This window comes from Talaromyces stipitatus, genomic scaffold, assembly GCF_000003125.1.
Source record: "Talaromyces stipitatus ATCC 10500 scf_1105507295555 genomic scaffold, whole genome shotgun sequence".
NCBI lineage: Eukaryota > Fungi > Ascomycota > Eurotiomycetes > Eurotiales > Trichocomaceae > Talaromyces > Talaromyces stipitatus.
The window spans coordinates 1,762,550-1,889,297 of record NW_002990116.1 but is presented as its reverse complement, the minus strand read 5'-3'; the positions used below and the strand labels follow the sequence as shown (position 1 = coordinate 1,889,297).

At 46.0% G+C, this 126,748-nt stretch overlaps 49 protein-coding genes and 1 non-coding gene across 56 annotated transcripts in view, besides 11 other annotated features; 32 read left to right on the top strand and 18 right to left on the bottom strand.

The window, feature by feature from the left end:
- The window catches only part of TSTA_118060 (ceramide glucosyltransferase, putative), a gene marked incomplete at both ends in the record, with an annotated part of 3,957 nt that extends 3,322 nt beyond the window's left edge, over positions 1–635 (top strand). The window contains one exon of the mRNA XM_002481981.1: positions 1–635. This exon is cut by the window's left edge and continues 950 nt beyond it. Within this exon, the coding sequence (XP_002482026.1) occupies positions 1–635 (635 nt within the window).
- Positions 1–1,795, bottom strand: part of TSTA_118050 (ankyrin repeat protein (Yar1), putative) — a 2,529-nt gene extending 734 nt beyond the window's left edge. The window contains exons 1-2 of the mRNA XM_002481980.1: positions 1,430–1,795; positions 1–1,363 (exon numbers count right to left, since the gene is read on the bottom strand). The exon at positions 1–1,363 is cut by the window's left edge and continues 734 nt beyond it. Coding sequence (XP_002482025.1) covers positions 885–1,363; positions 1,430–1,676 — 726 coding nt within the window. The 5' untranslated portion in view covers positions 1,677–1,795 and the 3' untranslated portion in view covers positions 1–884. The remainder of the gene's footprint in view (positions 1,364–1,429) is intronic.
- A 459-nt stretch (positions 1,796–2,254) lies between these two features.
- Positions 2,255–3,526, bottom strand: TSTA_118040 (WW domain protein). Its single transcript, XM_002481979.1, has one exon. The coding sequence runs from the start codon at positions 3,330–3,332 to the stop codon at positions 2,475–2,477; it is 858 nt and encodes a 285-aa protein (XP_002482024.1). The 5' UTR covers positions 3,333–3,526; the 3' UTR covers positions 2,255–2,474.
- A 558-nt stretch (positions 3,527–4,084) lies between these two features.
- On the top strand, positions 4,085–4,797 carry TSTA_118030 (uncharacterized protein; the record flags this gene model as incomplete). The annotated part of the gene is made up of 2 exons (XM_002481978.1): positions 4,085–4,449; positions 4,485–4,797. 2 exons carry the CDS (start codon positions 4,085–4,087, stop codon positions 4,795–4,797), a joined length of 678 nt encoding a protein of 225 aa, XP_002482023.1.
- A 1,531-nt stretch (positions 4,798–6,328) lies between these two features.
- Positions 6,329–7,305, top strand: TSTA_118020 (conidial hydrophobin Hyp1/RodA). Its single transcript, XM_002481977.1, has 2 exons — positions 6,329–6,788; positions 6,839–7,305. Exons 1-2 carry the CDS (start codon positions 6,467–6,469, stop codon positions 6,973–6,975), a joined length of 459 nt encoding a protein of 152 aa, XP_002482022.1. The 5' UTR covers positions 6,329–6,466; the 3' UTR covers positions 6,976–7,305.
- Positions 7,306–7,974: 669 nt separating this feature from the next.
- TSTA_118010 (2-nitropropane dioxygenase family oxidoreductase, putative) lies at positions 7,975–10,531 on the top strand. 2 transcript variants are annotated; one of them, XM_002481975.1, is made up of 5 exons: positions 8,012–8,100; positions 8,153–8,367; positions 8,423–8,505; positions 8,570–9,298; positions 9,362–10,531. In XM_002481975.1, exons 2-5 carry the CDS (start codon positions 8,325–8,327, stop codon positions 9,506–9,508), a joined length of 1,002 nt encoding a protein of 333 aa, XP_002482020.1. In that variant the 5' UTR covers positions 8,012–8,100; positions 8,153–8,324; the 3' UTR covers positions 9,509–10,531. The 2 variants fall into 2 exon arrangements, with proteins under 2 accessions (XP_002482021.1, XP_002482020.1); XM_002481976.1 differs by having other exon boundaries at positions 7,975–8,367.
- On the bottom strand, positions 9,955–11,557 carry TSTA_118000 (mitochondrial fusion protein (Ugo1), putative; the record flags this gene model as incomplete). The annotated part of the gene is made up of 2 exons (XM_002481974.1): positions 9,955–11,115; positions 11,165–11,557. 2 exons carry the CDS (start codon positions 11,555–11,557, stop codon positions 9,955–9,957), a joined length of 1,554 nt encoding a protein of 517 aa, XP_002482019.1.
- Positions 11,558–11,765: 208 nt separating this feature from the next.
- Positions 11,766–12,661, top strand: TSTA_117990 (2Fe-2S iron-sulfur cluster binding domain protein). Its single transcript, XM_002481973.1, has 3 exons — positions 11,766–12,097; positions 12,148–12,254; positions 12,316–12,661. Exons 1-3 carry the CDS (start codon positions 11,856–11,858, stop codon positions 12,549–12,551), a joined length of 585 nt encoding a protein of 194 aa, XP_002482018.1. The 5' UTR covers positions 11,766–11,855; the 3' UTR covers positions 12,552–12,661.
- Positions 12,662–12,752: 91 nt separating this feature from the next.
- Positions 12,753–13,664, bottom strand: TSTA_117980 (rRNA processing protein RRP15; the record flags this gene model as incomplete). The annotated part of the gene is made up of 2 exons (XM_002481972.1): positions 12,753–13,577; positions 13,632–13,664. The coding sequence occupies 2 exons, from the start codon at positions 13,662–13,664 to the stop codon at positions 12,753–12,755; spliced, it is 858 nt and encodes a 285-aa protein (XP_002482017.1).
- Positions 13,665–13,923: 259 nt separating this feature from the next.
- Positions 13,924–15,585, top strand: TSTA_117970 (signal recognition particle protein SRP54; the record flags this gene model as incomplete). The annotated part of the gene is made up of 2 exons (XM_002481971.1): positions 13,924–14,001; positions 14,059–15,585. 2 exons carry the CDS (start codon positions 13,924–13,926, stop codon positions 15,583–15,585), a joined length of 1,605 nt encoding a protein of 534 aa, XP_002482016.1.
- Positions 15,512–17,979, bottom strand: TSTA_117960 (alkaline phosphatase family protein). The gene is made up of 3 exons (XM_002481970.1): positions 17,789–17,979; positions 17,621–17,732; positions 15,512–17,571 (listed from the first exon to the last, which is right to left on the bottom strand). The coding sequence occupies exons 1-3, from the start codon at positions 17,864–17,866 to the stop codon at positions 15,773–15,775; spliced, it is 1,989 nt and encodes a 662-aa protein (XP_002482015.1). The 5' UTR covers positions 17,867–17,979; the 3' UTR covers positions 15,512–15,772.
- Positions 17,980–18,217: 238 nt separating this feature from the next.
- On the bottom strand, positions 18,218–19,204 carry TSTA_117950 (class III chitinase, putative; the record flags this gene model as incomplete). The annotated part of the gene is made up of 2 exons (XM_002481969.1): positions 18,218–19,062; positions 19,084–19,204. 2 exons carry the CDS (start codon positions 19,202–19,204, stop codon positions 18,218–18,220), a joined length of 966 nt encoding a protein of 321 aa, XP_002482014.1.
- A 483-nt stretch (positions 19,205–19,687) lies between these two features.
- Positions 19,688–20,484, top strand: TSTA_117940 (conidiation-specific protein Con-10, putative). Its single transcript, XM_002481968.1, has 2 exons — positions 19,688–20,039; positions 20,149–20,484. The coding sequence occupies exons 1-2, from the start codon at positions 19,752–19,754 to the stop codon at positions 20,287–20,289; spliced, it is 429 nt and encodes a 142-aa protein (XP_002482013.1). The 5' UTR covers positions 19,688–19,751; the 3' UTR covers positions 20,290–20,484.
- Positions 20,485–20,602: 118 nt separating this feature from the next.
- TSTA_117930 lies at positions 20,603–20,674 on the top strand. The gene has a single exon. It is a non-coding gene; the product is annotated as a tRNA-Thr (tRNA).
- A 422-nt stretch (positions 20,675–21,096) lies between these two features.
- Positions 21,097–23,361, top strand: TSTA_117920 (spindle pole body associated protein SnaD, putative; the record flags this gene model as incomplete). Its single annotated transcript, XM_002481967.1, has 2 exons — positions 21,097–22,096; positions 22,124–23,361. The coding sequence occupies 2 exons, from the start codon at positions 21,097–21,099 to the stop codon at positions 23,359–23,361; spliced, it is 2,238 nt and encodes a 745-aa protein (XP_002482012.1).
- Positions 23,362–23,736: 375 nt separating this feature from the next.
- TSTA_117910 (uncharacterized protein) lies at positions 23,737–26,102 on the bottom strand (the record flags this gene model as incomplete). Its single annotated transcript, XM_002481966.1, has 3 exons — positions 23,737–25,513; positions 25,569–25,846; positions 25,920–26,102. 3 exons carry the CDS (start codon positions 26,100–26,102, stop codon positions 23,737–23,739), a joined length of 2,238 nt encoding a protein of 745 aa, XP_002482011.1.
- Positions 26,103–27,101: 999 nt separating this feature from the next.
- TSTA_117900 (class III chitinase ChiA1) lies at positions 27,102–30,114 on the bottom strand (the record flags this gene model as incomplete). Its single annotated transcript, XM_002481965.1, has 4 exons — positions 27,102–28,529; positions 28,932–29,502; positions 29,559–30,000; positions 30,052–30,114. The coding sequence occupies 4 exons, from the start codon at positions 30,112–30,114 to the stop codon at positions 27,269–27,271; spliced, it is 2,337 nt and encodes a 778-aa protein (XP_002482010.1). The 3' UTR covers positions 27,102–27,268.
- Positions 28,614–28,647: a microsatellite.
- Positions 28,742–28,811: a microsatellite.
- Positions 30,115–30,323: 209 nt separating the features above from the next.
- Positions 30,324–30,361: a microsatellite.
- Positions 30,362–32,839: 2,478 nt separating this feature from the next.
- On the top strand, positions 32,840–33,170 carry TSTA_117890 (uncharacterized protein; the record flags this gene model as incomplete). The annotated part of the gene is made up of 2 exons (XM_002481964.1): positions 32,840–33,110; positions 33,154–33,170. 2 exons carry the CDS (start codon positions 32,840–32,842, stop codon positions 33,168–33,170), a joined length of 288 nt encoding a protein of 95 aa, XP_002482009.1.
- A 580-nt stretch (positions 33,171–33,750) lies between these two features.
- TSTA_117880 (uncharacterized protein) lies at positions 33,751–34,402 on the top strand (the record flags this gene model as incomplete). The annotated part of the gene is made up of 2 exons (XM_002481963.1): positions 33,751–33,862; positions 34,062–34,402. 2 exons carry the CDS (start codon positions 33,751–33,753, stop codon positions 34,400–34,402), a joined length of 453 nt encoding a protein of 150 aa, XP_002482008.1.
- A 382-nt stretch (positions 34,403–34,784) lies between these two features.
- Positions 34,785–35,565, bottom strand: TSTA_117870 (uncharacterized protein; the record flags this gene model as incomplete). The annotated part of the gene is made up of 2 exons (XM_002481962.1): positions 34,785–35,036; positions 35,104–35,565. 2 exons carry the CDS (start codon positions 35,563–35,565, stop codon positions 34,785–34,787), a joined length of 714 nt encoding a protein of 237 aa, XP_002482007.1.
- A 1,713-nt stretch (positions 35,566–37,278) lies between these two features.
- Positions 37,279–38,595: a mobile genetic element.
- Positions 38,592–39,131: a mobile genetic element.
- Positions 39,132–40,851: 1,720 nt separating this feature from the next.
- On the top strand, positions 40,852–41,911 carry TSTA_117860 (short-chain dehydrogenase/reductase family protein, putative; the record flags this gene model as incomplete). Its single annotated transcript, XM_002481961.1, has 2 exons — positions 40,852–41,729; positions 41,800–41,911. The coding sequence occupies 2 exons, from the start codon at positions 40,852–40,854 to the stop codon at positions 41,909–41,911; spliced, it is 990 nt and encodes a 329-aa protein (XP_002482006.1).
- A 998-nt stretch (positions 41,912–42,909) lies between these two features.
- Positions 42,910–44,908, bottom strand: TSTA_117850 (uncharacterized protein; the record flags this gene model as incomplete). The annotated part of the gene is made up of 3 exons (XM_002481960.1): positions 42,910–42,958; positions 43,019–44,202; positions 44,288–44,908. The coding sequence occupies 3 exons, from the start codon at positions 44,906–44,908 to the stop codon at positions 42,910–42,912; spliced, it is 1,854 nt and encodes a 617-aa protein (XP_002482005.1).
- Positions 44,557–44,579: a microsatellite.
- A 2,163-nt stretch (positions 44,909–47,071) lies between the features above and the next one.
- Positions 47,072–47,872: a mobile genetic element.
- Positions 47,873–48,099: 227 nt separating this feature from the next.
- Positions 48,100–49,164: a mobile genetic element.
- Positions 48,141–48,756, top strand: TSTA_117840 (uncharacterized protein; the record flags this gene model as incomplete). Its single annotated transcript, XM_002481959.1, has 2 exons — positions 48,141–48,486; positions 48,541–48,756. The coding sequence occupies exons 1-2, from the start codon at positions 48,253–48,255 to the stop codon at positions 48,754–48,756; spliced, it is 450 nt and encodes a 149-aa protein (XP_002482004.1). The 5' UTR covers positions 48,141–48,252.
- A 1,989-nt stretch (positions 49,165–51,153) lies between the features above and the next one.
- On the top strand, positions 51,154–52,217 carry TSTA_117830 (uncharacterized protein). Its single transcript, XM_002481958.1, has 2 exons — positions 51,154–51,446; positions 51,525–52,217. The coding sequence occupies exons 1-2, from the start codon at positions 51,245–51,247 to the stop codon at positions 51,788–51,790; spliced, it is 468 nt and encodes a 155-aa protein (XP_002482003.1). The 5' UTR covers positions 51,154–51,244; the 3' UTR covers positions 51,791–52,217.
- Positions 51,539–53,359, bottom strand: TSTA_117820 (short chain dehydrogenase, putative). Its single transcript, XM_002481957.1, has 2 exons — positions 52,988–53,359; positions 51,539–52,881 (listed from the first exon to the last, which is right to left on the bottom strand). The coding sequence occupies exons 1-2, from the start codon at positions 53,277–53,279 to the stop codon at positions 52,373–52,375; spliced, it is 801 nt and encodes a 266-aa protein (XP_002482002.1). The 5' UTR covers positions 53,280–53,359; the 3' UTR covers positions 51,539–52,372.
- A 2,197-nt stretch (positions 53,360–55,556) lies between these two features.
- Positions 55,557–57,897, top strand: TSTA_117810 (uncharacterized protein). Of its 2 annotated transcripts, XM_002481956.1 has the most exons (5): positions 55,557–55,938; positions 56,054–56,330; positions 56,412–56,907; positions 56,964–57,458; positions 57,528–57,897. In XM_002481956.1, the coding sequence occupies exons 1-5, from the start codon at positions 55,710–55,712 to the stop codon at positions 57,684–57,686; spliced, it is 1,656 nt and encodes a 551-aa protein (XP_002482001.1). In that variant the 5' UTR covers positions 55,557–55,709; the 3' UTR covers positions 57,687–57,897. The 2 variants fall into 2 exon arrangements, with proteins under 2 accessions (XP_002482001.1, XP_002482000.1); XM_002481955.1 differs by having other exon boundaries at positions 56,964–57,897.
- A 519-nt stretch (positions 57,898–58,416) lies between these two features.
- Positions 58,417–59,617, top strand: TSTA_117800 (1-aminocyclopropane-1-carboxylate oxidase, putative; the record flags this gene model as incomplete). Its single annotated transcript, XM_002481954.1, has 3 exons — positions 58,417–58,767; positions 58,851–59,148; positions 59,259–59,617. Exons 1-3 carry the CDS (start codon positions 58,447–58,449, stop codon positions 59,615–59,617), a joined length of 978 nt encoding a protein of 325 aa, XP_002481999.1. The 5' UTR covers positions 58,417–58,446.
- Positions 59,618–60,241: 624 nt separating this feature from the next.
- On the bottom strand, positions 60,242–61,915 carry TSTA_117790 (aldehdye dehydrogenase, putative; the record flags this gene model as incomplete). Its single annotated transcript, XM_002481953.1, has 2 exons — positions 60,337–61,915; positions 60,242–60,295 (listed from the first exon to the last, which is right to left on the bottom strand). The coding sequence occupies exons 1-2, from the start codon at positions 61,828–61,830 to the stop codon at positions 60,242–60,244; spliced, it is 1,548 nt and encodes a 515-aa protein (XP_002481998.1). The 5' UTR covers positions 61,831–61,915.
- Positions 61,916–62,539: 624 nt separating this feature from the next.
- On the top strand, positions 62,540–63,692 carry TSTA_117780 (uncharacterized protein; the record flags this gene model as incomplete). Its single annotated transcript, XM_002481952.1, has 2 exons — positions 62,540–62,576; positions 62,636–63,692. The coding sequence occupies 2 exons, from the start codon at positions 62,540–62,542 to the stop codon at positions 63,517–63,519; spliced, it is 921 nt and encodes a 306-aa protein (XP_002481997.1). The 3' UTR covers positions 63,520–63,692.
- A 261-nt stretch (positions 63,693–63,953) lies between these two features.
- Positions 63,954–65,819, bottom strand: TSTA_117770 (uncharacterized protein). The gene is made up of 3 exons (XM_002481951.1): positions 65,518–65,819; positions 65,048–65,471; positions 63,954–64,988 (listed from the first exon to the last, which is right to left on the bottom strand). Exons 1-3 carry the CDS (start codon positions 65,781–65,783, stop codon positions 64,128–64,130), a joined length of 1,551 nt encoding a protein of 516 aa, XP_002481996.1. The 5' UTR covers positions 65,784–65,819; the 3' UTR covers positions 63,954–64,127.
- Positions 65,820–66,317: 498 nt separating this feature from the next.
- On the top strand, positions 66,318–67,525 carry TSTA_117760 (dienelactone hydrolase, putative). Of its 2 annotated transcripts, XM_002481949.1 has the most exons (3): positions 66,318–66,562; positions 66,630–66,885; positions 66,934–67,525. In XM_002481949.1, exons 1-3 carry the CDS (start codon positions 66,420–66,422, stop codon positions 67,297–67,299), a joined length of 765 nt encoding a protein of 254 aa, XP_002481994.1. In that variant the 5' UTR covers positions 66,318–66,419; the 3' UTR covers positions 67,300–67,525. The 2 variants fall into 2 exon arrangements, with proteins under 2 accessions (XP_002481994.1, XP_002481995.1); XM_002481950.1 differs by having other exon boundaries at positions 66,318–66,885.
- A 36-nt stretch (positions 67,526–67,561) lies between these two features.
- On the bottom strand, positions 67,562–75,812 carry TSTA_117750 (polyketide synthase, putative; the record flags this gene model as incomplete). The annotated part of the gene is made up of 2 exons (XM_002481948.1): positions 67,562–75,087; positions 75,162–75,812. 2 exons carry the CDS (start codon positions 75,810–75,812, stop codon positions 67,753–67,755), a joined length of 7,986 nt encoding a protein of 2,661 aa, XP_002481993.1. The 3' UTR covers positions 67,562–67,752.
- A 659-nt stretch (positions 75,813–76,471) lies between these two features.
- Positions 76,472–77,986, top strand: TSTA_117740 (monooxygenase, putative; the record flags this gene model as incomplete). The annotated part of the gene is made up of 2 exons (XM_002481947.1): positions 76,472–76,988; positions 77,068–77,986. 2 exons carry the CDS (start codon positions 76,472–76,474, stop codon positions 77,892–77,894), a joined length of 1,344 nt encoding a protein of 447 aa, XP_002481992.1. The 3' UTR covers positions 77,895–77,986.
- A 741-nt stretch (positions 77,987–78,727) lies between these two features.
- On the top strand, positions 78,728–81,056 carry TSTA_117730 (benzoate 4-monooxygenase cytochrome P450, putative). Of its 2 annotated transcripts, XM_002481945.1 has the most exons (6): positions 78,728–79,123; positions 79,195–79,560; positions 79,611–79,837; positions 79,898–80,336; positions 80,398–80,487; positions 80,599–81,056. In XM_002481945.1, exons 1-6 carry the CDS (start codon positions 78,818–78,820, stop codon positions 80,713–80,715), a joined length of 1,545 nt encoding a protein of 514 aa, XP_002481990.1. In that variant the 5' UTR covers positions 78,728–78,817; the 3' UTR covers positions 80,716–81,056. The 2 variants fall into 2 exon arrangements, with proteins under 2 accessions (XP_002481990.1, XP_002481991.1); XM_002481946.1 differs by having other exon boundaries at positions 79,123–79,560.
- A 1,198-nt stretch (positions 81,057–82,254) lies between these two features.
- TSTA_117720 (uncharacterized protein) lies at positions 82,255–83,673 on the top strand. Its single transcript, XM_002481944.1, has 4 exons — positions 82,255–82,422; positions 82,496–82,761; positions 82,879–82,920; positions 82,983–83,673. Exons 1-4 carry the CDS (start codon positions 82,355–82,357, stop codon positions 83,405–83,407), a joined length of 801 nt encoding a protein of 266 aa, XP_002481989.1. The 5' UTR covers positions 82,255–82,354; the 3' UTR covers positions 83,408–83,673.
- Positions 83,674–84,989: 1,316 nt separating this feature from the next.
- TSTA_117710 (WW domain protein) lies at positions 84,990–85,901 on the top strand (the record flags this gene model as incomplete). Its single annotated transcript, XM_002481943.1, has 3 exons — positions 84,990–85,395; positions 85,447–85,532; positions 85,592–85,901. The coding sequence occupies 3 exons, from the start codon at positions 84,990–84,992 to the stop codon at positions 85,757–85,759; spliced, it is 660 nt and encodes a 219-aa protein (XP_002481988.1). The 3' UTR covers positions 85,760–85,901.
- A 2,205-nt stretch (positions 85,902–88,106) lies between these two features.
- On the top strand, positions 88,107–89,558 carry TSTA_117700 (isopenicillin N-CoA epimerase, putative). The gene is made up of 3 exons (XM_002481942.1): positions 88,107–88,210; positions 88,268–88,379; positions 88,430–89,558. The coding sequence occupies exons 2-3, from the start codon at positions 88,319–88,321 to the stop codon at positions 89,518–89,520; spliced, it is 1,152 nt and encodes a 383-aa protein (XP_002481987.1). The 5' UTR covers positions 88,107–88,210; positions 88,268–88,318; the 3' UTR covers positions 89,521–89,558.
- A 1,258-nt stretch (positions 89,559–90,816) lies between these two features.
- TSTA_117690 (uncharacterized protein) lies at positions 90,817–91,980 on the top strand (the record flags this gene model as incomplete). Its single annotated transcript, XM_002481941.1, has 2 exons — positions 90,817–91,385; positions 91,452–91,980. 2 exons carry the CDS (start codon positions 90,817–90,819, stop codon positions 91,978–91,980), a joined length of 1,098 nt encoding a protein of 365 aa, XP_002481986.1.
- Positions 91,981–93,462: 1,482 nt separating this feature from the next.
- On the top strand, positions 93,463–95,533 carry TSTA_117680 (chromatin assembly factor 1 subunit A, putative; the record flags this gene model as incomplete). The annotated part of the gene is made up of 4 exons (XM_002481940.1): positions 93,463–94,107; positions 94,160–94,988; positions 95,053–95,371; positions 95,434–95,533. The coding sequence occupies 4 exons, from the start codon at positions 93,463–93,465 to the stop codon at positions 95,531–95,533; spliced, it is 1,893 nt and encodes a 630-aa protein (XP_002481985.1).
- Positions 93,929–94,103: a sequence feature (CT-rich).
- A 1,529-nt stretch (positions 95,534–97,062) lies between the features above and the next one.
- Positions 97,063–97,086: a sequence feature (AT_rich).
- A 974-nt stretch (positions 97,087–98,060) lies between these two features.
- TSTA_117670 (uncharacterized protein) lies at positions 98,061–103,719 on the top strand (the record flags this gene model as incomplete). Its single annotated transcript, XM_002481939.1, has 4 exons — positions 98,061–98,115; positions 98,276–99,690; positions 99,752–99,861; positions 99,914–103,719. The coding sequence occupies 4 exons, from the start codon at positions 98,061–98,063 to the stop codon at positions 103,008–103,010; spliced, it is 4,677 nt and encodes a 1,558-aa protein (XP_002481984.1). The 3' UTR covers positions 103,011–103,719.
- A 204-nt stretch (positions 103,720–103,923) lies between these two features.
- On the top strand, positions 103,924–105,761 carry TSTA_117660 (uncharacterized protein). Of its 2 annotated transcripts, XM_002481937.1 has the most exons (4): positions 103,924–104,186; positions 104,363–104,522; positions 104,577–105,318; positions 105,377–105,761. In XM_002481937.1, the coding sequence occupies exons 2-4, from the start codon at positions 104,456–104,458 to the stop codon at positions 105,459–105,461; spliced, it is 894 nt and encodes a 297-aa protein (XP_002481982.1). In that variant the 5' UTR covers positions 103,924–104,186; positions 104,363–104,455; the 3' UTR covers positions 105,462–105,761. The 2 variants fall into 2 exon arrangements, with proteins under 2 accessions (XP_002481982.1, XP_002481983.1); XM_002481938.1 differs by having other exon boundaries at positions 104,577–105,761.
- A 54-nt stretch (positions 105,762–105,815) lies between these two features.
- TSTA_117650 (uncharacterized protein) lies at positions 105,816–107,379 on the bottom strand. Its single transcript, XM_002481936.1, has 2 exons — positions 107,195–107,379; positions 105,816–107,139 (listed from the first exon to the last, which is right to left on the bottom strand). Exons 1-2 carry the CDS (start codon positions 107,250–107,252, stop codon positions 105,848–105,850), a joined length of 1,350 nt encoding a protein of 449 aa, XP_002481981.1. The 5' UTR covers positions 107,253–107,379; the 3' UTR covers positions 105,816–105,847.
- Positions 107,380–107,802: 423 nt separating this feature from the next.
- TSTA_117640 (uncharacterized protein) lies at positions 107,803–110,905 on the bottom strand (the record flags this gene model as incomplete). Its single annotated transcript, XM_002481935.1, has 7 exons — positions 107,803–108,138; positions 108,197–108,333; positions 108,379–108,854; positions 108,922–109,683; positions 109,733–109,846; positions 109,903–110,025; positions 110,088–110,905. The coding sequence occupies 7 exons, from the start codon at positions 110,903–110,905 to the stop codon at positions 107,803–107,805; spliced, it is 2,766 nt and encodes a 921-aa protein (XP_002481980.1).
- Positions 110,906–112,131: 1,226 nt separating this feature from the next.
- On the top strand, positions 112,132–113,576 carry TSTA_117630 (uncharacterized protein; the record flags this gene model as incomplete). Its single annotated transcript, XM_002481934.1, has 2 exons — positions 112,132–113,393; positions 113,445–113,576. The coding sequence occupies exons 1-2, from the start codon at positions 112,353–112,355 to the stop codon at positions 113,574–113,576; spliced, it is 1,173 nt and encodes a 390-aa protein (XP_002481979.1). The 5' UTR covers positions 112,132–112,352.
- Positions 113,577–113,913: 337 nt separating this feature from the next.
- Positions 113,914–115,849, top strand: TSTA_117620 (CRAL/TRIO domain protein). Of its 2 annotated transcripts, XM_002481932.1 has the most exons (3): positions 113,914–114,014; positions 114,191–114,884; positions 114,940–115,849. In XM_002481932.1, the coding sequence occupies exons 2-3, from the start codon at positions 114,235–114,237 to the stop codon at positions 115,601–115,603; spliced, it is 1,314 nt and encodes a 437-aa protein (XP_002481977.1). In that variant the 5' UTR covers positions 113,914–114,014; positions 114,191–114,234; the 3' UTR covers positions 115,604–115,849. The 2 variants fall into 2 exon arrangements, with proteins under 2 accessions (XP_002481977.1, XP_002481978.1); XM_002481933.1 differs by lacking the exon at positions 113,914–114,014 and having other exon boundaries at positions 114,140–114,884.
- Positions 115,850–116,213: 364 nt separating this feature from the next.
- On the top strand, positions 116,214–117,700 carry TSTA_117610 (transcription initiation factor TFIID complex 60 kDa subunit; the record flags this gene model as incomplete). The annotated part of the gene is made up of 3 exons (XM_002481931.1): positions 116,214–116,583; positions 116,652–117,070; positions 117,146–117,700. The coding sequence occupies 3 exons, from the start codon at positions 116,214–116,216 to the stop codon at positions 117,698–117,700; spliced, it is 1,344 nt and encodes a 447-aa protein (XP_002481976.1).
- Positions 117,701–118,828: 1,128 nt separating this feature from the next.
- On the top strand, positions 118,829–121,135 carry TSTA_117600 (S-adenosylmethionine decarboxylase proenzyme). The gene is made up of 2 exons (XM_002481930.1): positions 118,829–119,407; positions 119,459–121,135. Exons 1-2 carry the CDS (start codon positions 119,287–119,289, stop codon positions 120,820–120,822), a joined length of 1,485 nt encoding a protein of 494 aa, XP_002481975.1. The 5' UTR covers positions 118,829–119,286; the 3' UTR covers positions 120,823–121,135.
- A 484-nt stretch (positions 121,136–121,619) lies between these two features.
- Positions 121,620–123,048, top strand: TSTA_117590 (transcription initiation factor TFIID subunit beta, putative; the record flags this gene model as incomplete). The annotated part of the gene is made up of 2 exons (XM_002481929.1): positions 121,620–122,110; positions 122,165–123,048. 2 exons carry the CDS (start codon positions 121,620–121,622, stop codon positions 122,925–122,927), a joined length of 1,254 nt encoding a protein of 417 aa, XP_002481974.1. The 3' UTR covers positions 122,928–123,048.
- Positions 121,987–122,053: a sequence feature (CT-rich).
- Positions 123,049–123,093: 45 nt separating the features above from the next.
- Positions 123,094–124,740, bottom strand: TSTA_117580 (uncharacterized protein). Its single transcript, XM_002481928.1, has 2 exons — positions 124,014–124,740; positions 123,094–123,992 (listed from the first exon to the last, which is right to left on the bottom strand). Exons 1-2 carry the CDS (start codon positions 124,576–124,578, stop codon positions 123,346–123,348), a joined length of 1,212 nt encoding a protein of 403 aa, XP_002481973.1. The 5' UTR covers positions 124,579–124,740; the 3' UTR covers positions 123,094–123,345.
- Positions 124,741–125,591: 851 nt separating this feature from the next.
- TSTA_117570 (uncharacterized protein) lies at positions 125,592–126,356 on the bottom strand (the record flags this gene model as incomplete). Its single annotated transcript, XM_002481927.1, has 2 exons — positions 125,592–125,817; positions 125,881–126,356. The coding sequence occupies 2 exons, from the start codon at positions 126,354–126,356 to the stop codon at positions 125,592–125,594; spliced, it is 702 nt and encodes a 233-aa protein (XP_002481972.1).
- Between the last annotated feature and the right edge of the window lie 392 nt (positions 126,357–126,748).

The window sequence follows — 126,748 nt, the reverse complement described above, 5'->3', positions numbered from 1 at the left end:
TCAAGGCATATATTGCACGACGAGTTCGCTGGCTGCGCGTACGCAAGTATACTGTTCTAGCAGCCACGCTGGTCGAACCGGGCACGGAATCAATCGTATGCTCATTATATGGCGCATTCGGTATGAGTACGGTAGTCGCTATGCTCTTGGAGAACCGTGGCTTCGAGATAGGTACATATCTTCAACAATGGCCTACCTTCTTCCTGCTCTGGGCCACTAGCATTTTCATCTGGTGCATGGTCGATTGGACGTTATACCTCAAACTCCATTCCGGCGCCACAGTCGAAATCGACGAGAACACGCCCCCATTCGCAACACCATTGAAATCATCAAAAAGTCCTTCTCGACGGCCGTTCCTCCACTGGCTCGCAGCATGGATCATTCGTGAATCCCTCGCGTTCCCGATCTGGTTCTGGGCTGTTTATGGCGGATCGACGGTGACCTGGCGGAATCGATCTTTCCAGGTTTCTCTCTGGGATACTAAAGCCCGTGAGGTTGATGGGTCTGCAAGACCTGGTCTATTGCCGAGTGTTCATGATTCGTCGTATTCGAATGGTAATACGGCTCCTGTACGGAGTTCTTCGTCGTCATCTTCTTCCTCTATTACTGAGAGGAATAAGATCAGGAAAGATTGATCTTTTTTTCGTTTCATTTTGTTTGATGTTGTACTGATTCATGAGTATTGATGATGGGTTGGGTTGGGAGAAAAAGGATATAAAATGACTATCTGTACATATATTACAATTTTCAAGATTCAAGCATGAATCTTCGCTGCATTAATCACACTGCAAATTTATTTGACTTAATTGACCTCATGATACATTACCCTGTCTATATATACTCCTGCTTCTGACTAACTACTGGGTATCTTGAAATACATCATCTCATTGAGCATCCTCCATCTGTGCATCACTCTCTTGTTTATCAACCGGACGCTCAAACCCAGCACCCTTATCACAACTCAACAACCACTCAACAACCTGTCTCGCTTTCGTGGGCGGTACATCCGATTTCTTTCCCTCTTGCTCCGCATTCAATTCAATTTCAATCTCCGTCGTGCCGTTCCCTTCTTCTTGCTTCTCATTATTATCATTGTTTTTGCCTTCATCCTCATCGTCGTACGTTCCAGACCAATCCGCTCGCTCAGCGAGGAAGAGCGCGTCGTGACCCGCATCATTCTTAAGGCCTATATCCGCACCAGCTTCAACAAGTGCCTTGACGCAATCTAGATGCGTGTTCAGAGCGGCCCAGTGTAAGGGTGTGTTTCCGGTGTAATTGCGATAATTGATGAATGAAGTGAATTCTTGTAGAGTAGTAGCTGCATCGGAATCTGTAAGGATTTGTAAAAGGTAGTTCAGGAGTTCTATCAACAATTAAAATCGTTAGTATCTTAACGTACTGAAGAGAAGAATAGAGGAGATAAGCATACCAACATTCCCATTCGCAGCAGGCCAATGCAAAAGACACGCTCCGGTACCACCTTCACTCTCATCCTCGGTATCCAGAGCAGACCTAACTATGGCTGCAGCGGGCACGTCGTGTTCCCGACTCCATTTTGAGAGTTCTTCTTTCAGAGCATCGAGGTCGCCTAGTCGGGCGTCGTAGATAAGTTCGTCGATTGCTTCGAAGGAGAGGGCAACGGGCGCCGGGGGGTTTGAAGAGTGTGATTTTTCCATTTTTTCTATCTTTTGAATTTGATTCGAGTCTGAATACTAGTCAATTGCCTTCTTTTGGCTGGACATTTGCCGTCTTTCTCTCCGTATCCGGTTGCAGTTGAAAATGAAACTGAGGACCTGGAATGGATCAGTCTTTGATGCTTGTAATCTCAAAATGAAAAAATTAATCGTAATTTGAGCAATCCGGGATTATTAGATATCAGGTTGATCAAACTGCGGCCCTGGAAAATATATAACTTCCCTTCATCACAGCAGTGGGGCGAATATCTATAAAAACGAGGGGAACAAAAACTAATACGTATCGCACTGCTTTCTTGCCATGTGTAATACAGGAAATGTACGTATTCGATTTAAAATGAAATGGACGTACCTTTTTTGCTTCAAATAAGAGAAGAGTGGAGATTTGCTATACGCTATACTTTCAAAGATTGGATCCAATTTGTATCGAAAAAAAAAGCCGACGATAAATCTGCATGTGCTATCGCGGGTATCACCACGTGACCTAATAAGATATTGAGTCTCAAAATTTTCAAGTTTGCAGGATATTTAGACGGATTCTACAGCTGTACTACAATATATAAGTATATATAGCTATGGTAATAAGATCCCATAATCGTCTACCATGGCAGATAACAGATCAACAAGACACTCGTTGCTATAAACTCCAATCCAATGCAGAGCCAGCAAACCGCCCCAAATGATACAGAATAATACAACAAGCCAAAAGATCATATAGTCGCAAGTGGTATCAAGTCCAGCCTCTTTAAAAATCATACAATATAATACAGCACAGACAAATCAATCCCGCAACCAAGCTCGACGCTTCTCTTCCTTCCTTTCTCTCCTCTTCTCTCTGAACGCCTTGACTTCAGCCTTGGTAAGCTTCTTATGACTCCGTTCGGCCTTGAGACTCCTTCCATTGTGGCTATTCGCAGCGGCATCGACATCGAAATAAGCGTTCATCTGCCGCCGGGATTTGTTCTCATCATTGAAATTTTCCGGTGTCAATGATGAGTCTTGCCATCGGCCTGTGAAGCGATTGAATGCTCCCGTAGCTGTGTAGGATTGTGACTGATCTGCCGCATTCACGGCACTTGCGAGTTGTAAATCCGCCTCGTATTGTTGGGCGTACGGAGCCGTGGGATCATAATCGCCGTGAATGGCAGGGTTATAACCCCCTCGAATAACTTGTTCTTCCACTTTTTGGGCCCTTGGCGCCGACACCGATGCAGCATCTGGTACGCGAGGATTTTCCCATTGGGATACCCCTGTTATCCGATTGTAGAAATAATATGCTTGTGCGTTTGCATCCCAGACTGGTTCCCATCCATCGTCCCCTTGTTGCTCTTCCTGACCTGGAGGTGCTTCATCGGGAAGTGGCGGTACTTCTTCGTCCGGCAATGGTGGCGCTTCTTCTGTATTCACTTCTCCAGTTTCCTCAACCTCCCTTTTCTCCTCAGAACCATCCTCACCTTTCTCCTCCCCGGCTTCAGGCCTTCTCTGCTTGGTGGTCTCTACTCCATCGCTCTCCTCCGCCTCAACCTCCTCTCTGTGCTCCGTCCTCGACGAGTCATCGCCCGGTTGATCTGTATTCGATGCGCTCGTAGAAGACTTTTCCGTGGTATCCGCAACTGCCAAGCGATCGTTCTCGGCCATTTCTCCCTTGAAATTAGTAGAATTGCACAAGTGGTGAAAAGAAAAACTCTCAATCTATTTTGAAGTTATTCAGTGCAACAAAAAGGACCACAATCCAAGCTAGACTCCGAGTACAGCTAGCAGGCGCCTGATCAGTCACAGCTGAACAGAAAGATAGTCACATATATAATCTCAATCCTGAATCATCTGAGGAGAGGAAGTGTCAAGAAGATCGGCTGGCTTAGAAAATCGAGTGGAGATCAGACAACACGCTAACCAGTTTGGGATACTGTATATTCGACGTCATTCGACCTTTGCTCCTCATCTTTTATCTACACATCGATGCTTCTCAAGACCTTCTTGTCAGAATCTCTGTTGACTCAGCTGGTTAAAATTCGACTCACTAGGATGATGAGAAGCCGTTTCAGTTTTTTCTTGCCAGTCCAAAGGTTGCCTCTCCTGAAGCGCCATGATCAACTAGCAATGATGGGGCATATCATGAACTATCCATATTGGTGGTGCTCTTCGCATTGAATCTATTGACTGAAAGGAATTGTCTCAAAGTAAGCTACAAAGCTCACGTGCTGAGGTGATTACAAAGAAGTTGTTGCAATATATAAACACTATGCCGAACCCAGTGGTAAGGCGCTGAGGCAATGAAACACCGCATCGATCAGAGACAACAATTTTTTTCTATCAGAAATTTCCACTTGACAAGCCTACACAATCTGACAATAGACAACCCAAATCTAAAACACTCAGTATCGCAAAAGATGGGTCCGCATGGACTCTTTGGACCCATAAAAAAACCCCCTGTGAATCTGCTACGAGTCGGGTACAATAATAATACTTTTCAGAACTTCAACATGGTGGCAGGATATCCGAATATGCCAATAACGAAAGAAGCATTCGATGACTGCCTTTGTTGGAGACCAAACGCAACGCCATTCATCCCCTTCACCATCGATTGGGGAAGAGCACTGAAGAGGAGACGGAAACTCATAGGAAAAGGTAGACAAGACGTCGTCATTATTGCTGTCTGGTCCAAAGGTCTTCACAACGTGTACGATGCATACGAAGCTGCGAAGACGTTAAGATACCGCGATGGCAATGTATTTGATGGCCACCCCCAAAACCAGTTACAAATCATAGCGATGAATACCTTGTTTACAGAGGGATCGCGGCAGATGAATATAGAGTCTTAGCTATTTTCGATGGACAAAATGAGCTTGAGGGTGTTCCATTAAGCGTTCCAGGTTTGATAGGGCCAGTTACGGTTCCCAGCTTTATACCGCACACACCTCGTGGAACGATGAAAGAGATGCTCGAAGAGCAGCTTCAGGAGTGTCTGAGAATACAGATATACAGTCGTACTGGCATTAGAGGCGATAGTGAGCAGCTTCTGCATCTCAAACGATACATGATGGGAACTTTTGCACCCCTTTCACATCATTCGCTGTCGTCGGTCATGACGTTTCGAGTTTGAGGTTTGCATCACCAAAAGCATCTAGGATCAAATCTTGCCTAAACTTACGGTAAATAATACGACAAATAGGTCAGTTGGCTTGCTTGCCTTGGCGGTAACAAGAGCTTTGTGAACTTCGGCTTAACAACTCGCCAGTCCGAGCGTTGTTTGTTTCGTCAATCAGTTCTAGCAACGACAAACTAGGAAACAATGCAAGCATCACAACCTTTTGAATTTTACTTTTTAGCATACCTAGCAATAATCCGATGACCAGTTCCACAGAGCTTATCGTAGTCGCAATGAGCTCGGCAATCTGGATCTCAAATGCTTCAAGAAAATATCTTGAGAACGGGATCGGAACTCTTGCCCGATGCAACATTAGCGATGTCTGGCATTTACTCGTTTCATACATAAGTTGCTCTATCTAAGCAAAACATCTCGATATTCCTCGTTCCTATAATGAGGGTTGATCATTCTCTACCGGTAACCCTAGTTTGCCGAAAGCGCCAAACCTGCTTTCGTTTCCGTTGCATGCCTTTTTCTACTGATTATAACCTCGGCTTAGAGAGGCAGCAAATTCCAGTCCCTTTATTTGTCAATACTAATGGTTAATTCTTGCGGACAATGTAGGACTATCTGACTGGTTGTATGTCGCCGCCCCTCGTGCGAGTCCTTGCAGATAACAATCCTACAGTATGAGTCGCCCTGAAATGCATTCCAGGATGCTTGGCACGCCACGTACATTACTGACTCGAAAACCATGCAGGTGTGAGCTGAATTATTAGGGAAAAGCTTGGATTAGAGTTGCAGGAAAGTAAGTGATTAGGTGCTGGGATGCATGGGCTACATAGTATGGTCCCATGTTGTATGACTAGGAATTTCCCGGTATATGCGTGATACTAATCTATCCCTTTGCTGCAACAAACTCAATAAACGGAATTTTGAGCTTGCCGCAACAGGATCTCTACTGGGGTCTACTGCAGAAATGCTACCGTCAAGGTATGCCTATGTAGCTATGGGTCAATAGCTACGGGGCGATAAGGTACAGACTATCTATGCACTATACGATATTCAGCTCCGTAGAGGAGAAGTTCAACAAACTGCCCTGGAAGGAGAGAAGATCAACCGGTCTCGATCTTGTTGTAACCTGTTTTCGCGGCGTTGAAGGATGGAGAAAAGATCGCAGTCATGAATTAGAAATCCACACACAATAAGCAGAAGTTAAATTAGCATACCTCTGCTACGGCATATGAGTGGTGTTCCTGAATCTAAAGGTTCGTGCAGATGGTCTCCCCTTGGTGGTTGGAGGGTGATCCATTCCACAGGATACCTTGATCCCATTCCAGGGCCTATCACAACGTCCCAACACACGACAATTCATTACAATTCCTGATGAATGTTGCATTCCACATCCAGTCTTTCTACACGGTCTGCTTGTGTTGCTCATACACAACAAGCCCCTATGGTCGAAAACAATCCAAGCCCAAAGTCACTCCACTTTTATCTATATAAGGGTGTTGAATCTACGTACTAAGTCGACTTTTTTCTTCTCATCATCATCATAATCACACTCTCTCAAGCATTCTCTTCTTTGCCGAGCAGTCTTCCAGACAAGCACTCTTTACTTTTAACCGAATTCCTTAAGAACATTCGTTCGTTTTTTCCCAAAAACAACCCAACAAAAATCAAAATGCAGTTCACCACCGCTCTTCTTGCTCTCGCTGCTACCGCAGTTGCTCTTCCCAACGTTGGTCCTGCTCCTGGCAAGGGTGCTGAGGTTGGAAAACAGGATGCCTTCTGGCCTGTTAGCGACAACGTGACCGTCGAGGAAGCCAAGGCTGCCTGTGGTACCGACAACCAAATTGCTTGCTGCGATGATACCACCTTCACTGGTGACCAGGTTGAGGTTGCATCTGGCCCTCTTGCTGGTGCCCTCAAGGATCTCCTCGGAGGAAAGAATGGTGCCAAGGGTCTCGGTCTCTTTGACAAGTGCTCCAAGCTCAACATCGATGGTAAGTTTCTTCACATTAGTAGCATCTCTTGCAACACTAACAGTCTCCAGTCCTCATTGGTATCTCCGATCTTATCAACAGCCAATGCAAGCAGAACATTGCTTGCTGCCAGGGCAACACTGCCGACTCTTCTGGCGACCTTATCGGACTCAATGTTCCTTGCGTTGCTCTTGGTTCCCTTTTGTAAAGGACTCTTATGTACAACTATTCTGTCTCCTTTCATCTCTTGTCACATTCTATCAACCTTTCTAATTGATTGTCATGTATCTCGCATTCAATGTTGAAAAGCCGGAAAAGGGATTGTGAAGGATTTCGGATTGATGTCACATTGAAAAAGGGGTTTCCTTTTACATCTACTTTTTTGTTTCTATCACTTGTCTTTTTGTTTCCCTCGCCTGTTAGGTGTTGGGTGGTATAAATGTAATAAAAGATTGTTTCGGCATAATTGGGAACTCTAGACTTTTGCTTTCATGCTGTTAGTTATAAAGCACACGCATATTCAATATAACTCTTCGGTATAATCTATAGTCCAAGTGTTCTTGGAGTGGTATTTTTACTACGCTCTTCCTACTCTACAATCCACGTTTTTATTTCAGATATAGAACTTATTTTCCATAATAGCTTGGTGTAGTCACCTCACTACCTAGGTATTGGCTTAATCGATACTATTTCTACTTATGTAGGCACCTAGGTACCTTATCACATTGTCCACTAGCTGGGTAGCCTTGAAGGTTTGCTTGTGTTCCAAGGTGCTGACCACCGCTGACGATCTTATATTTTCAGTAGCTCTACTTTATTCTCATAAGCATATTTCCTTATAAAGTCATTGTGGTGGTACATTATTTGAAAGTGTAAGTAAAAGTAGAATTAGAGACAGTTATGTTCATGATATATATATATATATACCCAGATTCCCGCCCAACTTCACACAACTCTACCTCCCCCCAGCCTCATTCTGACATATCCGGCAATAAAAATATATTTTCCGAATAACTATACATAGCCTACCATACTATCATCTAAACGATAACTTTTCTTCCAGAGCCAGCGGCGGATTTCGAAGCAAAACAGCCCGATGCTGAACGACGAATACAACAATTACCTAGTTAGGTTAGTGTCACTCTTATCGATAAGGCGGATCACATGTCGGGAAATTTTGAGCGTAGTGTCAGGAACGCCTCAAAATAATCGACCGTTCAATCATATATATTCACTGCTAAACAAAGGACGATATATTCATACAAGTGGGAATATCATAATAAGGATACGGATTGCCTTACCAATGACCTCGGGAGTGTCCAACTCACAGAAAGTCAACGGTGATCCACCTCGAACTCTCTCCACAGTAGCTAACTTAAACTTAGCGGGTGATCCATAATCAAGCCTCGGCTTCTTTCCCCGCCAGAGACAACAACTTCTTCGGCAATATCTTCTGGGTATATATATATCTCGTGAGCTATTTCTTTGACCGAGTTTCACACCCCTCCTGCCTATATACGTGTAGGTACACTCGAGCAAGTGAAGTGAATCGACGCGATGCCTTTCAATACAGCTCTTACCCGGAAACTGGGTATTGCAGGTGAGTCATCTTACTCCTATCTGCCATGAAGATATATTAATAAACTCTCATAAAGTGCCTGTTGTACAGGGTGGAATGCAATGGGTCGGATATGCCGAACTCGCAGCTGCGGTCAGTAACGCAGGCGGCTTGGGAATTGTACGCACTTCAACTGGACACCTATTCTATGACTATCTGGTGTACAACAACTAACATCATCGAGTTAACCGCCCTCACTCAACCCACGCCCGAAGATCTCCGAAAAGAAATCCGCAAAACCAAAGCCCTAACCAAGAAACCCTTTGGTGTCAACATAACCCTTCTCCCCGCCCTCGTACCTCCCGACTACGCCGCCTACGCCCGCGTCGTGATTGAAGAAGGCATCAAAATCGTTGAAACAGCCGGCAACAGTCCCGGTCCCGTAATCGCCCAACTCAAGAAAGCCGGTATAATAATCCTACACAAATGCACGACTATCCGTCACGCGAAAGCCGCCGAGAGAATGGGTGTGGATTTCCTGTCAATTGATGGATTTGAGTGTGCTGGCCACGTTGGTGAGCACGACATTACGAATTTCATCCTACTGAGTCGCGCACGACAGGAGCTCAAGGTTCCGTTTATTGCCTCTGGTGGATTTGCGGATGGGCAGGGTCTAGCTGCTGCCTTGTCCTTGGGCGCGGAAGGTATTAATATGGGCACGAGGTTTATGTGTACCGTCGAAGCACCTATTCACAATAATATCAAGGAAGCTATCGTCAAGGCTCAGGAATCTGATACTGCGCTTGTGCTCCGCCGCTGGAAGAATACCACGAGACTTTTCAAAAACAAAGTCTCCCTTGAAGCGATCAAGATTGAGAAGGAGTCCAAGACCGGAGAGTTTACGGAAGTTGCGCCGTTTGTGAGTGGTCAACGTGGTCGACAGGTTTTTATTAATGGTGATCCGGACTTTGGTGTATGTTTGCCTATGCTCCTTTCATATCATTGATTATCAAGGCGTATGCTGATTTAAATCTAGGTCTGGACGGCTGGACAAGTCATTGGTCTTATTCATGACATCCCGACCTGTCAAGTCTTGCTTGCTCGTATCGAGAAAGAAGCAGTCGAGGCCTTGAACAAGACCCAATCTTTCTATACGGGAGAGACTTTGCAGAGCAAACTGTAGATCATTGTACTAGATAAGACTTGCTACGATTGGGTTTTGTATTATGTTGTGCGAGCATAAAGATGGAGATAACCGCAGTCAGACCCTGATCAAGGCATCCAAACAAGTTCCATATTACCATCATCAAGTACAGGATTTGGAGTTCAGTTCCATAAATCGATTATAGGTACAGTCAATATTATACTATGTACTGTATATTATAGAGTTGAGTTGTGAATCATCACACAAAAGTAAAGCATACACAAACAAGTCAAAGAATGGGAATCAATCATGATGCTCTCCGTGCTCATGCCATGGTATATGTAGAAGAAGAATTTTCGAAAACAACCAAACCGCCACTTCCAGAACCCATCTATTTCATCAATGTACAAACGCCGAAACTCGATATGTTCAAACTTCCTGCTGAAGGAGAGTAGAGTGTATCCCCAGATTTGGAGATGGGAAGATTAAAAAGGCCGCGCGACACCTCCCTTGCGATACTCAAAGCCAGGCGTGGATGTCACAATTTCTTCACCGTTTCCCATGGCAGCTCCCAGGAAGCCTGCTCCCCATATACCTGCCAACCCCCACATGCCCATTCTCCAACCACGATATAGACCCTGAATACCTTGACCGGGTCTCTTCCGTCGTTGACGGCCTTGCGTGCCTACTATTCTTGATACGTCCTCGTCTGCATCTGGTGATACACCTTCTTCGTATACGATGCTCCACATCGTGCCGATGATTCCGCGATATGTCTTGGGTACAGGTACGATTGTCTCAATCTCGGTGCTCTCAGCGTCGGTTTTAGCCAAGGCTTTTGAAGATTGTGAGGGTTTGACGGTTGGTTGGACTCGTTGACGCAAAGCCGGTGATGTGAAGGTAGCAATTTGAGCTCGGCGCAAGACTGTCTCCAACGGGAACCGCACGGCAAGCTCTAATCCACTTGAAACAAAACTGAATAGGCTCCATGCGGATGGGTTGAGGACGGGATCAATTGAAAAATAATTTTTCAAGAATAACGGCGTGCTCATAGAGAGTAAACTAGGTAGACTGGAATGAAGGACTGTGATTGGGACGAGATGGGCGGGTATTGTATAATTCGAAGTTGGAAGAAGTCGCAACGCTCGGAACAGAGATCGAGGACCGTGTGTAAGCGGAGTTGCAATAAGAAATGTACGAGCGGTGTCGAGAGGGGCCAGGATAATCGATGAAAGTGCGGATGCAATAAACGTTATAATTAATGTAGCAGTTGGAGAGGATACGGTCAAAATATCTTCAGTAAGTGACGACGACTCTCCAATTTCCGGCAATCCGATGATTGCGGACAAAAGACTTCGAAGAAACGTGTTGAGCGTAGGTAGAAGAAGCGAATACATAAACGTCGCATTTGTAGCTTTCCAGACCGATGTTGGTCCGCTTGTTGTCCATAAGCGTGAGATGACTTCCATCAATGAAGAGGGGTTCTTGATTTGCAGACGGTGTTTCGAAGTCGGAGGCGACTGGATATACCCGGCTCGATCCGTAATTTGAGGACGAGATTTGCGTGATCGAGGAGTCGAAGGCGAGGGTGTAGTCGGACCTGTGGTGGTAAAATAGCTGCTCTCGTCGTCTGAAGATTGCGAATCCTACAGATTATTAGCTCTTAAGCTTCTAGCGAAGAAGCAGAATTCATACCTGATCGGAAGTATCATTTCGGAAATGTTGACTCTGCCGTCTTCGAGTATCGTATAAATCTGGATTCTCCTCTTCACCCGGTACAACATATATCTGAAGCAAGGTCTTCGCGACGTCGAACGGTTGTGCTAAAAGAGCACTCGAGTACTTCCATACTGCCCGATCGAGCAAATCCCTGAACCATTCCGACACTGTCGGCGATGCATCTAGGTAGTCGCTATAATCCAAGTCCGACAGCAAATCTCTTGCCGAGCCGCCTATTGTAGTTCTCGACGACGCATGCGAGACAATGTGTGCTGTAGATGAGGCGTTGACGCTCTCTGTGGGAGAAAGCCCAATAGGAGGAGGGATGTAATAGGGACGCAATGGATTGCTTCCTTCGCGCGAGGCCATATTTTTCGAGATTGTCACTTCAGGAGATGGGACTCCGTGGTTATATTGAGCACATTCGATGCTAACTGATATATTTTCAAAGCGAGCTCTTTCTGTCAACCAGTATACGCGTAGTGGTAGTTGGAGCTGTGATCCCGCGGGAAGCTTAAGCAGAAAAATTGCCGCCTTTATTTTCTGGTCTCCACAAGGTAATTACGTCCGAGCCATCGGACATTAGTAAAACCACTTTCTCTTCGTCACTCTTCTCTTGTTCTTGTTCTTGCAATTGAATTGTCCTTGAGGAGGATAAGTTGGCAACATGACTCTCTGGAGAGAAGCTGGTCTCCAGCTCCGACGAGCCGTATCAAGGACGGCCTCTATCGACCGTCGGTATATCAGCGGACTTAACGGCGCACGAAAGCAATTCTTACAATCGACCAAGATCGGCCAGACCGTGCATCGAGATTCACATTTACAAAACATTGCGCTGTCCAGACGGCAATTCTCTGCCACATCGGTAGCTGCTCATGGCCATATCACTCCCCCCAAGCCTGGAGAAGAGTGAGTCAGATACTGCATACAACCGGAAGAACAGATACTGACTACGGTAGGATAAATGTCTCCTTCATTGACAAAGACGGCGAAAAGTACGAATTTCAAGTATCCGAAGGCGACAACTTATTGGACATTGCTCAAGCAAACGACTTGGAAATGGAGGGTGAGTTCGCATTATCAATGCTGGGTTAAGGACACGAGCTGATCGTTACCTTCTCATATAGGCGCTTGTGGAGGTTCCTGCGCTTGTTCAACCTGCCATGTAATTGTAGAAGACCCCGAACTATACGACCGAATGCCAGAACCCGACGACGACGAAAATGATATGCTGGATCTCGCTTTTGGACTTACAGAGACGTCGCGGCTGGGATGCCAGGTGAAAATGACGAAAGATTTGGACGGATTAGTGGTTCGATTGCCCGCGATGACAAGGAATTTGCAGGCAAGCGATTTCAAATAAAAGACCTTTCACCTCTCTACTCTGACTGCTACGATGTGGCTATGGAATCAGTAAGCCAGCAGCTTGTACTTGTAGATAGATATATAATTGATAACCTACTTCGTATTTAACTGAAAAAAAGACTTTTGAAGGACCAAGACCCCAAACAGAAACGTAGCGCCGGAATATGCTAGACAGTGCAAGACGTATCATCCATGGCTATCAAGCCTCCTCAATATTCAATGCCTTGCCCTTTTTCCCATTGATCAACTCCAGAAAGCTCTGCTTGCTAATTTCATTTGCCGCCTTCTTCCTCTCCTCAATTCCAACTGTGCCCTTCTTCTGTTCTGCGCGCGCAGCTTCCTCACCACGTACTTGAGCTGCACGAACAGCATTGAACAATTTGACGACACCACGCTGCGCAATCTTGCGTAACCGTTTTTCTTCTTCTGCTGTTTCTCCGGCTTCGCCACGTTCGGTTCCCAGCACGTCCCTGACTCGTCCTCTTTCCTGTTCTTCCTTCTTCTCGGCGCGAAGTTTTGATCGTGCTCGCTGTTCGAGACGCTCGTTTGCAAGTTCAGATGATACTTGGGCGGCAGATTTGCTTCGCGATAGAACTGGATCTGCTCGTGCGGATGTAGGTAGCTTGGTGGACAAGATTTTGGATATGGATGTCGAGAATGCAGTGGGATCGTGACGTTTTGTGACTGTCTTCACACGTACACCTCCTTCTTCATTGTCATCATCTGCAATTGAGTTACTGTCTTCTTGGTCGTCGTCGTCTTCATTATCTCCACTATCTCCACTAAATGCGTCCACATCTGGTTCGTCGTCCTCTTCGATATCATCGTCTTCGGCAACTTCTTCTTTTCTATTCGATTTCTTCTTCGGCGCTGCAGATAGTGATGATTTGTCCTTCTTTGACTTAGGTTTCGCGACTTCCTTCGTATGCTCATCCTCATCTGAATCCATTAGATTCACGGGAGCAAAAGTGCCAGCATCGTTGTCGTTCTCGTCCTCTTCCTCAGAGCTGCTATGGTATTCGGTCTGCTTTCTGAACTTCTTCTTTGGCTGTATCCTCCCAGCCATTCCATCTTGAACCTTTCTCTTTTTTGAAGCTGATGTGAGAGCCATTGTTGTGAATGAGTGTTAATATGTTGTTGAGAAATATAATGTTTCTGAGCGGATACGAAGCTCTACATTTTTTCCTTCTGATAAAAGGCGGAGGGACCAAGCTCACTCCGATTGGTGGAGACCCTCCGCATTCTGAATTGCCACAATTGCCGCAAGAACACATCCCACCATACTCTGTTTCTACACTTGACTGCTGTTCGCATTGTTTTTTTCGACTTGAGTTTCGCATCTTGACATACAACCAGAGACATAATCCGGCATGGTTCTTCAAGACTTGGGGCGGCGCATCAACGCCGCCGTGAGTGATCTCACGAGATCAAACACAGTTGACGAGAAGGTATAGCTCTTATTTTCATGTTGTCATGTACTCAGGATCTGACATTTGTACATCCAGGCATTCGATGACATGTTGAAAGAGATCTGTTCAGCTCTTCTGTCAGCCGACGTCAACGTCCGACTAGTTCAAAGTCTACGAAAATCGATCAAACACAACGTCAATTTCTCCTCGCTCCCCTCCGCCGTCAACAAAAAGCGTCTGATTCAAAAGGCTGTCTTCGATGAGTTGGTCGCACTCGTCAACCCTCATGCGGAACCATTCAAGCCGAAAAAAGGACGAGTCAATGTGATCATGTTTGTGGGCTTACAAGGTGCCGGAAAGACAACAACATGTACAAAGTTAGCAAGACACTATCAGATGCGCGGATTCAAGACAGCACTTGTTTGCGCCGATACTTTCCGTGCAGGTGCTTTTGATCAGTTGAAACAGAATGCTATCAAAGCGAAGATTCCATACTACGGTAGCCTCACACAGACGGATCCCGTCGTTGTGGCAGCTGAGGGTGTCGCACAGTTCAAGAAGGAGCGATTCGATATTATCATAGTCGATACGAGTGGTCGTCACAAGCAAGAGGAGGACTTGTTCGAGGAAATGACACAGATTCAAAACGCGGTGCGACCTGATCAGACTATTCTAGTTCTCGATAGCACAATCGGTCAAGCAGCCGAGGCGCAGTCTTCAGCTTTCAAGGCAACGGCAGATTTCGGTGCTATTATCATCACCAAGACTGATGGTCATGCTGCTGGAGGTGGTGCCATTTCTGCAGTTGCTGCTACGCATACCCCTATTATTTTCCTGGGTACTGGAGAACACATGATGGACCTGGAACGATTCGAGCCAAAGGCTTTTATCCAGAAATTGCTTGGCATGGGAGACATGGCTGGTTTGGTCGAGCACGTACAGGCTATAACGAAGGATTCTGCTGGCGCCAAGGAGACGTATAAACACATCTCAGCCGGTATATACACGTTACGAGACTTCCGCGAAAACATCACATCAATAATGAAAATGGGCCCCTTGTCAAAGATCTCAGGCATGATTCCTGGCTTGTCGAACATTACTGCAGGCCTCGATGATGAAGACGGCACCATGAAACTTCGGCGCATGATCTATCTCTTCGATAGCATGACTACCGCCGAACTCGACAGCGATGGCAAAATATTCGTCGAACAACCCAGCCGCATCGTCCGTATTGCCTGCGGTAGCGGGACCACAGTCCGCGAAGTCGAAGACCTCCTATCACAACATCGCATGATGGCCGGAATGGCCAAACGAGTTGGTGGGCAACGCAAGCAAATGCAGCGCGCCCAAAACATGCTCAAGGGCGGGAACAAGGAACAACAAATGGCCGCTATGCAGAAACGAATGCAGTCCATGGGTGGCGCTGGTGGTGCCGGAGGTATGCCAGGAATGGGCGATATGGCTAAGATGATGCAGATGTTGCAAGGCCAAGGAGGCGCTGGTGGGGCGGGCGGAATGCCGAATTTTGGAGGCATGGATTTGCAGAGTATGATGAGCCAGATGAGTGGGCTTATGGGTGGTGGTGGTATGGGTGGAGGAGGTGGTAGAGGAAGAGGACGGTGATTTTGTCTTTTTCAACGTACGTTCTTTTCTACTTGACAGGCATGATGCATGAAGAGATCACACGAGGTCTGGCGTCTGGCGTTTGATAACGAATTTGTAGCTGTACTAAGTTCATTCAGATACAATATATATTAATTGATGTCCCTTGTACATTGAGTCTCATGCAATGACCAAAGCGCACATTGATCTAATCGACCCTCATCTCCTTCCTCTCCCAACTCAAGAACGGAGCAATCCTTTCCTTCAAATCATCCCAAGCAATTTTCGCCTTCTCTTCGATATACCCAATACCCTCCTGTAGTCCCCAGCCACGCAATTGCGCGTCATCTAATAGAACCTTACCAGGCGGTAAACGTGCCTGAGCACCAGTACCAATTTCATCGGGCAGTAAAGGGATGGATAATTGATATTTCCATATAATCTTGTCATCAACATGTAACGAGTACGTGAGTACTGAATGAGGGCCTTCGAGATGGTCATAAACAACATCTGACTCGCCGCCAGTACCATCATAGAGCTCAATATCAATCTGACCGAATTTGATATTTCCGTCCGGAACGTATTTGACCATTATATCTTCACTGTCAGTTTGGCGATACGATCGAATGGGCAGGTAGAACATATTCAATGGACCAACGCTAAATTCATGAATTCCATATGCATCTGCTGTACCTGATGAAAGCTCATTGGAGCTTAATCCATAGCTTGGATCCGGGAAACGAGTTGCGCCGAACTCGTGGCGATCACCACTTAGCAGAACGATGCGAACGCCGAGTTCTCGTTCAGCCCGCCACATTGCTTTCAAAACGACTTGACGTTCGCCTAAGAATCCGCCCCATGTATCCTGCGTGCCGACGTGCCAGTTCTTTGTGAAGGGAACGCTGGATGCCACGATTTTCCATTTTACTTCTGCTGCTTCTGGGCGTGCGATGAATGCTAGGAGAGACTTGAGTTGTGCGGAGCCCAGCATTGTAGAGTTGTAGAGGTTAGCTGTCGTGCGGTATGTGCGAGTGTCGAGCATGAAAATCGATGCGGGACCGTGGATGAAAGAGAAATACGTCGTATTTTCCGGGGTAGCATATGGTAATGGTGGGATGGGAGGATTCACACTGACGTGATACAGATGATAAGGATCAACTGCTTCGGGGTAGGGATGTGTCAAGTTACCCTTATCCCAGTCGTTGGCAATCTCGTGGTCGTCCAAAGTATGAATCCAAGGTAGATCAATGGGAGGTTCATCTGCAGGTTCGTGCCAGCTTGGAGAGGAGTATACACGCCTGTATTCGGCTCGATATTCCTCTAGAGAGGAGCCATATCTTAGCGGCACATCGATATAGATGAAGTCTCCGAGAAAGAGCATAAACGAGGGTCGCTTGAGAGATGGCAGTTTCTTGATTGCATGCGACAATTCCTCGACACCCAGAATGCGAAGCGGGTGTGAAAGCGGATTATATGGAAAATTCGACTTGATACAGCTCGAAGTCAGAAACGATAGTCTGCTTGCTGATTGTGTCCCAGACTGTGGAGCAGTAATGAAAGTACCAGTTTGGTTATTGGACAGGCTATAACGGTACTGCGTTGAAGGCTTGAGGTTTTTTATTGTCACTGGGAATGTGAAATCTTTCACTGCATTAAGTTGGTAAATCTTCCCTTCTTCGACCCAGTAATCGGAATCGACCTGAGCTGCCTCTTGGTATTTTATCGTCATGGGGAAGTTGCTAACGTGTGGTTCTCTGACCAGTAGGTTTGCCGTCGTGGGAGACACATAGCCAATTCGAGAGAATGCAAGGTCATCAGTTGGATGCAGAATGCGACCACGATACAGAAAGTCCAGCGTAAGGGCTGTCAACGCCAAGTTTATCAAGATGTTGAGTGTTGTTGAGAATACCGTCTTTTTCGATGGCACGCCGCTCAAAAGTGATTTGAATGTCGATCCTGTCTCTCCAGTATCATGCTTGCGCGTCTGTATCTTGGACTTATCAACTGCTAAAATCGGTCAGTCCCAGTCCGTGAATGTTCAAATCGAGCAACTCACTCGTCGTCTTTTGTACCTCAGCGCCCGCGTCCGTCCCAAGTATCAAAAAGGTCGATGACAGGTAAAGTCCGGAGCATGTTAATATAACAGGAGGAAACACATGGCCTGGAATCTGTAAACAAAATGTTAGAGTTCACTCTAGCTCTAGGTAGAGGAAGTAAAGCATACCCATCGCAGAAAAATGAAGCTCGCAATTCGGATCAGTGCGGAGCTGAGAGCCGTTACGACGGTGAGCCAGCTGCTCATTGCGACGCCAGTACTGTCATAGATCAGCTCAGTATATCAAAGAGCTTCAATAATTGATTCCGTCCAGCAGAATCGGCCAGCTGCTGTGTTGTGTTGGTGGAATGAAGATGACCGAAGGGCTAGCTGGTAGTCGCGTCGCCAAAATTAATTTGTGTCGGTCTCCAGCCAACGATGACGTCAACCATCTATCCTCCATTTTGATGGTGGATTGACGTTCTTTTCTCCTATTGACACGAAGGCAATATTTACATATCTAAAGTCCATCGGGTATTAAGCAACATCTACTTGGACCGAACAGATCAATATTCATGGGCATCATCATTCATTCTGTCATTACATTGCGTCGTGAGATCAGCGCTGGCCTCGGTTCTGGTTCTGCTGGTTCTGTATATTGTTCAAGAATCCCATAAGTCCCTCTCTCAAAGCACCCATTCCCGCAACCATCTGCGCCGTTGACAAGACTTGCGACATGCCCATACTGAGCGACATCTCAGCGGCCCATTGCCACGGCTGTTCTAGCCCTCCCGGTAAAGAATTGAAGTACTCCCATCCCATTACGCCTCCGAAATCAGGGAATTGCAGGGTTAAGAATGCAATAACAGGGCCGATATCCTCTGAAGCCACCCATCCCTGACTCCCATTTCCAGGGTTTGTCAACATACCCAAGAGGACTTTGCTCGCTGGCCATCCTGTGGAGATAATAGCAGCGTATATCCGGGGATCTTCGGCCTGGCCCCAGCCATTATAGAATTGTGTGTTATACCAGCTGATCTTAGACCCTCTACTGCGCTCTAGCTCACGATAATTGAAACCCGACAGATTCCCTAAATCAACAAGAGCCGTTGCAACAGGAGCTAGAGTGATAATGAACCCATCGCCCATGTCAGTCTTGAGTCGATCAATCAGTCTGATTATCCCCTGTAGTGACATGGCCTCCTCAACATCCAGATCCAACCCGTCAAGACCATAACGACGGATGATCGCCAGCAATGGAGTGTAGTACGCCTCGAACTCTTCCTGTAGCCCATCCAAGCGCTGGAAAGTACCCTTTGCAGCTCCGCCTAGCATTCCCATCACTTTGATTCCGGAACGTTGTATTAGAGGCACCTCCTCCCATAATGGATTGTAGATGGGGCTATCTGGTGGGTCGTCATTGAGCGTGACGTTACCCGGCTGGCCGTTGATGTGAAAGGCAGCTAATATGATATGTGTTGTACCGGTATAATTCTCTACCAAAGGCAACATGGGCACATAACCGCGCTCACGAGGCACTATTGTCTGGTGATAAAGCACTATGCGGCGCTGGCTGGGGATTCCAGCGCGAGGCAGAGGCGGCATTTGGAATGTGCCCGTTTACGACGCGTTACTTGGTACTTTTTCGACAGGGCTGGTTGTGGAGGAGCATTTCAAGGTTGAAGAAGAAAATAATAAGCTTCAATTCATATGGCCCGGCGGTAGCAAACTACTTGGTACCCGTTTTATTCAGTAATTGGCGATATGCAATGCTGTTGACGAGGGAAGTTGACGAGCTGAACTTTTGATTCATTTTGATGACTAAGCGAGGTGGACTGTGCGATCTGTGCAGACCGAACAGCCACGCCAAAACCATTTCGTGCTGTCGACACATGATCTATCTCATGGCTACGCTTACTACTCCTGGGCCTGAAATAGAGATTCGTTCGGTAATTAAAGCTCTAGTAGTGATGAGTGCCGAGTCAATTGTAGTGTTGATGAAAGTATGACCGCAGAGTGGCTACGTGATAACCCGCCACAGGAGACCAAGTATAACATCAATGCCCTAGAATTAGCACTTCATAGTCCATCTCATAGCACATATCCTCCTTATACTTGGCACTTTGTGGCCATACGGTTCTTATTGTGAAACATGTCTGCTAGCCGCCAAATCTACAAGCGCTGTGCACAACGTCTCCCGCTCTGGAGAGTAACACAGTCAATTTCTTCATGGCCTCTGAATACCATCCGGATTTCCCGTAGTACCGATTTCAAGGATTACGCCACGTCAACACCGACTCAGCAGACTCATCATCCCAACCCAGGAAACTTTGCGAACCGTCCCAAGGAAGAACTGAGAGAAATCAGCAAAAGGGGCGGTCAGAAGGGAGGTCGAGCTACGGGGGTAGGTGGGTTTCACGACATGGATCCTCAGAAGCAGGTAAGTTACCGAGGTCTTTTTCCTTTCTCTCTAGGTGTTAGTTGTAGACGAGAAGTTACGTTGCGGGGCGTCGTTCAGAATCAGTCTAACGGTTCATCTTTGGCGATAGCGTGAGATAGCAGCGAAGGGAGGACGAGCTTCACATGGTTCCACCGCAGAGGGAAAGGTTGCTGGTGAAGGAGGTCGAAAGAGAGGAAGACCACGCAAGGGGTCGGGCTTTTCAGAGGAGTATGAAGACATCGTCGTCTGAGCGTGCTGGGAGACAACGTTCACGTCTGCCGTCGTGTTTATAGATTGTCGATATATATGTACCTCTCAGCTGTACTTTTACTCTCGGGTTGACGTGGAAAACGTGTTTGATGAAGCATTGGGTCTAGACCTATAGACCTAGCCAGAACGATAGGAGGCCTTTCCAAACCGAAGCCAATGTATGGAAGAACTGATTCCAAGGTTACCACGAAGGGATGAATCCGATAAAGTCTTTATTGGACTGGGACAATTGATCTGAAGTTGAATGCATGATATTAAATTATAGGTCAATAAAGTGAAGTGACTTTCATCTAGCACTTATGGCTCAGTGGTAGAGCGTGTCACTAGTAATGACAAGGTCCGCGGTTCGATCCCGCGTAAGTGCATCTTTTTTCCAGTGTTTTCTTTTTGTTTGTTGTTGACCAGAATGGGTTGGTTTTTTCTTTTTTATTACCTGCTTGAATTGTTATTTTGTTTTGAGACCCTGTAACAGTATTGTACAGCGTCGAATTTTGGCCAAGACCCAATATTTATATGATCATTGACGTTGACTGTTTACTGTTGGTGGGATGATCGCACTATTCCCAACCTGGCGTGATATAAACATAAATCTCGACCGTCAACTTTGATCCAATCAACGTTTATCACTCGCATGCTGTCACGTCACCCCAACCCGCGACTTGCTTGTGAAATCCGACTCTTTTTTATTCAACCTACAACAGTACGACTAATGCAAACCGGAATCATCAACCACAGTTGTACACGCCAAAACAACAATAGACTCATTTGAGTCGATCTTTGCATAACCATGCCTATTCACACGTCGCCGTTTCCCACAACCCACGATACGATCGGCACGTCAACTTTGAGCTATCCAGTTCAGGTACCGTCTTCACCTCCGACGCTTCAGCTGCATCGGGACTCAGACAATGATCGTACAAGTCCCAGCGGAGAAAATAATCAGCTGACGGCAGCTGGGTCGAATGGCATCGCTACGTTGGATATTGACAAGCGCCTGTCACAATACACAATCGACTGGAACAAGTTTCCTGGAGGGAGTAAAGACAAGATTGAGGACGTTTTTGAAGACGAGGACCAGGGACCAGAGTTTGGCGGACCCGAAGATTTCACGTTGAATTTGGAGAAATACTTGAACGGGATGACGTCTCCAGTGGACAGAAAGCACCGTGAGGATGACCCCGACTCTGAAGAGGAAGTGCTCCCAGACTATTCACCATCACCATCCCCGCGGCCGCGACATCACCATAGTCAAGTGGAAGGCGAGGAAAGTGAATTTGGGCCTCCGGTGGACATGTCCACGCCTTCGCACTTGATGCGGAGAAAGAATTATGGATCGGGCAAGGAGGAGACACGCTTGGAAGATATAGAAGAGAGCGTCTTTAGTTCGCCTGAGAAAGGGGATAGCCCTTCCAAGCACGACAAGGAGGGCGGTATGGAGGAAAGCCGGACGTTTACGACAGTGCTTCGCGAGATTGAAGATTTGCACGAGCAGCGACGAGACCGAGACGAGAAGATTCGAGAGAATGAGAAGCAGCTGGCATCTGCTCGCGAAGAAATTGAGAATCTCCGGGCCGAACTACAGCTCAAAGATTCCTTGTTATCAGAGGCCAATAACCGGCGGGCCGAGGAAGACGCGCTACGAGAGCAACTCAAAATACTGAAACAGAAGGCCGACGAGGAGGCTGCTAGTAATGAGGATGATGCAAAAGAGATCATGAAGCTGCAAGAGGAACTGAAGGACGCGCGAGAGGAGATCAGTAAACGAGACGAAGCTTTGGAAGACAGTAGTAAGAAGCTGCGTGAACTGACTGCAGATAGTGAGCTCCAATTGCGCCAAAAGAATACAGAGATTGACGATCTCAAAGCGCAAATCGATGAGAAGGAACTACAATCTGCAGATGCTGACGAAGAATTAGCGGACATGCAGCGGCAGTATGATACTTTGAAAGATAGGATCGAGTCTTTGGAGACGCGCAACAGTCCTCTTGAAGAGAAGAACATCCTACTCGAAAAAGAGTTGGCCAAGGTCAGATCAGAGGTGGCCCTGCAGAGAAACGCAGTCTTGACTTTGGCGGTTGATCTGTCTATTGAGATCGAAGGCAAGGATTATGCCGAGGTCATTCGCATTCTCCAACAACAATTGAAGGAAATGAAGAAATCTAGCCAAGATAAAGGAAAATCGACCCAAATAGAAGAAGAGCTTCAAAGCAAGCTAAGTGAAGCGCAATCCGTCCTTCAACGGTCTGCCACCGAAAAAGAAGTTGCCGAGACAGAATGGAAACGATCGAAAGACCTGCTTGCTGAAACCCGCAGTCTCATTACAACAATTGAAGGAGAAAACATTCGTCTGATAGCTCGGATACAAGAACTGAACTCCAACCTCACCAAAGCGCGTGAAGAAATAGATCGTCTGAAAGAACAACATCGACACGAACTAGCATCCATCAACAGCGTTCGCCAGCTACCAGTCCAAGCCAGCATCACTAGTTCAGAAACACAAGCCCTACGTGAAGCGCACCAACTCGAAATCCAAAACTTGCGCGAAATCAACAACAATTCCATCAACGACCTCCGCACATCCTACAACGACAGCATCCAACACCTTCGCAGCATGCTCTCAACCTCGGAAAAGCGTGCAACCGAGCTGCACAACCAACTATCAACATCTCAATCGACGATATCCACGCAATCCAATGAAATCGCAGCCCTCAAATCCAAAGTGCAGCAATTACAATCCACTTTGTCCTTGAAAGAAGAAACATCCGCTGAAATGGATAAGATGCTTGCCAAGTCTATTGAAAAGCGTGAACGGGAATGGGAGCGGAGGACGGAGTTGTTGCTTCGCGAGAGGGATAAGATGGGTAAAGCGTTGATGTGGGCATGGGGTGAGAAAGAGGTTGGTAAGACTTCTTCTGATCGTGCCGATCGTGCGAAGAAGCCTGAGGGGTCTGCTTCTGCAGCAGCAGCGACTGGAGACATGTCTGCTACAGAGGAGAAGAGTACCGGTAACCCTCGACAGGGGTATCGGTACAAGTACGTTGTGCGATTATAAGCCTTTCGACATGACGACAATTATTCATTCATTTTGGTTTCATTTGTTTTGCATTGGACTTGCGTATTGGAGGGGTTTTGTTGGGTCTGTTATGTCCTTTTGCCTGCATTGTGGGATTGGGGATGGGTATTTGTTTAAGGGAATGGATTATTGGCAATTGGTTTGCGAGTGGTTGTTTTTTTTAGGATTGGTTTGGCCAGGTTATTGGTGTTATGGCTTAGGATAAGTAGACAATCCAGTTGAGAAATGATGATAAATTATTAAAAGAAATAGGTATTCAGAGACAAACCCGCAGACTGACTCAAATATCTGACTATCATACAAGCTCCAAAAACAAAAACAATCTAAAACGTAGACATCGGTCATAACAATCTATCATACATCCATTTTACTCATTCGCATCAAACCCCCTTGTGGCGGTGCACATATACTCGTCCTCTCAGCACCTCTATACGTATTCATCCTCTCAACAATCTCCCTGTCCCCGTCCAACGCAACGCCTCCACCTGCAAGACTCAATGACGTCCGTCGCGCAGATATTGTCCCGGTTGTCGACGTATTCTCTGCACTGGAAAGGGTGCCGCTAGTAGTACTAGTAGTTCTTGGAAACCCGCCGTAGGTAGAAATACGTGGTCGTCTTGTACTTGGATACAAAGTTGCTGTATCGTCGCTGCGTGGGATAGGGGGTAAGGTTCGCGCGGGATCAAAGCCTCGGCCATCGTTGGAGTGGAAGCGACGTGTATATGCTGGCCTGAGTGCTGTTGTAGAGACCCGAGGAGGATGATGTAGCATGTTATATTGATGATGATATTGACATTGATAATGTAATTGGTGTGGATGCAGGGTATTATGGGATGGGGTACGGCGAGGGAATTGATTGTGGCTATTTCGGAAGGACGAGGATGTGCGAAGACCTCGTTGCATGTCTTTTAGGGAGCGGTGAGATGGTAAGGCTGTTTGACTGGGTGGAAGACGTGGATTTGGATGATGATTCGTGCTCAGTTGGCGCCGAGGAGGGAGACGTGTTGATTTTGATATTGATTTGTCTCGTTGGATAGCTTGTTTGTTATTGATATTGCTTATAGGACCCTGATTGTTTCTCGGTGCTTGTTGTTTATTGATTCCCTCTGTCGATGTCTTTGGTGTAACTGCTGGAGGCACATAATTAGGGTGATGTGGATGGTGTATTGACCGAGGTGTCTGATTGATATATGATGTCTGCGATTTACGGACCATCAGCGGGACTGGAGGAAGAACAAGAGGCGGATTTCCCGGTGCAGTCATTGATCGATGTCTGGTCTGTATAGAAGAGCCGTTACTAGAATCAGATTGAGCATCGTCAGATGATTTCCTTCCTTCTGGAGGCGCTACCGGTGCTGGAGGGGAGGGTAAGGCAGTATCTCTTTTCTCCTCTTCCTTCTCTTTCTCTTCATCCTCGCTCCCGCTCGATTGAAACACTGCATCAAACTCAGGGGGCAAAGGCGGGGAAGCAAGAGCACGAATCTGCGGATCTTCTGATAGAGGCTCCGACAACCAATCCTTAGGCAAAAACTTTCGACTTGAAACTGACGACTTTTGTCTCGTACGTTTCGTCTTGGCTTTGGCCAGTATCTCGGGTATTTCGGGAATCTTGGGCACCGGCGGCGGTGGTGGTCTAGTCAAAGCAGACTCCGTACCAGGCTGTAGAGTTGAAGTAAGTGAAGGATTCCTCGATAAAGGGGAGATATCACTTCGTAAACTGAATGATCTGGCGCCTGCTGTTGCTTCTACAGGCGACACTTTGGGAGATGTATCCGTCGCGACAGAAGTAGCACCTACAATCGATGGTCTGATCGAGTTTGTATGAGTATTGACATGTAATTGTGGACGGACTCGCGTGGGCCCCGGATATCGGATGCTGGGAGGTCGTACTGGAGTCTCGAAAAGGGAGCTATCATTGGGCGACCAGTATAACTCCCCGTTTCCGGGACCAGCATCAGGATGCCGGCATAGATAGAGAATCTCGTTCTTGAGTGTTTCGCTCTCCCAGCTTGATTCGGAAAAGATACTGCCGTCTTGGGGTGGGCGTTGTGGTGCATAGAGACCGAGTAAGGATGCACCGAATGGACGTTCACAGACCTGAAAGCAGAAAAAGAGTGCTGACGCAGAAATACTACCCAAACAATAAGTATATATTTAAAACGTGATGGGAAAGTCTGTCGACTTACAAGGCCAGAATTTCTAGAATAACCGTTCCTCTGTGAATCTGACAGCTCAAACCGGCTTTCCAGTATTTCTGTGTGGTGGTAGATGCGACGCATACCGCCTGCTTCGAGACAACGAATAAACCGGCAACTGAAGCAGCGAGCCACATAGCCACCATGATGCGTGGAAGATGTGAGCATGCCATATGCAGCGCGTTGCGCGGCATATTCAATCCGGGTGCTCTCCGATATTGCCATGAGAGGATTGTGTGTATGACCACGAACGGGACTGATAGGAATGACTATAAAATATATATTAGTCGCTGCTCGAGGATCAAGAACAGAAACTCCCGAGAAAGGTTGGAAAGAACTCACAGCAATCAACCCAATAATCAGGCTAGGCGTCATCAACCCATCGACTTGAGAGGTGCCATACAAATACAGAACCAGCGCGCATTGCGTAAACGACAGCAAAAGTATCAGATAAAGACCGACGAAAATCACAGCGCGAATCCACACCTGTCGGCTTCGGTTGCTAGTTGTTGGAGGGCCGAACATGATGAACAGATACCGGCAGATGTCAGAGTATCGTATAGTATACAAGAGCTCAGCAGTCAAACCAAATCATTGGCAATGACCACGAAATGGCCAAGTCGTCACTTTTCCGTATGTATAATAGACATAAGTAGCCCTCAAAATCTTGTAGAAGTTGAATGGGAAGAGGAAGGGCGCATTCCCATATAAACGACTTCATCAATCCACGCCTGGCATCCACTTAAGGGCTAAACGCGTCCTTTCAACGCGGGCCAAAATGAGATAGGAGACATAAATAGAAGGGCGGGGAATGCCACCATCTTTAGTGGTTGGTACAATTCGATCGATTGAAGATCAATAATTCCTATAAGGCCTTAAGGCTTAATAATTTTAGCATTCGTAAGTGGTTGAAAGGGGTCGGAAGCTTTTTCAACTCGGTAGGCGCTGCGGAGTGGTGAAGAATGTTGCGGGCGTGAAATTCCACATTGTTAAGGGGGCGCGTGTTATAACCCTCGGCGCGAGCCATCATGTTTGTTCATCATGCTGGCTTTATGACCCGTATCAGTCGCCGGATTTATTATCTGTGATATTCGTGTCTAGGAGGTCGGCAGCGTCGGTCTCGTGCAGGTGGTGAATGAAGAAAGGGTCGGGTCTGTTATCCAAGGGGTCTTGTACTAAAGGCGAGAAATTCGGCACGACCGCTTCCTTTAGTAGTAGCACAAGGGATTTTTGTAATCTAAAAATATCGAAAATAAAATTCATAAAGTATTGCGAGACAGATGGGATTCCCCTCGATGATGCTTGTGTGTCTTACTAAGGATAAATTTGAATGTTGGCTGAATCGTAGGGTTAAGGCAGGGATATAGGGCTAGATCCTCTCCTTCCTTATTAAAGCATTCGATTGCTCCGTCTGAACACTTCTTGAACGATATTGAGAATAATTCATGTCATTCATTATTGATATGTTGCACAAGAATCGAATTAAAGGATGAAGTCACGTAAACTTGTATATACAATCAAGCATATCTTACACGATGACTGGAGAAGAAGATCGAAAGTCGTAAAAAAGTCCTGACAAGGCTGATGAAAGGAGAAGATTGTACATAATAATTAACAGCAAACATATCATTTAGATTAATTAATTCCTCCGTGGTCCGCATAAAGTCAAAATCGAGAGGATGAATCATCTTTTAAAGAAGAGCAAACAAGGAGACCACAAGAATGAAGCCTCCAATAAAAGGACTGAAGTTCGCCCGACCAGCAGCTCCGGTGTAAGCTGGGCTGACGCCCGCTTGAGTGTGGCTAGGCGAAGTAGGGAAAGACGATGCGCTTGGACGGACTGTCATTGTGAGAGCAGTGCTGGTTGATGGATAAGGACCAGAGTTGCCAACAACACCAGAGCCAGGAACGATGCTGGAGCCAGGAGCAGGTCCAGATCCAGACCCAGATCCAGACCCAGATCCAGAACCGGGCTTGCCGCTAGAACCCGAGGATCCAGAGCCAGAGCCAGGGGCAGGACCAGAACCGGATGACGACTCAGTGCCAGTGTTAGGGTTGGACCCATTGCCGTTAGGGCTTGAGGAGCCAGAACCAGGAATGGAACCAGGGTTAGATCCAGGGAGTGCAGTGGAAGTGGCACTAACTTGTGGTGGTAGAGTCAGTGTCACAGTTGTCGGCTGAGGACCGCAAACTGTGCAAACCGCTGTGGTAGTAACCCAGCCAGTTGGCGCAGCGGTTGATGGCTTGGCTGTCGCTGTGCAAGGGCAGTAGGACTCAGTGTATGTAATGGTGCTAGTAGCTAGACCAGTAGGGCAGACATAGACATAGGAGGTTGTCACGACAGTGGTAGTCCAGGCTTCGGTACCAGTGGATGTAGCGATAGCGGAAGTAGCAGTGATAGGACTGGTGGTGGAAGAAATACCAGAGCTAATGGATCCAGAGGCAGAGGGAGAGACGGAGCTGGCCCCAGTAGGTCCGACAGATGCAACAGAAGTTTGGGTAGTCGTGAGCGTAGTCGAGCCAGTGCTAGAAGTAGAACCTCCAACAGATCCAGTAGTTGTCGTACCTGCAGATCCCGTGCCCGAAGGTGAACTAGTTCCGGGAGATGTAGAGGTTCCTGGGTTAGACCCACCGTTAGGAGGAGGAACAGCAGTAGATGAAGGTTTTGAAGAGCAGCTGCGTGTCCCAGTCGTGCTCACGACGGCAGAGGATGATGGCACAACAACATGGGAAGAGGACCCAGTGGAGCATGGCTTCTTTGTGCTGGAGGTACTCAATGAAACAGAAGGGGTGCTAATCACAGCTGATGACGACGGCAATGGAGTCTTCTTTGTGCAAGACGTCGTGGTGGCAGATCGAATGGCAGAAGAGGAAGCAGAAGGGCTTGAAGTGACTGCTACGCTCGAGCTTCCTACAACAGGGGGAGTTGACGACCGAATAACTGCAGAAGAGCTAGAGCTGACTGCCACCCTGGATGAGGAAGAGACGGAAGAGCTAGAGATCGCGGCAGAGCTTGGGATGACGACGGCCGAGGATGAAGAAGAAGAAGAAGAAGAAGAAGAAGAAGAAGTTCCACTTGGGCTTGGTGTCGGGGTCGGTGTTACTGGAATTGAGCTTGGGGTCGAACTGGAAATGATGGCTGAGCTCGAGCTGATCGCAGCCGGGGAGGAGGAAGAGGAAGAAGAAGAAGAGGAGGAGGAGGAGGAGGAGGAGGAGGAAGAGGAAGATGAAGAGATTCCTGATGGAGTTGGAGTTGGAGTGGGCGTGGGAATGACAACGGCTGAGCTTGACAAGGAGCTTGAAGCAGAGCTCAGGCTCGAGCTGGATGAAGACGAAGACGATGAGGAAGCAGACGAGGACAAAGAGCTTGATGGGGGCGTGGGCGTGGGAGTAGGGGTTGGGGTAGGAGTCGGCGATGGAGCAATGGTTGTGGCATAGTTGACCAAGACACTTTTGATGTTGTCCGCGTAGGTGTTGCCATTAGGGGTTGTGTTGTTGAAAGATCCGGTGGCTTCCCACAACATAATACCACCAAATGTGGACGGATATTTGTTCATGTACTCATCAACCAGAGGCGCCACACTATTCGGGCTAACATAGAAACCAGGCTTGGCCTCTGATTCCTCGGCAGGCAAACCAACAAAGAGTTTGGCATTGGGGTTAGCGCTCTTTTCAATGACGCTTACCCACTCATCAAAGTTGAACCCGGAAAGTCCGTTTACATAGTTGGCAGCCGAACAAGCCCAATCATTGTAATACTGAACCCAGATGTAATCGAAGGGCGCGTTGTGAATAGCGTCGGCAAGGTGTGCATCCGGGATGACGCATTGTGGTGCGGCACTCAGTAGAAATTTCCTCGGGGTAGATCTCTCGGCATTGTACGAGTCGTAAAGCTGGTGAAGACGGTTTGCCAAAGATCCGTAATCTACCTGTGGTCAGCTTGTTTATAGATTAAGAAGGGAAAGGGATAGTGTCACGTACAAGAGCCCAAGCCCCATTCGATATCAAAGTCGAAACCATCGACAACCACATCGTCAAAAGGACGAGGAACGTCTTCAATCGCCCATTCGGAGTCGGTCGGACCAAAAGCACCCCAAAGCCACTCAGCAAAAGCCACGGCGGAGTCCTCGTTGGCGATGTATTGACCTGCAGCGGGGTAGCTCCCTCCTAGAGAAATGAGAATCTTCTTTCCAGCAGCTTGACAGAGTGGGATATCTTCCACAATCTGGTGGCAGTTTTTGAGCAGCCCAGTTGGTTCGCCATTGTGTAAGTAAACGGTGCCATCGCATTGGTTGCCAAAGTTCGTTTCTGGCCATCCAGCTTGTCCTGCGTCGGGAAAGTAGTTGACAAAGCCAATATTGATGATGTCCAGAGACGTTTCAGCACAGAATGTGCTCAGACGGGGTTGGTACGCTCCTTGGCCCTGCGAAAAGAGTTAGCATAACGTACCTTTAGAGGGCAGGGACAGGCATACATAATAAGTAGCAACTGATGTGAGACCGGCAAAGGTCACACCAGCAGTTGAAAGTTGAGACATGGCAGGTAAAAATGAGTGTGCTAAGACTAATGCAAAGTTTAACGAATGAATGAATTGCTACTGATTTCCTTCGGTGCCTCCTCACGAAAGAATGGAAATCTGACAAAGCCAGAAACAGCAAATGAAGGCTTGGATAGCTCAATGAGAGGACGCAGACAGAATGTCTACTGGAAATGAGGGTGACGCCTTGAACGAACGGAGAGGTGCCTGAAGGGAGGAAGGGAAGGAAGGCAAGGAAGGGAAGAAGTTGAGAGATGGTCAGATTAAAAGAGATGCAACGGGTGAGTAAGCAGGAGGCATCCCACTGCCCGACTAGGCAAGTGATGAAGGGGGGTTCACCGAATATCCGACTGGAGGCTGCACTTGGCCACACCAACAGTACCAACAGTGACCCTAACAGACTACTTAAAATTAGTTAATACGGCTACGACGAGTTAACGGTTGACTACAGAGACTAGCGTCTGAAAGAGGGTCCAGGTCTCTAGGCTGTTGAGATATGCTGCTCCATAGCCGATACTGTAGCGGATATTAGTATTACATACCCAGTGACAACGGCTTTATCAAATACTCAAGCTGCAAGCACCGCCTCGGGTCTGCGTCTCTCAATCATACTCCATTCATGCCAGACAGTTGAGTCGTGCAACCGAGTAACGACTAGACTATGTACGCATCCGCAGTAGTGTATACGACCGTACCATTGCGCAACTACCAAGGTAGAGAACGGTGGAAATTTGACGCCGTGGCTTTTTCCCTCATTGATTTGTGTGTGACTTGCGTCAGTTGTGTTTGGCTGCGCCATCAAGCCATCCTGACTGTCACTGGCTGCGTCCTTGGTAAGAGTAGGGTTTGTACGGTGGGTTTATGGCGATAGATTAAAAGTTCAGCTGGAGAGCGACGAATCAAAGATGAGATATCTGTTGGTCCCATTTGTTTAGTCAGGGCCCTGTGGAGGAGTTGGCTCGAGATTATTTGACGGACCATCGCAGAGCCTCAGCTAGTGCGGCGTAAGACATGGTAGCATTGCTAGTAGTTCGTATAGCCAGGCTAAGGCGGCACTGACCGGATCAACAGGGCTCCTTCCTGTTCCTGTTGCTGAACCATGTATGGCTTATCGATAAGTCCAACATCATAGCTCTTGGGCATTCTTCCAACTGATTCATCTGTCTTTTTACTGAGACGCAAAATCAGATGGTATATATCCCAGAATCAGTATTACACAGAAGAATATAACGAGTCAGTTCAGAGACTAGCAGCCAAAATCTTCATCGGCAAACCTTTCCCACCGTTCGGGCCCTCTGATGGAACGCTAAATTTGAGTGGTGCCGCCAATGCAGCATACCAGCCAATCAGGATACAAATTGCGGAACTAAGAAACAGCATAGCCTGTCATTGGCTCGGATATTGCCTGATAGAGCCTAATTGTCCCGTCTGTGCGTCTGACTGTGCATAGTGCATGCATAAAGAGGGGCCCTTAATCTTAAAATCCTGCTTGTGCCTGACTCATTTTTTCCTCTTTCGGGCCAGATTTCAGCCTCCATCGGCATTCCCCCTGACTGAACCTCCGATCTCTTTGAGGGTTAGGGTAAGAGGAATACCACATAATCTGTGCTAGAACGTATTCTCTCGCCGACAAGCATTGCACCCTTGTCAGTCGATGTGATCTAGTTTGTCCAGTTTAAATCACTCAAATATTGCAGGGTTACTCATCGACGGATAGCCATCGGCCAGCAGTGCACGTGCGTTACTTGGCCAAGACAGGGGGCAATTTGTCCCATTACCGGATCTGTCACGTGTTGACAAGAGGACCGGTAGGAATATTGAACAGCATATCTGAAGTCCTTTGTCTGAGTATCATGGCTACATCACGAATCTATGATTACCGGTTTCTTACCCAGTCGGCGACGATGCTGACTGATGTGGGCCTTTGCGAGTCGAATATGTCCAGATATATAACCCTAGAATTGGTCTCTTTTAGTATGTTGAGAGCTTCTTTTGTCTATGCTTGTACCAGAAGAACTGGGCCGAAGTAGGCACGAAGTCAACCTTGGAAGTTACAGCGCTACATATTCCAAGAACTGACTGTATCCGTCTGACCCGGACCGCCCCTAAAATTGCATTCGCTTCCTATGCTAATCCAGTGCTTGAAATTTATGCCGACTAACACAGAACCCTTAAACGACACTCTTGACCATGCCGCTCATGCTTGGAGGTGATCAAACGAGGAGTTAGTTTGCTATAATTGCCCATTGGATGAAATTGAAGAGGTGCCTTCTCCTTTTCCTTTCACGTCTCAACAATGTGAGTCATGATGATGACTTTAAGACTGAAACAGTATCCATCTTTAACGTCTATAAAAAGAGCTATTCTCTATTGTTGAGTTCTCGAGTTGATCCACTCTCTGCATCAGACTTGGTTGTTCCACATCCTAGTTTTGAGAAGGAGAAACAGATTCAGGTTTCAACTACATACAGTAAGCTACTCCTTCCCCCAAACTAGTTACTATTGAAAACGCCTAACTATCAAGAGGCTGCCATTTATCAGATCCCATCAGCCACGCTACGTGACAGGCCCTCGTGAAGCAACATGTGAAAGACACCGCCGCTACTCGTTGATTCCTTCACTTGGAAAGCATGGATCCAACACATCAAATTTAATGCCATCATTCGCGGAATTTGGAGATATATGGACCGCGATGTTAGCGAGGAAAATGTCAAATACTTTCAAAATGCAAGATCGTCGCTTCTTGGAAGACAATGCCTTCACTATGCACGACAACGCAGCATTGGAAATGGTATCTATCATCTACAATTCCGTCCATCCCTTGATTGAAGATGTTCTTGATGAAGTTCTTGTGCAATACGCCAAAAAAAAGGTGGATTATCTCAGACTGGCTAAGCGAATGCTTGTTTGTTTGGAGAAAAAGTGCAGATCCCGAGAGGTAGAAGATGCGTCCAACGAACGGCACGAGGGATTCATGGTGCATATAGAGCCGGAAGGTATGTTCAGTGATTGACTGGCCTATCTAGAACCTGTAGGCAGAGAGCCGCGCCTTCTAGGCGTTTACAGCATGGCCCTGCCAACTCCTATTGACTCCATGCTGATCAAAACCCCACCCTCCACCCACTTTTTTTTAAATTTTATATTCTTCATCCTCTTTTTTCTTTATACCTCGTATATGTACTACGAACCTTGGCTACGATAGTCATGTCTCGATTCTGAATCAGACTAATTGTACATTCGAATGTGACTCAAAAAGCCATACTATGACTACAACCATGCCACTAGTAGCTAATTGCAGAGAGACGTGAAGAACAGATCCTGAAATACATTTGATCATTTACTTTATTGCCCAGGTCGTTTATAAGACAATCTCTCAAGGTAAGATATCCCAGTCTAAGCCGGAGTGAATGATGTGCTTCTGCAGCACAGTATTCCTTTGTGCTGTATGATAACGCACTCATTAGTACCATGTAATTGGCCGATAAGATGCTTGTTCGACATAAGCGGGATTTTGAGTAGTTGCCCATCTTACAACGCATCGATGCGACTAAATATTTTCAAAGACCGTCCCCTTCTCTCCTGTGCAGTCGTCTATACTATTTTATTTCACCAGTATATTCGATTCTTTTGTCAACAATGGCCAGCAAAAAAGGTATCTACATTCCCATCAAACCAATCTCCGCGACATCACCTAGCCAACAGCCATTTTATGCTCCCTGTCTAAACCTCTCGTACTTCGAATCCCCTGGTAAAAGACCTACAACTATTAATAAAAGTGCTCTCCGATCCTGAGAACACAAAAAAAATCTATCGGTCGCCTCATTGACTCACCAAGAGTGTGAGAATGTTTGTCGCCAATGGCTGACCCTGAGCAACCTACTAAATTATTTGAACTTTGTCAATGGATAAGACCGTCAACAATGATCATCACGAAGAGGTGGTTGTAGGTATTGCGGGGCTAGGCTGGATTGGTCCCATGCGAAGCGAAGATGGCGGAGATTTTCATGAATATAAAAGAGCTGGCGCTGCTGGACAGATGATCAATCCTTCAAGACGTAAGGGATTTGGAGCGGAGGCTCTGAAAATGGTTGTTGATTATGGGTTAAATGTATTAGAGTTAGCGAAGGTGAAGATTGGGACTACGTTGTCTAATATGACTATGGCCAGGCTGGTAGAGGCCAGGTTCAAGATGGAGGCGGAAGCGGAAGAGATTGGTGATCGCTTTGGTAGTGATTTGCTCTCGCGGATTGGTAAAGAGAGATGGGGTCATTATCTTGAGGAGGAATGAGTTTGAGATTTGTGAACCTAGGATCTAGAGAGGAAAGTGTCATGGAATAACGTGTATGTATATGATTGATGCAACAGGGCCAATTTAGCGGGGTTATTTTAAAATCAATATCAGTCCAATCCAACCTTGAGAATCAGAGCCAAAGGACACTATAAATCTAATTTCAGTGTGTAATATTTCATAACACAAAATAAAGAACCCAGGAAGACTCAAACACCGATACAGCCAAACAGGGGTTAGACCATTGGATTGACATCCCTCGACCGCCGTGGAATTCTACGCCACAGCAATTCGATACATGATGCTACGGAGTAAATAATGGTCATCATACTGTTCAAGTACTATGTTAACCTCACAATGATTGTTCGTGATGAGGGGAGACTTACATGATAACAGCGCACATGACGACCGTAACGATTCCACAACGCCAACCATCTGATAGACGGATGTTATAGCAGTTGTGGAGACCCGCATAAGAATGATGGCAGACCTCGTTGTAACGTGTGATGTAGGAACCGTATCCCGTCAATGCACCGATCGTTGCATACATGATGTTTGTGACAAGGAGAGATACTAGGAAACCAGTTTGGCCGAGGAAGCCGGTGAAGGGGAAACATGCAAGAGTGAGTATCCCCTATATCAATAAAACGCATTGGCTTTAATCAAATATAAAGTGAAACAGAATACTTGAGAAAACATACCGTGGCAAACCCCAAAACTGTCCCGGCTAAACCATACGACAGAGTCGCACCATTGATTACTTGTGGTCGATCCCGCGAGTTCCGGTACAGACCCATGGCAATGCCAGAAACGAATACCAGGATCACTATTGCAAGGATTTGTATTATGAGACAGACAAAGGTCAAGTTTCCTATTATAGCATCTGCATGGCTATTGACCCGGAACACACTATCGAGCCAAGACTCAGAGCGCGGAGGGGTTGTTTGTGTGTTATTATTGTCGTTGTTTGCAGACTGACGTCCAAGATTTAAATTGGAATTGGAGCTACCGGATTCGTGTCGAGGGAAACTTGAGGGTTCTTTGAATCTGGTATTCGAATTATCGCTGTTGTCGTTCCTGTAAAGGGTGCCGTTTGCTGCCGGTGATGTCGGAGTGTTGTAGGTATCACTTGTGTATGACGGGGGTTGCTCGTTAGAATGCATTTGCGATCTAGATTTCAAATTGATATCTCAAGATACAATCACTATCTGTAATGACGGAACGTTGACCGATATTTAAAGCTTCGTTTAAGGGGTGGTTGATTGATTGTCTTCAGACACTCGTTGTCTGTTTCAAAGTAGATAGGACAAATAGAATAAATAAGAGGGCAAAGAATTAAATGAAACTGTAACTAGTTGCTCAAGCAAATCAAACCTATTGAAAGGGCAGCTGTGTTGACGAAAATAACTAAGCATGAGGAAAGGAATCAATCTAGCTAGGGGATATGGCCTATATTTATAGACCCCCATATCACTACATGGCGTATACACAAACTCCATACAAGTAATGATGTGACAGAGTCTGTATCCCAATAGAGTTTCAATAACAACAAAGAAGCCCACTGATATCACGAGTCTTCACGGATATTCCCATCCGACAAGGATTTCATAATAGGAAACCACATGCCGCACCAAGCCTGCGGAAGCTAGGGCTCAGCAGCCATAAAAACCATTACCTTGTATCTCATTTATCTGCCTACGCCAGTTGTACAATGACACCGGTTTCTTTCCTAAGCGCCGACTGTCAGATATGACAAGGCTGATTGAAGGGGACTGATGACTTACTTTGTACAATTATTTGGGTTTGAAAATACGCTAACAAAGTTAAACTGTTGTAATTGACCTGTAAAAAGTGAGGTATGTGATTCGAATTATTCCCAAGCAAAAAACGTGGATTTAGCTGCTACCATCGATTTAGGCGCTGTAAGAGAGGAGGAGTTCGTTCATTAGCTAGCGTGGCCTGTTTGGCCAGTATGCCTCGGTGAAACAGTTCGATACAGAAGAAATAGAATAGTTTATCTGATTGAGGGTGGTTGAATGGCTAATGCATATTGGCCCAGCATAGCCCTACTTGGCGGGTAAACAGCGCCAAAGTTGAAACCCTAACTCCAGAAATTACTTTATTAGGAAATTATCAGACTGCGGCCCGGCTTTTTAGGGCTTAGTCTTTATCCTTGTCAGCCTTGTGACACCATCGCGACGAGAACTATTTAGAAGACAAAGAGGGTTTGCTTTCGACTCATTTTCAGATTTATTGGTATGATACATGTAAGTGAAATCAACAATGTGCCATATTTGTCTGACTCCCATATATGAAGCAGACTACTGCGCTACAAACAAGTGACCCTCAAGCTGTCGTTTGGCGCTGTCACAGCCTCATGAATTTCGAACAGCCTTGGAAGGTTCCGTACAGGCAATTTTCTCGATGAATTTGCATCATTCAATTCAGCCGTCGGTGATAGGATTGTTTGTAAGTGATTCTGAGGAAAGAATGAACGCTACGGTTATACCACTGGGCCTCCAAGATATGAAGGGGTACGATCTTCAGCCGTGCCGCTACCGATCATCCATGCGACAGTACAGAAGTAGGGCTGTTGACGATAATGCCGATATGCCGATTGACGATAAAAATCGGCAACACCTGAGTTTGCCGATACGATATCGTCAAAAATTTGACGATATCATCAATCGGCAATGAAATTTACTCTATTACTTTCAATTCCTCAACTATTTTCTAGCGAATATAGAACTCTTTAAGTAGCATCTCTATTAGTACCACTTCCTCGCTAATACAACGTTAAATACATATACATCATGTATCACCAGGCTAAAACAAAGATTATCTGTATGGAGTAGAATATGCTGAAGTACCCACGCTGCCCTTAACCACTACCGCTTAAACCCATCATGAATGAACATTAGCATTCTTATAGTATCTCCCTTCAGCGAATGCCTTCAAATACCTAAGAGATCTCTTGCTGCGCTAAACATCCTCTCAACAGCAACTTCAGAGGCAGGTATTGCCAGGTAATCCCTGGCTACTGCTGCCATCTGCCGATACTCATCCTTGTGTATTCGCCACCAATTATATAGCCAATTTTCACCAGTATTTATAACATCAACTGGAGGAGTTTCAAAGTACCTATCAATATTTGAGACTAGAGATTGATTTCGTGGCTGCAACTTCTTTAGCATTCTTGATTCCACATTACTCAGTTCTCCCGAAGACTACTGTAGTACGGTAGAATAATGCTCAGTATCGCTAATCGCATATCTCTGATGGAGTTTAGTGCAGATGTTTCCTAGAATTATAGTGCCTGCATTGCCTTCTTGTAATTCTTGTAAAATTAATTCACCTTTGACTCTAGGATCCAACACAAGAGCAATGTAATAGGTATCACAGTCGTCCATAAAAGAGTAGTATTTTTCATACTTTATCATACCCCTTTTCACTGCAGCTACGATATCTTGATCTAGTGTTGAAAAGTCACCATTGCGTTGACTTGCATCATCAAGTAGTTCGTGTAGCTCATAGTAAATAGGAATGGCAAGGCTGATCTGTGGATTCCATCTTAAAATAAATGATGTAAACTCATTGAATTTTTCAAGTACTTAGTGAATCTGCTCGAGTCGGGACCAATCGCTAGTAGTAAAGGGTGGAAGTTCTTTCTGAAGCTTAAGAAACTTATTGATTTGTTGTTTCAATTTTAAGCCATTATTAATCATCCAAAATGTTAAGTTCCATCGGGTTACAATATCATATTTAATGAAACTTTCCGGGAGATCATTCAACCTACAAATTTCCTTCCATTTCTGCCAGCGTTGAGGACTTCGATTAATCCATAGAGCGAGGATCCTGAGTCTTCCTATAGCTGACTGATTGGTAATTAGGCTACCATCCTGTAACCTATCACAAGCAGCTTATGCTTCATCTATATCACTCGACTCCAAGGCATGGAGTATATCCTTCACAATAAGGTTGAGGATATGAGTTAAGCAGCAGACATAGCTATCCAAGCCATGATAAAGAAGTGTTGGATTTGCTTCTTCCCCAAGTCGGTCTTTTAAACTGAAGTATAACTCTAATGCCATAGCCTTATTATTACTAGCATTGTCGCCAGTAATAGAGATAAGCTTTCCCTCAAGACCTAGATCAACAAGCATATTTTCTACCGCATTTGCCAGATTCTCCCACTGTAAGTGTCTTAAAGTTCAGTAAACTCTAATAATCTCTCCTGATACTCAAATTCTTCAGTCAGCCAATAATCTATAATCCCTAAAATAGGAAGTTGGTTTTGGCTTGTCCAGACATCCAGTGATAAAGTAATAGTTTTATAAGTTAATGCCAGCTCATTTTTCAGCTCAGTATGCTGCGTTTTGAACTCTTGCACAATCTAATCCCATAAAGTGTGGCGAGAAGTGAATGGAGGCTCAATTCCTAGGATATCTCAGAAGATTTGTTAAAATTCTAGAGTCTCAACAGTATTAAAGGCTTTCATGTCAGTTACAATCCAGCAAATAATATTCTTCTCAAGAACTTCTTGATGAGTAATATTCTCTTTTCCACCTATGAAACTCTGAATGTCTGGTTGATTCTTCGTTGGCTGTATATCAGATGTTGGAGGGTAAATGTTATACTTTGTCAAGTGCGTTTTCATATTACTTGTGGTATTTTATCTCTGAGAGTCTGATGTTTGCCAGTGGCATCTTATCTTTGTCTTTTCATCAATATATGCACAACGAATCTCTCGATCGACTAGTCTCCTTTTATTAGTCTTCTTAATCAACCATGGGCAATCAACAGGTGTGGTCTCAGAATATGCCCACATCCACTTAGTGGCAGGTGCTGCTCGTTGACAGTATCAACAAAATAGGTTATAAGATATAGTTGAAGCCCCACTGTCTATTGATCTTTCTTGTAATGCTGGCAGTTGTGATGCTAACTCAGAAGGCAAGAGTTCACCATCTGGGATACTAGTGAGAGTATCCACATCTTCTTGGCTTACTAGCGGCAGAGCAGTAGCAATACTAGTGAAATTGCTTGTGATTCGCTCAGTCGATCAATTCGATCCTCAGGTAAAGCTTCATCGTCACTTTGTTACGGGCTAGTCCCGCCTAATGCTCACTATAAGGGCATATTCGAATAGAAAACGTAACATGAGGAAAGGAAAGAGAAAGAAAACAACAATTTTTTCACGCGCGTACAATCTTATATAGGCAAGGGGAATTGGGAGCTTCCGACGGGCTTCTCTCTAGGAATAGCCTCATGTCCGGGGTTGCTGAGATTGTCGGGGCTGCCGGGGATCGGCAGAGAGCGCTATTGTCAATATCCGGCCGGATATTGGGTGTCCGTTCGCAATCTGGGAATAGCTTCATGTTCGGGGTTGCCGAACAATAATCTAGCGAAACTCTATATGTCAATATCCGTGAGGGCTTCGCCCGAACATGGTCATGAGGTCAGCTCATAACACACTTCCATCATTTAGAGCTCGGTAGTTGAGACGTTTCTGCCGCGTACGCATTTGGATGTGAATAAAACGAGATATCGTGATGAGTAAGAGGGCTGATGTAGATTTTAGTTGTCAATAATTGATAGTCGATTGTGAACAAGAAGAATTTTAAGGAGGGGTAGTCTATCAACTCGAAATAATATCGGGCGTGATGAGCGAGTCACGTGATAAATAAAGAGACGCAACGCGTGTAGCAGTGGCAGATACTATTTACTACTCAAAGACGAAGATTATAACCTATTTAACAGAGCCTTGCATCTTGATGGTTAATGAGATCTATGGCTAGGTGAGCCACTGTCAATTCACACAGTCCATTTGCGTATCAGTAATGATTTTGACGATATTGACGATATCGTCAAATAGTTGACAATATCGTATCGGCACACCTAGGATTAGACGATGCCGATTGACGATACGATATCGGCAGATTCTAGGTTAGACGATGACGATAGACGATATGGAAAAATGATGCCGATATCGTATCGTCAACAGCCCTATGTAACAGAAGTGTTTATCTGCTGGTATTGCAATAATCAGAAGCTTTACACGAGGACCTTCCTTGAAAGGAAGTAACTGAGTGACGCGTTGCAAGTTAGAGTAAGGATCGTGAAGCCCTAAATAATTCGGGCGACGCTTGTCTGTATTTAGACTAGATTCGGCCGAACGCTGAATCAGCAAGCCTACGCCGGATGCTGATTCGCCGTCAACATACTTGCTCAGTAAGCATCTCTTTGAGGATTATCAAGCTTCTCTAGCTATGGAATTGCTGGTCAATAGATGCATGGAATGTAGTCCATTGACTTAAATGTCAGTGTTCATCTTGCCATGTCCAGACTCCAGTGGATCCAATTCGTATGATCTAGTTCTCGTTCTCGTGAATCCGTCTATCTATTTACCTCCCATTCTCTAGCACGTATCAATTGCGATTGTATTGATCACCATGGTCAAATTTTTCCAGCCAAAGATAAGTCCCCTGCCAGATGGGATTGACCTCAAGGGTAGTACAGCTGTGGTCACCGGTGCCAGTGCTGGCATGGGTCTTGAGTTGACTAGACAACTGCTGCAATTGAACATCTCAACCGTTATCCTTGCCGTCCGCAATGTAGCCAAGGGTGAGAATGTGGTGAAACAATTACGTGGAGACCCTCACATCAGAACTTACAATGGCAATGCTACTCTCAAAGTCATGGAACTTGACATGGACAAATATGATAGCGTCCAGCGATTCGCCAAGCATCTCCGTGATGAGATTCCTATCGTCAATTTTCTTATTCTCAATGCAGGGATAGGTTTGCTGAAGCACGACCGCAGCCCTAGCGGCCACGATCGAACACTCCAAGTCAATTACTACTCCAACGCTCTTCTGATTGCCGAATTGTTACCGTACCTAAAAGCCAGTGCGGAGAGGACAACCATTCCTACCCGTATCACCTGGGTCGGCAGTCGAGCCTTTGAGACAACGAGCCTCCAGAAAACTCCTCTTCAACCCAACGAACGCGTTCTGGAACATATGGACAAGAAAGAGTTCTTTGCACCATTCCAGAGATATGGTGACTCCAAACTGCTCTGTCTTCTCTTCATGTGCAGCCTGGCGCGGCAAATTGACCCCAAAAAGGTTATTATCAACATGCTGTGTCCGGGAATGGTCAACACAAATATGAGTGATGTTCTGCCAGTTTATCTCCGGGCAGTGATAAATGTTGTGAAGGCAATTCGTGCCCGGCCTGTGGAAGTGGGGGTTTGGATTATTCTGAATGCTGCTCTAGTTGCAGGGCCTGACTCCCATGGAAAGTTCCTGATAGACAAAGATATTGCCAGGTAAGTGATGCTCCTTACCGTCGCTCACTTTTGATTTGTGCGCATAATTGATCAAATTTTTGTTCATCAGTGAGAGCCAATACATATCGTCCCCAGCGGGCCAGGAGGTGCAGAAAAAAATATGGGAGGAGACTATCGAGGAGCTTAGTCGGCTCACCACACTTCCACCAGAGGTCAATTAGAATTAGCGGGTATGAAACGAGGCGTCAATAGGCCATTCAAGTCCTCTTTGGAATGACAACTGGTTGCTTCTAGTACTGTTAGAAATTAAAATGAGTTTATTGAGCCACATGTTCGTTGTACTACCCGACCGCTGTTCATTTACTTCTTCCTACTTAAGTAGTCATATGCCAAACTACGCATTATAGATCACAATTTGTAAAACCCAGGGCCGAATGATGGTTTATGGGAACTTCAGTAACATTACCACAATGCTCTTCAACTCAGCATTAGGCTGCCTTGATCATCCCTGCAGAATGTTGTACACGCATGTGACTAAGTAGCATCTCGCTCCTGCGGTGATAGGGGTGATGTTGATGAAGAATGGAGTCAAGGAGATCAAAGAGAGAAAATGATGGACAGCATGATAGATAGACGCGTGCTCTAACTCCACGCCTAATGCTTTATTGTAAATTTCTGGATTATCGGTCTCCTTCGAAAGTGCCCTCACCCCGTTACCAACTGTAATGACCAAGCCTGAAGGTCAGACAGGGTGGAAATGAAGTCTTGACCTGGATGTAATTCAGACGCTGTATCGTGGGTGTATCTCGCTGATCTAGTCCAATCCCCTGATGCTGGTGGCAGATCACTGCTTCCTGCAGGTGAGTCAAGACGACGTTGAAGATCGATAAGAACCTGGATGGTATTAGGAATATGTAGTGTAGAAGTTTCCGGGCTGCCATTTGTAGATAAGGGGTCCGCTGATCGATATTGGGTTGTGTAATATTCCAATACCTCATCAACACAATATCGAGCTGCTTGATAATTTGAACTTTGTCGAAAATGAAGCAGATAGATTAATAAGAGAAATGTACACTGAAGCGGACCAAAGTACGTGCGGTAAGACCACAGATACTGGGAGAATGCTGGAACTTGGAGAAGCCGCAAAAAATTGCGCAAGTAACCCAAGCAGAGCTGCACGACGCTGTAGATGCAAGTTAACAATATATTTCTATGATGACTAAACTTTTACGCCTTGTATCTGGAACAGGGTCTTTCCTTTCTTGTGCCTGCCAACAAACACATAGGGCAATGAAAGGGGCCAGATGGGAATCTCAAATAATACGTACCTGGTCCATAACTTCTGAGCTGGTAGGCTTCCATATTCAGGGGTTTTCAAAAATGGCTTCTGCAATAAAACTGACACTTCGAGCTTGAAGAGTGTCAGCGTAATGCGTGTCCAGGTCCCAAAGACAGTGTGTTGACTGGTATCATCCTTATAAAGAGCCGGATGCGTGAGCATGGTTGCGTTAGCTAGGCGGGAAGAAATGAACCCCTCCTCTGGAATCCCTTGAGTCGGGATCCTAGTCATGAGCGCGTCGATTTTCTGATGAAATTGCTTTGTGGCGGTGACCAGTTCTCTAAACCCTTCATGGTTCAACCCCTGCGCACTTTGTAGACTATTTAAAATTTCCAATTCCAGACGTGCTGTCTCGTACCGTCCTGTGGTATAAATCATGGCTATTGATTCTCCCGATCTCAAAGGTTCCACAGGCGACGATGAAATATTGCCGGTATCTCGATCCCTCGTAAATGCCACCATGCCCACTGCACCCAGCATTGCACTGCCACAGCATAAGGGTAGCCCAGCGGAAATACTTGACTGTACATCCATCCAGACAATGTGCCACCATACCCGACGTCGCATCTCCCGGGCAACTGGGTCCAGGGCAGAGTATGCTAACTCGGAATGCAACCCCATTGTCTGTGCTATCCGTACAGTTGTGCTAATAGAGATTATGTTGTGCATCAATTTCAAAGGATCATCGATGAATGGACCTGTCAGAAGTGTCGAGACCAAGGAGTTCAATGTTGGGTGCTCGGTGTATGCACACATGGAGAGGCTGGTTGTATAAGCTGACCTTAACTGATCCACTATCGTATCCTTCCGCAAAGTCTTAAGTTTCACTGACTCCCACATGGAAATAGGGGCGGCAGAAGCACCACAAAGCAGGACGGCGAAAAGAAGGCATATGAATGTCGGGTCATCTTGAAATTTTAAGGGGGGTATTGCATTATCACTATTCCGACAAAATTCCCAGAAATCATCGTAGTCTGCTTGAATCCTCGAAGTTTCCAGAAAAGGAACTAGGGGCCACACCGCAATGAAGAAGGATTGGAGCAATACGTCGCACACGGGTTTGGCGGGCAAGGATGTCAATAGTTTGAACAGACCCACGGCGGCGATGTGCGGGGGCGGTAACTCGAGAGGAGTATGACGGTTTTCATCAAAAAAGTCGTCACTAAGTCTTTCCTGCAGGGAAAAGTTCAGCTATCAACATCACTGAGTAAAATATCCTTCTGTAAGACTTAATATGGTTCGCGAGGGGGACGCTTACCTGTCCAGCAACCAGCCCCCAGAAGGTCTTACTAATGAACCGAGCCCGACTACCTCGTCGTAGACTTAGATAGTCCCGGGAAAGGAGACTAGGCTGGTGATTCTGCGTGGATAATCGCTGGTTGGGAAATGAACCTGGTCTGACCCCAGATCCGGCAATCTCATGGTTGCTGAGAACCTGCATGCTTTGCTCCCAGGGGTACACCGCTGAATGAGCAAGATCGGGTAGCATGTGATACTCGCGTGAATGAGGATGGCTTGAGGCGCCCCTGTTGTTGTTGTTGTTGTTGTTGCTAATGCTATTACCGCCATCCCGGTTTGGATTGCTCTGATTTGGATGATTTTCCTTTGTTTGAGAAACGGCATTTCCCTGGGACTGGGACAGACTACTGGGAAGATCATCTCCAATGAGATATTCTTCCCGGAAACCGGGATATAGCTGTTCGGCTCGATTGGCCGATTTTTCAAGAACCACAGCCTTGTAAACGCATGTTTTATTCAATCGAATACAGTTTGTACATGCTGGTTGCTCACGACCGCAGCGGACTTTTCGGCTTCGGCAAACGCTACAGCTCAGTGATATCCGTGGTCTTTTGACTTGACGGACTTCGGGCGCAGACATAATCAAGACTGCATGATCAGACATGCAAGCAGACGGTGGTGAAAATGGTGAAAATGGTGAAGGTGGAAATAAAAGTCCTAGTCCTAGCCAAACTTTACAACCTAACTTAAGCTAAACTCAATTAACTTACTAAGTTAAAAATATACTTGCTTAGTAAGTAGCTTTTTAAGCTTCTAGAAGAAGCATCCATAAACTTATTTTAACCTTTAAATCCATTGATCAATAAACAGTTAAATTACTCTGCGAACTCAAATTATTTAAATAGTGACGTTAGTTGAATGATGTACGTTACCCTCGTTCCAACGATGTGAGAATCTCCCGAGGTCAGATTCCAGCAAAGACACACACACCTCATGAAAATACATCATATTTTGGGCCAATCCGTTCCCATTCATTCGAAAGGCCTTTGACCTTTGCAACAACTTCAGATCCCGCCATACAGGTTACGTCTTCTCTCATACTGCAAACAATGCCATCTGTAAGAAAAATGATTTCTACCACAATATTGGCATCATCAGAATGACGAGAAGCTTAAACAGTGATTCTTTAATGGAATGTGGATGGCGTTTTTCAAAATAACAACCATGACCATAGACTTTTCAGTGAGCCGGCCATTTAGCAAACAGCATATCTGATTTATTCGGTCCACTAATCAGGTTAGAAGATGCATTAATGAAGGTCGGATAAGTTGTCTTGCTTAATTGATAGAATATCCAAAAGAATGTCTATAAGAAAGTCGATCCCGAAAATAGCAGTTGGAATCATCCCTATGGTATGTTACACCTTCAGTTGTTAGTACGGGCGTTTGTGGGAAATACAAGCGTGGACGCCTGATGCCCGATGATGACTCGCAGAAAAGTTGATCTTCAGAGGAAGCATATCATTTTATAATGATACCAGTATTTGAAATTTCCAATTTCCTGTCCGGTCGCTCTCTATCAACGGGGATATTCATCCTCAATGTATTTCCAAAGTAGGAAGTTTGTATTAAAGCGAGATTTGACATGTCACTGTCACCAAAAAAGATCAATTTGAATAAGGTGATGCTCATGTTTGAGATCGTCGAATCGTAGAACTACTGATATAGAAACCTCGAACAAATCCTCTGCAAAAGATATTCACTCTACTACTTAGGTACCCTACTGAGGTGTCGGTATTGACCAGTCATATGACTATACCTAGTCTTCAATTCTATTCCTTTGGTGACTTTTAGTCTCCTGATTGCATGATTTCGCTTCGGAACTTGGCCTTTGATGATATAGAATTGAATTATTGTTCCTCGACTGCATTAAATAATAGGCGTGGAGACCAAAGTCGCTTATAAAAAAGACCAGGTAGTCTACCACAGTTCATATAGTTGCGGTGGCGTGCTCAAAGTCCTGACAACTGCTTGAGAAACTCGAATCTATCTACGGAGAACTGTCAAATAGTCTAATGCAGATACATTAGCAATTTTTCATTGCAAGAAAATCTAAGATTCCTAGATAGGGCAAAGCGCAATGCTAGATCCAGCTTATCTCTAGCACCTGGTTAGTATCTGTCAGATAATCTGGACTACAAACGAGGCAGAGAGATTCGATGTTCGATCTTACAGGTCTAAAAAGGCACCTTAGGTCATATATCTGGGCACCTAGATATCAGCCCAATATTTACTTCTCCTGATAGCTCACAAATCACCCCGCCAAAGGTGTCTATAAAGGACCCGGCTTTGAAACTTGAAAGACAGGGAGACGGGGAAGATACTGAATAGATACAATCTTGCTAGTCACTTCTTTTCTTTTCATCCTAGTAAAACACTCTTCAGGATTGGCCTGGAATAAACCGACTAATCCATCAATATTCTCTTCATCTAGACCTAAGGTCGGTTCCAATGTGCATGTGCTACTGCAGAGAAATCTGTTAGTCGGGATTTGTTAACACATTGCAAACCGTTATTTTCTAGTAATCTATTCCCATTGCCCGTAGGAAGTATGTCCTACCAGGCTGGTTTTCCATACCACGTATGGATTAGTATGGTATGGATGGAATACTTATCCCTACTTTTCCATACCGGCCTCACCACCTGTTAGTAGACCCCACAAGTTAAGTAATTCAATGATGCCCATCTTAATAATCTACGTGCTTTAACTTCTCCTTCTTTATATTGTATATCAGGCAAATATGGATTCTGAAGTGGATTCATCGCTTTTTGCACCCTCAATAACTGTGGATTCAATCTCAACTCAATCAATAAGAAGTCGGTCAGCTCTTGCGACATGGGCACATGCTCGAACAGCACAAGATGGTAAACCAGAATTTAAAGGCCAAAATCGCATTATCTACTGCATTCATTGCCTACCAGGATCAGAATATAGTAGCTCAATTACTACTAACTTCCGGAAACATCTCAATTCTAAGCATCAGATCCAGGTTGAAAGAGACCTATGCCATGTATAATTAGCTACACTTGATAAACTTCAACAGCTTTACCACCAAGCAGACTCCTCAGGCCAAGCAGAACAGATCAACAGCCAAGTACTGCAAAAAGTACTAAATCAAGAAGTTATTGACCAAGCATTGGTTTCATTAATCGTCGTAAGAAATCTTTTATTTCGGATGGTTGAATGGCCCAAGTTCCATGCGTTTTGTCGAGTTCTGAATCCTGAATTAGAGGACTACCTTATTACAGCTCATTCAACTGTTCCTAAGTTGATTAACCAGTCATAGCAAATCCAAAAAGATGTTATATAAAAGAAACTTCAGTCAGCATTATCAAATATTCACCTTTCACTTGATATATAGACCTCTCCAAACCAGTATCTTTTTCTCGGAAACTGCGCTCACTTTGTTAATCAAAATCGAGAACAGCTCTCTAAGGCTCTTCTTGCTCTTCGACCTGTGATAAATTATAGTGGAGATGAACAATTCGCTATTCTTCTTCCAGTTCTCCAGGACTATAGAACTATATAAAAGCTTGGCTCTATTGTGACAATCCCTTATTAAATGATACACTCTGCCGTGCAGTGAGCGCTTATCTTTGGAAGAAAGAGAAGATTGAATGGGACCCTATCCTTCGACAAATTCGCTGTATTGACTATATTATTAATCTAGCCGTACAAGCCTTTCTATTTTATAACCTAATTGAGATAAATCAACTTGAATCATATGATGAACAGGAAGCAAAAGGAGAAATAAGAGATGAGGAAGGGAAGCAGTCGAGTTTTCAGCTTTTAGGGCCACTGGGAAAGCTTCATAATATTATCTTATATATCCGCGGTTCTGCTAGTCACACAAAGGAGTTCAAGAATCTAGCAGGAAGAATAATTGCACTTGACAATCGTACCAGATGGAATAGCTGGTATCAGATGCTTCTTGTGGCTAATCAAAACGCGGGATCAATTGATACCTACGCAAAGAATCATTTTGCTACACTACAAGCAGACTATCTCTCTCCAAAGGACTGGAAACAACTTCATATAATTAAGTCCTTCCTTCAACCATTTTACCGAGCAACATTGGAGACTCAGGGGAATCGTGCAACAATTGACTGCGTCCTCTTTACTATGGATATTCTAATTCAGTACTTTGAAAATTATCTTGTAAGTTTACCTTGTAGTTTATATTCTTGATGTTCATTAATACTTCTGTAATAGTTGAATTTTATTGCCGACAAGGAGTTCTCCTTAAGGATTCAAAAAGGATGGGACACATTTGATAAATACTATAGCAAAATAGATGAATCCCCTCTTTACGCAGCTGCTCGTATTCTTCATCTAAATCGTCGTACAAAATATATTTGTGCTAATTGGAAAACAAAATGGCAAAAGCCCATGTTGAAGAAAGTGAGAGATCTCTGGATATCTCACTAGGAAAGAGTTCCATCTCTTACTTTTCCTTTATATGAAAGGAAATCTTCTCAAGATCAAGATCTTGATGCATTTGATCAAATTGCTCAGAATTTAGGAAAGTACACTTAACCGGCTAGCAAAGATGAATATGAGGACTATAGCAATGGGGAACCTTATGATATTGGTAAGATGTCTGGGCTTGAATGGTGGTGTCAAGAACAACAGCGAAAACACTGGCCAAGATTATCATCAATGGCAATTGATATATTATTAATTCTAGCTATGTGTGATGAGCCGGAGCGAGTATTTTCAGGAGCACGTCGTACAGTCTCGTGGGAAAGAGCGCAGATGGGGCCTGATACTCTTGAAAAAGTGGAATGTTTAAAGCATTGGGAGCAGAATGGTGCTTTAAATGAGAATATAAGTAATAACTTAATATTGGTCTTCCTGTGGGTGCACTTCTGCACATGTGCATACAAGTAGCTTAGTAACCAATTGGTAGGGTCATATTATTCTGATTGTCTATCTTCTGTAGCTATTCGACCTCGACGCGGTAGATCATCCCTTCGTGTAGTGTTGGAACTCAGAATGAACTAAACCAAATTGGGAATAGGACAAGATTTGCGTATCAAGAAATTTCGAGAATTGGCATCACATTCCGACGCGATATTGAACATTACAAATCAACTTTACAGCCTATCTCTAGAAAGTTCGATTTGCACAAGTGTCGACTTTTGGTGATATCACTTCTATGGAATCTTGTATATAAAAACAGGCTCAAAACTCCTAGATAGCGACTTAGAGAGGAGTGCCGGAAAATAGACCAGTTCCTTATACGTATTGTTTAGTGCTCGCCTTCGCTTAGTCATCGCTCTAGTAAACCAACGTTCCGACATGTAGCCTGCGTCACGTGAATGATATCATGTGACCGGCTCTCGACTGCACCCGCACATCCAACACTTCCTTTTGTTTTAATTTATATGAATAATGCTTTGAACATGCAGATTAGTATGCAGGCTATAATGCCAAGAAATATGGACGGTATGGATTAGGTATTAGTATGGAACCGTCCATACTAATCCATACTCGGTATGGATTGAAGCGGGTATTATGGTATGGAAAACCAGCCTGCTTGTCCTACAATGGGAGATGAGGAAGATAATCACATTTGAGTAATTATATAAAATGGGGGCATATACAATTAATATTTCAAGCGGATGTATTCTTTGAATCCACTGATCAACATTGGGCAATATCATCTCCGTGTAATACGTTTCTGCTTCGTGGCAACCCGGAGGACAATCTTCCACGTTGTGAGGACGGAGAAATTAGTCTTATCTGTGAGCGCATATTGAAGTTTATTTTGTGGAGAAGATGAATTCAATCAGATAAGATATCCATTGCGAGAGCATGCTAGGTCTTGCATTTCAAACAAGTTTGTTTCCAAGCTATCTCATAGTTATACATTCTCTATTAGACCAGTACACTCTACTTGGAGTTAGATCAATGAGTGAGAATATCCCATTCCATATTCGAATATCTCGAAATGTGTAGACTCTCGCTATGTAAATTTCGTATTGTAACGACGGGTCCAGTTAGGGTATGTCCTAAGTTCTTTGCTGTTTAGATCTATGGGTAATGTGTTTGCTGACAGAGGACTTGGTACCTCGGCTCTCTGAGATATGTCTATGTTAATATTACTAATTGCTGATTCAAACTTGGAATGTTTTGCCATCGACATATGTCTCGGTTAGAGTACTAAAATATTATTAACTGCCTAGGGACGCAACTAGCCTGTGCTCTCTTGAATTCGACATTATATCCGAGTTCTCCGAGCTTCGGAACTGAGCTCGTGGGACTGAGAGTGTATTTCTCACCAATGACCTCTATTAATTATACGAGCCTTACATGCGCTAATGCAAACTACTTGAAAGGAGCAACTGATTAGGTGACTAGCGCATTGTAAATATACCGTCCTTATAGCCTTCACGCTGGAGAATTGTCCTTCCACTCTCTAATGTCGGAACTTCATGAAGATTCTGAATGCGAGATCACCGTAATAGATGGAAACATGCACTGATCTGCAAAGTCCAGAAGCCGGATCAGTACATCCGCTAGGAACTGCGTACTCCGTACTCACTGTAACATCCCAGTAACTTTTTTATCTGATTAGCTGCACGGACCTGGGTTATATCAAGTCAATTTTATGAAATATATCCGTGCTGAGGCTTGCACATTTGTTCCCACTTGGCTCGGCTACTGCCCGGATCCGGGATCTAGGCAAGCCGGTCCCTGAAGTGACACCTATAATCATTGATGGCAAGCATATCAGAGCCCGGCTCGGGGTGCAACCCTCATTGCCAGATGCTCTGAATACCTCAGCTCGGATATCAAAGATTAAAAAGTAAAATGGACCTTCTTCCCCTGGCGCAGTAATCAGATAGAAACAAAGCAACAAACTCGACATTATCATAGTCTCTGCTCTTAACACTACTGGCGCAAGCAAAAAATGTCTTATATCACTGAAAACACAATCTGGCCAACAGCCGCTACAGTGCTGCCAGAAGTTCAAGAATTGATTCGCCAATTCTATGTTTTAGCTGATATTCCGGACCCAGAAACCGGAGATCAGTACGCCACAGACATCTTTACCCCCACGGGTATGATGAAGGGCCCTTTCGGTCCATCTGATGTTTTTGTGGGTGAAGCTGGTAATTCATTTTCCTGCCTTTGAGATCACGTCATCTTGTCAAGAGTCTTGCCTGATAATTCTATTTTCTTTTTCTTAGAAATACGAAAGTCCAAGCTGAATGCCTGGAAGGCATTTTCCTCTCGTCGCCATCGTGTCAAACAAGTATTTGTCGCTGATAAGAACGGATACGACCTGATGCTCATTGGCGAGGTTGAACTTGGGCTGAAGAACGGGAAATCGTACACGAATGAGTACACATGCCGCATGCTAGTAGATCAAGCTAGCGTGAACGACGGCAAGCCTCGCCTTGCTCTCAGTTCTGTCTGGTCCGACACCTCGGGGGTAATGGCGGCGCTTAAGTAGATGCCGGATCTCGGAGAAAGCACTCGGAGGAAACGATAAGTGCCGTTACTTTCTTTCGTGTTTTCTTTTTCTATTTTCGAGACGCCAATTACGTCGAATATCCCTGATAGTTTAACGTACATCGGACTACGGCGAACCAAAGAGCGCTCATGGAAATAGGCACCTCTGAACAAGGAGGTCGGAAGCTACCTAGATAATCATTTGAAACTCAATATATACTTAGAAAAGTTATGGGCCATTACGATGAAGAATGAAGGGCTTGTCAAAAACGCTCCTCATAGAGACATTACCAAAATAAAGTAGTTACAGGTTGGAGGGCGCACGGAATTTCCTAATTAATTCCTCAAAGAAGAAAAAGGAAGCGAAAAAAGGAGCTCCAGAGCTAGGCACTAAAAAAAGAAAAATAATGAGAGTGCATCATATATTCGGAAAAGAACGCCGTTGTACAATTCATTTCATGCAAGGCTCTACAAAAACTAGACGGTGCATTAGAAAATGGCGTGGCACCAATCCAATGACTAAGAGCGTATTCATTGAGATGCTATTTACTGAAGAACCCCTGCTGAGGCCAAACCGAGATTCTCAGAACGGCTGTACTTCACCATCCTTGAGCACAATCTTGCCCACGTCCGTATCTCGGTCGCCTTCTACCACTGACGCCACTAGTCTTCCACCAACAGATGCAGGCAACACAGGAGGAGCGCCATCCATTCCTGCAAAACTGGCCCCCAAATTGGTGGCCAAAAACCCTGGTGATACACCCCAAGTTTTGACTCCATCTTCTCGCAGCTGCCAGTGCCACTCTAACATGACCATATTCAGTGCTGTTTTGGTCGCTCGGTACGCCCGGTACGGATGTACCTCCGGTTTTGGCCAACCAGCGGGAACAGTCATCCTGGTGGGCGTGTAGACGTTGCTCATCGGAGTGAGACTAGACAACCCGCTGGTGATGAAGATTAAACGTGGATCATTAGAGCGAAGGAGGAGCGGTACAAAGGTATGGGTCATGATTTGGGCCCCGGTGACATTGACGTCGTAACATCGATTCCATGCTTCGCGCATGCCTATTTCAGATGCCTGAAGGGAGATCCCTAGTAAACTATAATTTTAGAACACGCTTGGAACACGAGATGAATATGGAAGGCGTAAAGATGAGAGCTGTATATAAGCGAGCGGGAAAGGGAGCTAATCTCTTGCCTGCATTATTGACCAACACATCAAGGTGGCCAATTTTAGACTGTACAGTGTGGAAGCATCGGTCAATTGACTCATCATCAGTGACATCAACCAAGATTGATTCTAGAGTGCTTGGAGTCTCGGGCACATCCCGTTGCAAGGATAAAACTGCACTTTGGCCCTCATCGGGGAATAGGCAGCCAAGAAAGACGTGGTAAGGTTGGTTGGTCTGGATCAAGGCTTTGATTGTCTCGAAGCCGAGACCACTACTACCCCCAGTGACGAGGACAAATTTTTTATCTGAAAGCACCATGGTTGAGGCCAATATCAATGTAGTGTGTAGTAGTAGGTATTAGTCTAACCATTGGCTGTGGCTTTCAGCCATTGATATACTTGTGAACAGGAGAATATGGGCTAGTATCTGATTTAGTAAAACTTCCCGGATGGCTATAAACTACTCGGGACCGGTACAGGAGCCGTATAGAGATACGTTGGCCCGAGAAGAGAACGGTTATCTCCGTCCAAACAGACTCGGTGACTAGGAGCTTGTTGTTCGGATGGCACATGCATTGTGATTCAGCAAACTCTCCTTGCAAGGCCAAACCCGAGTCAGATCTCATGTTAACGCCAAGCGTCTATTATTAATTCACAATAGGACTTGGGGATGTTCCAGTTAGAAAGCTGTTTTACAACAAGATAGAAGCATATCAAGATTGCTAGGATTACCTCTATGCAGGCGTATGCTCAAGAGAAAAGCGTAATGGGGTTAGATGTGATCATATATTGTTTTCTCTTGGGTAAACTGCCTATTGTTTCCTATTAAAGGGGTACAACCCTGGCGCATTCATTGATCCGTGATTCTTGGTCGGCGTTCTAGGTTGAAATCACCGGAGAGGATCATCCTCCCTTCCAAATGTACGCATTATCGCCATTCTTCATTTGGACTGCCACTCCACTACCTTATTGTGGTATATGGCTCGGCCGGCTCCTACTCGTCAGCGGAAATCGTGGAGAAGATCTGAATAGGAGACTGGTTTGCGGCAAAACCCTCATCCGAAAAGACCCACCTGGCGTGTGCTGGCTGCATGTCATTGCGTCGATCACATCGTGGGTACCCTACCAAATATTCCTAATATTTTCTGCCGGTGGTCGCTCAACGCTTCCCGCGGTCTGGAAAGAAATCCGGACATTTAGCTGGCTCACATGTGCGAGTCTCAGCCCAGAGCCCGAGATGCGCCAAGGCGCCAAGACTCCGGTGGAGCTTTGTGGTTCTACGAATATAGGGCTCCATCTCGCATTTTTATTTCTTCTTCCATCAAAACAATCCACTTTGCAGAGGGCAGCATGATATGATCTTACTCTCTAAAAATTGAGACAGAATTCTGCTAGACTTCCGGCCCCACCAGGTTTGGGTTCCGCGCTAGGGTATGTAAGCTTTTTCTTAGGCTCTTAGCTATGGGAGCCACAGAATTGAGTTTGCACTAGAATATGATACGATGAATCCTGAAATTTACCATGGTGAGTCAAAAGTGGAGGTTCATGTGAAACAAGTTTGAAGAAAGCAGTTATTTCCATACGAGAAATATAAGTCGATCTTACTAATCAGATCCACCTTTAGTATTCCTTTTTCCTTTTTGGTGGTGAACAAGATACGGGGCTATAAATATAGGTATACTACGGAACACCTACCTCCGTCGATTGCATGCATATCCACAAACAACGATGGGTTTATCTTGGCTACCGCAATCTCATCGACTATAATTGTTTTCCTAGCTTGGAAATATACGGGGCATAGCCTACCAATTCTAGAACGACGAGGGATTGTATACCACCACCACGCGGGTTCTCGGCGGAAAACCTAGAAGGGTCCGCTCCAGACGTATTATACGTCAACAACTAGTCTCCGTAACTTCTTAGCTACTTGCAGATTGTGTATATTATTATCCAACCAGCCAATGACTCAGGTCCGGGCCTATATTAACCTACCGTTTTGGGTGGTTTGACCAGCCGCTTCTGGTCTCGCACATCTAAATTACGAGCATTTGATTCCCTCAGCATATTAGTGTAGTATTAGCCTACCCAGGCTAGTCTTAGCTTAGGGCTGTTAGGAATCCTCCAGATAAAAGGAGCTTATCGAATTGAGGGGTAAATGATAGGCTCCCATTTGCTATCTCTAGTATAACGTATATCCACTTTCCGTCAGAACCCACGTCAGTACGTTATCAGATCCTTGCTCCTGCATGTTGGATAATGCAACAGCATGAGGCCTCCCTCATCTCTAGGAGGGCTGCCTTAAAGCATTAATGAAGAAATAACTTCTATACGTAAAACGATACAAGACCGGCTATGCCGGATCTAATGACGATCAATTAGTAAGTATAGCCCCAGCGAAGCAATACCGGACCAAAGTATTATTTTACTCCCGTATGATGTTTCATGAAGGTTCTTCAGGTCAACAACCTTGGATATTGTAATAAATTTGAGACCAAAGAGGCAACTGAGCTATTATTGTCCACCCCAGTCCAATCATCGTACATAATCTGTGCATACGACTGACCTCCTTGAGCCTCCATTATTGCTGTTGCCCTCCGGTTATGAAAGGGAACAAATTCCCACTACGATTATTTATCTCTTTGCGCAATGCCCAAACAGCTCATTGTCTCGTAACTGCGGGCAATCCAAAAACATCGGACGCTCACAACTTTGCTTGACGGGGCTATGCTATGCACGCATCCATATCTTAATGAGCGTTGCAATCAAGATGAGTACCAACACAGTCGGGGGGCAGTCAACTCGCCAACCTCCTGGTTCTGCATGCCTCCATTGTCGAAACAAAAAGATGAAATGCGATGCTCTTCAACCACGTTGCAAAAATTGCTTCAATGCAGGAGTGGAGTGTATACGTTCAAATAACTACTCGAGAAAGCGAAGCGCACAGAGAGACCATATAGAGGGTCCTCAAGATCGAGTGGGTATGGCAGATGGAGCTTCCCAATTATTTGAAGATCAGAGATTTGGACTTAAAAGGCCGATCTTGAAGCCACTGTGATTCTCAGATGCTAACGAGAGTAACCATGTACTGAATAGAAACCTCCGACGCTGAAGTTTACGATGTGCAGCCCAAATTCAATCCAGGCTTGTTCAACCTGGATTTTCACATGGATTCTTTCTATGATATGGATTACAATTTTCTCGAAAATATAACTCCGGAATCATTTCCTATCTTGTCACCACTTGACTCCTTGCCATCATTGATACCCAGCGAGACCGTCGAATGCAGTCAACCTCAAACGGTTATCGAAACGGCCGGAATTCTTGCTCCTCCACTAAATGACCCGATTAATGATTTGATGCATGAAGATTTGTAGGTGGTTCCTAAATGAATTACAATCGAAGAGCTCTATAGTACACAAATTAAGCTACGAAATGCTAATGCGCTCTACAGAGACCAACTCTATTTAGATAGGGTACATCGCCTGATTCCTATCTTACATCGCAGACGCTATTTTTCGTGGACGCGATCACCCAATAGAACCGATGCACAGACATGCCTGCAGTTTGCCATGTGGACATTAGCAACATCGCTGTCGACACAACTTCAGCATCTACGCGAGTCATTTTACCAGCGTACGTGCTCTCTTCTTGATAAATTTACCGCCCAAGATACGGCCGCTCCCCAGATTGAGTATGCGCAAGCATGCATCTTAATTGTTAACTATGATCTCATGAAGGAAAATTTCAGGCGTGGCTGGACCAGCGCCGGGCGTTGTATCCGGGTTATCCAACTAATGCGTCTCTTTGAAATTGATCGTTCCAAAGGTAGAAATGATCGTGAAGACTGGATACAGCGTGAGGAAAAGCGAAGGGCATTTTGGATGGCCTACTCGTTGGATCTTTTTATCAGCCTGAGAGGCGAATGGCCGCTGAGTCTGACCGGCACGGTACTACCCCTTTTTTGTACTTTTCTATTCAACCAATTAATTCAGCTATGTGTTAGGACTTTGTTCGACTCCCGGCTCTAGACAAAGACTTTGATAACAGTCACTATGTAGAAATGCCTTTCTTGGGCACTGTTCTTTCGGGTGCTTCTTCTTCCGTGCTTTCGCCCTGGGCTGAGTCAATTGTTTTCGCGACTATTATTCGACGGATTACCGCTCTCACCTCGGAGCTCGAAGGCTTAAGCCCCGGCAGCTCTTCGACTAATGTGTGGTCAAAGATTGATTTACTCAGGAATATACTCAAGAGTCGACTAGCTTCATTATCATTTAAACATCAAGACTCCCACTTCCCCTTTTCCGACGACCCCATGGAAACTTTTATGATTATGATTGCACAGTCCAGCGTGCTATATCTCTATAATACGCAGAAATCTTTTTCTCGGGCGACAGAGAGCAGTCAGAACATCTCAATGGCTCTTCAATACGAAGCACAAATGGCTGCTCAAGAAATTGCGAACCTTTCAACTTCAATTCTTCATATGAGCCGTTTCAAGGTACAGCACTTTTCTCTGCTCTCTTCTGAATTTAATTTTATGAAAGTACATACGCTGATCTTCGCTCAGATCCATCCATTCACGCCTCTAATACTTGCGAAATGCATGGAGTTTTATAAATCTAATCAGAACTTGGATGAAATCACGCAAGCGGCGGTCAAGCAGATCTATGAGTTGTTAAGACATATAAGCAAAGTGAATAATATTGCTGTGGAGTACCTATCTTAGAGGCTATGCTGGAGTATGGATTATTTCAGATGCGATCAGTAGTATATGATACAATTTTGTGAGAATATCAGAATGAGACTGTTCCCGAGTGAGGACTATGAGAACTCTAAATATGGGGGTTTTTTTTGAGATAGTAATGCATCTAAAGGAAGGAAACATGTAGCTAGGCATCCATTCTAGATTAATATGAGATAATTCATACGTTTTTATGCCAGCCACAAGCCGTTCCGTCTTCCAGGTATGAAGTTTTGAATCAACATTAATGTGTTTGTTGCTAAATACCTCTCGTAAGTCATTGCAAACAGGCCTGTGAAGGGCATAAGCAGCCGGTCCGTCCGACTCTGTGGAAATGATCATCTCCGGCAGATCTGGAATTGAGACACACATACCACATCCGCCTCCAACATCAACTGACCAAGGCCCGGGTCATGTTTGACAGGATGGTCCAAAGACAAACTACAGACCCGGTGGCAAGTCGGTTCCGGGGCACGTCTCGTGTTCGGTCTCAAATGATAGGTTCGGTTCATTGAATGGTTATCTTTCTTCCGGGAGGGGTTGCAAGGTATCGCCGTAATAAGTCCGTCCTATGCTACGCTTGACGTATGCCGCAGTTAAAGAAAACTTGGTCTATAAGTTTAGCGAGCAAATAAATTCAAGACCGGGATACGTGATGGCTATTGAGTGATAATTCAAGATCAATCAAGAGAACTCAATCGGCACAACAAAACAGAGACGAGAAAATCAAAGCAACATAGCAAACATGAGTATCGGAGACGAAGTCATTCCAACTGTGGACATCAGCGCCTGGCTGTCCTCTACTGCGTCCCCAGAGTCCAAAAACAAAGTAGTCGAGGAGGTCAGAAGCGCTTGTAACAAGTATGGCTTCTTCAACCTTGTGGGCCATGGAATTCCAGCTGAAGCCCGAGAGAAAATCTTCGGCTGCACTAAAAAATTCTTCGACCTTCCTCTAGAAGAGAAGATGAAAATCTCTGTCGACAAATCACTGGGCAAGTCGTTTAGAGGTTATGAGCCTTCCTTGATCCAAACACATCAGGACGGCTTACTGCCAGACACCAAAGAGGTGAGAGCTGACTTTCCATCGGTCTTCCGCTAGTACAGCTTCAAGGTGCAGTTCAATTGTGATTCATGCTTACACAAAAACAGTGTTTTATTACTGGTGCTGAAATTCCAGCCGATCATCCGGATGCTGGAAAGTTTTCCACAGGACCGAATCTTTGGCCTGAGGGACTATCAGACAAGGAATTCCGTCAGCCAGTGATGGAATATCGAGCCTTGATGCTTGATCTTGTCAGCACAATTGTCAGAATTCTTGGTCAAGGAATTCACAAGGCGTTTGGCCATCCGTCGGATGTTCTGAATGACATCTTGATCAACCCATCCATACCGATGCGTCTGCTGCACTATGCTCCGCAGGAGAACCCCGACCCCAGACAGTTTGGAGGTGAGTATTTTATAGCATTCCTTCTTTTCTCCTTGCTTTCTGAAACAATCTAATCATAAACTATTGCATATTTCACTGGATTATGCTTATTCATTTGCGTTACTCCATAGTTGGTGACCATACGGATTTTGGCTGTGTTTCCATCCTCCTCCAGCAGAAGGGAACGAAGGGATTGGAGGTTTGGTACCCTCCAAAGGAGACCTGGATCCCAGTGCCAGTGATTGAAGATGCATTCGTGATCAACATGGGCGATACTATGCACCGTTGGACTGGTGGATACTATCGAAGTGCTCGTCACCGTGTTTATATAACAGGAGAGCGACGGTACAGTGTTGCATTCTTCCTGAATGGAAACCTCAATCTGAAGATTAAGCCGCTCGATGGTTCTGGTGGAGAAGCGTCTGTCGGAGAACATATCAACAGCAGACTGGCACATACCCTTGGTGATAACGCTAAATATTTGAGGTAGGCTTTGAACGATCTTGATTGAATGATGGAAGACTGTACTGGGTGACGAAATAAACTTGTCTTGTTTTCTACACTCATTCATGATCTTTAAAACTCGCTCCTTGCTTTGTGGTCAAATATTTCCTTGTGCTATACATTCTGTGGCATAAGGCACATCCTTCATTAAAACAATGTTAAAATCGGATTTAGCATTTTGACTTCCAGTTTGATCTATGATACTACTTTTCATATGTCGTATAGAAAGGGACTTCCCCCCTTTCAGAATTTAGGTGACTTAGACATAATAGTTGATATACTGGTCTCAACCCTTATAGCGAGTACACCAATAATAGCAACTTTGTTACGGGAGTTTATAGTCATATTAATATCCCAGCTCTGGGTTGATAGGCTTGTTCCCGCCTAATTTGCGACTTATCAATCTTCCAATCTGTTCTCATGATATTCTGTTTCTCGTCCCTTTACTCTATCTAAATTGATTTTTCCCATAATCATAATTAGATATTGTTTACTTCGACCTTCGGAAGCCGGGAAAGTATATATTCTGACTTGGAATTGCATAGTTACTTTGATGCAACGGTTTGATGCTTTGCACATTAGCTTACCATATTTACAAATATAGAACTACCTAAGTATTTGAAATTTGACCAGCCTGCGATAAACGACTGCCCAGGTGAGTTGCCTGTAGCCGTTATGATATTTCTCTGGTGCTGACGCTCAAACTCCTCCCAGGTTGATATTGACGCTCTTAATATTGGTATACGCGAAGAGCTCGTCAATACACTCGTCGCGCCCAATCCCAGAGTCCTTGATGCCTCCGTAAGGGACATTTAAGAAGTGTTTACAGACGTCATTGACCCAGACAAACCCGGCCTCTACTTGACGGATCATCCGTTGTGCTGTAGCCAGATCTTTTGTAAATATAGACCCAGTAAGACCGTAATTAGTGGAGTTCACAATGCGAATCAGCTCGCTCTCGTCACTCCACCGGAGGACAGACATAACCGGACCAAAGATCTCTTCCCGTGCGATCTTCATATCCGGCGTCACATCAGCAAAAATGGTTGGCTGCACAAAGAAACCACCTTCCACTGGCGTTCCAGCCAAATCATCAAACATACCGCCACCGGTGACCAACCGGGCGCCTTCCTCCCGAGCTGAAGCAATATAGTTAAGCACTCGGTCTTGAGCCGCTTTACTGATAAGCGATCCCATCGTCGTTGTCGGGTCGGTTGCGAGGCCGGGGCGGAACCCCTTTCGGACGACCTCCACAACACGAGCGAGGACCTCGTCATGAATAGAGTCGTGCAGAAAGACCCTTGATGTCGATCCGCAACTCTGTCCAGCCCAAGTAAAGTTCATACCCGCTGCGACTGATCGAACCAAGTGATCAATGTCTGCATCCGGGAAAGCAATCAACGCGTTCTTCCCGCCTAGCTCCATGCTAGTCTGTTTCATCAGACTTCCAGCATTGCGCATAATGATTTTTCCAGTAGCTACACTGCCAATCAAAGATACTTTCCTGACAAGTGGGTGGCAGGTGAGCGCTTGACCGCACTCTGCTCCGCCAGGGAGGATGTTCACAACGCCTGGAGGGAAAACATTCTCGAGGAGCTCTGCAAGTCGGAGACAAGAAAGTGGCGCCTGCTCTGGCGGTTTGATTATGACAGTGTTTCCGCCCGCAATAACGGAGGCCATACGGGCGCCAGCGAACATGAAGGGGTGGTTTGAAGCAACAAAGCGAGCCACGACACCCATTGGCTCACGAACAGTATAGTGCAAATAATCTTCAGTTGGGAAAGGTCCCGGTAAGACCTCTCCCCGAAGCATTGGGATCAGACCAGCGAAATAATCGAGAGCATTAGCAGCACGCTCGGCGTCAATTACCATTGCGGCAACCGGATTTCCCGTGTTGTATGACTCGACGAGGGCAAGCTCGGCCGCGTGCTCACGTAGAATGGCCGCTGCACGGCGCATATACCCCTGCCGCTCGGCCATGGTGGTTTTCTTCCATGAAAGGAATGCCTTGTGCGCAGCTTCAACAGCTTTGTCAACATCGGTAGTACTGGCATCAGCGATTTTGCCAATAACCTGACCCGTACTAGGGTTTAGAGTCTCGCGACGACTGTCAGTAATAGGAGTCTGCCATTTGCCATCATAGAAAAGATCATGATGTAAAGGTAGAGCCTCTTCAATTGGAGGAAAGTTTGGCGCCATTTCCGATTGACAAATGGTTATCGACTAAGAAAGAATCCAAAATAAGCAGGAACCACTAAAGGGCTGAATTCTCAATCAATTGTTCGTTTCTTTTTCTCCAGATAAGATTAGCTTTTACATGAATTTATAGTAAGAAGTCTAAATACACAAGTCAAAGCTCCTGTGTAAAATCGCTTGCAGCTTGTATAACTACTATATACACTAACCATTTGGGGAAATGGGTGTCTTAGAAGATCAGCGAGAGCTTAAGAACTCGGAAGGATGTCGATTTCAAGAAGTTCCGTGCACTGGCAATATTTCACCCCACACAGGCCGAGCGGAAGAGAACTGAAAGACGCAGCGCCAGTACCAGCCACGTATAATGTTTTTCTAAATGCTGTGATAAGGGTTCTACAGTGCATACTGATTGCAATGCAACAGCTTCTCGCCGAGCGGAATGTAGCCCGTACTAGGGTAGAGCACTTCGGATTTAGCATATCCGATAGCGGAGCCGGGCGGAGCCGAAGGCTTTTCTGCAAAGCTTGTTCTCCGCCAGACCCACACCCGAAGGTTTTCGGCTCTTTTTCCAGGGTACTCCGTAGATTTCTACGTTACTTACTAGTTATCTCCGCCACTAACGCAAAATGGAAAATCAGATAAGAAAAAGACGAGAAAAAAATGCGATACAAGTTTGAAACATGATAGACGAGATGCGGGTAGGGCCGAAAATATGTTGCACGGCATGTCCCCTGAATGCGCGCTCTCGAGTGTGTGGTGCATATGAATGGTGATTCGATTCCCAACCAAGGAAGCCCTCAAAGTATAGAATTGTTGTCGTCGCTGGAATTCCACACCTTGTATCGATATACCATGACACAGAAACACAACTTCCCCTCCAACAACAAGGACACACTTCACCTCCCGCGCATACTCTGCCTTCATGGGGGTGGCACAAATGCTCGCATTTTCCGCGCGCAATGTCGTGCCCTCGAAAAAGCCCTTCGTACTTCATTTCGATTGTGCTACGCCGAGGCTTTATTCCCATCCCAACCTGGACCCGATGTCACGGCCGTCTATCGTGATTTTGGACCCTTCCGCGCGTGGATCGATTCACCGGACGCGAACCCGGTGACCATGACTGAAGCACTGCAAATTTCGATCTGCAAGGCCATTATGGAAGACGATCAGCGCGGTGCAACAGGACCCGTGGTTGGCCTACTCGGATTTAGTCAGGGCGCAAAGGTGTGCGCCAGTCTCATCTTGGAGCAGCAACTTCTTGGTCGGACGTTTGGAGATCACAGTCATTTGCCATTCAGGCTTCCCCAATGGCGGTTTGCGGTGCTACTGGCTGGGCGAGGGCCTCTGGTGACTCTGTCTCATCTGTCAGTAGGCGCAGATATTATGCAGAAGATGGCTCATCTCTGCGAAAATGACGACTCTTCTGGTCTTGATTCTCAAGAAAATCTCGGAAACGTCATTCTTACTCGAGAATTAATCCAGGTCCCAACGATTCACGTTCATGGCAGAAAAGATCCAGCATTAGATCTACATAGAAAGCTTTACTATGACGATTTCGATCCGCGATATTCAAAAGTGATGGAATGGGACGGGGCACACAGGGTGCCACTGAAGTCGAAGGATGTGGCCACTTTGGTGAAGGAGATCAACGTGCTATGGGCATCAGTGTCTCATTCTAACGTCCAGGGATAGCAACTTTTGACTAGAAATTATTGTTTTAGACTATTATAGACGGTTTTAGACTAGATATCCTTTCCTTGCTTACCTTTTCTTGTACCTTTCCACTTCGCCGCTATTGCGTTCATCCTGGGACAGTTCCTTTTTCAGTGTACGTAGGTGGAATGAATCTAATAATATACATTTTCTAAACCTCGAGGACTTTACAGCAACCACAAGCTCTAATCTCCGATACCATTCAGCACGACATTTTTTCATGCCATTTGTTCAACAGAAACTGCCGAGTAGAAGGAGAAGCAACTAGGAGAAACACAATAAGCTTCACCATTCATACATATGTCGAGATATTAAAGCACCGTATATTCCTACCGAAAAAGTGTTCTCTCTACACAGATACACATGGCGATAGCAATAAATCTTTACACATCCCTATCAGTGCAGCTTCAAATAACTAGTCAAATCATCTATTTTTTTTCGATGCAAAATATATTGGCACAACGTGCATTTCTCAGTACTGCTAGCCCAATGTAGATAATATAAGGCGAACGTATCCCGAGAATAGAGAAACGCTCAAATATCTAATGCTTCTATTAATTTTGCTTCTATTTGCAACCGATCCAGAACTAGTGGCCGTGGCCTTCAATAGAAGGTCTCGACCATTTGCCGCGAGCCCGGATCCGCGCTCCATACGCATAAAGCACAAACGGAATTGGTATCAAGGCGATTGCAATGAATCCCAGTAAGCTAGAAGCCCAGGGAACTCCTAACTTACGGTACATGATGGCAGCAAATAGAGGAAAAGTACCAGCGAGAACACTGCGCATGAAAGTATTGACGGCAATGGCACTGGCGGAAAAGCGAGTGAATGTGTCCACCAAGTAGTTTAAAGCAGCCTGGAAAATCGTGAAGAATCCAAGACCCTGAAGGACTGCTCCAATAATTGGGCACAGCCAGAAGACATGCTTGGGGCTTGTCCAGCCAAGAATAAACAGTCCGGCGGCGAAGCTGACAGAACCCAGCATCATGGGAGGAAGCCGTGCCTCAGGAACGGCTCTGTTGCCATTCTCGATATACTTCTTGATGTAAAACTTTTGGTTGAGTATATTCGTGAGGGCTCCTAATACTATGCCTACCAGCATACCCAAGAATGGAAGGTTTCCAACAAGCGAATTCCAGCCGCGACCTTCTTGGAACTCAACTGGATAGGAGGCCAAACTCAGATAAAGAATGCCGTAGACGAATGATGCGTAGAGTGCAACAAAGAAGCAGATGGGCGTTACTAGGAGCCGGAACGGACGGAGCAGATATTTATTGGCTATGTCACTAAACTGGACATCGATCTCTTCGTGACGCGCGTGTAAAGCCCAGTTTCCAGTCGCAATGCGGAGACGATGAGCTTTATACACCAGTAATGTCGGAGCGTAAGTCTCATCGATAAAAATAACGGCAAGTGTAAAAGTTGTGATCTGTAGAATACCTGTGATCTTCAGATATAGTCAGCTAAAGAAAGCAGAGTGCACTTTTAAGGGAAAGTGTAACATACATATTCGGTCCATCTCCATCCCAGGTAGCTATCAACAATCGCTCCACCGACGATGGGACCCAACATCGGTCCTCCAAGAAGGGCCATTGCATAGGCAACCATCGCCCCACCACGTTGTTTTGGAGACCAGATATCAGCAAGAACACCACCAGAATTGGTAATGGGAGCACCACCAAAGAATCCCGAGAAGAATCGAGTGATCATGATGGTCTGAGTATCCTTGGCCACGGCGGTTCCAAAGGAGAACATGATAGATATGAAGTAAGGCGTCAAAACCACTCTTTTGCGTCCATAAAACTCAGAAAGAGGCGCAAACAAAATTGGCCCAAGCCCGAAGCCGAATAGAAGGAGTGACGTGCCCAGTGTCGCGGTGACCTCGCCGATATCGAACTCCTTCTGGATGCCGGGGATAGCGGGGGAGTAACTTTGAAATCGTTAGCAAAGTGGTAGACAACGAGTGGTTAACATACACAGAACTGGCCCAGGTTGCACCCATAGTAGTCATTCCATAGAGGACCGTCGTTAGCGCCTTCTTCTTGAAGCTCCAGTTCATAGGGCGATACGGATCATCTGGACCATCAAAATCCACGATGCAACTATTGTCTGACTTGCGGTCGCCATCTGGGTGCGTAAAGGTAGCTGTCTGTCCAGGTTGCCGAAGTCGAAGTCGAGAAATTAATGATTGCCGGAGCTCCTGCTTCGGTGCAGGTTCACCTGCCTCCAGATCTTTCGACATATTTCGATCTTCTCAGTGTCCGGTGGTACCTGAGGGTAAAAGAAGAAAAACGTACCATTGTCATCATTATAAAGCCTAAGCCGAGAGAATCATAAGCATCGAGAATCTCCTTATTCCTGCTGCAAAATTGCCCGATGCTCTTTGCCTGCCAACGATTTTCGTAGCTCCGAGGCTCTAAATCCGAGAGTCTCGGATATGTTTACGTCATCCAAAGCCGTTTGATAGTTCGACCCTTGTCTGCATGTCCCCACTCTCAGCGCCATGTCCCCACTTATCCTTCTCCCTCTAGGCTCTAGTAGAGCAAAAGACCCACTCTTCGAATCGAATCGCGGTTCGAGACGGGAAGGCTTACTCAACTTCGGCAACTGGATCCGGGCTAATAGGTCTTCGGAGATAAAGGTTTGTTTCTTTGTGTCTAGTCAAATCCGAAGAAATGCTTGTTTTCTCTGTCTTGCCGTATTACCCGGCCGAGGATCGGATTTGAGAATAGTGCCATCACAACATGATCCCAATGAGACTTTCAATTCCTCTTTCAACTCGAAACTTGTATGTTCTCCTAATTGTAAAATATTTGTTTTATCTTTGCTTATACAGACTACACCTAGGTCGAATCTCTTCTGAATTCAGTTGTTCAAAATGGCATCACTTCCGTCCCAATCTTGCTGCTACCAGGGCTTTAGGCACAGTGGAGCGCCGAAAGGAACGCTGTCGATGGTGAAGGACATAGAAGTCTATACCAGCTATCCTCCGGACAAGTCAACCGAGTACGGAGTCTTGATGTGCGTTCTCCCTTCGCTATCATAGAATGAGTTTCAAGTCTAACAGAGCTCTCCAAAATATGTAAAGCTTGACTGATATAGTTGGTCATCGCTTTTCTAACGCCCAAATAATTGCTGATCAGTTTGCCGAGAATGGGTATTTTGTAATGATGCCGGATCTTTTTCTTGGTGATGCTGTCCCTTTAAACAAGCCCGGTGAATTCGACATGGGGAAATGGCGTAGTGGCGCCTACCATCCACAGGGCAAGAACCATCTCCCAGAAACCGTGGATCCCATAGTTGAAGTTTGTCTCTCCGAGATGCGCTCTAAATATCAATGCAAGGTATGAATCTGTCCTCCTCACAATAGGTAACAACTCACAAGAGGACAGAAAATTGGTGCTGTGGGTTATTGTTTCGGCGGTAAATACGTCGTTCGACATCTAATTCCTGGAAAGATGGACGTGGGCTATACTGCACATCCATCTCATATTGACGAGAGTGAACTCAAAGGAATTAAAGGTCCGCTGGCCATTGCAGCTGCAGCGAAGGATAATATCTTTCCAGCAGAAAAGCGTCATGTTTCGGAGGAAATTTTGCAGGAAGTTGGTTTTCCATATCAAATCAATCTGTACAGTGGTGTCAGTCATGGCTTTGGGGTCAGAGGGGATATGAATGCAGGCGAAGTGCGATATGCCATGAGAAGTGCGTTTGTACAGGCAGTGGAGTGGTTCAACGAGTATATGAAGGAAAAATAAACCCTACTATCTACCTTCTGAGAAAGGGAATCTTTGTACTGAAGAGGCTGTAGCGATGTGGCTCTGGCCTACGAGGGGTAATGTGTCACGAATATGCAGCAGACATGGATGATGAGGCCTAGTATCCGATTCCTTAGACGATGAAGCCATAGTAGAGGTTCTCCAATCTTGACTCGCAAAGTAACCTAAATGATATCGTTCACCTAGCCAGTCAGGGTTTGTTTTGTCTATGAAATTTTTTCTAAATGAGATGGAAGCAGTATCTTGAAGGTTTCTTCTCAATAATAAACACGAACTTATACTGAATATATTCAGGTCATATCTTGATATTCTAAGTGATGAAACTAGGATAGACTAAGAACACGAAAAATTACAAAAAAGCTATCCAACGCAATATAGTAACTAGTCTCAGATTCCACGCATGCCTTCCAGGGCTTCTTATTCACCGTTTAATCAGGCAACAAAAGAGATACTCCTCCAGTAAGAAATAAACTTTCGCACAAGGTCTGGGGTTATCGGCCCAACAGCTCGGAGAGATGGGGAATGCTCCCGACTCTTTGTAGTATCAAGTAACAGACCACCGACTGACATGCGTTCAAAGTCTTGTTCAAAGAAATCGACTAATGCAGTAGCAGGATTCTTATCTTTATCTGTAGGATCTTCTGGGAATTCACGCACACGAGCGACCCAATCTTTCAAGGACAGGCGATTTCCACGTGGGATGCCCAAGGCATCTGCCAGAATGGGAATCATTTCTTGCCAGGGTTGAGTAATCGGGTTTTCAATGTGATAGACAGGGTATGGCTTTTCAGTGAAGAGAAGATCGACTAGGGATTTGGCGACATCATCAACAGGGGTCCAGGAGAGCGGTCCATGTAAATCAGGAAGTTGTTGGATTGTCTGTGCCGATTTGAATAGGAAAGAAAGGTGTTCGACTGGATTCCAATAACCTGAAATCTTAGATCCACCGACTTGTCCCAATCGTACAGTCGAAACGCGGAATCGGTGGGGGTATGTGTGCAATGTTTTGTCCAGCATCAACTCGCAAATATATTTAGCATCACCATATCCGATGGGAAGAACTGCATCAAGCGGCAAGCGGTCTTCGGGAACACGGATCTCTTGCTTCCAGAGTGGATAGTGACCTACAGTCGCAATGGAGGATATAAATTGGAATCCAAGAGGATCACCCCCGCCGAGAGAAATGTCGCGAGCAAACTCGATCAAATTGCGCATGATGCGAAATTGAGCCTCAAAACCTTGTACTTGGCGCTTGATGCTCATAGGCCAAGCATTGTGAATAATATCTGTAGTAGATTCCAGCAAAGAAAGGTACATTTCTGGCGATAATCCAAGCTGTGGCTTAGAGAGGTCAGTTTCGTAGACTTGAATTTTTGCAAGACTCTCATCAGACAATTGTAAGCCTTTCTGGGCAAGGGATTCTAGTTGCCTTTGGCGCGCATCGAGCTTGCCACGACGGTTCAGACAAATAACCTTTGTGACGAAGGGCTGTTGAGCAAGATGCGCAACGACATGGGCTCCAACACTGCCAGTACCCCCTGTGACAAGCACAGCATGGCCTAACGACTTCCGGTTTACCCTGATAGCTGGAGAAAGAAGGTCGACTCCCTGAGTATATTTGTGGACAAATTCATCCACAACACTTTTTCTGTCAAGCTCTTCGGGCTTTTCAGGCTCGCAGGCGACGGCAATGATGACTTTGTTGATGCTATTTTCTGGCAGATTGCCATCAGACCAGTCTACTCGCCCGAAGCCTGCAGCCTGCAAATCTGTCTTCCAGCGCGCGGGTGGGGTTAGAGCATGCTTGCGTCCATCTGCGAATAGCCACCAGCCTTCGAACAAACCAAAGATCATGTCAATCCAATATAGGGGCTCAATCATCTCCAGCATCATGAGAATTCCATTCGGTCTCAAAACTTTCCTCAGCTTTTTAGCCGATTCGACAAGGCTGACAGTTGCATGGACAGCATTGCTCGCCACAACCATATGCTGCGTTCCGAGAAGATCTTCCGCAGGTTCCTGCTCAATGTCGTGTGCTCGGAATTTCATGAAGGAGGCATACTGTTTGAATGTCTTGCGTGCTCCTGCTACAAGTGATGGTGCCAGGTCCGTAAATGTATACTCAACCGGGCAACCAAGTCGAGCCAAGAGAGGAAGGAGCCACTTCGATGTTCCTCCTGTGCCAGCACCCATCTCGAGTATCCGCAGTGGCTCGTTTGAGGGGAGTTTAGCAATAAGTCGTATGAGGAAATCTTCCATCTGTCGGTAATAGCAAATGTTCATGATCCAGTCACCGTAAAGCCCAGATACGAGTTCTCGTCCTTGAGCGCAGCCGAAAATTAATTTAATACCATCAGTCTCGCCGCGGAGGGCTCGGTCAAGATTGGAACCAACGTAGAATATCAACTCATTCACGTTTTGGTACTGGGGGTACTTCTGTCGCATTTCCTGCATTAAAACTGTACTGGAAGCCGTCGGATACGGAGTCTGTGTTCGCTCAATGGTGAGACCTGGGCCACCAATCACCTTGATCAGTCCAATTTGAGTCTCCAGCATCTCTGTCAGACGTTCTATAAGTGAAACATATTCAGGTCGGGGCGTGAACAGCGTCATAGTATCACCAGCTTTAAGTGTTCGAATTGATGAGCCCATTTTTTCAAAAGCTTCAAGAGTGTGTAAAGCGCATAGTAAAGTCTGTTCTGGTAACACCTGCTCGACATATCCGCGACATCCGGTGGCAGTTATGAAGCTATCTCCAGCTGCTTTTGTCTCTTTGAAGGCTGACAAGATGGTCTCAACAGGAATATTAAAGGATGTCCCGTTCGTCAAGGGAACAGCTTTTGAAGTTGTCACTTGCGGCGCGGAAGTGATGGTAGATTCAGCAACTTTAGGCGCAGCAGCTCCAGGTGCCGTCTGGCGAAGGTCGTTGATTGTCATATCCTCGAGAACAGTGGATTCGTTCAGATTTAAGCCAAACTTTTCAACTAGTTCTCCTCCTAGCTCCATGGAGAGCAAAGAATCCACTCCCAGCTCTTTCAATTGAACGTTTGCCGATATTTCACTAGCATCCATGCCGAGGCTTTCAGCAAAATATGCGATCAATTCCGCATTATCAACGACAGCATCAACAGAAGCATCACTTAAGTCCGTTTCTGGGGTAGATGGTGTGCCATTTTCGTCATCATCATCAGAAGATAGGTTGCTAGTTTCGCTCCCTTCCATGCCCACTATCGATTCGACAACACGAACTAGTTGACTCATGGTTGTGACATCGGCTACATCATCCAAGGGAACTGAACACGAGAACACGCGTTCAATCTCTGTCACAACCTCCATGGCCATTAGAGAGTCAACCCCAATATCGGCTAGCTCACTGTTGATGGTGATCTCTTCTGGTTCCAGTCCCACCAAGTCCGCCAGGATCGTAATGAGCTTTGGCAAAACATCTAATTTGGGGTTTCCCGGACGTTTTTTCTCTTTTTTCGGAGCAGCCGCTTTGGGTATAGGTGTCTGCTGAGAGGAAGATTGTGTTGTATTTGTTGATGGTGGGGGAATTGCCCTGGACTGGGCGTTGGTCGCCAATGCTGTCTCATCGCGGGTCAATCGAGTAAGCAGTTTTGCCAAACCTTTTCGTGGTATTCTAACAAATTGAAAGCCCAAAATTGCCTCAATGAGTTGACCAGTCTTTGGATGGAAGACGAAGATATCAGACAAGCAGGAGTTCCTGCTAGGTCCCTTGTGGTAGGCTAGAACATCATAACTGTCAGGTCTGCTCGTCGGCTGGATATCAGGAGAGCGGATCCACTTTTCGAAGCCTCGTGCAACGTATAATTCTTCTGCATCATGTTCCGTCATACAGTTCAACCAGATACCGACGACTTGAGCATAGGCATCGGACAAATGTGCATCAAACCAGGTCTTCGGATTGTAGGCGCGTACCACTCTCCCCACGGAGTTGTTGCCATGACCAATCAATCTCTGAAGTCCTCTGTATTGCTCACCATAGTCCACGATATCAGCGAAAGTCTTGTAGATAGTGCGTCCCTGTAGAATCTCCTCGGCTTCGGTGCTGTGCAACAGTTCGACACAGCGCTTGTGGCCAGTGAGTAAATCATAGCGGGTTAGATCAAGCTTGGTTTGCTCATCCTCCATTGGGACAACCACCAAGGTACCAAGGGTGAAAGTCACACCGGCATCCGCTTGCTTGTTTGAAGGCATTTTATCGTTATCAAGGCTTGTGCCGAAGAACCGGAAACGCCAGCTAATTTTACTCGGCTCATCAGCAAGTTTCATATCAAGCCATATGGACTGTGATTTATCGGCACAGATGGGTGTCTGGTTATCGACGTTATGGATTTGAGGTTGAACTTCGGACCCAATTCCCGGTACCAGGGTCTTAAGACCCTCAATAGCGATGTCCATTTGGACTGTCGCTGGGCAGATAGGCGCAGTATATACAATAAGATGCGCCTTCATGAGCTCCTGGTACTCACGGTTTTCGGTGTTAAGTCGAAACCGGGCGTGCGATTTATTTGAATCTTGGTATCCAACGAAGCTCAAAATAGTATCTGGTGCCTTGTCTGTTCGCTGCCCACCGGCGGACATTGTGATAATCTCAGGTTTGGGCGGCTCTTTGAGCTCAAGCCAGTGTCGGGATTTCTCAAACTGATACGGAGGCAGTAACAGAGGTTTGTAATTTTCTGTTTCCACAAAGGCTTGCTTCCAGAAGCGAACATTCAGTCCAGCATTCCATAGGCTCATAGTAGCGTCGATAAGGTTATCCAACCCTTTGTCTGTCGTGATGCTCATGGCTTGGAAATGTCTTCCTCCTGAACCTCCCAAAGCTCGGCTGGCCATATTGGTGATTGTAGAACTCGATCCAGCCTCGAGATAAATTGCGTTGGGGAACTGGTTATCAAGTCTCTGTAAAGCGTGATGGAAAAATACTGGGTTGCGCATATGATCGGCAACATACGAGCCGGGGTTGTCTATGAGCTTTTCTGAGCGTGTCTCTGTAGAACGTTCCAAGTGAATAGTACCACGCTCCCTGAAATTTAGCTCCTTGGTAGCTTCGGTCAGCTTATTTCGCAATGGTTCAACAAGGGTTGAATGGAAGGCATTGGTAACATCAAGCCGCTTAGCTTTAATGCTGGCAAATTCTGGGCTTGCCTGTCGAGATGTATCTAGCGCATCAATTGCGCGCCTTGGACCAGCAATTGTAAAGCTTCTAGGGCCGTTGTAGCATGCAATTACTGCGACTTCGTTTTCAGGAAGATTGGCATTAGATGTAGCCAAGAGCTTTTGCACAACATCCAAGTCTGCTTCCAAAGCCATCATACTACCGCCGTCGGAACCCCAGCTATCTCTGATTATTTGTGCACGAGCAGCAATCATACGTAGAGCATCATCAAGAGACAAGACACCCGAGACACAAAGCGCTGTCAGTTCTCCGAAGCTATGGCCCAGAACAGCGACGGGTTGAGCACCAGCATCAATCCAGCTTTTGGCACAAGAGTACTGCATGGCGAATAGACTCAACTGTAGAGTGACGATGTCTTCTATTGGACCTTTTTGGAATATTGCTGGGAAAATGCCTCTCAATCCCAAAGCTAGACAGCGACGATTGCAGGAGTTAAGATGTCCACGTAAGAGAGCGACGTCCTCATATACTTGACGGCTCAGTCCTATGAATGTTGAAACCTGCCCACCAAAACAGAGAACTAGCGGCCGTGTTGCTGGACATTCGCTAGAAGATGTCTTTGAATCGCCCTTTACATACTCCTCTAACCGCTGCTGAAGTTCGTTGGTAGATTGGCAGGTGAACAAGAGCCTACGAGGAAGAGAGCGATTGGACTGACGGGACACATTAAACCCAAGGTCCGGCAAAGATAGCTGCCCATGATTTGCTTTGAGGTACTTCAGGAATTCCGCTGCATATGCCTGAAGACTTTTCTCGTTCAGTGCACTAAACCAAAAAGGCACTCGTTCCATCTCATTGCCCCCTGGAATAGTCGTAGTAGCTCGTGGAGCTTGAGTGATAACCATTGAAGCGTTTGAGCCTGATGCGCCGTAGTTATTGATGAGCGCAGCACGGAAAGGCGCATTCCACTCGGTTAGTTGCCGTGAGATTTCAATCCCATCTGCAGGGGTCGCCTTCGTGGCTGGATTCAAAGTATTAAAGCTAGCTTGCGGTGGGATCATTCCCTTCTGTATCATGAGCAGGACCTTGACGAGCGAAATTATTCCGGATGCAGACTCGCAGTGCCCCACGAGGCCTTTTGCGGAACCGAGAAATAACTTCTTTGTACGCTTTGACCCTCCAAGCGTATCTCGAACACTCGCATACTCTACAGGATCACCAACTGCTGTACCTGTGCCGTGGGCTTCGACAACGGTGATATGGTCTGGTTGAAGGCGAGCCTTTTCAATAACTGACTGAAACATATCAGATAATGATGGCTTATTTGGGACCACGATTGGGGTGCAGTTCTCATTCTGCTGAACCGCTGTCCCAGAAATAACACCCAGTATTTGATCTCCATCAGCAAGCGCAGCACTCATCTTCTTCAAAAAAACTGCTCCCACAGCTTCACCACGGCAATAGCCGTCAGCTTTACTGTCAAACGGCTTACACTGACCTGTCTTGCTCAGAAAAGACGCGCCTGCTAAGTTTTGGAACCATAGCGGACTTGTAAGAATCTGGGTTCCACCAGCTAGTGCCGCTGTGCATTCACCTTTTAAGATAGCTTGACAGGCCAGGTGTACTGCGACCGCTGAGGAGGAACAAGCAGTATCAATAGTTAAGGCAGGACCAGTCCAACCAAAATAGTGACTAACCTTGCCTGCAATAAACCCACGCAGATGGCTAGTGGCTGTGAAAGCATTTGGTGCGTAACAAGCGAGATTGTTCTCATAGTCAACAGCACAAACACCCATATAGCATCCAATACGCTGATCTGGGCCTGCATTGTGAAAATACCCCCCTTTTTCAAGGGCCTGATAAGCGATCTGTAGTAGTAAACGTTGCTGTGGATCCATAGATTCGGCCTCTCTTGGTGACTTCTTGAAGAATTTGTGATCGAATTTGTCGGGATCATTTAGGAAATTGCCATACCACTTCGTTTTCGGGTCGCGATCGCGATAAACAGTGTCAAAAGTAAATCGCTCTGGCGGCACTTCCTTGTGCTGTGAAATTCCCTTTGAAAGGATTTCCCAGAATTCTTCGAGGTCATCTGCTCCGGCGACCTTAATTGACGCCCCAACAATGGCAATGTCGTCACCCCTTGGGCGGGGAGAGGATGTTTTCTCCAGGTCTCCCATATAAAAGACCCGCGAGTCCAGGTTCTGTAAGATGGTCGGTGGTACACAGCGTTCTTGTCCAAAAGAAACTACCTTCGCGGTAGTGCTGACCAGAGTGGAGGCATAGACTGCGCTAACCGTCTTTTGCCATTCTGGAGGATTTACCAGAATGGACCATAAGGCCATCGCATGCAAAGGTCCTTGGTGGACATGTGGCTCACTGTCAAATGACCGATTCGGGAGCACAAGAGCTGTCTTTTGTGTGAATTGGAATCTCTTGTCGATGTCGCAAAGTTTGATCAGTTGATCAACCTCTGCTTCATGCCCACTCCAGTGGAATCGTCCTCGAAGACCGATTTCTGTTGTAGTCAGTCCAGCGGAAGCTAGATCTTTGCGGATTGTGGCAGTCTGAGCGGTTGGAATGGTAATTGTTGCTCGATTCTGGTCATAATAAACTGAGATATATGCCTGGTGAAGAATCAATTAGAACTCAACATACAGTCTAGATATTTCATGCATGTTGTCCAACTGCCTGTTCTTACCTCTGGATTTGCTGCTAGAATTTCCAGCAATTTCTCCTTCTGCTCTTCAGAATGCCACAAAGCCGCGGTTGACTGAGACGGCCCATGAGAAGTCGATCGATCACGAGCATCAACAATAAGTCCTATCAACATGGCCAAGCGAATAGCAACTGACCCGTACCTCTCTAGCTGTAATCTCGTCCTGCTGCTTGATACCGCTAAGGAGCTGAGAAGTCCTGTACATAATCCCAGTGTCTCGCAGGTCTCCTGCTGTCTTTTAGAGAGCAAAGTATCGTCCTGATAATCATTGGCAGATATGAGATATTTCATATACTGACTCAGATGCAGTATAACGACTAGGGGGGTCAGGATAGTGTTTGGTAATGCTGACGGATCCAGCGAATTCGGTTGATGACCGGAGTCGAGCCAGTCATTTAGCTCCTGCACCGCAGAAAAAGCCCATTCTTCGCTGCCTTTTAGATGGGGAACATGCTGTAATGCAGTGTTCAGTGCGCTTGGGAGGTCTGCCACCGTATGGCGAATCCACCTGAGGTATTCCTCTTTCTCTAGGCTTGACCGGATAGCATTGAATGTATTTGCATCAAAGGATAGCGACTGTGACCCAAAAAGGAGGACTGTCTCTCCCCGAAAATTCGATGCCAAGGGATCCATGTTGCATGCGGCTCGAAAGAAGTTGAATCTATCCTAGATGCAGCTGTTGAACTAGAGGAGGAAGAGAATATTGCTCAAGACAATATTTTCAAGATTTTATCCGAACTTTAAACTAACTACTTGGGTATTTATTCACAGCTTCCTGGTCGGTCCATCCATAGATGTGGTTTACTATCTCTTCCACCTCCGTTCCAATAACGACCCAAGTATTACCTATCGAGACACGCATACACAATACACGCGCACTCGTACACACCAAAACCCCAAGCTAACAAAAGGTTAAACTTTGGGTCCTTCCGAGCCTAAACAATTCTGGCTTAGAGCCCGAGATTTGGGGGCGTAAAAAGATCCGGGTCCTGAATGCAGCACCCGGCTTAATCATACATTCCGGACAGACATGCCATCCTATTTGTTCAATGAGTACTTGGCTCCGTTAAACGACCCGGAGGGCGGTTATCCTAGGCTAACAGTAGAAGCCGTCTCAACAAAAGAGCTAAGAATGGAAGACAGCCAATCTAATTCGCTCATATTTGTTCTTTAGATAGGTAGTTCGAAATTTCAATTTCGTTTCCTGAGAAAAAAGTTTCAAAGCGTTAACTTGCTTCTTTCTTGATATCTTTGTTCAAAAAAGATACAGCAAGATAATCCCACTACTCAACATGCCTGGTAGCCTAATAGATACCCGACAACAGCCGTTGAGCGTAGGGATAGTTGGCGGTGGTATCATCGGCGTCATCTTAGCAGCAGGCCTCGTCCGGCGCGGCATTGATGTCAAAGTATTTGAGCAAGCACGCGGCTTCCGTGAGATCGGGGCTGGAATGGCCTTCACAGCCAATGCAGTACGATGTATGGAAATGCTTGACCCGGCAATCGTCTGGGCCCTAAGATCCAGCGGTGCAGTCCCCATCTCAATCGGAGATCATCAAGCAGAAGCGCGCGATTATCTTCGATGGGTGGATGGATACCATGAGTCCTCGAAAAGGCTATACCAGTTAGATGCAGGGATTAGGGGCTTTGAGGCCTGCAGACGTGACCAATTCTTGGAAGCGTTAGTTAAGGTTCTCCCTGAAGGCATTGTTGAGTGTCAAAAGCGATTACAGAAAATTCACGAAAAGAATGAGACTGAAAAAGTGACCTTGGAATTTGCCGACGGTACATTTGCTCACGTTGATTGTGGTTAGTATCCGTCCTTCTCATATTCTATAGATGAAGTTGGAAATCAATGCCGCTGACCCAAAGATTAATGCTTTGAAAGTTATTGGCGCCGATGGGATTCGATCTCGTGTTCGTCAACATCTCTTCGGAGAGGATTCTCCCTATTCCCATCCCCACTACAGTCACAAATTTGCCTTCCGGGGTCTTATCACCATGGAAAACGCCATTTCCGCTCTTGGAGAAGACAAGGCACGCACACTTAATATGCACGTGGGACCAAACGCTCATCTGATCCATTATCCGGTCGCGAACGAAACCATGGTCAACATCGCCGCCTTTGTATCCGATCCCGAAGAATGGCCTGATAAGTTGAGTTTGGTGGGCCCAGCAACAAGGGAAGAGGCAATGGGGTACTTTGCCAATTGGAATCCCGGCCTCCGCGCCGTGCTTGGCTTCATGCCAGAAAATATTGACCGATGGGCAATGTTCGACACGTACGACTACCCCGCTCCTTTCTTTAGTCGGGGGAAAATCTGTCTCGTTGGCGATGCGGCCCATGCTGCTGTCCCGCATCATGGAGCAGGGGCTTGCATTGGTATAGAAGATGCCCTCTGTGCGACAGTTTTGCTGGCCGAAGTCTTTGTTTCAACTCGTGGAAAAAGTTCCATTGTTCGCAATCGAGCTATAGCTGCGGCGTTCGGATCTTTTAATGCCGTTCGGCGGGTTCGAGCTCAATGGTTTGTAGACAGTAGCCGGAGGGTATGTGATTTATACCAGCAACCTGAATGGGCAGACCCCCAGAAACGGATAAAGGCGGAGAACTGTTTCGAGGAGATTAAAGATCGGTCCCACAAAATATGGCACTTTGACTACAATTCAATGCTACAAGAGGCAATTGAGAAATATCGGCACAATATGGGATCTTGATAACATGGTCGCTCCAGTTCCTACCTAGCTTGTTGCTAAGTAAATCAAGGTTCATGGTTCATATAGCAAAATTAATTATCTAATTTTAAACCACAGTTTTGATAGTGCATTGCTGAACATCAACTTTCCCTCGCAAGCCCATGAGAAGAATAGCAGTGGCATTCACCAGTGTCCGCAATATCACATTAAAAACAAGTTTCAGCTTCCAACAAATTATATCGGCTGATGAATAGCCACATTCAGTTTCTATAATATAATCTCAGTTGGCTACGCAAGTAATTCGTTAAAGTCTCTAAAGCTTTTAGCCACCTACCTTACCAGCATATTATTCCTCTCTACAAACATCGCAACTCTGTAGCACTTTCTAGATTAGACAATCAAGCAAGATTATTGTATCTATACTTGGAGAGTGGTGCGTAATCAACTCCATCAAGGTCGTGCATACAGACATAAACGCAGGTGTGTTGCATTTATGCAGGCTCAATCCATGCAGTGGTACGTGGGTAGATGTAGTTCGGGGCCTTTCGAATAATTCCGACCTTTATTCAGAACCCTGTAAATTTGGAGAAACGACCGTCAGGAGACCCAGAATCTTCATACGTATTGATAGTCTCACATACAAATCTATTTTAACCTGCTTAGCCGAACTCGGAATAGTATTTGATGTGCACTAAAGTAGATGGAACGGCCCGGCTACAGTTGGCGCGGGTCCGAGCGTCCAATAAAGTTTATTCCATTGCTCCGATCCGGACGGCGATCATCTTATCTCCGAGCCGCCCTTGGCCGAGCTTCCCTTAGAGTAAAAATGCTGGGTGTTGGAGCTCTGTTGATCCAACATCTAAACTTGTTCTCAATATATTCTGTGCGTGTGAATTGGCTAGCAAACAAAAAAAGAAACGAAGAAAATTCGAATTTGAACAACCATGGCTTACGGTTCTCAACTTACTTTGCTTTCGGGCGGCCAGTCCATAATCATTCTCCTTATCGTCAGCTTTTTAGCGTGGCGTTTTCGGGTCTGGTTCCGGCTGCGCCACATTCCTGGGCCGTTGGGGGCCAGTTTGACTAACTTTGTTCGGATGTCATGGGTCTTCACAAAGAAAGCCCATCTAATTCATCAGGAACTACACCAGAAATATGGCGATGTGGTTCGATTTGGCCCTAACATGGTCTCTATTAGTGACCCAGCCTCTATCCATATAATTTATCCCATGAGAAAGGGACTTGTAAAGGTGGGATTGATGGATCTTCCAAAATACATCACTGTCCTTCATACTGACCTTACCCCTGTTTCTGGGAGTAGAATGACTTCTATGTTCCATTACGGCCCTACACCAGGAATAGAGGCGCCATTCCAAATGTCTTTACGGCATTGGATGAGGATCTGCATATGAAGCTCAAGTATCCTGTGGCATCTCTCTTCTCACTCTCAAACGTATCGAAATTTGAGGTACTCGTTGATGAAGTCCTTTCCGTGATAGACGAACAGCTAGATCGTCGATTCGCCAGTCATGGCGAGATATTTGACTTGACTGAATGGCTGCAATTTTTTGCTTTTGATGTTATGGGAACAATGACTTTTTCAAAACGATACGGCTTCTTAGAAGAAGGAAAGGACGTTGGTGGGATGCTGAATGCCATTGGTCAATTCATGAAGCAAGCTGCTCCGGTAAGACTACCCCTCTCGCTAGCAGAGGCCGGGACTGACATTTGCTGGAGGTGATGCAAAACCCGTGGTTGGATAGGGTGTTATATAAGAACCGGATTGCCGATTCCCTCAAACGAACTCCAGGGAGCGATATCATGAAGTTTGTCGTTGCGGCTATCAACGAGCGACAGAAGTCGGCCAGTGAGGACGAGGACTTCACTAAGGCACGAAAGGGAAAGAACGATTTCTTGGACGAATACATCATAACACAGAAAAAAGATTCAAACATACCTCCTTGGTTGTGAAATTCCAAAAATCGAGTAGTACAGAGTAAGATTAATGCTAACTGTCATTGTAGGTTCGTCACCGCCTGGACCATCTCAAACGTCCTAGCTGGCTCGGACTCTGTTGGGACAGTCATGAAGACTACCATGTACAATCTTCTGACAAATCCTCGGACTCTCGAAAAATTGCATGCCGAGCTCGTCGCCGCTAACGTCTCACGTCCCCGTCCACGTTGGAGTGAGGTTCATAACCTGCCGTACCTAGATGCCGTTGTACAGGAAGCTCTCCGAGTCCACCCTCCCTTCGCGCTGCCATTTGAACGAATTGTCCCAGAAGGGGGGTTGCACATTTCTGGTCAATATATTCCAGCGAATACAGTTATTGGAGCAAGTCCATACGTTGTAAATCGCCATAAACCCACATATGGTGATGATGCCGAACTCTGGCGGCCAGAGAGGTGGTTGGAGGGCGGTCCAGAGGTGCGAAAGAAACGGGACGACGGCTTACTTACTGTAAGTTTACTTTTGATTTTTCTTTAGAGTACTACTGCTAACTAGATCTTCACTGGATTAGTTTGGGGCAGGACGGCGGATATGTCTGGGTAAACATATTGGAATTTTTGAGGTCAAGAAACTCATACCGTTCCTCGTCTTGAATTACGATGTAAGTTTTGCTAACTTACTTTCTGCATCATATTATCGAGTTTCTGATAACTTTACTATTTTACCTCTTCTCCAAGGGAAAACAGTGATTTCGGGACTAACATCCTAATAGATAAGTATCGTCAAACCCGAAACCTTCTTGGCTGAAAATGAATGGTTCTTTCGACAGTCCAATCTTCTTGCTCAAATTCGGAGAAGACCCCTCGAGTCGGTCGAACCCAACGTTTAAAGTTTAATAGCACATACGTTGAACAGTGACAACGGGGGATAAGCGCCTATATAAATAGTTGTCTCGACACGAGTTTGAACAGCAGCAATCCTGTCTATATGGAATGCCGCTAACCAATTTCCAAACAACTCTTTTATTACTACATAACTTCTCCAATCTATTGCGGTCCATTGAGGCAGTAGGTGAGGTCCCTTGACAGAATTCTTGTCGCCGATTCAAAGGTTGGATACCCGTCAGTTCACAAATTCAATGTTACCATCCCATAACAAGGACAACCCCAGCATCATTATATAGAATGAAGATTTAGCTCTCGAATGCCATTAATATGTATTCTGTTTTCATTCCTTCCTCATCACTACCTATATAGTTAACTGGTTGCCGCTTTCATATTCATCAGGCTTTCCAGCAATAGTATTGTACAGTAGAGCCTAGCCATGAAGCCTTCTATCCGTTGTAGCCAGGTTCTATTAAAGTACTCTATGAGAATAAAACTAGAAAGAGCAGTCTAATTTACGTTTGCAGTCTTTCCATCGATTAAAGCTTAAGGCCGAATTTTAATTGAGAAGCAGTCAGGTTTGCTGTGGATATGAAGAGAAAAGTCCATGAGTAACCTTTAAGAAAGTTAGAAAGTTGGCTGTACTTTGCGAATTTTTAGCTTGAATTCCCAACTTCAGATCCCAGAGTCTAGATTTGCACTTACTATGCCTGGGTAATGTGAGCCCTGCATCAAATTTCTTCGAGTATAGATGGGTAAATATTCTTCAATGAATCTTCTGGCCATGTCTTGTCAAAAGCAAGCAAATATCATATCCTACAGAGTCACGTGATCTAAGTAACCCTAAGACTGGAAAGAGTAAGGCCAAAATCGAGTTATCGAAGAGAAGAAAGGGATAAACGGAGGATCGGAAGTATCGGCTCATTTAAGCGAGATCGCATTATCTATCATTCAATATTGACGCTGCTGATGGGTTTACATTCCAATAATCCTATCCTTTGCAGCATTTCCACCTGGTAAAGCTCCGCAGACACCCCTAACAGCATGCCTGGATACGTAGCAGACGACAAAAGCGAAAGCGAAGATGATAATAGCTCTTTAAAGAGGTTTAGTATGGTTAATTTGACCTATTAAATCACAATCTCAGAGAAATATCGGTTGACGCTTGAATGATTTAGTTACATAAAACTATCATAGGTAATAATACTTATTGTATTGAACCTTGTCAGGTTGAACGCCACTGCAGGGCCCAGTACTGGCATAGAAAATCCCTCAAATGTAAAAAGCTTATCAAAAAGCTTAATTCTCACTAGTAGATTTATTTCTTTGTTATCTGTAGCTTGTCATGATGCAATCTTTGAGAGTTGATTGTGGAACAATATAAAGATGCTCGGAGTTAGAGACAGCTGCCTAACGCCGAAGCTCGGATTTACATAGAACAACCTACAAACAGGTTTACGTAGTAGTGGCACAATGTGCTACGCAATAGAACCATAAAGTGTTGTTGCTTTCAGATAAGACTAGAGTCATCCCTTTTTTTTATCAGGAATAAATTCAGCAACATTTGGTCGGTCGTAGTATTTCAGAACTAGCTTCTAACCAGTCTTGCAATAACTGCTACTCAGACAGCGGTTCAGCTTCGCAATGAACTTACCCGCAAGCATTCCAGTACGGACATTTATATCCGGTTGCCATATTCTTCATCGTCACCAGTAAAGTGTCCTTGTTGCTTAAAGGCCGTGTCAGGGGTTCGAGTGAGCCCAACTAATTCGTTGTTGCTGGCAGTGTGCTTGATGCTTATGGCCATCTATCGGTCAGAAATCCGGAACGTAGCGACACATTTTTCATGTCTCGCGATCTAGCGCCAGGTCTTATTTCATCATCTGTGGACTTGGTTGAATACTTTGTGCACGATGCGTCTCCAGTGAATCCCGCCAGTCCGGCGGGATATATCGAGCGATTTATCCACAGTGAAATCTATCAAAAATACCCCGAAGTCCAGAGTGTTGTCCACAGCCATGCGTCGACAGTACTCCCTTATACCATAACAGGTTGGTCCCGACCAGATTGATCCTGGGAGGAGAAAATCTCTTCCCAGGGCACACTCATCTCACTTCACTCCGCTGCTTACGTTTTCTGTGAGATACAAGTACTAATTGTAACACCAGGTGTGAATTTGAGACCATGTGTACACATGAGCGGTTTTCTAGGTATGACAGAAAATGCAGTAATGATGCTTACATTGCATCGGATGCTGAACCATCAAGCGCAGGCGCATCAGTCCCCAACTTCGACGTTGCTAAGTTCTACAAAGAGGATGACAAATGTGATCTCTTGATTCGAAACAAGGATTTAGGAGCCCATCTTGCGGAATGCTTTTCCGCTCCAGAAAGCGACAGTGAATCGACACGGTCTGTGGTTCTAATGCGTGGCCACGGCTTCACCGCAGTCGGGGGTAGCATTCCAGAAAGTGTCTATCGTGCTATTTACACAGTCGAGAATGCGAAGATTCAGACCGTAAGTATGACGCTCAGCGCTGCGGCAGCAAAAGGGGATGGACCGCATAGTGGCATCTACTTTCTTCCAGAGCACGAAATACGGGGCACGAAGGAACTCACCCAACGGTCAGTGATGAGATCATGGAAACTATGGGTGCGGGAGGTTGAGACGGGTGGTCTGTATACAAACCTTGCTTAGGTTGGTTTTTGTTGCCTTGTCACTTTAGTAGTACAACAGGAGAGACATCTTCTATCTTTCAATCCTTCATGTCAACGGGACGAGAGCATAAGGCTGCAGTGGTTTGTCACTGGTATCAAGGTACAAATGGGCTGAAACCAACGCGGATCGGATATAGCCTCGAAAATGGCGGGAATCTTCGATATTTACTCTATGTTTTAGCGGATAGTAACGGTATCATTGATCTTTGACCATGTTGTGTTTTGAATGATAGCTACCTAGTTAATCAAATAATTTGTCGCGCCCCTTGCCGACTCTAAAACAAACGTGCTAATCCAACAGTTCCTAGTTGTAAAGCGGTAATATTCTGATCGATAGTGCTTTCATACAGCTTACTCTGGGCTATTGTCAGTGTATAAGGGCCGGATAATACAAGACATGATGTGTCTAAACCAATCTAAGTATGATTCCACCGGGTTGGCGTGATGAACTGGCTGCGCAAAAATGCACACATTCCCCTCCCAGGTATGATTTCACTCTCCATATCGGAGTCAGCGTTGGTAAAATTCAAAGCATGTGATGGAGACTGGGGACAATGACATTTAGTTGGCAGAGTATCTGTTCGAAGTGGAACGGCTACATGGATTCCTTGCGTACATGTTAGGCGACCCCGACGAACCAGGATGTCCAACTACCGTCGTGCTAGACTTTTAGGTTACTGAACTTGTCAAAGGCGCCACGTTGGAATTCAACGCGCAATTTACTGTGCAAGATGGAATCACTGACAGTGATAAGGTGGAGGAGACACGCACAGAGCTGTTTGTTATTTGAGCGGGTCTTTTGGGAAAGGGGTGGAGCGGGTCATGGAGGAGATGACATGAATGCTAGACAGGAGCCGGTATAGGAAGCAGTCACCGGTCAACCGTGTTCGGGCGATTGTAGAAGTGTATCAAGGGGGTCTAACGATTCGCGAACGATCGACTAGGGTGATGGAAAAGTGCGGCTGAGGCAGCATGGAGAAGTTTGGTGTAAACCGGAACTGTGGCTGTGTCAAATAACATGAAGTATTGTTATTGTTGCTAATGTTGCCGCTAGTTATCTCGCATTGCAGCAGAGAGTGTTGTCGCAAAGAAATAAGTGATGCATGTTTTTACCTCAGCTATGCTCAAGACTTGCACATTTCGTTCCTAGTAACTTAAAAGCACATGAGGTAGTTAGAACCTCTGAAAGCATTGGAGGTCAAGGATTGAGAGCTTCGTTGAGCTGATAGTTGACGCTGTGATGTTGTTGAATGATTGAATCAGGGGTTAGCCAATTTGACTTTCTAATCCACGCTATCTGCCAGTGGCACCTCATTGAGCAACTAATCTGCAACACTGAGTCGCCCCTGACAACTATACCGTTTTTCGATTGGTGGGGTTGAGGGGCTTAGCTGTCACCATCTCAGATCATAGGATGAGCTATTAAATGATCAATTCGCTTTGGATTCTCTGTAAATATGGAACTTCCCTTTTACTGAAACCTTTACATTCAAATCGTGCTTGTCGTGTAATTATTATTTTCTTCCAATTAGCCCACTCCCATATCATTAACAAGACCCAAAATGGAGTTTGTCCAAAACGTCGTCGAGAGCTTCTCCTCCGGCGGTGGTCGCCGAGAAGAAGTCGTCGAAGAGCGACAGGAATACTATTCCAGCGGCCCCGGCGGCCCTGGTGGTCCCCCTCCGGTCCCTCGTCCTTGGGTTGCGCGCTGGGCCGAGCAAGAACGGGCTTGGTTCTACATCAACGAAGAGACCGGTGAAAGACGTTGGGAAGCGCCTTACGGTGGTGGTAACGGTGGAGGATATTACGGGGAGGGTCAACGCGGATATGAACAGAGTACCTATGTGCAGGAAGATACTTATGTGCGGGAAGAGCCTCGCAAAGATCATACCTTCGCTTACGGTGCCGCGGGTGTGGCGGCCGGTGTTCTCGGAGGAGCTGTTCTAGGTTATGAAGGAGAGAAGATCCGTGAGTCTGACACAGCCGCTTGTTACTTAGCGGAATACTGACAACAAGTAGACAACGCCTGGGACAGAGAAGAGGATCGTATTGAAGAGCGTGTTGAAGACTTTCCTGAAAATGCGGCTGAATGGACCGGCGAAAAGGTAAGTCGCCATACAATCTGGAAGTGGAATTACCTATTCTAATAAGCCTTGTACCACAGGTCGGAGAAGTCGAATATGAAGCCGATAGAATCAAGAACGACGTGGAGGACTTCCCTGAAAACGCTGCCGAATGGGTCGGAGACAAAGTGGGACGTGTTGAGCGATTCGGTGATGAGGTCGATTATGCCTATGATGAAGGCAAAGCCGAAGGCAGGGATGGATGGTGATGAGCTGAGCGGATTGAATCCTTCATGTATGAATCCGGTTCATATTTGGATACTGAATATCAACAATGGAACCACAGCCTCGGCATTAAGAAGCGGTATATGAAATTGTAGGATTCATGCAGTGCCTAGGTACATCCTTCGTTTTCGTCGGTCGCACACCGTCTAGGTATATAGGATATAGGACCTCATTCACTGTGCAACCATAATCTCGTATTTAGCCTCACTCTCTATCAGATGTAGGGTATAATTCATTCCAATCTTAAGGAAGTCGATGCTTTGTTTCTCAGACACGTGTCACGGTGGAATATCGTAAGTTGTTCTGGAAAGGTATCACCTCGTGGTTACACTGCTCTATGATGTTAGATGCCATATAATGTCCCCCAAAGTGAATGAATCATCGGAATTGTTCCACTCCCCTCCTTCAACACCAAGATATCCTCGGGATTCAAATCAGTCCACGTTCTTCCTATGGCCCAAAAACCAGAGGCTGCAGTGTCATCTTGGTGCGATAGTTATGAGAGGAGAATACAAACCTGGTCCATTCTGAGATAACTGAGTCGTATATCAAGGATTCACGTGTTGGTAAGTACCCCTCTTCAACGGCCTCGGTAACCATACCTTGCCAATGTCTGATTCCAGGAGGGTAGTAAATCCACAGAAATCACTCTCCATGCCACCCAAAAACGAAACTTCTCTTTCCGGTCTACCGGTTAACCATAAACAATCTGCAAAGGTGCAGGAAGTGCTGGAAGCTGCGTCGTCGGGTTCCGTCAATAACTCCAGGGATATAGCAGTCATATCAGTCGTGTGCGTGATAGGGTGCTTTATCATGATCGCTATTCTGGTTGTTTGGTCTCGGAGACGACGGTTCAGACGCAACGGCAACGTGGCGGAGTATAATCCGCAACGAGAGGAAGGCGTGGAGGTTCTTCATGGTCAGTTCGTCTTGTAAGTAGGAAGCTGAGGGGCTTTGGTCGGTGACATTGAAATCGAGTGGGATCATCAAAATATATTCTTTGAAGTTCATGGTGGCATTTCCTGAAATTTAGGTTGAATCATGACCTTTACAATAGTCATTAATCACGAAATAAACCAGCTATTCTTCTGAGCCCGGAGAAATTTTACGCATTTGTTGATGCCTCGGCTTAGATAAGAATGAAGGTTGGCCAATCAATGCCAAAACTTGCCGAAAGGGGATTTTTAGCCAATCACTTTCCAAAAATCTGAAATCTTACAGAAAGGTGGGTCGGTTAGGCGGATCTTACCGGCTTGGCACTTAGCGCCAACAGATTCAGAGCCAAAGAGTCCTGTGAACGTGAGTGGGACGTGTAAATGTATGTATTGTGTATGTCTATCTCAGGAAAGAAAACTCGGACATAGATGTCCGTACAAAACATAGTGCAGATGTGTGTGCACTAATTTAGCTTGCAATCGCTGTAGCGAGGGAAAGTCGTAGGCCAATGAGAGCCAAGTTGTGGGCTTTACTACTAGTATGCTGCATATTCCATATCAGGCCTAGCCGTAATATACGGTTGACAAGTCCAGTTCTGCATGCCACTACCTACTATCCTGCGATTGTGGATGAAATCCAAAATGCTTATTTTCATGAAGAAATCCTTTAAAAGAGCTCATAAAGATGGCACAGAACATAAGTCCCAGGGACGGAACGGCTATCACCGTCACAATACTCTAGGTCTCGCGTTGCAGCAAGGGAACGGGTGTTCGCCGTAGCCTGCGATACTGATTACCGTGTTCTAATACCACATAGCACCACGTCAAATTTTCTTGCCCCAGATTATCTGGATAAGATAACGATTCATCGGTGCAAGATCGCAGCAAAGAGCTAAGAGGCGTGGAGGTTGAGGCAGGTACGGACCACAGGCATCGACTGTGTATGTCGACCAGGCCGACGCCGCCATACTGAGATTGTGAATCTAGCACCGAGTCAATCGGAGCACCATGGGAGAGTTGTAGCTGACTTGGAGTGATTTTCTTCGTTTTACTTTGACTTGTGTCGCGACTGTTTCAACGCAGTAACTCGATCCGTGCCTGCTCAGATGGGATAGTCCCAAGTGACGTCAGAAGCTTTTCCAGTTGATTTAACACAGGTTATGAATTTTCCGGACCATATCAGAGGTCGCGAATCTATATAACGGACGATAGCTACTCAACGTCGAGCAGCACTGCGTACTCTGCTAAAGGGGTATTTTGGGGATGAAAAGGGGAGTTGATTGTTCCCCCGCATCGGCTGCAGATGCCGCGGTAATTCGGCCTACTGGACCTTTTCTCCAACCCACTAACTACAACTCACACTGTTGACAGCTTCATAGCATCAATTATGATCTAATTATTGGGAACGTGTTCATTGTCTCCTTACAATTTCAATTCACCAATCGTGTCGATGCTACTTGGACAAGGTTAACATCATTGCTATAGCTGATAGAGCTCTATGTAAGTACATTGTTCCGCATCGCACTCCAGTTCCTCAAACTAACTCAACGTTAAAAGTCACCTACAAAAGCTTCACCCGAGGAAATCTGACGCGTTGCTGATTCATAGATGTGGTCGTCACATCCTTTACACGGCGTCAAAGTCGTTGAGCTAGCTGGACTAGCACCTGGTGCGCCACTCTTCACATTACGTTTATATCATGAGCTTACTATATTGTAGGCCCCTTCGCCGGCCTCCTCCTAGCCGACTACGGCGCTTCGGTGCTTCGTGTTGATCGGCCACCCAACACATCAGTTGCACCAGCTGGCGACCATCTCACACGTCACAAATCTTCCATCTGTATGGATTTGAAGGACGCACGCTCTCGGGAACTCTTACTTTCAATACTTTTACGAGCTGATGTTCTCATTGATCCCTTTCGGCCAGGTGTGCTCGAGCGACTCGGTCTCTCACCGACTGAGGTTCTGCTCAAGCATAATCCACGTCTTATCATTGCTCGCATGACTGGCTTCCGGCGCGCGGGAAAGTACAAGGATATGGCAGGACACGATATAAACTACCTCGCGGTGTCTGGAGTTCTCTCTATGCTTGGGCGGAGTGGTGAACCTCCATTGGCACCTGGAAACTTGCTAGGAGACTTTGCTGGTGGCGGCGCCATGTGTTTTCTCGGTATTTTGCTAGCACTCATCTCCCGATCAGCAACGGGTAAAGGGCAAGTGGTTGAAGCAAACATGGTAGATGGGGCGGCATATCTGGCTACAATGCCGAGATTAGCAAGAAAGACACCTGTATGGAGTGAGCCTAGGGGACAGAATCTGTTAGATGGCGGGTGTCCCTATTATGACACGTACGAAACGAAAGACAAAGGGAAATATTTCGCTGTTGGGGCACTTGAGCCGCACTTTTATGCGGCACTCTTGAAAGGATTGGGGTTCGCCAAAAATGATGTTCCCGCGAGTGAAGATAGAGACAATTGGCCTGCTATCAGGCAGATTTTTACAAAGCGATTCAAGGAAAAGACTAGGGCAGAATGGGAAGCAATCTTTGACGGCACCGATGCCTGTGCCACTCCCGTACTGGAACAAAGCGAACTGGAAGAAAATGGGTATCAGCAGAGACTCCCTGTTGCCCTGGTCAGTACGCCTGGCAAGACTTTCAAAGCGGATGAAGCAGGTTGGGAAGGCGGGGGACTGCTCCCCGGCGATGGTGGTGAGATGCGATTGAAGGAATGGTTTGGTTGGACCAAGGGCAAGGAATACCTGGAGCAAGACGGGATTCTGGGTTCAATCAAAGCGTTGTCTAAGCTATAATCCGGAGATTTTAACTGCCACGTATTCATGTGTCCATCATAAGTTATATTTTTGTATACGTACGATATAAGACCTGGTTCCATATAAGAGAGAATCTTGGAAAACGGATGGTTTGGTAACATCGACATGTTCCAGGCTAATTGTAACGGTACTGTGGCGCAGGTTGACCAATGCTTACTCTGTAAATTACGCGAAAGCGATTGGTTGCAATTTGAAGCCTTTTTATTCCCGAGTTTTTATATGACCACCAATCAGAGCTGCGAACTGCGCATAATAATGAATCATCGATGAAGCAGAGTGGAGTCAGGACGACGTCACAGCGTATTGTTTCTTTCGGGCCGATACATGGCTCGGTATAATACGCGTATTCGCAAGGTTTGACTCGGATTTATGCAAATAGATTACCTTATTGTCTCTTCTTATGATCACAATTGACGACAGAAAAGGGTATCAGTTGAAAACTCTTGTCTTACTTGATACATGGACAGGCAGTGGCTTGGCGGTTGTTCTGACCTTTTAATTGGACGGCTCGCCTGATCTGGCTGTATTGTTACCTAATTGGCTCGATCAATGACCAACCGGTTGCGAATCAGGCACGAAGTAGCATTAGCCCTAAAAGGGACTGAGCTTGGAGATGTGATCAAGCAGAGCTTGCTGGATACACGTGCTCTCTACAGGCGTATCATTGCTGCGTGTACTCCGTACACTGTAATACGGTATGCTTCGTATCGGACAAAAAACTTGACCACATTTCAGCTTCAGCTGGTCAGGCAATGACAGATTCGAAATAGAAAAGCGAGAATAGGTTTCCGTTTATCATCTTCGCTTGTTAATAAATCCTCTCTTATAAGCGTTCTACTGTTGATTTACGTAGTATACATTCCAGTAGCAAAGATACGCGAGTTGCTTTGGGGTAGTTACATCAAGTCAGCCGCCCCTGACTAATTCGCCATCTCTTGTGGGAGCGCTCAATCGATAACGTTATTATTATCTAAGGCCGGCTGAGAGTCATTTATATTATTTTAACTGACTCTTCGGCCTTTGCTCTCTCAATAATTTGATATCTTCCTGCCTACACATCATACGAGTCTCCACTACATTAAGCAGACCGACCGGTCGTGCCTTGACTCGTCCTCAATTACCAAGAAGGAAACCATTGGGTTGACCCGCAGAACCTAATCGAACAAGAAAATCCCACGACTCTGCCATTATTTTGAATTTTTCCTAGTTCCTCGCTCAGCACACCGAGGAGAAGGGAACATACCACAGAAAATAGGCAAAAGGGATCTGAAGAAAATGGCGGCCAGAGTGCAAATGCAACAGGGCAATAACCCGACAGATTATCGCATGTACCAGGTCCCATCGCGCAGACCCGTCGGGGCAACTCACCACGCCGGTCTGCAATTTCAGCAGCCGCCTGAGACTCCGTCTCCTCAACAACGAGTTGCCCCGAACTTCGACCACCTGCAATCCCACTCACGCACCCGAACAACTTCATCGACCGTTCTTCCGTACGTCGGTAATTCTCAGCATATTCGCCACCAACATCAACAACATCATATCTTCCACCGTCAGCCACATCAACGCGCGCAACCTGCCTCTACAGCGGGGCCGGTCCCCACACGCAGTTCCTCAAGCGCTACAACCTCGACTTCATCGACTAGCGGCAATCATCAACGGCTTACTCACACAATGTCTACCATGTCCTCGTCCGATATCCATCGCAGCAGCTCTTCGCGGTCGACAACCGCTCCGCTGAGCTATGTTGCTCTCATGAGGCGGCAAAAGGGCACCGTATGGTGCGACCGCGCCCAACCCGAAGATCCGCGTCTACAAGCCCAGAAACGAGCTGCGAAACAACGAGCGTATCTGGAGCTCCATGGTCACTCAGGACGTTCAAGTACTTTTACAAGTGGAAAGATTCGTCATAGCGGCAAAGCGGCTCCCGGTTACTCGCCTTCGACTCTGGTTGGTGCCATTGTGCCTCCTCGATTGAGTGCAAATGAGATTGGCGACGACGAGGAAGATGATCGTTCTAGCGAGGGAGCTCCCTACCACCGTCGTACTGGGAGCGCCCGAAGTTCTTTAGGAAGCATGCATCGTTATCCTAGTGGTTATCAGCGTCCACAAGGCAAAACGCCTCCAAACGAACAGGCAAATATTCCCGAAGTTGTTGAAAATAGCGCATCGGCGGCTCACCCGGATAAGGCTCAAATACCCCAGGACACCATCAACACCAATTCCTCCTCGTCATCACAAATGGACCTCCCCACCGAAGACCATGAAGGCGAAAATGATTTTGGAAGCCTGGGTGAGATGGGTGCTCCAGCAGCCGCCAATATTACCATGAACAAAGCAAAGAAGGCCGATGATCTCCGACGTCGTGGTAGTGTCGATGACCGCACCACAAGTCTGACGGGCGTGAGATTATTCGTCGCCAACCCGGACGCAGATGATTAGAGAGTTGTTTTTCCTCGTCTCATTGTTCTTTCTTTTTGCCTTCCGAAAATGTTCAATCGGATACCCTTTTGATATAATTCTTCTTTCTTGATTTTGTGCTGGTTACAACACTTTTGAATCTGCGTTTTTCTTCTTATCTGGTCTGCTTCTGATTTAGGCGGATCCTGCATGGCCGGTTGGCGACAATTGTCTTGATATATATCGGTGTTTCTGTGGTCGTTGAATTATCCTTTACTTTTTGTACTCATTTTGTCTTTGCTAACTTTAACGATCTATACTTAATAATAATAATGATCATTTACACGGATGATGTCTGCGCTGTCGTGCACAACCTGAGCACATCCTAACAAGCTGGTCCTCCACTTTTATACTGAGGATAGGTACTTCCACAGTTGCACCACTGGCTGCGCAGGTGCCATATTTCCATTCACTACATTCGCAATGCCTGGCTTTTCCTTTACGTCTCACACTGCCCATTGATGACCGGCTTTGATTCAGAGATGTGTCGATACGAAGCTTCATATAGGCTGGATATGTGCCTCACATGAACGGGATCATTTCGAGACTTGCGGTGTGGTTGCCATGGCTTTGGGTGAAGAAGATCAACCAAAGTAATTAGCCAATACATCCTGAGTGATACCGGAATTTGGTCACCCAAGAGATAATAGAAATCAACTCTGAAGGCAGAAACGAAGAAGGCTACGGAGAGTTCTCGTGAATATGGGGAGATGGAAGTCGTTTGTACCTGGTTCAATCCCCCAGATTCAGCAGCCATCTTGACCAAGGCACAATAATGCGACATGGTGGAGCGAGAAACTGTCTTTTGGATCATTATACATTTCAGAAATGGGAGCTGATCAAAGTGGCCTCGTGGCAATGTGAGAGGTGTTCTAGACTTGATTTTGAGATGATGGTTTGTGTGAGTAGTCAGGGCTATCCCATGGCTACATGCAGTTTTGTGTGTTTATTGACAGAAGTTGATCACTCAAAGGATTCTTATGGCTATACCGGATTCTATTTTTGATCCTTTGCATCTAGAATCCAATTTCATAACTATCTGACTTTCTCCTGATGTCAAAATGAGGGTTAGGGCTAAGCTCTGATCAGGCGCCAAGACCATACTCACGTGACCTAATTAACATCGACACGCGTGAACAGCGTGAGATCGCGTATGATTAATTAGTTCAGTTTACTATTAACAGAGGAACAACCAGGAGGTAAGAGGCCAACAACAATCGCCTCACATTTTCAAACTCGACCTCTTTCTTTACCGCAGTCATTTCTCATTGATCCCTCATAATTTATTGTACAAATTTACCTCTCGACACGATTCCTCATGTACCTTCCTCATCCTCATCCATTACACGTCTATTAGAAACCCATGAACAACTTGCTTCACCTCACCAGAGAGTAACTTATTCTCTCATATCCACCTCTCACTCTTCTTGAATTGCGATCAACGAGCATATAATGGAAATTACAATGGACTTACAGCACCCTCTCAACCAGCACCTACCAATGTCATCGCCGACGAGTCCTCAGAACCGCAAGCGCACCTTCAACGAAGTGGAAGGAGGACACAACATATTGAATCCAGATACTATCAAGCCACAAAGACATGGCGATGATGAGCAGGAAAATCAAAATCCGTTGCAATACGTCAACGCAATCGATATCGACAAGGTCCCACTAACTGCAGCCAACATGACTGAGACTCAGGCTACTCAGATTCCTGCCAATGCGCCTAATCCACCATCGAATGGTACCTTTACTTTAACGACTCCAACTGTTCCCTCGACCCCCCCGCAACCCCAACAACATGCAACTACCTCTAGCAACACAGCGAACTTCGTCAACAAAAAATTGAAACTTTCCCCAGGTTCTAAGGAAGCCAAACGAAAAGAGAAGGAAGAGCGGGATCGCCTACGAGCCGAAGAAAAGGCTAAAAAGGAAGCAGAGAAGAAGGCCAAAGAGGAAGAGCGCAAGAAAAAGGAGGCTGAAAAGGAAGAGGAGCGAAAAAAGCGGGAGACAGAACGAGAAGAGAAAAAAAAGCAAAAGGAGGAGGAAAGGCAGGCAAAAGAAGAAGGGAAACGAAAGAAAGAGGAGGAGAGGGAAAAGAAGGAAAGAGTAAGTTGTTCATTCCCATCAGCTGATCAATATTTCATCTGACATGTTGAAGTCCCAAATGAGACTCAAGGCTTTCTTCTCGAAGCCGTCCGGTACTGCTGCAGAGCGCACAAGTCTAGTACCTTCTTCTCCTCGCAAGGATACTATGCAGGAATATATGATCGTCGAGTCAGCCGTCAAATCTCATAATCCACCACAGTCCGATTATCGCAAAGAATTCCCCGTTTTCTTCCTTCAAAGCCATACTCACCTTTCTCCACCACACCAGTTCCAGCGTGATAGCGAGGCTTTGGCTCATATTCAACAGAAATTGGACGGTTACCTGAAGGAACCTACAGCGCTTCCTGCGTATCGCGGATCGGAATTATTTAATATGATCCCATACCGACGCCGAAAGGGCTTGAACGTCGTGTCGGTAAAGTCATTATTGGCCAAGGCTCAGGACATGGACCTTACTCCCTCAACCACCGCCCTGAGAGATGAGCTGAAGAAAGTGACAATGAAAAGTCTTAAATTCGGAGAAGACGTCCGGCCTCCGTACTACGGTACATTCACCAGACCGTTGTCTAAAGCTCAAGCTCGTAAAGTCTCTCGTGCTCCGTATTCTCGTGTCCTCCCAGAGGTCAATTATGATTACGACTCTGAGGTTGAGTGGGAGGAGCCTGAGGAGGGCGAAGACCTAGATTCAGAAGGAGAAGAAGATGCAAGCGATGACGGCGATGATGACATGGATGGATTCCTTGACGATGAAGATGAGCAACTCGATAGCAGAAGACGTCTCATTGTCGGTGACCAGGAACCTGTTTGTACCGGTGTCAGATGGGAAGATGGTGGAAATGCTGATCCTGACATGGAGGTTTATCGCATTGAGGCATTATCAGGTATGTATCGTCGTGTGCCCAGGAGTGAGTACTGCATATATCCTTTCTAACATCATATGCACAGAAACCATCCGCTTCCCTATCAACCCCTTTTCTACGGCTTACTGGCCAAAGCCAAAGGTAGTGGAGCACGTAGCACCAAAAGTGTCGTCATCCCTGCCACCTGTGCGAGCCACCCTGCACGCCTATGCAATCAATCCATCAACATCAACATACACACCATCTCCACTTGCACCACCAACTGTTCCTTCCGCAACTCTAGACAATTCAACCACGTCGAAGGCGAAGAAACCTTTCCCTCCTGAACATATAGAGGAATTCAAGCAGACGGTTGAGGGCTGTGACCTGACTAAGGCTGGATTGATCGAGGTGCTTAAGAAGCGGTAAGTATTTTATCCGGTGTTTTCAACTGTATGCACCGGCTAATTGCTGTTCTACCATCAAGGTTTCCTAAAGTATCCAAGGACACACTCAAAGACACCGTCAATGCCGTTGCTGTCCGAGTTGGCCAGAAAGAAGCAGACAAGAAATGGACTTGCAAATGATACTCTTCTTCTCGGTAGATGAAGTGGATCTTGCAAACATATTCCATTGAAGCTTTTGACCCATAAGACACATTCTCTACTAGTTAGACAGACTAGTGGTACAGACGATTGTGGCCATCCTCGACCATCTCCGATTGGTGCGCGACCAGGGTCACTGACAGGGTTAAACATCTTTATAGTTCCTTGTTCGGTTGTGGCTGGTTCCTGAAACGTGGCAAGCCCGCCAATCCCGCAACGTTCTAGGCATACCGGTCATCTATTTGATCGATCGATACGACTGCCACCTGTGGATAAGGATTGACACGTCGACATCTACTGTCATACTATAAGAGATGGATCCAGATGGAACTGGGGCAGGCCAGCCTACCACTTAAGATCTTTCAAGCAATCCGTATGAGACACAAGACATTATGACATGGTGATACGCATCGGGGACAGTCCGAGATTTTGTCAATCATAATTGAACTATATACATAATGGGGAGGATGATGTTGGACCATTCTCGTCGATCAACTAAGCCTACAACGAAGGTCTCCACGTTTCAGCTGGCATACTGTGTATCAATAAGAGCTCAAAACCGGAGTATTCGTGTATGACTTGGTTGTTTCTGCCGAATCGCCCATACGTGGCGTGGCAAACGATGTTCCTAGTTGAGCGGAGTAGACAAGACAAATCCCAACACTGGAAGGATTGAATATATTTAAATCCAGCCATAAATACCTTCAATATATTGAGTCATATTTTCAGATATTGACGGTCATGTAAAAATCTTCAGATATAGTTATCAAACGAGAACCAATAATGTTCGAGCATACAACCGAATACGCGCTTAACTCGTAGCGGTTTAGAGAGGCCAGCGCATTTCTGCAGTGCCAACACATCCCGCCCTCTCACTGTGGATTTTAGTACATTCTCTAATGGGATGGCTGCATGCACTGCATACTCATTACTCACTGAGACTTTTCTGTATACAATGCTTTAGTTAGTGATCTGATTGGTTTTGATTGATGCTAACGACGTGGCAGTCGTGGAACCGTGAATTCGATCGACAAGGTTGGTCGTGACAAAATTGTTATGAATCTAACCGTCGAGTGCGCGTATACATAGTTGGTTTTAGACACACTATACGCAGTGAGAGCGTGGAGTGAGTACATAATCCACTATGTCTCTGTTCAGCTTGTTTTTTCTTTGCCTTGACGGAGTCATCGTGGGACGACGACTATCGTGACACTGACTAAATGCACATGTCCAGCTGAAGCATATCGCCTCTGTAGTTGTTTTTGCCAACGTGGCGAGGGATGTAGGATTAACGATAGATAGAGAGGCAGAAGTAGAATATAAGTTGTAGTGTAGCGTGAGTAAAGGCAAGGACTGACCCTGTGACCTTCCGCGTCCTTCCCGTGATCCCCCAAGCATCCATCCCATCAACCACCAACTTTCATCTCTTCCCACTAGATTGCATTAACACTGCAATCCTATTCCTCAACATACGTTCATTCCAGAGCCAATACTCGTCAAGTCGATCGGAGAAAAAAAAAATAAAAATAAATTAACCTTGAACCCTTTACCGATACGCTTATTTTTTTCGTCCAGAACGTCCAAACCCAACCGAGTCTGACCTTGGGTGGTGGACAACACACACCCAGTCAGACCCAGCCAGACCAAGCTGCGACTAACCTCCCTTGCGCGACGAGATTCGTATTCGTCCAGCAAATATATCATTATCAACAACCTGCAGCAGTCCGAAACCAGTCAGCCCGCTTCGCCCAGAACACCGCGCTTGCATGTAGTAGATGCTAGTTACATGCGTGTAAAGGTGTCGGACTCATCGAAACGGCCTACACCAACCTAGTGCGTATTGCTAACAACAACGCTTCGACCGACAGTGTCTGGTTGCACCTGCCATCTCCTTACTGCCGAAACGTCTGTGACTCTGCAAATCAGTCTCGAGTTTCATAACTGACCCCTCCTGACAGTTGCGCTAGCTGGCGCTGGTCAGATTATTGTTACCGACTCTTTCACCAAGCAAAACCCAAGTGACTCTCTGATCGTGTCGAGTTCCGGATATTGGTTGTTTTATTCGACTTACTCTCGCTGCTCTTTTCTTTCTATATAGGATTGTTTACTCGAGTTCATCAACATCGACACCACGAAAAACCCTTGTTCATCATCCCGCCCAGCGGGTCCTAGTCTTACACCAACCACTCCACTCCACTCTCTGCGACTTTATGTTGGTCTTAGCCTAAGATACTAAACTACGTACTACTTCCCCGCCACATTTCTGAACTGTTCCGCGCTCCAAAACTCTTCCTCTATTATACTCTCGGTCCATCCGGATTTGCTTGAAAGACAAGCAGAAAATCAAAGGGGTGGTACTCGGCGCAAACAGGCATTCATTCACTCATTCATTGCGCGCCAGCGATTAGAAGTATGCGCTAGGAAACTAATTCGTTTGTCACTCGCCACGGGCATTGCGCATCCTCGAGTATCGTCTCGGGAACGGCGCCAGGACGTCGCCCATGGCAAGATGATCGATGCCCAACATGCCTATTCCCCACCGCTGGGTCTGGAGTTTACAATTCGTACGTTTTCTTCATTTGTTTCCTCCATCATCTCGTCTTTGTGAAATTCCGTCGCATTTTGCAGCAGCGAACGAATTGACAGCAACGCTATCGAACTGATTTCTGTCGTAATACTTCTTACGGCAGATCCGATTAAACAGACAAGCTAACATCATCTTAGCTCTCCCTCCCTCACCCGTGGCGTCCCCAGTAGGATGTTCTTCCTCATTTGAATTATATGAGGCAGAATGCTCTCCTTTCAAGGCACCACTTGCGCCTACCATGCGCACTCCCACTCCCGCTGGGGAACCTGTTCCTATCCCGATGCCGGAACCAAGGCCTATTGATGTAAGTGAGCCTGAGATACCCGTGGTGAGCTCAGAAACTTGCACCACACCGGAACCAAAGGACCAGGAGCCTTTCACTACATCCCCGGCTTCTACTGTTCATATCCCGTTGTCCATCACCCCCGAGAGTACGGTCTCTTTCGAACAATTTGCGACCCAATACAGACGCTGCCAGCAAGTGGAGATTGAGAAACAGGTTTTGGAACACCGTCTAATATCCACTAAAATTTCGATATGTTTGTCCTCGAGGCTTCTCAGAACTGGCGCGACTGTACAGCGCGGTCTCGTTGACGCTTTCAAACATGGAGATAAAGCCGGCTTTATTTCCATATATAATACGATCTATGATATCCAGGAAGCATGCGAACTTGGCTCCAGTCGTTCCATCAATCGTCCGCAGTCCTTTCCGGAGGAGTCTACATTTTCTCTACAATCTCCCAGGACCCGTACCGCCAGTTTCATGCATCAGCTTAGCTGTCAAAGTAGGAAGGATCTCCTGGAAATCCTAGCTCTAGTCCGAACAGACGCCCAGTTCCTGGTCGACTGTATTACCGGTTTGCTTCCATCACAGCTCTCTTCACTGACTACTCCTCTTGGATTTTCTGCCAGCGGGGAAACCATCTCGCCGCATTCCACTGCCCGGTCCCGGAATTCTGCCACCTATGCGAAACGTGCCACTCCTAATTCTATACCCTTCAAAGAACATGCCTGGGCCCTTGAGCGATCGGACCCACTTTCTGCGCTTCTTTACAATGTTTTTGCTGTTCCACTAGATTGGCACCCCGAGGAGTCAGAACTACGTCTGAATGTTTGGTCTTCTGTGTGCGCAAAGCTACTATCCTCTGGAGATAATAAATACTTGAATTTTGTTGGCCAGGTCCTATCCTACTGGTCAACGGCTAGCGACTGGCGAGCCCGCCAAAAGGTTGAACTCTACCTTATGGATGTTTTGCAAAAGGGCGCGTTCCTTTTGGAAAATATTGAAAGCCCGGTAGCCCATTCCCTTGGAGTTGAACCGCCGGATCCTTTACGGACGGACGCTGCAGAGGAATTCTTCGAATCTGCTGTCCAAACTTTGTTTGAGGTTCTTGATGATTCAGATGCTGGCCTTCCATCTGCGGCCCTGGAATTTTGCAATGCAGTCTTGAATAAACTGGCCGATGCAGAGATCCGGGATCGCTTTCTGGAGTTCATTTTTGTTCAATGGTTTTTCTCTAGATATCTTTATTATGCCTTGACTTTTCCAGAGGTAACTTACTGAAGATTATACTGATCGCGAATAATACCGGGCGTACTAACACTTTACACAGGGCCAAAGTTTATTGCTCGACTTCCATATTAGCAAAGAAGCACGTGAGAAGCTTCTGAGCCAGATAGCTTTACGTGCCCAGTCTCAGTTTTATCGAGTCCTACATTCAGTGTACGTGTATTACACGCTCGTATGGCTCAAGCATCCACTAATTTTTGTATAGACCAGAATTTTCTACTGTTAATACACAGGTGAGACGACATGTCGACAGCATGATAAAAAGATGCCTGTACTCTTCCCACCCAGCGCCGGTCGCGGGGTCGAATAAGTACGACGAGCAAGCAAGTGATTCATCCAGTTTCCTCATGTTGTGTGCCGCCGACGTTGTCACCCTTTTGAATGTCCTGTTTCCAAGAACCACTAACAGTCCCTCTGGCTCTTTGTCGTCAAATTCAACCCATCCAGCTCTAAGTTTTACACAATATAGCGGTCCTCGACGGGCAGCTCTTCCTGCTCACTGGTCCGGAAGGATTGAAACTGTGCTTGAACGACCGACCAAGCCAGATTCGATCAAACAGGAAAACTCTCGACGATCCCGGTTCCATCAACGCGCAGATGTTATCCGTTTTGAGCTGTCTGATCTTGGAGAAACAGATGCCCGTCCAGTTCTGGATCATCCATCCACGGAAGATTGGACTCTACTAGCAATTTCTGCGGACATGAAATCTTTGAATTGGAAAACATCCGGCGGAAATTACTCTGATGGCATCTTTGAAGGCCTTTCTGACAATGGTGATCGGTCCGGAACGGTCCAACCGGAAGAGGATTATGAAGCACTCCATGGGGCTATACAAAAACTGGTCAACGAATTTGAGACTCTTAGCCGATCAAGAACTTCCCGTACTTCCCTCGTGCGCCAAAGTCGTTTCTCGTCATTAAAAGAGAGGTTTGATGCCGCGCGATCGGTCTGTGAGAGTCGCTCGGATTTCCTGGGCGCTCACTACTGGTGGACTGCGTCCAATCAGCTAATGCAAAGTCTCTCAAAGTCGATTAACCCGCCGCCTAATGACTCCTGGATTCTTGGTCCTATGCTTCATTCATCGCACGATTCTTTCTCTAAGTGCAATACAGTTATCCATGAATGCGAAGAAGGTCTTTTCACTTTGAGTCCTCTGGTCGAACGGCTTAAAGAATACAGCAGGAAGAGTATCACCGGCATGACCAAGCTAAGGAACAAAATGTGGTATATGACCGATGTCAAAAATTCCATGCGATATGAAGATGCGAAACATGTGGCTCTTGCACTGAAGACCATGGTATACCCAAACCTACATCGCGACACCACAAATGAGCACCGTTCCCGCAATGGATCCAGGTACCTTGGCGGATCTTTTCTTCAAAAACCGGAAATGCATGTCATGAATGTGATGAAAGCCTCGACAAGCCAAGGTGGTCCTAATAAGTTGAGTGACGAGCAGGTTGAACTTACGCGAAAGTGGATCTCTCATCACGGTATAGACAACTTCTGTCGTGGTGAGGAGCGAATTCATCGCTTTTGCTATGAAGTCAAGTCTAGTATCAACAAACTCGTTGGAGATTCCATGGCCGAGACGCCGGTTTTGTGGGCGAGCGAATTGTTTCAGAGAGAACGTGCCAAATTTGAAGGGCCTAACAATAGAAGTTATTCGCACATTTCGCCGACACCAGGAGCCCGACCATCCAGTATCAGCAGCGAAGAAGCACTGTCTAGCATGCCTTTCTCCAGCTTAAATTTTCGCGGTGCAGAGTCGTTACGTCCATCAGAACCATCATCATCGATATACCAGAACCTGTCGTCAGAAACTTGGAAGTACTCACGTAAGCTCGAATTGGATACTCTATCGTCCTCCGGTGGCTCGAGTAGCAGGGCTGCATCCAGTTCCACCACTGAATCCTATACTACCTTCTGGTCACCTTCTCAGACACAGGCTCAATCTGCGGCTAGCGCCTCCAGCTTTCAATCACGCCCTCCATCTATGTTTAACGATGCGCCGGCACCCCGTCGTACGGAGCGTACTATACACGGAAAAACAACTTTCTTGGACGATCTCCGACAAACATTGACCAGCCTTTTGCTCAGTGATCTGGGCTCTCCTGTATGGAGCTGCGGTAGCGAGACGGATGCATGGTTCATTGGCTTTCTCAATCAGACCCGGGTACAAAGACAAATGGACAAGCAAGCCCGGATCCAGAAATTCTTAGCCGAATCTGAAAAGGCTATACACCAGCGTCGCGGACGAGTGATGAATGGAGAACGATACACATCTCATCGAAGGAGTGTATCGGCTGATCCAATCTTGATGACTGTGCATGATACTCCTAAGGTCACCACTGAGGGGCCATTCGGCAATACGTTAGGCGTACAAACTGCAGATGAATCAGCTTTCAGCTACAAATCTGCGTTCTCTCAGCTATTAGATGTCTTTTCACGCAACGCTAACCCTTATGTGAAACTTGGGGCTTTGCGAGATCTGAGGGCGTTAGTCGTCGCATCTCTGGACCGGGTTGGGGATGCATCCCCTACACCAACGCAGAATCTCGTCAACTCTCAAGGCGTGTCTGCGGAAAATCCGAGGGTGAGCCGTCGTAGCTTTACAGAAGAGCTTCTAGAGCAAGACGATTCTTTCCGAATGCATACATCACCAGCACCGGAATCTATTGACTTTGATTCTCACCCATCGTATGACCTGTTGAATACATCAGAAAGTCGGATAATCACAGCAATAAAGAATATCTTGAGGGAACTACAACCGAAGACCTTATTCCGCGATCTTCAGTTTGTATCAGCTTTCGTTCCGAGTGAAACCTTGAATAAGACAGACAGTGGAACTGCGTTCTTGCAATTCGGACTTGCGGCGCTGTCACTTAAAGAAGATGTCTGTGCCAGCATGGTCGAGCTAGCGGATCGGATAGTGTCTCAAGAGCTCAACCGACGTCACACGCAGCAGGCATTTGATTTCATTTCTCGGACGCAAGACCCCATCGAAGATGCGGCCAAAATGTGGATCATAACCGCCAAAGAAGGCTATCCTGTGGCCCAACGTGAGCTTGCTATCTTATATCTGACACATCCAGAAATTCTTCCACGGGTGACTTTACCCTTAACCCTTCCACGGGACACTTTCAAGGCGGAAATGATGTATCGGCGTGACAGGGATTCCAAATCTGATCCGCAGAGTATGTGCTTGGCGCTGCACTGGATGCAGCTGTCTGCCAGCGGTGGAGACGAATTAGCCAGAAATCGTCTTCGCGAACGAGAAGAGTTTGAATCTCTTGTTTGATTTATATTCATTCCATCATTTTGATTTCCTTTTTCTTATATGTTTATGCGATCATTTTTAAGTTTCACCTATACCCCCTTTCTCATCTTCGGTCTATTCTTACGCTATCTTTTCTTTCATTCTATTTTCTAATTAATATGCGAATCAACATGTGAGAAGCGCGTCGATTCTTGACAACATAGCATTTATTCGACGCCTGCTTTCATGGCATTATATCCATCGTTCTGTTTGCGTTGATCGCTGACAGCAATACCTTTTTAGGCACTCATTCTTTTCATACCAATGTTGTCATTTCTTCACCCGTATAGTCATTTTCCTTCTCGCCGGAGTTGAGAGTCGAGATCAGTTTCGCTTCGCTTAAGAGGCGCAGTCCAGGGAGGCAGCTTGAATGATCTACAGGCATTTTGTTTACCTAGGTAGTCGGTCTCTGTTGGTTCCAAAGACGGCGTCCACGGGCTTTTAGGATACACTGATTAACTATATATACCATTTATATATTTTTGGCATTATTTGGCAGTTATTCTACAGTGAAAGGCTTATTGAACGTTTCTCCAATGTCGTTTCTTGAATTCCGCGGTTATGAGTTATTAGTGGCAGGATATATTGCTGGTATGCGGGATTTTCTGCTTGTAGATTTCTGTGATGTCGGCAACAAACTGCAAGCTTCCTTTTTCAGTAACTGATGGCTAAATAATAAAGAATCAAATCATTAGTTTCGCCCGACGTACATGAATCTGTGATAGGATAGTCGCTCAGCTAATGGCTGAACGACACATGCCTGGAGCTCAGCAGAGCGGCCGGAGTATTTCACACACGCAAGGAGGGATGATGTAGATAAGGAGAGTGGTACTGCATATAGAGTATAGACATGTATTTAGAATCGTCAGTTTCTGAGCTGATCGATATAGATGCCGAACAATTAATGGGTGGTCTTATTGAGGGGAGAGAGCCACAAGGCCATTGCGTCATAACTTTCCCTTTTGTATATCCACCACTTCCACAACCTCTTCTTTTCTCTCTTGTTAACCTCTTCAACTCCTGGAAATAGAATCCCTGTCACTCCACCCAACAGACGAATTCACTTCAGACTTCTGTTTATCAGTCAGGCAAAAGGATCCACAGAAAGTTCCATCAGGCACAACAAACAACGCCAGACGCTGTAACTTACGCTGAAAGGTATTTAACTCCAGCTACCATCTGATCTGTCTCTTGTCATCGATTTCACTTGCACTCAGCTTAGCAACGCCAAAACATTACTAATGCTGTTGGATTGTCTATGCGATTCAGCGCAAACTTACTAATCCTTGCCAGTTGTGGTTTCAGCTTGATATAACTAACAGGAAATTAAAAAGGCCGGTAGATGTTCTAATTTCCGAGATATTTTGCTTTCCGTCTCTACCAAAGTTACCCCGCTGTCGGTGCGAACGACCGTACTCTTGCTCAACATGACTTTGTCTCACGAAACGACGGGCAACGCCCATAGCCCAGAAAATGCACCTAAAAGACCTAAAGGTTTGTTTTTCAGGCTGGTATAGACATGGAGTTGAGCAGACTAATTGTGGTTAGGCATCTTAAAAAACTCGAGTTCTTTCGTCCATCAGGCAACATCGCCGGAAAAAGTCGCCATTTCACCACCTCTCCCTGCTGATCCGGTCGAGAACAAAGAAATCACTCTTCAGAATACTTTACAAAATGCCGGTCGTCGCTCGTCTAGCACACGTCGCACTTCCTCTGGAAGACGCCTTTCCGGCACTGGTTCCGCACACGGTGATCACGATGATCGCTCTACGCATCTGAAATGGGACGAAGCAAACCTGTATCTTGCAGAGCAAGAGAAAACGGCCAAGATGAAAATTGACGAACCAAAGACCCCCTGGGCTCCGAGCTACGATCCCTCACAAGATGAGCGTGAGGAGATGGAATTAGAAGCTGAAGATCGCACGCTCGATGCGCATGATTTGGTGGTTGATGAACTTGATCAGGCTAAGAGTGCTCGTCAGAAGAAAGCCACCGGTGCTGTGAAAGACAATGAAATCCCAGATTTCGAGCTAGGTGAGCCCGAGGAAGATCTAAGTGGGCAGCAGAATCTGGCCCGAGCCGGTGAAAGTCGGATTACCCGCGAACGTAGCCTGAGTCAAAACTCAAATCGAAGTGATAAGCATGTCGATGTTATTGTTGATGATGATGGGGAGAGTACTGGCCATGGAGAAGGTTTGATGACATCTGAAGAAGCAAAAGAGAAACATCGTCAGTTTGAGGAGCACCGGAAAAAGCATTATGAAATGAAGAACATCAAGGATCTTCTAGCGTATGCCATCCCATTTCTTCGATGCCTGAATACAGAATAGCTGACATGACATGTTCAGTCACCCCGAAGAACTCGACGAATTGGACGAAGACGACGACGCTCAGCCACCAGCAGTGCCACAAATTCCAAAGAATTTGTCCTGATCTCCATGGGTAGACACACGAGCTGCATGGACGAATTTCACGAGATTATGAAAACACTTGAAATATTTTATTCTTGGATCTTCTCCTTTGACACTTTTCTTTCGCCGATGCCTTCTTAATACCCCGGTTATTCTTCTGTTCATGTCAAACTAAACTCGCTACGTATTACTGTCTGCATGAATGGTACTGGGTGAGGTGGATACCCCTGCATATTCGAGGATGAGTTGGATGTCTGTAGTTTTATATTATCGCTTGTAAGTAGTTGGTTTGACTGTTAAAAATCAATGTATTCATTTGGACAACATTTGTACTGCCCAGGTGGTATATAGTAGGCGGTAATGCTGCCATATGTTTCAAGATGAATAAATACTATTAGCTATATATGCTTACAACAACTCCAAGTATTCATCCACACACCCCTTCGGCGCATTTACGGGGTTACATCTCGCAGCTCCTCCCAGCGGTAATGCCACGAAATAATCGCTATTATACCTCGCACTCACACCAGCTCCCACCCAATCCGAACTAACAATTTGTGCACCGCTCGCCAGCGCCGCGTCACGCATGGCAGGCACTTCATCTGTTAGAAGCATTTGAATCGGTTCATCGGCGCGCGTACGAATAAAATACCCCTTTGAAACTAACTCTTGAATTTGGTGCTGATTGTTGCCTGTAATTGGATTATTGCGTTTTATGAATGCCGCATCTGGTTCGCCGGGCAGAGAGTTTGTGAAGATTACTCGGCCCTCGAGGTTTGTGCGACCACCGCTTCGGTATGGATCGCGGATTTGAATGGGATGTGTTGGTTCATTGTCCATGACGAAGAAGAATTTGCCGCGAGATGATGAGAGCGTGGGCCAGCCACCGCCATGCTCAAAGGCGAGAATTGCTTCTTCTAGAGTTATGTTTTTGTTGCTGTTGCGGCTGACCACGCCGTTGTCCATTGCATGTTTGCGTAAATCGTCCGGCGTGATGAGTTGGTCATCACTAAACACTGAACGAATCTCCGCGTCCACTCGATCTAGGGCATCGACAGTCCAATCCTCAGCGACGACACCACCTTGTAGCTCAAGACCGGGTTCCGTCTTCTTAAATTCAATCAATATAGGTATGGGCACATGTAGCCCTTTCTTTGACTCGGACCAAGCTTTCACCTGCGTCAAACATTCGACCAGCGTATGACATATGGTTCCTACATCTGCATCGGCAATATGCAACACTTTTGTACCTGGTTGTCGCATCACGTCCTCCGGTAGACCGTAATGCGCATTATCCGACTCGGACATATTTGCGATTCGACGGATAAGCGGATCCGCGAAAAGCCCGCCATGCGTGTCAACATAGACATCAAATTCGAAGCTGCGGACTTGCTGGTGTTCCAGTTGGTCGTGCACGGAGGCGTGGGAGTAGTAATACCCTTCAACATGCTGGTCAACGTCTGCCATGAGGTAAGGGAAATGGATTCTTTCCGGCAGGGAGACTTCGCGATGGTAACTGTTATGTGTGCCGATGACTTGGAGATTGTTTAACCGTAGTTTCTGGTCTTGGTCGTGTTGTTTTTGTTGTTGCTGCAGGTGGATCATGGAGGGAGATGTGGATGACAATGCGGATTGGTCATTTTGTAGGAGCTGATTCGAAAGGGACGATGTTGAATTAACTGTTTGATTTAATACAGAAACTGATGCACCTAGATATCAGTATGAGGTTTTAAAGAAGATGATGCGAAAGCATACCCCCAATGACAAATATTAGAGCTGCGCAGAGCACAATCTCGCGCATGGTCATAGCCATGTTGGCCACATAGATATAGGCTTCGCGAGACCGCGAATCTGCCTGTTAATTTCAATACGTGCTCACTAATCCTTCAATATGTCGTTATAATCAATCAAGACATATTGACTCGATACAGAGCTTCCTCTTGAAAGTTGTTGGAGAGTTGAGCTCCGAGACATGCAATCGGCACGGACGCTTCTCCGAATTGATGATTGGTGATGTTGCTCATCCAATCATCGGGCAGATTGTATATAAAGTCTTGGCATAATTATGTGCCATAACCCTAACCCTTTGGATAGTGAAAAGACGAGAAATTTTGATGAAATTAACAATGCACTGGGTATGACTGATATACTTTTACATTCACAGATACCTTTGTATATAGTAGACAGACAACAAAGTGTTGATATAACAGTCTGACAAGTTTCTGGTAGCGATCCAAGACGTCCTTGGTAGGTGTTGAATGTTTCGAATTGGCATAAAGACAAGAATGCTAGGTGACATAAGAAACGATTTATTAATGAAGGTATCTATACAAGGTTTAAACACGAATATAAATTACGGTGGATTATCCAGATTCCGCAGCAACAGCTTCATTCCACCTCCTCAAAATCTCCTGCTTATCCTCCTCACTGGCACGCCTATACGCAGCAAGACCCTGAATGATTCTCACTTGCAAAATTTGTGCTCTCAGATCCCTATCGTCTCGCTTCTCAATTTGCTTTTCTAGACCTTTCAAACAATATCCAGGTAGACCAAAGGCGGCGGCGATGGACTTAAAAAACAAGCCTCCTATACCTCGTCCGATTCCCTTTCCGATGCCCTCAACTCCGTATTCTCGGGTGTCCCGATATGGATGTATTACGAGACCTGTCACGGCATCGTATAGGTTGAGGAAAGAGCTCTGTTACGAGAGGAATTAGTGGAACTTGCGGCACGTAGGTAGGTAAGGATTATCTTACCTTGCCGGCTACCTTGATGCCACTCCTAAGTCCAGTAATCTTCCCTCTTTTCCTTACTGTCTCATCCTTCAGAATAAAATTGGGGGCATTGTGGAACCCATTGGCCAGATTATAGAACAGGGCAACCGGTGCTAGACCTGAGTTAATGGAAAGTTTCATATATTGTTAAAAAGTGAACATACCGTGAAGTCCGGTACGTAACACGGAATAAGCGAAATGCGCAGTCTCGGAGCCAAATTCTTCCACTTTGCTACGATGTTTCCCCTTGTTTTTCTTCAGAAGAGACCTGAATGTATTCGTTCTTGTAATCCGTGGAGTCTTTCTATACTTCGAACTATTACTAAAGTCCGGTAGTGTCCCTGATACCATTCTGTATGCCACTCGTTCAAGATGGTTAGGTGAATAAGACAATGCTGCTGTTACCGGTTGAGAGAAAACCGTCCCGTTCTCTGGGTAATCTTGCTCGAATGAGCGTCGTTCGGTCATTGGGATGATAGGACCCTGGGGTTCGGATTTTCTGTGAATAGTCCTGGAGATGTCGCGAGCATAGCTGTGTACACTGTCCCATGTTTTCACGACTGTATCGGATACGAATGCAAGGAAGCCCATAACAGGACCTGCGGCTCCCTCGTCAATGTGCCACTCTTGATGTCGATGCCTGGTTCTTATTAGTATACCTCGGTAGACGATAACAAGCAAACATGAAAGGGAGGGGGGTGGCAAACATTGTGAGATCGCGCAGAGAGATGATCTTATTGTCGACCAAAGTGGTAGCAGCTAAGAAACCTAGTCTGATATTTGTCTTCTTCACCCTCCAGATAGCCACATCCTCAGGACGAAGCAGACAACGCATTGAGTCATACGAGATCGAATTATGGAACGAAGCAGCTGCGGCCTCGTTTCCACTTTCCCCTGCAATCTTGGCACTCAATTTTAGGACCGATGCTTGAATGTCAGGTTGGAGTGCTTTTATGATACTCTCAGCCAACTTTTCTTCCGTCAAAGACTTAAACGGCACAGGTTCCGGCCCAGCATTGGCTCGGTGAATCATTGAACCCCAGAACGGCTGGTCGCCAAAGAATGGAATCACAATGGTCGGTCTACCCATGGCGATACCGATTGCAGTGGTACCAGCTCCGCCATGATGAACGACGCAGGAAACATGCTGAAATAACCAATCATGTGGACAGTTTCCTAGTAAGAAGATGTTTTCAGGAACATCCTTTCCACCAAGTCCACCCCATCCCTGAGATACAAGAGCACGAACACCAGCTCTCTTAACGGCGCCAAAAATTATTCTTGTGAGCTCTTCGGGATTATCGACGACAATTGAGCCAAAGCCGATGTAGACAGGGGGTGGTCCTCCTGCTAAAAAGTCTGCAAGATCCTTTGGTGAAGTATAGTCTGATCCAATTTTGAGGAAGGGGAAACCGGTGATGTTGATATGGGAACCCCAGTCCACAGGTTTCGGAATAAGGGCCGATGACCTGTTTTGTGTCAAGAGAAAGAACGTAACTGTGAAGTTGCAGAGTTTACCAGGTGTAAGTAAATGGAATTTTCATTCTTGAGAGCAACATATGGCCCCAGAGAGGGCTGATAGCGTCCAGATGCAGTGTCTTCATACGGAAACCGTTGATGATATCCCCAAGTCTCCTCGAACTTTAGCAATCTCCAACCCGCAAATGGAAAGACAATGATGCACATACCCTTGCCATGCTAGAAGCTCCATGATCGTATATGACATGTAATTAGCCAGTTTTGGATCTGCTTTATTTCCTTGTATCGATGCTAGGGGATGTGGAAAGTATTGTGTCGGCGACCACGGCATACTACATAGAAATAAGATGAGTAAGACCTTGCCATAGACATCCCTTGTAGTAGTGAAACTCACGTAAACATTATGTGAAGTGGAATTCCCAGCTTCTCTGCGCAATGGATATGACCATAGCTGGGTGGATTTGCAATGATAACATCTGCAATAAAAGCCCTATCTGCTTCCGCATTTTGGGCATCTTCACTTTGAGTATCTGTGCCGTTATCAGAAGTCTTTTCTTTATCCTCCTCCATTCCATTTCCAGATTCAATACAGCTTCTCCAGCAACCTTCGAGGATAACTGAAAACTCCGCTCGACGTTTGCCTACATCTCCTGACTTCCAACTTTCTTTCCCCGGAAGCAAACCCGGATTCTTTACCATGTAAGCCATTAGAGAGCTAGGGTCGCCACCAATAGAGAAAAATTCTAGTCCGTTCTCTTCCACAAAATCCTTGAACACTGGATGTGTACAAATTCTCACGCGGTGTCCATAGGGTGGCTTGGTGAGTATTTGTCCAATGGCGATGAATGGCTGCACATCTCCTCGAGAGCCAACAATATGGATCGCAATATTCAAACGTGTGACTCCAGTGTACTTTGTCAGAATATGTTTGAATTTCTTCTCGTAGTCCTCATTGTGATTTAGATGATTGGTGTGTGTAGGGATACTCCATAGCGGTTTCCGATCTTTCTGTAGGTGTTTGGTAAACTTGTGAACTTTGTCAATCAAGTGAATGTCTACCAAACCCTCGTGGTTGACTTCTGCAGACACATTTAAGCCTTCTTTGGAGATGAACACGTTTCCGACATTGTCAAGCTCCACGGACCGGCGTGATCCCTTGGTAGCAAGTAGCTCGTTGACAGTGGGTGGCTGAAGGCCTCCGTTTTTGTCCATGGTGAAGCGATTTTCTTCCTATGTCGTCACGATCAAAAATTACATATGATGCAGCAACCCTCGAAAGAAGCACACAATGGGTGAAAACGAGAGAACAAGAAGTATTCAACGACTGCAGATTGAAAGATACGATCCTTGATCGACTGTAGATCTCTTATAATAATTGATTGCTAAGAAAAGGAGGTTTAAACCGGACTGACTACCTTGGAACTTCAAAGGCGTGTCGCATCGGATTTCCCAACGAGCTGAACCTATGCAATTTCACAATCACTGTCAGGGAATGGATGTTACGTGAAAAATTTAAAAGAGCTTGTATATTTATTAGTTCTGACTAGTTTACTGGCTAGTTTTCCAAAGAATTGTTGTTATCATGGGGCGAATTCAGGACGCTCAAGAGCCAAAGTAAAACATGTGAGAGCGCCAAGATTAGGGCTAATTTTCTGTGGCGCACCTCGTTATAAGCATCCGATAATGGATCTATACCCACCTCAGGTTGACTGTATACATAATAAGTATAAGTCTATAATGCTATGAGCAAGTGTCATTTCAGATGCACCCACCATATTACCATCGCGAGGCCTACTCTATATCGTATTTTATTGATCTTGACGACAATGAGAAGATACTGCTTCCAAGATCCTCTACCTTTTTTATCCTGTTGACCTCGTATAAACATCTTGATATGTGTTAGTTAATTGAGTAATCTTTAAATTCATACTGGAAGCAGCTCTCAAGCTAATCGTAGGCTTAAATCTAACCAAAACTTATAGTTTCAACTGTTCAAGGGCCTGCTGGTTAGATTAGTAATCCCTATTTTGATCGCAGTGAGCTGCCCTGATATACGTAAAGCTTCCTCCCCATGTCAAGCTTGGCTTCCCATTAGATGATAATCCCACGACGGTTATTGGGCTGCTGACTTTGACGATATGGTACGAATAAGCTTCCTGAATAAACAACAGGGAACATATCAGATGCTATTCTCGACTCCCGCTAAATCCCCCGCTATGCGTGTACGTAAAATCAGACGATATCCCGGTCTACTCGCACTCTTGTGCATACCGAGACCCCGAGCCGCATACCACTAACTTTAGTAGGTTAACTTTTCGCCTTCTAGTAGAATTTTAACTTTGATAGAACAGCATTGTAGGGCTCAGAACCGGAAAAGCATGACATGCACGTTTGGGTTCCATCCTTTGACTGGGGTTCGATGCCCAGATTTGGTAATACCTGTATACATATTTGGTAAGGAGGGTGTCCACCGCTTGCTTTTGCCCTATGTTTGTTAGCAGAGCCAGATATCAGCAACTATCGGGTCTCAGCCTCTTCCCTGTCTTGCCTGGCCTACCTTCCTCGGCCTTTTTTCGTCTGCGTAATTGAAAGAGAAAGAGACAACAAAAATATCTGTACTCCAATATTTCCTCCTTATCATATCAATAACTCGGTAATCATGGCTGAGAATGAACAATCAAAGCCGCCCACGGTCGTCCAGCGTCTACGCAGAGCGTCAACCTCCGTGACCGGGGTTGTGATGAACTACAATCCGCAGCCGGGAATGTGGGCGGCCACGGGAACAGCAATTGCATATGCACCAACGCTCGGAGAGTTGAGAGAGCCAGTGACTGGCGGAAGAAATATTGTTTACAATGCTCATGGTCACAGTGCGAGGTCAGCCCCGTCAACCAACGCTGGGTCTACCACAATTACAACGACCGAAATTAAGGTTCCGAGAGCGCTGGAGAGGACAGATACTATCCCAAAGTCTTCGGCTTCACTCTATGAACCAACTACATCCACTGGAGAAGCTGGCGTTGCGGCCGAAGAGAAACACAACTGGAAAGAGACCACTCAACATGCCCTTGCAGTCGGTTGGAAATTCGTTAAGACGCCCACCGGATTTCTCATGACAATCTACGGTCTTAACATAGTCGCCTGGGGTGCCATGCTGTTCTTTCTTCTTCTCGACGCGGCACCGGCCATGGACCACCCCAACAAAGACTCGGACGACTCAGCTCGCAAGAAATGGATCGAAATCGACAGCCAGATCCTCAATGCGCTGTTTTGTGTCACTGGATTTGGCCTCGCACCCTGGCGCTTCCGTGACCTGTACTGGATGGTTCAAGCTCGGTTCCATCACAACCAACACGCAATGATGCGTCTCTGCAAGCAAAACGAGTCATGGTTCCGGCCTCCTCGGTGGTATCACGGAGTGGATTTGGAGAGCGGACAGCAGGAAAGACGAGTCACATTTACGGGCGAGGTGGCACCGCCAACACGGCTCTGGAAATTGAGTTTTGTCGTGTGGATGATGGTTTACAACACTCTGTTTCAATGTGCTCTGTCAGGTTTCATGTGGGGATATAATCGTATCGATAGACCTTCGTGGGCTGCAGGGACTTTTATTGGACTTGGTTGTGGAGTGAGCTTAGCTGCCGGCCTGATGATGTGGTGGGAGGGTCGAAAGGTCAAGAAGATTGAAGGACCGCCGGTGGTTCAGAATTCAGAACCAGAAAAATCCGAAAACTAATTAGAATGACACAAGGTCCATGTTGCAAAAGGAGTAGCCGGAGCTTGCGTTCCTAATGACCGGGAGTATGAGACTCTGGTTTATTTGAATAATATCTGTCATTTTGCGAGAGATAGCCAGACATATGACCTCACAAACAGGAAATAGATCTGGCTTCTACTGAAAAGACACATGAATTGAAGTTGCACAGTCAGTTTGACTATTGATAGAATACAACAGCGTGGAGCTGTCTGATCCGTGCTGTTCTAATTTCATCTCATCTTTGGCCAGAACTCAGGAGAGAAAGAGACAATGGCCGTTACATGGTCAGACCGTCTTTTCTGCCCCTGATATTCACCGCCCGTCAAATCTATGACATTCTATTGGCTGGTCAACATCAAGCTTGTCCGTAATAGGCAGTTGGTTGATACTGACGCCGGAAGATCAGTTACTCCGGGCCCTCTATGTATTAGTAGCTCCCATATGTTTCGACCCTGGACCTTCTGAGTTCAAGCTTTTCCCTTGTGCTTCATCCCTATACCCCCATCCATCTGTTCAGCTGTGGTAAAAGCATCGAATAGGGGTTTGACTCCTTGTGATTTAAAGGTAAGTCCCACCGCCCAAGGCATAGCTACCTTTCTTATTATTTGTTTCAGACTATTTGTTCACATGTTTCAAATCGTGCTCTGATCTGGCTCTTCTTAGAGAGTGCATTTTTATCCCCTGTCTATCCATCCTTTACATCTGATAAAAGACTAAAGTCATCTTTGTTCATTCTCTAGTCCTTCTGACAAAGACGATCGTACTCGAGCCGACTACATCCACAATGTCTTCCGAGACTGCTGCTGAACCTACCACTCAATCTGTCCCTGAGACAGTGAAGGCTGTTGAGCCTACCACTGCCGCTGTTGAAACCAAAACCGCGGAGCTTCAACCGGAGAAAAAAGTCGAACTCGCAACAGACAAACCAACAGAAGCCGTTACTGCTCCCGCCGAAGCTCCTGCTGAACAGACCGCGGCAGCCGCCCCGGTTGCTGAGCAGAAGAATGAGACCACCGAGAAGAGACAGGAGCCTGAAGTCCCTGCACAGCCCGAGTACTTGACAAAAGTACCTGGCCTCAGCAAGTTCTTTGACAGTCTGCCTGGTATCCTCGAGAAAACTGGCCACTCAGAAATGTGGGGAGTACCCTTGAAAGATTCGAAGGATATTCCTACCGTTAACGTCTTGATCAAATTCCTCCGTGCTAACGAGGGAAATATCAAGCAAGCTGAGGAGCAGCTCACTAAAGCTCTGCAATGGCGAAAGGAAATCAACCCTGTTGAACTTGCCAAGAATGCCAAATTCAGTGCGAAGAAATTCGAGGGACTTGGCTATATCACATCTTACCTTGATCCCACCTATGGAGAGACCATCTTTACTTGGAACATCTATGGTGGAGCCAAGGATCTGCCGAACACATTTGGTGACTTGGACGAGTATGTCGTCTTTCCTTGAAATTTCACATTGCAACCGTTACTGACTGATCTCTAGATTCATTCGCTGGCGTACCGCACTCATGGAGAGAGGTGTCCAGGAGCTCAAGCTAAACGAAGCAACCGAGGTTATCGAGTATGATGGTGAAGATCGCTATCAGATGCTCCAGGTCCACGACTACAAGGGTGTTTCGTTCCTCCGCCTGGATCCCGCTGTTAAAGCTGCTTCCAAAAAAACGATTGAGGTCTTCTCCACTGCCTATCCAGAACTACTGCGAGAAAAGTTCTTCGTCAACGTCCCTGCCATCATGGGATGGATGTTCGGGGCCATGAAGATCTTCTTGAGCAAGAACACCATCCGCAAGTTCCACCCCATCTCCAACGGTGCCAATCTTGGCAGAGAGTTTGCGTTTGTTGAAGACCTACCTAAGTCGTACGGTGGACAGGGTGCCGAGCTCAAGGACGCTGGCCGCTCAGTTCCACTGATTGATGATATCCCTGCTGGCGAACCTGCTAAAGCAGCCACTGAAGCAGCCAAAGAGACAGCCACTGAGAAGAAAGTTGAATCTGGAGCCGTACCTGCACCCGCGCCGACAGCAACCGAAGTCCCCAAAGAAGAAGCTCTCCAGGAAGAGCCTCCTAGGGAGGAAGCACCTAAGGCGGAGCCTTCTAAGCCCGAAGAGCCTTCCGCTGCTGAGCCTGCTGCTGAAGAGTCCAAGTAGATTCAAATATTACATATACCCTGTGATTAATATCGAGATACCCGATCCCGAGCGTGCTTGGATTCATTTCATTTTTTATTGTTCCGTGTTACCTGTCCCAGTACTTGTGCGCTCGCTGGATGGCTGGCTGAGAGTATAGTTATGTTTGCCAGCAGAGATTGAAGTTATACCCAGTTAGAGCATACTGACATGTTTAATTAGTGTCCATATTATAGGTTTCAAATAATAGGGATTATTTTTCTACAGATTAAGGCTATCAATTAACGTAATTATTCACATTATTCGTACACTTAGTGAGTGAACTGGTGCCAGGTGTTGCTGCCTGAGGCCGCATTTCTGAGGTCTTGGCATTTCCGCAGTTGCCTTTCTCCAACAAGCTTGACCTCTCAATTAACTCACTTGCAGATCATTCTTCAGCAGTCCTCACTTGGCCTTTAATACGATTCTGGGACTGTCCAGCCATTAATCTCATCTGCGACTACAGCATGCGCCTTTACATTCCGGCTTGATTTCCACTCTCGCTCCAGTTTACGCGGCTCATCAAATTCCGCGCTCCGTCCACCGTCAGAAACACCAACCTCCGCAATCGACCTGTCGCTATTCGCACAAGATGTCTGTTTGGAACCCAGACAACATCCGCGACGTAGCGGAATCAGTTGGAATCTCAAATCTCAGCAAGGATGTGACTGAGAATCTCGCCCGTGATGTCGAATATCGCATTGCTCAGGTGTTGGAGGAAGCTCTGAAGTTTATGCGCCATGGACGGCGGACGGTGCTCACGACACAAGACATCTCTCACGCCTTGCGGGTGCTCAATGTCGAGCCGCTCTATGGATATGAGTCGACTCGCCCGTTGCGTTTCGGAGAGGCATCGTTGGGTCCTGGACAACCTTTATTCTATGTTGAGGATGAAGAGGTGGACTTTGAAAAGTTGATAAATGCTCCGTTGCCAAAGGTGCCTCGCGAGGTTACGTTTACTGGTGCGTTATACTACTGAAATGGAGCCCCGTGCTAGAAATCATCACATGATACTGATGCTGTGGAAAAGCGCACTGGCTCGCCGTTGAAGGCGTCCAGCCATTAATCCCCCAAAATCCCACATCGAACGATTCCCGCAATCTTGAATTGGTCGCTAAGGGCCCCAATACTAACCCCAACCTCGCTGCTCTGAGCGGCAACCAGAATACCGCCGTCAAACCACTCGTCAAACACATATTATCCAAAGAATTACAGCTTTACTTTGAGAAAGTATGCAACGCTTTCCTTGACCAGGCTAGTGAGGAGTACAGAACTTCGGCATATTCGAGCTTACGGGAGGATCCTGGCCTCCATCAACTTGTGCCGTACTTTGTGCAATTTATTGCTGAAAAAGTGACGCATAGTTTGAACAATATTTTTGTCTTGACGCAAGTGATGAGAATGGCCGAGGCGATGATACAGAACCAATCGCTTTATATTGATCCTTACGTGAGTATCAACTTTTGAATGAGGCGTATACTGGCAAGATAATAGCTAACTGTGTTTGTTTTCGTGGTAATTTAGATTTCCGCACTTGTCCCTCCGGTCCTCACGTGTCTTGTCGGTCGTCAATTCGGCGGTAGCAATAATGAATTATCCGAGCAGTTCGCCTTACGTGACCTAGCAGCAGCTCTACTAGGCATGATCGCTAAGAAATACTCGCATGCATCGCACACTCTCAAACCCCGAATTGCACGATCATGTCTCAAGAACTTTCTAGACCCTGCAAAACCATTCGGCACACACTACGGAGCCATTATGGGTCTGCATGCTATTGGTGGCGCCGATGTTGTGCGTGAACTCATCTTACCGAACCTCAAACCGTACGAAAAGCTACTCCGAGATGCCCTTACCGAAGAGGGACCTCGACGACCCGAGGCGGAAAGAGTACTGGGCTTGTTATTGTCTGTTCTTTCCTCGTTGCAGGAGGACCGCGCACACCTTACTAACGGGCACCTGGCTGTTGTATCCGACGAGCTGCGTGAGCAGCTCTCGGATAAAATCGGCCAGTTGCTTGCGACCAGGATTGCGGATGCAGGGGAGGTACGATTAGCGCATGCTATTTTGGCGCAACAATAGACATTTTATCTTCTTATGATTCCCATTTTCGTATTTATTTTTGTTTCCCCCGTTATCTCCCCGGATGTATATTTTGAAACTTGGCTGGGTATTTTTGCTTTGGCGTTTTGCGTTCAAAATGGGCGGAATCACGGATACGACAGGTATTTTGTGTATTTTCTAATTCTTCAGATATCCAGATATCCAGATCATGGTCCATATGTATTTTACATTGATATCCAAAATAGTTGACCATGTGAAGTCCTCTCCTGTTCTCGCAAGTCTAGAGTTACTTAACTTAGTAGTCAGTCTAAGCTAGTCCAGTGGAGGCTTTGGCTACGTCACTGCTGCCCAACAGCAAAAAGCAACGACTTCAGCAATTCACGCACATAAGCTTGCTTATTTATATTATTCTAACACAGCGGTCTATACTGTTTACTGCGTAGTCCCTGAGAATAATATGAATCAGGCTCAGTTGAGGCTTTCACCGCTCCAGCTCTTGCTTAGCTCTGAGTCCTGCAATGAACCGAGTTTGCGCGAATTCGACTGAATATGCCTTTGAATACAGTAGAATTAACAGCGAGTATCATTGACTCATTGCCCATCATAATAAGAACCATCCGAAGAAAACAAAAGAAAAGAAGAAGGTCGTGTGGTGGCTTGCCAGAAAAGGTCCAAGCATTCTATTTGCTGCGCTTGCCCCGCGCACTGCCTTCCGCAGAAAAAAAGCGCACCGCCAATAAATCTGGACCACAACCACACAACAACCTTTTGCCAACTTCTCTCTCCCAATTTATTATCGATATTCTCGGACTCAAATATCTCAATTCTCCCTACAGACAATTCTTTCCGGCCTATCATTCGCAGTCAATCGGTTATTGCTATTCTCTGGTGCGACCCGTCACTGATGAGTGCTGCGCCCTCCTCCTTTTAAGCAGATTCTTTGCTTGCCTTCCATGAGCCCGAAGGACCTACTACGTTTCCTGTCCAAGCCCGCAAAGTAAGTCCCACAAGTTACGCGAACAAACAAACGGACGAGTTGCAAGACAATCACTTGTTTGACTCTTTATTGCCCCGTCACACCGGATGCGAAAATTCTAACTTCACTTGCTAGGCCTCGATAACACCCCTCGTGCTACCGTTTTTCCTCTACTTTCACCTTTCAAAATCTTTTCTAGAGCAGATATCCTCGTCTGCTAGACCCGATACTCCCCACGGTATCGGTATCTGTCAGTTCGAGGACTAAAACAGATCGCCAACATTCCGTTCGATCTGTTCTTCGTTCTCCTGTCCGCGCGCCCCCCCTAACATCCCCTCACTGGGAAAGGTATTTTTTTAAAAATCGTCCTTTTGGCTGGCTGATTAGCCAGCTCATTTCGCCTTTCGATAAACGGGCCTTCTCCTTCTCAGGCGGACACCGCATTGTCCCCTGGGTGGCAGATTGTGCTTCATACGGCTTTAGTCGTCCCAGCTTAAGCCACGTCGTGTTCCATCTTCGCTGACGAGTTATACAATTTTCAAAAAAAGAAGACAAAAAATTTCTCGTACCAGTCTTTCGCTCTCAAACTTTTACTATCAACAGCTCAGACGCTTGAACTCCTACGGATATGGTGTTCATTGGTATCCCCAAGAATTATACAACTTCACCGTCCTCATTTATCGGGACTCCGTCTTTGACTATCAATCATGAAGCTGTCGTCGACCTTGATAGCTCCAATGCGTTCGAAGGTGAGTTCTTTTGAAGTGCTTTCTACTGCTCATTCACTAATCCTGTTTCAGGCCCCGAGAAATTGCTAGAGGTCTGGTTTGCTCCCGCCGCCGACAATTTACTCGGTGGGACTGATCCCCGTGGTCTCAAAGCTGTTCCTGCTGAAATATGGAAGGACATGCTTGACTTGGTGAACTGCAAGGTGCTGTCAATCGTCGAGTCGGATGATGTCGATGCCTACCTATTGTCCGAGTCTAGCATGTTTGTTTGGCGCCACAAGCTTATCCTGAAAACCTGCGGTACTACTACGTTATTGTATGGTCTTCCACGCATCTTGGAGATTGCTGCCTTGTTCGCTGGGTTCCCCAAGTCCACCGCGCCTCCATGTCGTAACATCTCTGTTGCGGCCGCTCCCTATCGTGTCTTCTACAGTCGGAAGAATTTCCTTTTCCCCGATCGTCAGCGTGGCCCGCATAGGAGCTGGCGCGATGAGGTCAAGAACCTGGACAAACTCTTTGCAAACGGCAGCGCTTACATGATTGGTAAAATGAACGGCGAACATTGGTACCTCTACCTCACTGAACCCTACACCTCGTTGACACCGCCAGCGAGCCCGCCTCGCGAGACTGAAACTCGCGTGCTCAACATTCCGGCGGATCTTGAAAGCAAGAGAGCGAATGCTGGATCTCACGAAGAAGAAGACGAAACTCTTGAAATTCTAATGACGGATTTGGAAGAGGAGAATGCCGAGCAATTCTACCTCGACCATGCGAGTGCGGTCGCAGACATCCGTTATCGGAAGATCGAGAAGGAAAAGGACGAACTTGTGGACGTATTTAGCAATACGTCTTCTGACATGAGCGATCCCGACTCCGATGGTGAACAACAGCACACTCTGCCTCCTGAATTGACCACCGAAGGCCATGCCCTTGGTACTGTCGTATCCGAGTCGTGCGGTTTGGCTGATGTCTATCCCACTAGCAAATATCCCGATTCCCGCATCGACGCCTATCTCTTCACGCCATGCGGCTTCTCTGCAAATGGTGTCGTGCCTGCACCTGACGGCAAGTCTGGCACCCATTATTTCACCGTCCACGTTACCCCGGAGCCCCACTGCTCCTACGCGTCCTTTGAGACGAACGTGCCTCACGCTCAGAGTGGTCGGGAAACTGCAGATATTGTTAAGCATGTCGTTGACATCTTCAAGCCCGGTCGCTTCACTGTTACGCTGTTCGAAGCGAAGCCTTCGGATGAGTTCCTGAGCGAGAAAAAGTATGATCGCTCAGCGATTCTCCGGGCTCAGAAGATGGAGAATATCCCTGGATATCGTCGTGTGGATCGCATCGTTCATGATTTGGATGGATACGATCTAGTCTTCCGTTACTATGAACGTAATGACTGGAAGGGAGGAGCCCCACGGATTGGAGAACTCTAAACGGAACAACGTCTATTCAGATTGCTATTCGCCTGCTGATTTCATGTTTTCTCATTGCACGTATCAGTCCTTACCGCTCAATACCTGCTGCGTTGAATGAGCTTAGTTTTCGTCTTTCCACTTTCGAATTTTCAATACCTGCCCGTTTGCCAATAGTTTTTGTTTCGGGCATCTCGCATCCATTCATTTTCAGCTGCTGTTGTCTTGTTAGTCTGTATTTACTGCATAGTTAGTGTATTGAACAGCCATCAATTGAACTCAACCGTCGATAATGATCTTGAACCGTGCTTTTCCTAAGTTATTAAACGTGTCATGATTTTTGGATACTAAGATATAATTAACAACTCACAATGGAGTACAAGTTGTATTCATCATCTAAAGGAGATTCTTGGACATCGAACGATTTCATCTCTTTCAGCTTGATCATCTTGGGATTTATATCTGCCTAACCCAAAATAGGTTAGTCTTGTTCAACTGTGGGGAACTGAGTTGAATGGATCGTCAGAACGTAGGACCTTTACTTTGCCTCACAAGTCTCTGTCACTATTTATTCACTACTCACCTATATTATCTTCACCTTACCTCGACAGATACGATCCGGTGTCCGCTTATTTACGTTTGACTCTAGGTTAAACCCTAGGGCCTTCTTATCCTCCTTGGGTATAGATGAGCGCTGCTTGATCGCACAGAGTTCAGCACGACGGCCAATTCGTGACAACTGATCGATTCGCTATCCCTGGAGAGTTCGACAATCTTTACAGAATTATCGAAACCATCATCACTGAATCGCTAAAAAAATGTCGTCGCCGCCACCCACCACTCCCAGCGCCCTCCTTCCGCGCAAGCGGCCGTCAATCTCGTCCACAGCATCCGGCCAAGCGAAACGGCCGCGCATGCATCCTCTTCGCCAAACCTCTTTCCCAACGGGCATGGGCCTGGAATACGATAACTCACGCAGTCGAGCGCCCAGTGATGCCGGGAGTGTTACGGGCAGTTTCACGGGTAGTCTGGGAGGCACAAGCAGTGTATTCGACGGACCGAAGAAAAGGGGTCGCAAGAAGAAAGCTGATAAAGAAAGGGAAGATGCTTCGATAGCAAGAGGTGGTGCAGCAGATGGACGGAGTACGAGGGTTGGTTCGGCGGACATTGATGGAGGTTCAGTCAGAGGGGGAGCTGGAGGAGGGAATGAGGAAGCTGCAGAGGAGGAAGAGGAACAGGATATGGAAGGGGATATGCTTGGTGGCACAGAGGGGTTTCTTGATGTCGCTACGGAGAAGAAGAATCTTGCGTATGTTTTTGCAAACAATTTGATAATATACTTCTGCTAACTGTTCGATCACAGTGTTCTGACAGGTTCATTCACACCGCTTCAAGCAGATCGATATGAGAAATGGAACCGTACACGATTACGAAAAGAGACTCTTCGTCGGATTGTCAATCATGCTCTGTCACAGTCTGTTCCGCAGAGCGTTGTGACTGTGGTGAATGGCTTCACCAAGGTTTTCATCGGCGAGATTATCGAGAAAGCTAGAACTGTGCAGGAAGAATGGGCGGAAGCGTTCGATCTCTCTGCTCGCGTGACCTGGGAACGCGAACAGGCTGAACTCGAGACGGCTGCAGCTGCAAAGGCAGCAGCTGAAGCAGAAGCCAAGGCCAGAGAGGAGGCAAAGGCAAAAGAAGATGCCAAAGCTCGGGAAGAAGCACAAACAAACTCTGGATCAGCATCAGCCGAATCCAAAGAAAGCGACAAAACAACCACTGCAATGAAAAGCGAACCCCAATCTCCTCCTGGGCCGAATAATATTCCAGCCCTGCCATCAGCAGCCGGGTTTCCCACGACTCATTTAACACCTTATGCATCGACTCCGAATGCAGGACAACTGGCCAACGGAATGAAGATGGAGACACATCGCACTTTTATCCCCCCAGTAAACCCACATCGTGGCCAGCTACTTCCAGATCACATTCGTGAAGCTCTAAGACGCTACAAACGTGATGGCGAGGGTGGAGGGACTGGTATGTCTGGTCTGAGTCAGCCGATGATGGGAGTTAGAGGTGCCTTTTCCTGGCAGGCCGGACCTGGAGGGAGGAGATTGTTTCGATGAATCTGATAACCATGAAAATGCTTATTTGTGGATATGAGCTTTACTGACGATACCCTTTGCATTATTTTTGAGCATTACTTGAACTAACTTGTCCTTTTTGGGAGAAAACAATCATCACATCATCAAACATCGTCATAAAGTTGCACCACTCTTCGCCGCGTAATAACACTTCAAATTCATTTTAGAAACGATCAGAAAGAGGTCAAACTGCCGAGACTATTAACTTGTTTCAACAATATTGCTTGGGTGATTGCTCACCCAACAAATACTTGATTGAAAATCAGGCGCTTCATCAAACTGCCCATTCGACAGTTGCTGGAATCGACATCTGGAGATGAAGAGCATATTGAGAGTCGCTTTCTCACTTACAAATCATTCTACTCAAGTCAAATGAGGCTAGAGTGAGAGTAAAGTCTAATTACTCACCAGTATCATTCACCGGGACGAATTCCAACTTTTCATCACGTCCCTTTTCCACCTCTAACTTCTTCAACCTGTATCTCACGAACCCAGGCCAGCTGGTTTTTCTCATGTCCAGCGGTCTCTTCGAATACAGATACTCCTCAAAGGCGATTTTATCGGTGAGGGTTCCCAGGAAGCGGAAATTGAAGATATTAAAATCTTTCATGAGGTGCAACTTGGTATTTCGAATCACTAACTCGAAGCTTTTCACCGAAGAGTTATCGAAGACAGCGGCCCAGTCATCATCATCTGCCGCGTTGTCGAGGAGATTCTCTTTGTCCTCAAGATCAAGTTTCCAATCCCAGTAATCTTCCGCGAGTTCCATCTTCCTCTGATGGACGGCGAGTCGTTCGTTTTTGATCCTGTTGAATGCATCTCGCTGGTGCCACTCAATGTCTTCTAGTGGTGTGATGACCCATAGTTTTTGATCCTCTTTCTTCTCCTGTCTAGCCCACAATAAAGACCAAGTGGTGACAGTAAGAGCCTCTGCAGGCTTCTTAAGGATTCGCTCCCACCGGCGATTGCGGACTCCCTTCTCCAGGAAAATCTTTCGTCCCCACTCCTTCCGATAGTGGGTGAGTGCGGTACAGATTTCGGCTACCTCTGACAGGCATATAGTAAGACCCTTTTCGACAAAAACCTGCTTATAATCATAACCCTCGATCGGTGTGAAGCATTGCGAGACTGCATCCGCGCAGTATTCGGAAAACTCCAGGAGCACACCATCTTCACTGAAACGATCTTCGTGTTCATCGACAAGGGCTCGGACTTTCGTGAAGTAAGGAAGAATGATCTCATCAATGAGTTTTGAACCGAGCGTTTCCTGTAACTCGAGATCGTTGATTTTCTCTGCTGCCCACCACATGTCTGCGACGCCCATTGCTTTGTGCAGGGTGTCTTTGACTAGATTGTACTGGGCATGGAGGATGTCAATGCGTGATTCGCAAAGATCCTCGAATGTATGCATATCTCGCTCCTCTGGGGTATTGTTGTAGGCTAAGATCGTCTCGTCCACGGTAGTGTGGATAGGAGAAGAAGGTGGTGCTGCAGGACGGCGGGCCATGACTGCCTGGATAAATGAGAGGATGATATTGATGATCAATAGGTATATGGTGGTTTGCAGGAGTCTCCAGGTTGATGAAACAGTGTATTTTCCTAGGTATGGAAATGACTGAGAAGATGAAGACATGGAGAGGACTTGAGGGGAGGAAGCAGTGAGGGGGAATTTTGGTCACATCGTCAGGCTGGTTGTGTGAGAAGTCTCGGCGCTCTTCACCTGACCACAACCTTTCAGAATATTGCTAGAAGAGAGACAAAGAGTTATTAGACATGGAAGTTCACCTTTTTGTCTAAATTTCTTTTGGTAAAATAGCAACTGAACACCTTCGTGCTAGTTTCGGCCAATGACTATATGAGTTTGAATTCTCCCGTCAGAGCTGGTTCTAGTTAAGCTCAGACTGGGCTCAGAGTAGATTCAAATCCCTAGAATATGAGGCAAATAACTAGAGAAGTTCCTTATACAACTAAGTCTCCATGAGATATTTATACTTGTAGAAGGTAGTGAAGTCGAAGATGCTCTATCTAGGGCATACAAATCCCGTGACTAGATTCACTGAAACAGTTAGCTTAACTAAGTTAAGTTAGACCAGTGATCATTACATAAGCAGCCCCTTTTTTAAGTTAAGTTAACTTAACTACTCCTTCACCAACCTCATTTGCATCACTTCTCAGTATGGAAGAACTGAATGATTGAAATGGGGCTATCTGCTTGTCAAGGCTTTGTTTTCACAGTCAGGACTTCAAAATTAGGCCTTTCTGTCACCAGATATCTCCTCGAAAACACCTCAGTGCCCGAGTATGGGGCATCTATGGAACTATAATCAGTGAGAATCATGCCTTGAGTGTTCCTCACCTTATAAAAAACCGAATTTCAGTCATTTATTTATGATACGAGCCAGGGTGCTGGGTATCTGGAAAGGAAAATGATTGCGAAATGGTCTCAAATTTGTAATTGATCTACTCTAGTTACATCATGAAAATCGTGGGAATTCGAAGATGTGATGTGGATTCGATACCACCTCTTACATAAAACCCGTTTAATGAATGACCACTTTTGCAGTCGAGGAGTCGAAGATCTCAGAAGCAGTCACATAGAATGGCTTGTATTTACACAAATCGCACCAGTCAGAAAATTCCTGGCAGCTACATTCCATGGTTAAAGTCCTCCGGTGTAGCATAAGGCAGAATTTCAAACAAATCCGGATCATCATATCGATAATGATCTTCAAGCACCCTCGCACCCTGCGGCAACAATTCAGGAAACGGCGGAAAGGCCTGCGTGATGTCGGCATCACTGGAGCGATTACGAGCGACACGAGATCCAGGGACAACCTCATTCCATTTGTGCTCGAACGAGTTCAATTTTGACCTGATATCCAACGAAGCAACGACTAAAGTCGGGTTTGACTTGCAGATACCGATATCCACGTACACGTCCTCCCATTGTCGTGCCCCTAAGTCTGAGGAGGGATCTTCAACCGAAGGCCACACTACCACTGGACACACATCCCATTCATCAGCATCGGTCTCAATCTGCTTCGTCTTTTTGTATTTGAACTCTACAACAAGTCTGTCCTTTGCCCATTTCACAGGACCTTCAGTCAAAGGGCCAGCACTCGAGTCTATGATCCCGTGCAAGTGTCTAGTGACCACCTTCTTCGTCTCTTCCACGATAGCATTTGGAATCAAAGCTCTTTCTTCGCAAGTACTGCACAGTCCACGGAATCTGACAATCGTCTCCGTACGGGGATTCTGTCGAATTGCTCTCTCCGTATGCTCGGGTGGGTACATGCAATGGTTATCTTCGACAGTGTGTTTACACGCAGTGAAGATGTGGAGTCTTTTTTGGCCGACGCGTCTGATAGCATTTGCCACGCCGTCTTGGACCGTCAGTGGTTGGACCGGCATGGTTGAGGTTTGATATAATTTGGTGATTTTACGGATTAGATAGAGATGGTAAATGAAGAAGACAAATGCTTACTCTAGAGCAAGCATGGACGTAGACAGGATGAAATCTTGGATATCAGTTGATGAAATGAGACAGCGCCCAAGTATCATTAATCATTATCTTTGCACTCCTCATTTGATATTATCGACAGTGAGTATCATAGATCCGGCTCTTAGTATGAGATATCAAAATAACCTATTACGGCCAATGACAAAGACATTCAGCACCCCATTGACTCACAAGCAGTGCACAGTAGTATTTTTGGAATTTTTCAGCATCAAAAATGGTTTGTTTGGGCGCAACTACAAATCATATATTGCTCCTGGCTCCCTGAAAGAATTAGGTAGCACAG

Bases quoted from the DNA above. Each gene is read 5' to 3' on its own strand.
- TSTA_118040 (XM_002481979.1), bottom strand. From the start codon at position 3,332: ATGGCCGAGAACGATCGCTTGGCAGTTGCGGATACCACGGAAAAGTCT.
- TSTA_118020 (XM_002481977.1), top strand. From the start codon at position 6,467: ATGCAGTTCACCACCGCTCTTCTTGCTCTCGCTGCTACCGCAGTTGCT. The intron at 6,789-6,838 runs GTAAGTTTCTTC...AACAGTCTCCAG, and splicing joins CTCCAAGCTCAACATCGATG to TCCTCATTGGTATCTCCGAT.
- TSTA_118010 (XM_002481976.1), top strand. From the start codon at position 8,325: ATGCCTTTCAATACAGCTCTTACCCGGAAACTGGGTATTGCAG. The intron at 8,368-8,422 runs GTGAGTCATCTT...ACTCTCATAAAG, and splicing joins CCGGAAACTGGGTATTGCAG to TGCCTGTTGTACAGGGTGGA. The intron at 9,299-9,361 runs GTATGTTTGCCT...ATTTAAATCTAG, and splicing joins ATGGTGATCCGGACTTTGGT to GTCTGGACGGCTGGACAAGT.
- TSTA_117990 (XM_002481973.1), top strand. From the start codon at position 11,856: ATGACTCTCTGGAGAGAAGCTGGTCTCCAGCTCCGACGAGCCGTATCA. The intron at 12,098-12,147 runs GTGAGTCAGATA...TGACTACGGTAG, and splicing joins CCCCCCAAGCCTGGAGAAGA to GATAAATGTCTCCTTCATTG. The intron at 12,255-12,315 runs GTGAGTTCGCAT...CTTCTCATATAG, and splicing joins AAACGACTTGGAAATGGAGG to GCGCTTGTGGAGGTTCCTGC.
- TSTA_117960 (XM_002481970.1), bottom strand. From the start codon at position 17,866: ATGAGCAGCTGGCTCACCGTCGTAACGGCTCTCAGCTCCGCACTGATC. The intron at 17,733-17,788 runs GTATGCTTTACT...TTTTGTTTACAG, and splicing joins GCTTCATTTTTCTGCGATGG to ATTCCAGGCCATGTGTTTCC. The intron at 17,572-17,620 runs GTGAGTTGCTCG...GACCGATTTTAG, and splicing joins TGAGGTACAAAAGACGACGA to CAGTTGATAAGTCCAAGATA.
- TSTA_117940 (XM_002481968.1), top strand. From the start codon at position 19,752: ATGTCTGCTAGCCGCCAAATCTACAAGCGCTGTGCACAACGTCTCCCG. The intron at 20,040-20,148 runs GTAAGTTACCGA...CTTTGGCGATAG, and splicing joins ACATGGATCCTCAGAAGCAG to CGTGAGATAGCAGCGAAGGG.
- TSTA_117830 (XM_002481958.1), top strand. From the start codon at position 51,245: ATGTCTTATATCACTGAAAACACAATCTGGCCAACAGCCGCTACAGTG. The intron at 51,447-51,524 runs GTAATTCATTTT...TCTTTTTCTTAG, and splicing joins TGTTTTTGTGGGTGAAGCTG to AAATACGAAAGTCCAAGCTG.
- TSTA_117820 (XM_002481957.1), bottom strand. From the start codon at position 53,279: ATGGTGCTTTCAGATAAAAAATTTGTCCTCGTCACTGGGGGTAGTAGT. The intron at 52,882-52,987 runs GCAAGAGATTAG...ATAGTTTACTAG, and splicing joins TGTGTTGGTCAATAATGCAG to GGATCTCCCTTCAGGCATCT.
- TSTA_117810 (XM_002481955.1), top strand. From the start codon at position 55,710: ATGAGCGTTGCAATCAAGATGAGTACCAACACAGTCGGGGGGCAGTCA. The intron at 55,939-56,053 runs GTATGGCAGATG...TGTACTGAATAG, and splicing joins GGGTCCTCAAGATCGAGTGG to AAACCTCCGACGCTGAAGTT. The intron at 56,908-56,963 runs GTACTACCCCTT...GCTATGTGTTAG, and splicing joins CGCTGAGTCTGACCGGCACG to GACTTTGTTCGACTCCCGGC.
- TSTA_117770 (XM_002481951.1), bottom strand. From the start codon at position 65,783: ATGTCGAAAGATCTGGAGGCAGGTGAACCTGCACCGAAGCAGGAGCTC. The intron at 65,472-65,517 runs GTATGTTAACCA...ACGATTTCAAAG, and splicing joins GCAACCTGGGCCAGTTCTGT to TTACTCCCCCGCTATCCCCG. The intron at 64,989-65,047 runs GTATGTTACACT...CTATATCTGAAG, and splicing joins GATGGAGATGGACCGAATAT to ATCACAGGTATTCTACAGAT.
- TSTA_117760 (XM_002481949.1), top strand. From the start codon at position 66,420: ATGGCATCACTTCCGTCCCAATCTTGCTGCTACCAGGGCTTTAGGCAC. The intron at 66,563-66,629 runs GTGCGTTCTCCC...AAATATGTAAAG, and splicing joins ACCGAGTACGGAGTCTTGAT to CTTGACTGATATAGTTGGTC. The intron at 66,886-66,933 runs GTATGAATCTGT...ACAAGAGGACAG, and splicing joins GCTCTAAATATCAATGCAAG to AAAATTGGTGCTGTGGGTTA.
- TSTA_117730 (XM_002481945.1), top strand. From the start codon at position 78,818: ATGGCTTACGGTTCTCAACTTACTTTGCTTTCGGGCGGCCAGTCCATA. The intron at 79,561-79,610 runs GTAAGACTACCC...CATTTGCTGGAG, and splicing joins TCATGAAGCAAGCTGCTCCG to GTGATGCAAAACCCGTGGTT. The intron at 79,838-79,897 runs GTTGTGAAATTC...CTGTCATTGTAG, and splicing joins GATTCAAACATACCTCCTTG to GTTCGTCACCGCCTGGACCA.
- TSTA_117720 (XM_002481944.1), top strand. From the start codon at position 82,355: ATGAACTTACCCGCAAGCATTCCAGTACGGACATTTATATCCGGTTGC. The intron at 82,762-82,878 runs GTTGGTCCCGAC...TTGTAACACCAG, and splicing joins ACTCCCTTATACCATAACAG to GTGTGAATTTGAGACCATGT. The intron at 82,921-82,982 runs GTATGACAGAAA...CATCAAGCGCAG, and splicing joins ACACATGAGCGGTTTTCTAG to GCGCATCAGTCCCCAACTTC.
- TSTA_117700 (XM_002481942.1), top strand. From the start codon at position 88,319: ATGTGGTCGTCACATCCTTTACACGGCGTCAAAGTCGTTGAGCTAGCT. The intron at 88,380-88,429 runs GTGCGCCACTCT...ACTATATTGTAG, and splicing joins GCTAGCTGGACTAGCACCTG to GCCCCTTCGCCGGCCTCCTC.
- TSTA_117660 (XM_002481937.1), top strand. From the start codon at position 104,456: ATGACTTTGTCTCACGAAACGACGGGCAACGCCCATAGCCCAGAAAAT. The intron at 104,523-104,576 runs GTTTGTTTTTCA...AATTGTGGTTAG, and splicing joins TGCACCTAAAAGACCTAAAG to GCATCTTAAAAAACTCGAGT. The intron at 105,319-105,376 runs GTATGCCATCCC...TGACATGTTCAG, and splicing joins AACATCAAGGATCTTCTAGC to TCACCCCGAAGAACTCGACG.
- TSTA_117650 (XM_002481936.1), bottom strand. From the start codon at position 107,252: ATGGCTATGACCATGCGCGAGATTGTGCTCTGCGCAGCTCTAATATTT. The intron at 107,140-107,194 runs GTATGCTTTCGC...TAGGTGCATCAG, and splicing joins TCTAATATTTGTCATTGGGG to TTTCTGTATTAAATCAAACA.
- TSTA_117620 (XM_002481932.1), top strand. From the start codon at position 114,235: ATGTCTTCCGAGACTGCTGCTGAACCTACCACTCAATCTGTCCCTGAG. The intron at 114,885-114,939 runs GTATGTCGTCTT...ACTGATCTCTAG, and splicing joins ACATTTGGTGACTTGGACGA to ATTCATTCGCTGGCGTACCG.
- TSTA_117600 (XM_002481930.1), top strand. From the start codon at position 119,287: ATGGTGTTCATTGGTATCCCCAAGAATTATACAACTTCACCGTCCTCA. The intron at 119,408-119,458 runs GTGAGTTCTTTT...ATCCTGTTTCAG, and splicing joins TAGCTCCAATGCGTTCGAAG to GCCCCGAGAAATTGCTAGAG.
- TSTA_117580 (XM_002481928.1), bottom strand. From the start codon at position 124,578: ATGTCTTCATCTTCTCAGTCATTTCCATACCTAGGAAAATACACTGTT.